At 39.0% G+C, this 126,825-nt stretch overlaps 9 protein-coding genes, 2 non-coding genes and 3 pseudogenes across 16 annotated transcripts; 9 read left to right on the forward strand and 5 right to left on the reverse strand.

The window, feature by feature from the left end:
• The first annotated feature begins 5,205 nt into the window (after positions 1-5,205).
• Positions 5,206-7,781, forward strand: LOC104777448 (kihadalactone A synthase LFS). Its single transcript, XM_087485795.1, has 11 exons — positions 5,206-5,437; positions 5,556-5,751; positions 5,867-5,965; positions 6,062-6,113; positions 6,270-6,391; positions 6,483-6,580; positions 6,669-6,727; positions 6,876-6,932; positions 7,013-7,058; positions 7,274-7,353; positions 7,441-7,781. Exons 1-11 carry the CDS (start codon positions 5,336-5,338, stop codon positions 7,520-7,522), a joined length of 993 nt encoding a protein of 330 aa, XP_087341921.1. The 5' UTR covers positions 5,206-5,335; the 3' UTR covers positions 7,523-7,781.
• Positions 7,782-8,135: 354 nt separating this feature from the next.
• Positions 8,136-9,160, reverse strand: LOC104742028 (large ribosomal subunit protein uL4z pseudogene; annotated as a pseudogene).
• A 1,477-nt stretch (positions 9,161-10,637) lies between these two features.
• Positions 10,638-11,354, reverse strand: LOC147928359 (protein SALT UP-REGULATED GENE C pseudogene; annotated as a pseudogene). The gene has a single exon (XR_015579229.1). The product of XR_015579229.1 is annotated as a protein SALT UP-REGULATED GENE C pseudogene (transcript).
• Positions 11,355-15,110: 3,756 nt separating this feature from the next.
• On the forward strand, positions 15,111-21,062 carry LOC104742031 (uncharacterized). Of its 3 annotated transcripts, none has more exons than XM_087484969.1 (12): positions 15,111-15,277; positions 15,606-15,753; positions 15,868-15,985; positions 16,363-16,459; positions 16,543-16,649; positions 16,941-17,063; positions 17,195-17,348; positions 17,673-17,733; positions 17,833-18,215; positions 18,349-19,954; positions 20,033-20,334; positions 20,686-21,062. In XM_087484969.1, the coding sequence occupies exons 1-11, from the start codon at positions 15,151-15,153 to the stop codon at positions 20,280-20,282; spliced, it is 3,174 nt and encodes a 1,057-aa protein (XP_087341095.1). In that variant the 5' UTR covers positions 15,111-15,150; the 3' UTR covers positions 20,283-20,334; positions 20,686-21,062. The 3 variants fall into 3 exon arrangements, with proteins under 3 accessions (XP_087341095.1, XP_087341097.1, XP_087341096.1); XM_087484971.1 differs by having other exon boundaries at positions 17,205-17,348; XM_087484970.1 differs by having other exon boundaries at positions 15,178-15,277; positions 16,933-17,063.
• A 3,144-nt stretch (positions 21,063-24,206) lies between these two features.
• LOC147928360 (classical arabinogalactan protein 5 pseudogene) lies at positions 24,207-25,486 on the forward strand (annotated as a pseudogene). Its single transcript, XR_015580615.1, has one exon. The product of XR_015580615.1 is annotated as a classical arabinogalactan protein 5 pseudogene (transcript).
• Positions 25,487-42,331: 16,845 nt separating this feature from the next.
• On the reverse strand, positions 42,332-70,073 carry LOC104743794 (acyl-acyl carrier protein thioesterase ATL1, chloroplastic-like). Of its 2 annotated transcripts, XM_010464839.2 has the most exons (5): positions 69,864-70,008; positions 69,588-69,688; positions 69,390-69,499; positions 69,213-69,308; positions 42,332-42,451 (listed from the first exon to the last, which is right to left on the reverse strand). In XM_010464839.2, exons 1-5 carry the CDS (start codon positions 70,001-70,003, stop codon positions 42,332-42,334), a joined length of 567 nt encoding a protein of 188 aa, XP_010463141.1. In that variant the 5' UTR covers positions 70,004-70,008. The 2 variants fall into 2 exon arrangements, with proteins under 2 accessions (XP_010463141.1, XP_087342732.1); XM_087486606.1 differs by lacking the exon at positions 42,332-42,451 and having other exon boundaries at positions 69,244-69,306; positions 69,864-70,073.
• Positions 48,908-63,191, reverse strand: LOC147928361 (uncharacterized). Its single transcript, XM_087484494.1, has 2 exons — positions 60,898-63,191; positions 48,908-48,991 (listed from the first exon to the last, which is right to left on the reverse strand). The coding sequence occupies exons 1-2, from the start codon at positions 63,181-63,183 to the stop codon at positions 48,908-48,910; spliced, it is 2,370 nt and encodes a 789-aa protein (XP_087340620.1). The 5' UTR covers positions 63,184-63,191.
• LOC147928362 (small nucleolar RNA R71) lies at positions 63,839-63,945 on the forward strand. The gene has a single exon (XR_015581136.1). It is a non-coding gene; the product is annotated as a small nucleolar RNA R71 (small nucleolar RNA).
• A 1,025-nt stretch (positions 70,074-71,098) lies between the features above and the next one.
• LOC147928363 (uncharacterized) lies at positions 71,099-73,626 on the forward strand. Its single transcript, XM_087486105.1, has 3 exons — positions 71,099-72,334; positions 73,120-73,232; positions 73,503-73,626. The coding sequence occupies exons 1-3, from the start codon at positions 71,099-71,101 to the stop codon at positions 73,624-73,626; spliced, it is 1,473 nt and encodes a 490-aa protein (XP_087342231.1).
• Positions 73,627-89,764: 16,138 nt separating this feature from the next.
• LOC147928364 (small nucleolar RNA R71) lies at positions 89,765-89,871 on the forward strand. The gene has a single exon (XR_015581138.1). It is a non-coding gene; the product is annotated as a small nucleolar RNA R71 (small nucleolar RNA).
• A 5,487-nt stretch (positions 89,872-95,358) lies between these two features.
• LOC147928365 (acyl-acyl carrier protein thioesterase ATL1, chloroplastic-like) lies at positions 95,359-96,263 on the reverse strand. The gene is made up of 4 exons (XM_087486607.1): positions 95,979-96,263; positions 95,703-95,803; positions 95,505-95,614; positions 95,359-95,421 (listed from the first exon to the last, which is right to left on the reverse strand). The coding sequence occupies exons 1-4, from the start codon at positions 96,116-96,118 to the stop codon at positions 95,359-95,361; spliced, it is 414 nt and encodes a 137-aa protein (XP_087342733.1). The 5' UTR covers positions 96,119-96,263.
• A 1,568-nt stretch (positions 96,264-97,831) lies between these two features.
• Positions 97,832-99,243, forward strand: LOC147928366 (uncharacterized). Its single transcript, XM_087486106.1, has 4 exons — positions 97,832-97,939; positions 97,992-98,111; positions 98,582-98,858; positions 98,948-99,243. Exons 1-4 carry the CDS (start codon positions 97,832-97,834, stop codon positions 99,241-99,243), a joined length of 801 nt encoding a protein of 266 aa, XP_087342232.1.
• An 18,081-nt stretch (positions 99,244-117,324) lies between these two features.
• LOC147928367 (uncharacterized) lies at positions 117,325-118,533 on the forward strand. The gene is made up of 3 exons (XM_087486107.1): positions 117,325-117,732; positions 117,937-118,091; positions 118,134-118,533. Exons 1-3 carry the CDS (start codon positions 117,325-117,327, stop codon positions 118,531-118,533), a joined length of 963 nt encoding a protein of 320 aa, XP_087342233.1.
• Positions 118,534-120,338: 1,805 nt separating this feature from the next.
• Positions 120,339-122,488, forward strand: LOC147928368 (uncharacterized). The gene is made up of 3 exons (XM_087486108.1): positions 120,339-120,982; positions 121,296-121,563; positions 122,333-122,488. The coding sequence occupies exons 1-3, from the start codon at positions 120,339-120,341 to the stop codon at positions 122,486-122,488; spliced, it is 1,068 nt and encodes a 355-aa protein (XP_087342234.1).
• Positions 122,489-126,825: the final 4,337 nt, after the last annotated feature.

Below are 126,825 nucleotides of genomic sequence, written 5' to 3' on the forward strand. Positions count from 1 at the left end.
TAAATCACAAGTCACTCGACCAGTTAAATCTTGCCACATCAGAATTTAGGTTTTTTAAATTAAAACAAAAAAACATTTATCACACAACTGAAGAAAAAAACACATAGCAGAAGAAAGAAGGGAGAATTGCACATAGACCCACTTTTTCCAAACTCCCTTGCATCCACACCCACTTCTTGAGTGTGGTGTACTTTTGGGAGTGTTTTGGCTGAGTTTGCATAAAACCAAGACAAGTTTGCCCTTGTCCTTGATTTGAGTTGAAACACAACAATTTACTGCTGTAGTATCTGTTTGCTCTAAGAAAAAAAGGAATTTTGTCTGTTTTTTTTTCCTTATTCGATGGTTCCCCCTTTCTTTCTCTCTCTTTTCTTTCTTTCTTTTATCTTTATTATCATTTATTTAGTTATTATTAATAAATTTTGTATATTTTTTTACACAAAAGACTATGATTACATTTTTTCTACATTATAAGATGCATTTTGCTATATTTTAGATGAATAAATTGTATGCTATCCAATTTTAGCTGAACATTTAGTTGACGATAAATGGATGGTAAACTGTGGATACTTACTTATGCTTTAAAGTGTAGGGTTTAAGATTTATCTTACAATTCATGGATACTAGTAGCACATCACCATGTGATGATTTAGGGTTTAGGGTTTAGGGTTCATGTGGTAGGATTTTGGGTTTTAGGTTTTGGATTTTTGGAAAAATTCATGGTTAAGGTTTTAGTGTTTAGGATTTTATAATTTAAGACTTATGTTTTAAGACTTATTTGGATTATGTGTCAATGTTTTGGGTTTAGGGGTTAGGGTTTAGAGCTTAGATTTAGGGTTTAGGATATAACGACAACATCAAATCCATATATCTATGGTCATGTGGACATCAGTAGAATACTACACCTAAATCTTTAAGCCAAACAAACTAAATACTGACACAAAATGTGAAATCCTAACCATGTATATTAAAAGTGAACATTAATGCACTAACTCCATATGGATTTGAAGGTACTATACACATGTGTAACTTGTATACACAAATTATAATAGTATCCACATGATCATGGTCATATGGATTCGATGTGTTGTTGTACCCAAACCATAAAAGTAGACCTAGACACATCATGTGAAATTTTTAGTTGAACATTTGTTCACTAATAAGTGGATGACCAATTATAGTAAATTGTGTTTAATGTAATTGTATTGCAATATACAGTTAGAAGAAAATTGTGTTTAATGTACATATATAGCAATATACATCTTAAAATGTAGAAAAAAAATATAATTATAATATATTGTATAAAAATGAACAGATAATTTTTTGATAATAACTAACTAAAGTGTTACAACAAAGAAAATAATAAAAAGGAGAGATATAAACCAAAAAATAAAGTAGAGGGAAAAAAAATGAATATATATATAGATATATATATATATATATCTTGTAAGAAGGAAAAGAGAAGAGAGAGTGGAACTTGGTTTCTATGGGTGATGATGATGGATGATATGATATGATGATGAATATAGAGATGGATGCAAGGTGTTTCAATTACCCTTATGTAGTTATAGCATAAAGGATGTCAAACCATAATGAGTGTGATGCAAGCATTCAGGATATGAATACTCATCTAAGTTAACCCAAATATGAAGGATGTTTGTCACTAACAACCTAATGATGATTATGAAATGCAGAATGTAAACCTACTAAAACAGGATACTAAATGCAAAGTAAACAGAATGATCAAAGCAATAATGAAATGAAGCAGGAACAGGAATTATAGTAAGCAACATAAGCAATGACACATGATTAAACAGAAACTAAATGAAATGCAACAGGACAATGCAACTAGAATGAAACAGAGAATGAAACAGGAAGATGCAGAACATAAAACAGGAACTCTGGAAGGAGCTCGAGCAAGCACTCGATCGAGTGGATGGTCGAGTTGATGAGCGAATGCCAGAAACAGAGCAAGCAACAATCAATTAACAATACTTAAAAAGGAAATCAATAAACAAAGAAAGGTCTTAAGGATGGATTCATGGGATGGACTCAAGCTATGGCTATCTAAATTGGTCAACAAACCTCAATCAACAATGAGCTATCTTTCGATTATGATCTTCTAATACATGTTAATCCATTCTCATGACAATAACAATCAAGCTAAGATATTCCCAGTCTAGCTCTCACTAGCAAAGATCATATAAAAGCAGGCATTAAACAACAGATCATTAAAGTCAAAAATCAACAAAACATCTAATCTCTTAGCATGCTTAATGATAATCTCTAGATCTAGCCTTATCTAACAACTTAGACATTGGTGTGATGCTAAGAAGCTTAAGATCTAACCTTACCCTCTCAGATATAAGATTAGCATAGAGCATATCTAGCCTAGAAGAGATTTATAACAAACAAGCTTGACCAATCTAAACAACCACAACCATCATCCAGCCTAACCCATCCTTAAGATCCTAAACCACTACTCACAATCACAAAACATGATGAACAAAGTCATAAACTTAGAAATCAATGAAACTTGCATGTTTAGAAAGATGAGATGAAGATCTACAATATTGAAGAAGAAATCAAACTCAAATTCTTAATACTTTGAAAGCTATGGAACCAACAAGTATCAAAGATTTCTTAAAAATAAACAAAAGTGGCTTAAGATCTAAGCAATAAAAAGCAAAAAAGAATAATTTCCCAAAAGGGTAAATACTAGGTCTAGGATTGTACTCTAAAAAGTCTCTCTTTTTGTGGCTGCAGAGTACAAGGCCTTTTATAGGAAAAGGAAGAGAAGCCCTAAAAATGCTAAAAGACAAAATAAGTGGGCGGCTCGGTCAACTCGACCAGGTGCTCGGTCGAGTGCTGGTCGAGTGGTTTTTTCTTTTGCTTCTCCCATCCGGTCGAGTCCTTCTCCGCACACGGCCGAGTGCTTGGTCGAGTGGGTGGTCGAGTGGACTTCCGGACCTTGAGTCTTCAGCTCCAAATCCCTTGTTTCCTTCTCTTGACAGCTCCAATCTGCTTCAGCATCACTTCCATGCTCCTTAGGATCCAAAATCACCTGTTTATGCAAGAAACTATGCAAATGCAATGCAAATCTACTATAATGCATAAACAGTTCTAAAACTATGCAATAATGGACAAATGAGATAGAAAATCATGCAAAAGATGTGAATATATTAAGGGAAAACAGGGCAAAATATATAAACATCAGAGAGAAAAAGTTGAGATGTGTTTGGTTTGGTGAGGGAGTAATATGTAATTTGGAAGGAAAAAAGTATAGTAGTAGTCACCGGCGGAGGGAGAGAAGGATCATGTGTGTCATATGACACCTATGAATTTTTTTTTTTTTTCATATTAGCTTTTGTTAAAATAAGTAATTTACCCTTGTTGAAGAAACATATTGTTTTATTGACACCCCTCTCAAATTTTATTGACACCCATGACTCAATTTTCCGGCTCCACCACTGGTAATAGTAGAAAGTGGGTATGAGTATTATTAGAGTTTGAAAAAGTGGATGTGGGTGCAATATTCCAAAGAAAGAAAGCAAAAAAAAAATAAAAAACAAAAACAAAACTGCTGATTTTTCTCCCACTCCCCACGTTTAAGTTGATTTTACAACCGATTCCACTACTATTTAAATCATAATTCAGTTTCTTTTATCAGTAATCCTTTCTTTTCCATCGTTTTGTTATTTTGATCATCTAAACTACATCTCTTCTGTAATCCTCTCCTCTCTATTCGTATTTTTTCCTGGTTTCTCATCTAAACTGCAGTTACAATTCTCAAGCAGGTAAATGTTTAAACATTTGTTCATATTCATAGATTTTCTCTTGAAGTTATATTAATTATGATTTTTATATATTCAGTTGGAAGATCCTAATTGTTGATGAGGAGGGGAATTGAGATACAAAAACAAAATTAGATAACATAGCTCATATACTGGTACTATCTTCACCTTTACGATTTTTTTATTCATATAAATATTATAACAAAATTCATTGCACCTACTACAGAGTTACTAATTTGATGATTGTTATTTTTCCACATTTATCTAACTATCATTTTTAAGATGTTTCCGGTTAAGGGGAATGCCAGTGGGCCAAGTAAAGATCAACAGCAAGTGTGTTTATGGTTATCTTTTATCATTTTTTTTTTCTAATGTTAATACAACTCTGTCATGTTTAAATTTCCACGATCAAATTGAATTTCCTACTTTTAAATGCTTAATGTTTATATATTTGCTAACGTTTCGCATATACAAAGTATTGAGCATGTATTGTGAACATGAAACGAAGGTTTATTACTTTTGGACTGGGTAATTTTGTCCAAAACCAAATACGTGCCCAAAACTCTATTAGGTTACATTTTGGACTGTGTAGTTTTGAGACCCATCTCATAATTGAAATAATATTTTCTTACAAATTAATAATTATTCATATATATATTATTTAATCACAAATAATAATACCGTGCATAGACACGGGACAAATACTAGTAACCGGATAAAGGAGAGAATAATTGAATAAAACGAAATTTTAAAAAAAAATATATTATTAAATAAAACAAATAGGAAGAGTCTAGCGATTATACATAAAAATAATTAAAGCTATCATAAATGTTTTGAAGAGGAACTTAAACTTATCATTTTTCTAATAGAAAACGGAAAGAGAATAACTTTTGAATGTTGCAGATTTTTTAATTCATTTAGATTTATTATTTATTAGTATTATTACAAATCTTCAGAATTGTTACAAATGAGATTTTATCACAGATAATTCTTTTTGACCATAGTAAATTTTTACTATATACATGTTTCTTCTCCATGCTCCTTCTCCATCTTTCGTTTTTAATTAATTGTATGTAGAATTCTGACTATAATTTGTACATCACTAAAAAATATCTGTAAATATCCTCCATTAATCTATATAATTAACAAATCACGTTATTTGGAGTTCCGATCCTAACCTTCCTAGTGTACGAGCATTAATCAACTTTTGATCCGTGGTCAAGGGAGCTTCCATATTACTAGAAAATAAAAACTTAAAAAGACTTTTCTTTAATGTTCGATTTTAGTATTTAAATATGCATAAAAGTAGCATTTTCCTTTTCTTTTTATAAAAAAAAATTGGCATATTTTGATTCTAATTATTAGGTCGTACCCAAAAACAATAAAAAAAAAAAAAGATTCTAATTATTAGGCTGTTGACTACGTTGAATGTATGACAACAAGGTAGCTGATATGTCGGGACGGCTGCGATTCCTTCTTTATTAGTTCTTTCTTTCTCGAGTGGAGGAAAAAAAAACAGACGACAGAGAGAAAGCGAGAGAGAGATGGAGAATCATACGAAAGACTCGACCATGAATGTTTCATCTCTTAACTGTATCGATCTATCCGACGATGATCTTCATAACTCAGTTGTTTCCCTCAAACAGGTTTTGTCTCCAATCTCAATTTTTTTTCGATTTTGCATGTTTTGATCATTAAATTAGAATCATAAAAAAATATATATATATATTGATTCCATGATATTATGGGTAATTTTGGGTTTAGGCATGTTTGGATTGTGGATTTTTCTATGTGATCAACCATGGGATAAACGAAGAGTTCATGGACGATGTTTTCGAGCAGAGCAAGAAGTTTTTTGCTCTTCCTTTAGAGGAGAAGATGAAAGTGTTGAGAAACGAAAAGCATCGAGGCTATACACCTGTTCTTGATGAGCTTTTAGATCCTGAGAATCAAGTCAATGGTATTATTGGTGGTCACCTCTCTTTGCTTACTTTCAAATTATGATTGATTGATTTGATTGATGTTGAATTCGTTTTTTTTTTTTGGGGGGGGGGGGGGGGGGGTACGGTGTTTAGGGGATCATAAAGAAGGTTATTACATTGGAATTGAAGTTCCTAAAGATGATCCTCACTGGGATAAACCATTCTATGGCCCTAACCCTTGGCCTGATGCTGGTAATTAGTGTTTTCTTTCTTTCTTTCTTTCTTTCTTCTCTGTTGATTTTGTTCATGGCACTTTCTTTGTATAAACTTTGATGTTTTTTTTGGTAGATGTTTTACCCGGTTGGCGAGAAACAATGGAGAAATATCATCAAGAAGCATTGTAAGTCCTCATCTTTGGTTTTGCCCTTTTAGTTGAAACATTTCATCTGTTTTGTTGACAAATCTGAAGAAAGATAACTCTATAGGAACGAATCATGTTACTGCAAGTTTCGTCTTTTATATTTACGAAAAAATAATGCTTTTCGGTAATGGTCAGGAGGATTTCTAAGGCTATTGCAAGATTATTGGCGTTAGCCCTGGACTTGGATGTGGATTACTTCGATAGGACGGAAATGCTTGGAAAGCCTATTGCAACTATGCGTTTGTTGCGCTATCAGGGTATTGTATTTTTCTTATGAAGAGATCACAGAGCATTACTGTTTCTTAAGCTTTTGTATAATCAACCGTTGGCTTCTTCTGTTATCTTTAGGGGTTTCTGATCCCTCAAATGGAATATATGCATGTGGAGCACATTCTGACTTCGGGATGATGACTCTGTTAGCCACAGATAGTGTAACGGGACTCCAGGTATTAAGCAACACAGATTTGTTATTCATATACCTTTTTGAGATAGTCAGGTTAGTTAGTTATGTAATTTGCTAAAACTTGATGGCAGATATGCAAAGATAAGAAGGCGACGCCTCAGAAGTGGGAATATGTACCGCCAATTAAAGGGTATAACGAAAAACCTTTCTAGTGGTTCATTGGTTCCTACATACTGACTAGCTTAAGAAATTTTTGTTTATTACATGTGTTCAACTCTGAGCATCTGATCAAAACTCAGTGTCAATATGGTGGATTTATTTGATTTATCTGTCCCCAGGGCATTTATTGTGAATCTTGGCGATATGCTGGAACGGTGGAGCAATGGATTTTTCAAGTAATACTTCTAGCTTTACAAGGGATTGTGATTTGGAAGTAAATTATTCTAGCTGACATTTTTCTCTTGTGACCTTACAGATCCACATTACATCGGGTTCTTGGGAACGGTCAGGAACGATATTCAGTAAGGCTCTTACTACACTCATCTGTTTCTGATCTTTACAATCTTGCAGGGTTCTTAGAGAGGGTTTTTGCTTTTTAGCCATATGCTTAATGCTTGTTTGGTCTTAATATTCTCAACAGTTTAGTTTTGTGTTTGACATGTTCAGAGTTCAGAACCGAGTCTAGCAAATTAACATATATAACATCAATGTTGCATCTAATGTTTTCTCAACGCAGATTCCATTCTTCGTGGAACCGAATCATGACTGTCTAGTGGAGTGTCTCCCAACATGCAAGTCAGAAAGCAACCTCCCCAAGTAAGACTTCAGCTAGTTCTATACCAAGACCTTTTGAGTTGTAAGAACTGTTGTTAAAAATTGTTAATGATGTTGATGCATGTATAGATATCCACCGATCAAATGTTCGACGTACCTCACCCAGCGTTACAAAGAAACACATGCGGAGCTAAGCATCTACCACCAATAAACATGAATGCTCTATTCAATCAACAGTAGGAGGGAGTCTTTAAAAAAAAAAAAAAAAGTAAATTAGTGTTCGTTGTTACACTCTTGGATGTATGCTCAAAGCAAAGTCCTCGAAAAGATCGTAATGTAAGTGAAGTTTACGGCAAACACCTTCCATTTATTGGCAGGGATACACATGCTTATGTCTTGTTTCAATCTTTGTATCTTATACACAGTCTTTTTAACATTTAAAATCAATACTAGCCACACTTGTTGACTCATGGGTTTACGAGATGTTGTAAATGAGACCAAAGAATGTAAACTAACAAGTTTGGTCGCCGCTCATGTGATAACACCTTCATCTCGTTGGTGTGGGCGATCATTAACCCAAATTGCGTTATAGGGTTCACTAGAAGTGATACAGAAAATCCATATACGACTTTCTCCTTTGCATTTTTGTAATAACCCTTTGCCAATTGAGAAATGTTTGATTTTCATAGTTTTGCTGGAAAAGGTAGAGCAGTCTCCTTATTCAGGTAAAGAAAAGACACAAAGGCCATTGCAAACAAAACAAAACAAAAATATACTGGTAGCAGAGAAGATAAACAAAGTACTGCTTCTCTCTAGATTAAGAGCTAGCTTAAAGATACAACAATTTCACTAATTCGAACCGAGCACTTCGAGAAGTTATCAAACTCGGTGTAGTCACTGTCAGAGATCATTGTCTTGGACCATGACTTCCTTGCTGTTCTGATTCTCATTGCTTCATCCTGTAAACACCACATATGATAACAAGAGGGAAATAACTTTAATCATATGAATAGGAAGATGCAAAAACCAGCAAATTTGAGTTGCTTTAAGCAAAACATACCTCAGAGATGGATTTCCTCTTCTTCTCTTGCGTCTCCTTCTTTGCTTTCACTCTCTGAGCTTCAGCCAACAAAGACATCCTCTTTGTGGTCTTAGCATATGGATTAAGCTTAACCATCACATTCAAATTCTTCAAAGGATTCTTCATAATCACTCGTGTCTTCACTTCCTTCTTCACTGGCTTCACCACACTCTCTGAACCTCATCAGAGATTATAATCCTAGCAAGATCAGCATTAAACATTTTCGTCTGTGGCTAAACATATCCTTTCTTCTTCTCAAAGAAACCGTAAATAGACTCAACCTTCTCAAACGCAGACCTACCAAGATGACCACCAGTAGCTAAACCCAACAAATTCAACCTCGTCACATTACAAAATGTCAACTCCAGGAATCTTCCTTAATGCCTTTAACCAAAAACGATCCTTCAGTATCATAAACTATCAAGTATCAATGGACCTTTCCCAGAATATGTAACGACGATTCCTCATTTGGCCTTCTCCGCGTCAGCGAAAGCACCTATCCGCTTCAAAAGCTTAACCACTTGGGAAGTTCCCTCCATGGATTCAATAAAATAAAATCACTAACTACAAGTGGCAACTCTGGAACACTCTCGATCTTGTGACCACGACCCATAACTAAAGACGAAACCGCGGTAGCAGCGACTGCGGAAACAATGGCGTGCGTCTTCATATTGACATTAACACGACGATGCAACCGTCGCAAGATTTTAGTCAGAGAAAACATTCGGCCACTACGAGTCTACGACAACACATGTTTCCGTAAGCTGAAACACGAGGGATATGCGAAATGGCATGACCTAAGGTTGACGGCTGTGGTTTGAGATTTGAGCGTGGACGTAGTTTACAACGTCTGGACCGGAGCCATCATTACGGCTGGTAATGGAATTTTAGTGATGGCGAATGGCGATGCTTCCGTAGGCGTAGAGTTACTGGAAGGAGATTAAATTAAAGGACGTGAGGCGGCTATGGCAGCGAGTCTTTTCACATTGGCATTTGTACCGTGCTTCCGTCGCCATACTTTAGTCGGAGCAATATTTGGAGGCCATTTTCAGATGTGAGACGAAGACTAGTGGTGTCTTTTAGGGTTTTCTTTTATTAAGAAAAATCCCACTAGACTACTTTTAAAGCCTTATATAAATGTGTTTACTGATTAGGTTTCCTTAAAAAAAATACTTGATTTTATAAGATTTTTGAACTTAAATAAAGAAAGTTATAAAGCAAGATTGTACTCAAAAGAGAGAGGTCTGGATGGTAAACTGTGAAAAAAAGTACAAAGTAAGGTATTCGATATTCCAAAGAAAAGGAATAGAGAATTTCCAGGTAAATATGGGAGATACAAAAGTGTTAACTAAAAGATCATTTGACAAGTCTCCCTCTCGAAAACACACACATGCGTAAAAGCTTGACTGACAAAATATATAGTAGTACTATAAACTTTACATTGTGAACATCTAAAAGTAGTTTCACTTGTTGACAAGTTTGCTATCTAATTTTACATTACGTAATGCATCTGAATGATTTAGAAGGGATATATTTCTTTTTCTTCGACAAGTGTTCTAATGGAACTACTTGTCCATATTAAAAAAAAAAAAATCAGTGCCCGACCCCTTCAATATTAATTTGTTGTTTAAAATTTCAAATAAATTTACCAAAACATGTGCAATTAAATTGGTATGAAATGGTTTATAAACAACGATCTTGACAATTTAGAGTATGCAGCTCTAAAAGAATTAAGACATTGGCATCTCGAACCCTGGCCTGATAGGACATAGTTATCTACAAAATATGAATGTATGTAGAGTTTTGCGTTTCTATATATGTTTTATAACGGGGGATTAAAAAATAAATAAATTAGTAGACGCTTTACTAAATCAAATTGGAGAAGAGTTTATCAATAGTATGAATACAAAGATAAATATTTATAATTTTTTATTTGATTAATCCTTAACTTTTATCTTTTGGGCAAACAATAATTTTTTACTATAATTTATCAAAGAAAGTCTAAATTTGCTTTCAAGTAAGTGTGAACATTGAACATCAACAATAATATTTTTGTTTTTTGTTTTTGGGTCAAACTAAAAACAACATCGAAAATTTGTGTCTTAAAATCTTTTGTTTTAGCGCAAACAATTATAAATTCAATGCATACTAAACCTGGATTAGCATACATTTTACGTTACCATTAAACTGCAAGCTCAAAGAATCAGTCACAGTACGTATAAAAATGACTTTGCAACCTCATTAATTATATAAAAATTTTCTTTCTCTTTCTCATATCGTTGTTAATCATCAAGAATCTCTCTAACCTTCACGTACCAAAAACACTAAACTGATCTAGTCATGATCTATATGTAGCAATCGATCTAAAATGAAAGAATCAAGCACGCATCATAAAATACACAATCAAGAACAATCTAATCTAACATATCTACAACACTGTCTTATTGTCCCTTCTTGTGCCCATTATCAAACCAAAAAAGAAACCACTTTTGTTCGTCTTCTTCTTCTTTCTCTTCTCATCATCCACTTTATAAGCCACAGATCGGCTTTTCGTCATCCACGAAATCCCTTTTTCTCTTCTCCCGCTGCCTCCGGCTATTACCAAGTACCGTCGGCGATCAAGAAGAGGAGAAGGACAAGAAGAGACGGATGAAGAGCAGTAAGAAGAAAGAGAGGAACTAGTTGAGGAAGAACACAAGATTTGACGAGATCTTGGTCGACGTGAAGAAGCTGCTTTAATAAAAAGAGAGAGCCTCTCGTTAAGACAAAGGGAACAAACACCAGGTGATTGTCTGTGCTTTGGGTGCTTCCTGCAAAACACTGCGTGTTTGGTCTTATCGTCTGCCTTGTTCTTGTTACTTGACCCGCGTCTTATTCCGAGCAAGCTCGTGCTTAAGCTCGCCATTTCTTCATCTATTTGGGTAGGTAAGTAGTAACAAGAAATGTTTATATAATTTTAATAGAGAGAAGAGAATGATTTGGTCGTGGATGGTTCATTGGAGGTTTCTAGGGATCTTCCGGGAAACTTTGGAGATGGGCCTTTTGAAAGATTTATTTTGTTGACAGGTCGTGTGGGTCGGGAAAAAGGAGATTTAACGGTTGGGATGAGTGTAACAGATTAAGTGACGGATGAGATTGAGTGTAACAGGTCAGTTGAAATGACTAGAAAATTCCAAGTCTGGTAGGCGCGCGCAGAAAGTCCCAAATACTTGTGTATTTCATTTACACACTCATTACATTAAAATATATATATTTTTAGTTCTTTTGATATGTAAGTCCACAGAATTTGTGTTATTTAATTCCGATGTCATTACAGTTATACAAAAAGTACACAAAATCCATAACGTATTTATAAAATATGCCATAACGTTTTTTTTTTAAATAAAGCTTTAATCGTGGTGACATGTTGTATAGATCCAAGGAGAGATATTTGAATCATGAGGAATTGTTTTTTTTTTCTGATAGAAAATATAAAAAAACGAGGGAAATATTTTTCTAACTTGCTATATCATTTTGGGGAGAAAAATGAAACTATTAATAAAATCATTATTGCATTATATTTAAGAGAAAATTTAAATGATTCCTAAACTTTTATATGTTTTATTTCATATCTAAACAAATTTCAGTGTTTCTACTTTCTATTTAGTCATTCAATTAAATTTCAATTCTTTGTATATATAATATTTTCTCATTTATGTCCCCTTAATACTTTATTTGTACAGTAAAACCTCTATAAATTAATACTCTATAAATTAATAAACACTATAAATTAATAAATTTTGCTGGTCCCAAGTCGGGCCAGTGTAAAAATTAACAATATTCGATAAGATAATAAGATAATAATTTTTTCGAAATCTCCTTATAAAATATGGTCCCAATAATATCATAAATTAATAATTATGTAAATTTATATATATATATATATATATATATACTGATATAATAGTGTATGTTTCTCCTAAAGCTCAATTCTATAGAACAATTGTAATGTTGTATTTTCAACCTATAATAATATCTCTAAAATATTTTATAACATGTCATACAAATAATTAAAATTTAAAGTTTTAATTTTTAGATATGCATCATTTACAATTTGATAATTTGACAGATTATTAAAATAGGAGAATTGATATTATTATTCATAGATTTGAATTTATGTGTCTCATGTGTATAAGTCAATTTGTCTATAATATTTGTAATTTATTGTAAATAGTGCTTTCTAAATATTACAAGTTCAATTCCTAAACCATAAAATTTATAACATCCGAAAGTTTAATCTTATTTTGCTATAGTTGTTCTAATTCATAATTTTTTAAAAAATAAACAATTAAAAATATATCTATAAATTAATAATTATTAATTTACACTATAAAATAATAATTATTAATTTATAGATAAATTAATATCACTATAAATTAATAAAATGTCTTAGTCCCAACATTATTAATTTATAGAGGTTTTACTGTAGTTGTTTTCTATAGTTTTTGTAAAGTTGTAAAGAGAAAGTAAACATGATCCAGAATACATTGGGAAATTGAGAGTAATAACCATGAAAAGATCATATACTCTACAATATATATAATAATGACAGTTCTAACCTTTTGCCAAATTAACCGTTCCACTCGCCCATACCATGCAAACTGTATATGTATGTATTTTCTCTGGACAATTGGACATATATCTTTGTCATCTCTCATCTTTTCTCATTTTTTTCTTTTTACTCTTTCATATTTTGCAATAAATTTTTATTGAAGAAACTGTTTTGATTTCATAAACTCAGTTAAAACCACATATTTTTATTTTTATTGCACAGTGATTTAAAGATATTAGGAAGATAAAATTTAGTTCATAAATTAATAAATAACAAAAATATTCATAATATATAGAGCACAATAACATTCTATTCCATTTTTAAAAAATATATTTCTTAAGTTTCAAATTACATAAATTGAATTATAATTATAAATACATGAACAATTTATAGAGTATATAGTTTATTATCAGTGTTTAACTCAATTGATGTGGTTTGCATATGTTGTATCTTTTAGAGTATAACTTTTTTTGTTGTGCGTTTAATTTGGTCATTAGAGTTATTTATGTTTTATCTTTTATGGTTAGTGTTTGATATGGTTGTTTGGGTTGCTATGTTGTATCCCTTAGGATATAGTGTTTTTTTTGTTATGCGTTTAATTTCATCTTTTGAGTTGTCTATATTTTATCTCTTATGGTTAGCGTTTGACATGGTTGTTTGGGTTGCTATGTTGTATCCCTTAGGGTATAGCATTTTTTTTTGTTATGCATTTAATTTCATCTTTTGAGTTGTTTATGTTTTATCTCTTAAGGTTACCATTTAACACGGTTGATTGGGTTGTGTTTGTTGTATTGCTTAATGTATAGCGTTTTGTGTGTGTTTAAGTTTATGTTCCATACCATTTTATTTTTTCTATACTATTTCATTTACCGTATCTATTTTTTGTATAACATTTCATTTCAAAATTCATTATTCACAATTATTATCTTTACACTGCATATACATATATATATATATATATATATTTGAGTTTGAATCTTGCAGATCATATATTTTAGTCCTAGACTCTTAGTATAAATGGTTATTCTATAAAAACTACTCCCTCCGTTTTAATTTAATTGTCGTTGATTTAATTTTTGTTTTATAATATTTGTCGTTTTAGATTTTCAATATAGATATTTGAGAAATATTCCAGCTTTATTCCTGTTGTTTTAAAGTTTTAACCAATCAAAATTATGAAATATATTAATAAAAGCGAAAACAGAAAATTTAATAATTCTTTTACACAATCAGAAGGAGTATTCATCATTTCTGTTAAAAAGATATATGAAATCAAAATTTAAAAGGGTATTAGTTATTTAATCAAATAAATAAATAAATAAATCATCTCATACTCCAACACTCCTTTAAGATGCGCGTGTCACTCACAATTGCCCCTCTCTTGTCATTTTACACAAGTCAATGGTTACTCTCTTCATTTTTAATGTTAGTTGGCTATATTCTTTATTGATTTTTTTGTTTTGGTTATGGTGCAAATTCGCCCAACTACATTTATCAGTAAATCAAACCCGAACTTAAATTGAAATGTCCACCCGTCTATAGTGGATAGTAATCTCAACTGCGTGTCCATTCGGCTAACACACAACCTCCCTCACATTATTCCGATGTCATTACATTATACAAAAAATGAGACTATTAAAACTATATAAATATATATTTTGCTCTACTACCTCAAAAGAAAAAATGACTTTTAAGGGTTTATAATTCAAAATTTTGGGTTTGAGTTTAGTATTTAGAGTTTAGGGTTTGTTTTTAAGGTATATGATTTAGTTCGAAAGTTTAGTTTTTTGGTATTCTTGAAAAAAGAAAATAAGAGATAGTTTTTTTTTGTTTGAACAAAAGATGTAATAGTATTTTGAGAATTACCCTTAATTTTGTATGTTTTTTACTTATGTAAACTATAATACATATAAATTATAATGAATTTTTTGTCTGGTTCAGCTTGGTTACACAATTTTTTTTTGTTTTCAGTCTGGTTATGAATGATTTTTTTCGGATTTTACAATAATGAAACTTAAAGCTGTAATAATTAAAACTTCATTTCGTTTCTGGGTAATTAATTTGGTTAGGTTCGGTTGAGGTTTTCTCCACCTTTATTAATGAACATATTTGCACTATGGTTTTGGAGCCCACACTCTACCAGCTTCGGCCCAGGGCCGGCCTGTACATGAGCCCCTCGAGATCAGTCCTTGTCAACCTTCAGATCTCTCTCTCTCTCTCTCTCTCTCTCTCTCTCTCTCATGAGCTTCTTCTAGTTTCTCTGGCATCTCCGTTCTCCGGTGTGTTGTGCTCAGGTACGACCTCTGATCTCCGATCGCTGGTTCTACTTTCGCATCTTCGAATTTTCCTATGTATTTACCGATCAGAAGTGCGAGATCGCTGCATTTTGAATCTTTAGTCTCCGATGTTCTTCGAATTGTCACGTCGTAGTGTGTATGATGATGCTTAGAGAAATTATACTGCATTTTCTGTGTTTAAAATTAGGCTAAGGAGTAGAAATTGATCTAGGGAGTTGCGAATTTGTCGGTGGAACGACTTTGGTTTTTTAGTAGTCCTGTGTGGTGTGGGTTTGATGATTCTGAATTGCTTTATCTTGGACTTTGTATTTTATGTAATTGGAAGATACGAAAAATTTGGGGAAGATGCAGCACAGTCCAGTAACAATAGAGGACCAGTTGATATCGAAAGCTGTAAGGGAAGAATGCCCTTGGGAAAACCTCCCAAAACGACTCCAATCTATTCTTGGGTCTAAGGACGAATGGCATAAAAGGTTAGTTTTTTTTTTTCCTTCGCATGTTTTCATGATTAGGGGATTTAATTACTTGTATTGGGATTGAGGTGCTCTATGGTATATCCTTTTTCACTGTTTTGATTCTCTATGTAGGGTTACTGCGCATTGTATCAAGAAAAGACTCCTATGGAATACGTGTTTTGCTTGTAAAGTTTGCAAAGAAGGTGAATATTATGAAGATATGATGCGTTACTTGCGAAAGAATCTGGCGGTGCGTTTTGATGGATATATCTCTCTAAGAGGTCTTTTTATTTTTAATTGCATTCTAGTGGAGAGTTTGCAAATCATATTTTGATGTTGTTTCTCTGTCTTTTTTCTTGTCCTTTTTTATCTCGTAATTGATGGCTACAATGTATAAGAAAAGGTTTTGGAATCTATAATAGTGGCCAACAAGGTTTATTTTAGATTCTAGATACCATCTTATGTGATGGTAATTTTGTAATATGTTTCTTTCCATGAAGGGTAGCTGTGGGTTTACATAGTCGATACGAGGAGGAAAACTTTGTGAACTAGGATGAAATATAGGGCTATGTTTCTGTTACTGTCAGTGGATCTTTAAAGTTAATTGCTGTTGACCATTACCTGCAGCTATTTCCGTATCACCTCGCGGAGTATGTTTGCCGTGTGATGAGGATATCACCATTCAGATACTACTGTGACATGATATTTGAAGTCATGAGAAATGGTAAATTGTTGCTTTACTTTAGAGCTCATTTTGCACTTACCTCCAGCGATTTTTTCATCCTCATTCTTTTTAATTTGACACAGAGCAACCTTATGACAGTATTCCAAACTTCAGTGCGGCAGATGCGTTCCGGCTTACAGGAATAGGGAGGAATGAGTTCATTGATATCATGAATAAATGCAGATCTAAGGTACTTTTTTGTCTAGATTCTATACTGGTTTATGTGACTGGCATGTCTTTTGCACCCTGCAGAAATTTCTTTTACTTTGACTTCTGACTGAAGAATTTTTACTATATCTAAAATACGGGAATTCAACCTTTACAAAATTTAGATGGAATTTTCTCGTTTTCATTTTATGTCATTTTAATTTTAAGAAAGTTCAGAGCATCGTAGTTTATCATTATAACTTGAGCCTACAAGTGGATGTAATTCAACATCTGTTATGTCTTATACATTTCATTCATGTTTTGAGCTTTCCAGAAAATAATGTGGAAGCTGAACAAATCGATTGCAAAAGACTCCTTACCTACTCAACCTGTGGATTTCCCTATTGACCCTTGGTGGGGTGTTTGCCTTGTCAACTTTACCATAGAAGAGTTTAAGGTAATCTAAGCTCTCCTCTATCTTTCCATTTCTCCTTTTTCAAACTGATTTTACTCGGAGTGAACGATGGCATTTTCATCCTACTTGTTCCTTGTCTAATAACAGATCTTATATACTTGTTCTTTGCATAGAAACTTTCAGAAGATGAGATGGCGACAATAGATAAAATCTGCAAAGAAGAAGCTAATGCCTATATCCTCTTCGATCCAGAAGTCATAAAAGGTCTGTACCAGAGGGGATTGGTATATTTTGATGTCCCAGTCTATCAGGAAGACCGCTTTAAAGGTGAGTTTATGTTTGCCAGTATTTACTTATCACTTCATTTCTTCAATGTACTTCAAGGCTGGAAAATATTGAGTTTTTGCTAAGGCATGTAATAGCATGTCAGTATGTCAGGTGATTTTAAGAACAGTTTCATAATCGGCTCTTCATATAACTAATTTTTTTACCATTGTTTTCCCATACTATTTCACAGTATTTTATTTACTTGGAACAGAGCCAGTGAAGCTCCTAGATAGCCTGTTCTTAGATTCATATGGTAGGCTCATATTTTCTATTGCGAAACTAAGATTTCACTTCAATGCATGTCCTTTTGCATTCCTTTTTCAGTTTCAAAGCTTGAGGGGTTCATCTCTAACAGAGAGCAGTCTTACGAAGATCCCATTGAAGAGTAAGGAAACTATTGTGCCACATGGAAGCTTTTTTTATCTTGGTTTTAGTTACCCCTGAAATTATCTAGCAGTCTAATAGCTGCAGTTGCAATTTGCAGGTTACTCTATGCAGTGTTTGTAGTTTCAAATGAGAACTCAACAGTTGCAGAGCTGGCATCTACTTTGCAAGCTGACGTAACTCAATTACAGGCTGCTGCATCTTTTGCTTGCCGGTTGGGATGGGCTGTCAAGTTGATTGATCCGTCATCTGTACTTCATGACAAGATTATGCCTGGGTCTCCACGTGCCATCCTCAGTGATGACGAAGATGCATCTCGGGCTAGTGTAAGCTCTACGTACAGGTCTGCTGATGGTGAGGCGGCTCAACATGGAGATAGTTTAGGGACAGAAAGCTCTGGATCACGTTCTAGTCATGTTCGGGTTGCTTTCATAGTTGATGCTAATATAACATCGTATCTAATGATGGGTTCTGTGTCACCAGGTAAAAATTTCCTAGTTATATTTGGTGGCTAGTTATAACTATTAACAGCCCATGAATATCAATAATCTGTGTAAAAGGTTCAGTTTTTGCATTTTCTAATATATTCTATTCATGTTCATGAACGCTATTGTAGGACTGAAATCTCATGCCGTGACACTCTATGAAGCGGGAAAACTAGGGCATACTAGTATCCCAGACCTTTGCCAGGATTTGAGCACATTAGAGGGAGCGAAATTTGAGGGTGAACTGCAAGAATTTGCAAATCATGCCTTTAGTCTACGTTGTGTCCTGGAATGTTTGATATCTGGTGGGGTTGCTACAGATACAGTAGTTGATACTATGGGCTTGGGAACTTTGAGCAATGATGAGGCTGTTACTCTTCTCGCAGACGCTAATTTACCTGATAATTCGGGAGATTCCTTAACCAGCCAAAATAGTGAGGCTTCCGTGGTTTCAGATCCCCCTCAAGAGGTTCCCTTATCGACAGAGCGTGTCCATGAAAGCACTGAACATGAAGCAGCTTCCACTACATCGTCTGTTGATACTAATACCTTGACTGAGAGCTACAGTTCTAACCTAAACCTTCAGTATGATGGAAAGCCAATCTCCGTTGAGGGACCTGACACCGGTAAAGGAAACAAGAAAAAGAAAAAATATCGCGTTGACATTCTCCGTTGTGAAAGTCTAGCTTCTCTAACTCCTGCTACTCTAGATCGTTTGTTTTCCCGTGACTACGATATTGTTGTGTCAATGATTCCTCTTCCACTTACGACTGTTCTTCCTGGACCGTCAGGCCCTGTTCATTTCGGTCCTCCCTCCCATTCATCCATGACGCAGTGGATGAAACTCGTATTGTATTCAACCGTGGGCACTGGGCCTTTGTCGGTTATCTTGATGAAAGGTCAGTGTCTGCGGATGCTTCCTGCTCCACTAGCTGGCTGTGAGAAAGCTCTCATTTGGTCATGGGATGGATCTTCGGTTGGTGGTTTAGGAAACAAGTTTGAAGGTAACTTGGTCAAGGGAGGTATTCTGTTGCACTGTTTAAATTGCCTTCTCAAGTGCTCAGCTGTTCTCGTTCAGCCTCTCAGCAAGCATGATCTTGATCGCTCTGGAAGAATTGTTACTTTAGATATACCATTACCCCTGAAGAACGCTGATGGTTCCATTCCTCATTTCGGCGATGAGCTTGGACTTCCCCTTGAGGAAAATACTAAGTTGAACTCTCTCTTAACTAAGCTGGCAAACAACATGGAGTTGAAGACAGTCGGTTACATTCGGCTTTTGAAACTCTTTAAAGCTAAGGATTCGTCGGGTTCCTTTTCTCCAGATAATGATGAGAAGTATGAATGGGTCCCTTTAACCGTGGAGTTTGGGTTTCCACTTTTCAGTCCAAAGTTATGCAACAATATCTGTAAAAGAATCGTGTCATCACAGTTACTCCAAGCAGATTCGCTCATGGAACAACACGATGCAATGCAATGCATTAGAAAAAGGTTGAAAGATATATGTGCACAGTACCAAGCAACAGGTCCAGCTGCTAAACTTCTTTACCAGAAAGAACAAGCAAAGGAGCCTGCGCGTAGTAATAAGCTCATGAACTATGCAAGCGGAAGGTGGAACCCTCTCGTGGACCCTTCGTCACCAATATCAGGAGCCACAAGCGAATTCCAACGGCTGAAACTAGCTAATCGCCAACGTTGCCGGACCGAAGTTCTGAGTTTTGACGGTAGCATTCTTAGGTCAGTTTAGTTCCTTCCATGGTTCATGATTATTCTTTTTTTTTTTCAGTTTGTGAGGTATTTTGTGGGTGGTCACAGATCCTACACCTTGGCCCCTGTATATGAGGCTGTCACAAGGACCATTGATGAGAATGCACCTTCTTTAAGTACAACAAAGACAGACACTGATGAAGCAGATAGCCGAGAAGTGATTCTTCCAGGACTAAATCTTCTCTATGATGGTTCAGAGTTGCACCCTTTTGATATTTGTGCTTGCCTTCAGGCTCGTCAACCAGTTGCTCTTATAGCAGAAGCTGCTGCTGCATCTGCAAACCTTGCCCCGAAGTAGACTACTACTCACTGAAATTCCAGTCCAAATATCGTAGGACATAATGTGAAAGGTAACATATATCGACTGAAATCTTGAATCATATCTGTGTTCAAAGTCCATTAGCCAGTTGTAATAGTAGGATCTCGCTTTAAGCATTGCGTTTGCATATGCATAGATATATAGGTTCTGTTTTACATTATGAAAAAACTAACTTATAGTTGTCTACTTCATATTTTATGTAATATGATTACATATAGTTTTACTAGTATGTATAATACTAAAGATATAATTTCTCAATTATTTTCGGTTTATTCAGTTTGGTTACACCAAAAATTGGCTTTCAATTGTTTGGTCGGTTTTGGTTTGCTTTGCCAATGAAACGAATGAAACTATCTTAACTCCCTTAGATGTAATTTTGCAGGTCGGGTTCTTGTTTGTTTGTTTTTACATTCTAGCCGACTGGAAAATACATCTGCGGCGACGGCGAGCATCAGAATACACTGATGTTGCTTAGTCGCAGTAAGGGTTAGGAAATCTACAAATATATTTGGCTAACGAATGATGAATGTATCGTTATACCATTTGTGTGCTTCAGTTATAAAGATAGTACTGAGAAAATTTTGGAGACATTGTGTGTGTAAGTGTCAAGGAAGGCTGTGGTGTATAGGAGTTTTGCGTTTGGGACTGTCTTGCACAGATTTTATCCCAATTTGGTTCGGGCGACTCCCGATGGCCCAGTTATTACGTCGAGGTTGATGAAAGTCTCTTTTTCCCAATAACAAAGTATATTTGGAATCAGTTTTTGTTCTTTTTCCATACAATCAAAAAAGATGTTTGCTTTTTTGGGTTACGTATACGTCACGCACCAAAATCAAACTGTGGAGTCTTTTCAATTTTCATAATCAAATCAATTCAAGTCCAACCATGAATTGTCAAAAATAACTATTGAATTTTGTATCAATTTGTACTTTTTAGTATGTATGGCTTATTTGTTTTAGTTTGGTTATGTTTTATGTTATTGATGTAATAATTTTTTTTAGGGGTGTTTGAACTTTATATTGTTTCTTGTTTCAGTTTATAAATCCTCTTATTAAATCCAAAATTTGATATCAATATTATTAGGTCTAATCTATACTAATAAAAAGTTATAGCTCCTAAGGCCGTCTACATAGGATTTTAAACAACCAATAGAAATTTGACATATCACTTATTAACATTTTATACAATTTCCAGAATTATTTTAAACAACCTATCATGATTTGACATATCATTCATTAACATTTTTTAAATTTACAGAATTTTTTAGAAAAAAAGAAAATTTTAAATTTATAGAATTCAAAGAACTAAGCATAATATCCCACATCGGCTAGAAATTTTTTAGACAATGGTTCAGAACCAGTATAAATAAGATTAATATGCTTCCAACAACGAATGAGCAGGAAAGCTTGATTTATCAGGCGTCCAAGTTTAAAAGGTTTATTTGGTTTGATCTGGTTTTTTATTTGATCAAATTAAAACTTTAAACAGTTTCAAAAAATATTATAATATTTAAAAAATTTAAAAGTTTAAATATTATAAATATTGAAACTTTTAAAAATTCTTAGCTTTTAAAAAGTTTTTAAATATTATAAGTTTTAAATTTTAAAAGTTTAATATATTATAAATATTGAAATTTTTTAAAAGGTTCAAATTTTATCTTTCGAAACCTTTTAAAAGTTTAAAATATTATAAATATTGATGCAAAAAATAAATTATCTTATTTATCTACATTTGTGCTTTTTATTTCTTATGAGTTGTAAAACATATTTTTGTGTATGATTTTAGAGATGAGTTGATATTCTTTCATTAATTTTTTATTTTTGGGTCTAAGGAAGAAGGATTGACATCGCAAGACCTTAATTTGATGTTGAGTCAAATTTTGAGGTTTAAAGAAGAAAGATGGACGACAAACACACATGTTTTATTAGCTATACATAGGCATGACCAAGGTTACGGTTGTCACAGTTAAGGTTTATTAACCATCGGTTATGGTTAGAAATTATTGTAACCTTAACCAGAACCGTTTAACAAACGGCTAAACGGTTACGTTTAAATACGGTTACGGTTCAAGCGGTTACTGTTATATACGGTTACGGTTATTTGATAATATGATACGATTGATATTATTTGATGATATAATATAATTGTTATTATTTATTTATAATTAATATGTTCTTATAGTGTATTCATATTTCTATATATCATATGATTCATATTAAATAAATAATTATTAGTATATTTTATTATGTTTTTAAAATATTATAAACCAATTAAGGATTTTGGTTTGAGAAGTTTCTAAACGCGTGGATCTAAAACCAAATAAGTATATAGATAAAATTGTCAATAATTGGGTGCATGTGTTGATTATGCTGGTAATCATGAATTTCACAAATTTTATGAGAAAATAAATGATTTTTTTCTTGGAGTTTCTATATATCATATGATTCATATTAAATAAATAATTATTAGTATATTTTATTATGTTTTCAAAATATTATAAACTAAGTAAGGATTTTGGTTTGAGAAGTTTCTAAACGCGTTGATCTAAAACCAAATAAGTATATAGATAAAATTGTCAATAATTGGGTGCATGTGTTGACTATGTTGGTAATCATGAATTTCATAAATTTTATGAGAAAAAAAATGATTTTGTTCTTGGAGTTTGATGGGTTAACAAGTTGTGTGGTAGTCTAAAAAAGGTTTTTCAGTGGAAGAATGTGAAGAAGTTGACGAGGAAGAAGAAGAAAAAGAGTATAATGAAAAACCAAACGGTAAAAGTTATGATGACAATTAACACAAAATTTGACAATGAAAATGACAAGAAAGAATATGAAGAATAAGAAAACATTGAATAAAAAACACGAAAACATAGGTGGTAGCGATCAATTAAATATGAAAACGAGTTAAATTTATGATTATAAAATTGTTTCATTTTTCTGGTGGTCAAAGAAAATGGTTTAGGATATGTGAGGTCATCAGTTTGATTTGCCTCGCCTGGACGTCAAGTTAAATTTATGATTTTTTTATCAGATTTGATTTTATAACACAACTGATTTTTAATTTTTTCTATGAGATAATAATTTATTACCGTAATCAATCATATATAATTTTTATCAAAATATATTAAATAAATCCACGCCTAGTGTGGGTTCAAAATCTAGTACTTAATAAGAATGCGTGGGTTCAAAATCTAGTACTTAATACAGAAACAAAAAATTGGTTTTTGTTACTTCATCTACGCGTATATCTTAGATTGTTTCTTCGAAATTTCATCACCTTTCTCTTGTTGACTTTTAAGATTTCGTTTTCGGGTAGACTTGCCAAACACTTTGGTTTCGTCTTTGTAAATACGTTACTTAACGTCGTATCAGTGCTGTGTAGAATTTTTCTCAAGACTTTTTAGCATTATTGTTACTAATTTATCTTGAAAGTTGCTTTATTGGTTTTGAACTTTTGGAGCTCTTCGAGAAGTTAGAAGATATGATGAGATTCTTTTCGTATCTTGTAGTAATTTTACTCTTTCAAACACCCAAAAACGCTTTTTACAACTGTAGAAATTGCGAAAAATTACCTTAAAATAGATTCATTGTTTCCCAAAACAATAGATTATATAGGTAATATTATTGGATGATCTTTCTTACATCTACTCTACCAGAAACAGATAGAATATTGGTAAAAGTTAGAAAAAAATGCAAATATTGGAGTCCTTGATTAAGCATTCCATTTGATAACAAGACTAAATAGTCATGAAGCAATTAGATTTACCTAATTCACCACAAATAAATACTTTTGTTATTAAAATTAAAAGACGACAGAAAATGCCATGTGCTATAATCATAAGTATTAGTGGAATTTTGGTCCATAATAAAACAAAAATTAACTAATCTCGAAACCATTACTCTAAAGATCTCATGTGATCTTTTTTTTTTGATAGAAGAGACTTCCATAGAGTTTGTGTTTGTTAAGGAAATAAATAAAAGTCTCTGCCTGCTTTTGAACGCCGCCCATTCCTCTAGACTCTCTACCTATTGAAAACAACGCGTTTGTTTATTGTCGGGGTCGGCCAGACTCACTAATTAATCCATCCGACGACGCAAATTTCATCTCGAGTTCTATCCTTAATTCCCAAAGCCTAAAGCATGAACGTGACGATCGAGTAAACAAAAAAAAAAGGTAATAAATCAACAATGGATATTTGAAGAAACAAACACAATTCTATAGAGAAACAAAATCATGATACATTTGCAAATACATATCGTGCACTAGCACATGATCTTTATTTGATTCATGAAAAAATTATTTATCATTTTTAGTCATTTGTTTGGTTTATTTCCAAAATGATAGTTATTTTCAAAAAGTATTATGTTGAACTTGTAGTTTCCAAGAAACTTAGGTTTTTTACACCTAATCCTTCACTATATAAACTCACTTTTGTCTCTTGACCGATATAATCACAGTTCCTTCTGCTAATCTATTAAAACTCTCTCACCATACTACGTACGTAACAATGACATCCAAATCCTTCGTTGTTTGCCTCTTCCTAGCTCTAGTGGCCTCCTCCGTCGTTGCTCAAGCTCCTGGACCAGCTCCAACCTTATCTCCCTTCCCGGCTACTCCTCCACCGTCTCAGTCTCCAAGAACCACCGTGCCGGCACCTTCACCTTCACCCTTAACCAATCCTCCTTCCTCAGCTCCAACCACCACTCCTCCGGTAAGTCAGCCGCCGAGTGATTCTCCCGATGCCTCCACTTCTCCACCAGCTCCTCCGACGCCTACTTCCCCTGCCGGAGCTCCAGGCACAAATGTTCCATCTGGTGAAGCTGGACCTGCTCAATCTCCCCCAACTGGCTCTCCAAACGCCGCTTCAGTGAGTAGAGTCTCCGTCTTCGGAACTTTCGCCGGAGTGACCGTGATCGCTGCTTTGATGCTGTAGATGCTATTTTGTCTTATGTAATAGATTCGTTAGGAATATTTTTGGTTTCATTGTTTGTCTTTTTTTTTCTGTTATTAATAATTTGATTTATAGTGTTTTAGAGATTTGTGGATTCGATTTCTGATTTGTTTCTACTTTATATGATGTTTATTATCGTGTTATTGTTGGTATTATGTTTGTTACAAGTTTTTTTTGTTTTTAAAACCCCCTTGATTATTGGCATTCTTGAATAAAATCATGGTTACTAGAATTCGTTAATAACTTCAATTTAAAATTACAAGCGAAATTCGTGGAGAGTTGTCAATGAAGAGTTTAGGAAAGCGTAGAGTCTAGAGAGTAACGACGCGTGTATAGGAGTCTAGAATGGAACATTTGTCTTGTTGGCGGTGCGACCAGGTTTAAACATTGACCCTTTCGTTACAAAAGTTTCGTACGCGTTCGAGACTATATTCTTTGTTGACTATAGAAGCAGTGCTTGGAAGTAAGACTCGAGGGAGACTCATCTTCGGAGAATTCTAAGCTTCACAAATTTTGTTACACAAAAAGGTAATTTAAGAATTTCAATGCAACTTTCGAAAAAATTATATGCCTCATCACGGTATCGCAATATCTCCACTTAATTTGTGGTGTTACGAAACATATTCAAATCACCTGCCTCATAGGTCTCACAATATCCATTTGCTTGGTATAAGCTTTCGCCAGATGATGGTTTATATATTTTTAATGAAAAAAGTTGAAGTAATTAGGCGCACAACAACAACAAAAATATTGAAATCAAGTAAATGATATGGCGTACATATCTATACTATTAAAGCTGAAGTACTCACTAGACTTAAATTGGATCATAATTTTGTTTTGGTACGTTTTTCATTAAAAATGATTAGAGAATCACTTAATTTAATTAAATTATCCTATAGTTTTGATTTCAATAAATGACGAAAATACCCCTTGCTCGCCCACTTAATTACCACCGGGTTGGGACACGGATCCTCTTTAACCCAGTAATAGAAGAAAAAAAATCCGCAGATCTGTTTGTAATCCGGATTAATACAATTTGGATCGTGTATTTGGTTTGATTCAAGAATAATTATTCATGTTGCCAAACAGAGGTATAATCCCTATAAATAAGAAAACTGGTATCCGAGTATTTAATGGCTTCAATAATATCAAATATTAACTACTACCATACTTAATCCCTATAATTATTACGAATATTAATAATAATGAGAAATCTTTAATACTTATGGATTGTGACTTTGTTGCTTCCAAAATAATCAATAGATTAAATACGAAATTGTATATATATGTAAACTTATTTGATTTGCTTTTATATTGTGAGATATATACGGAAACAACAAATCAACTTAATACAATTAAATAAAAACAAATCATCATTTAGTTTAGATTTTTCAATATTTCCTTAACGAAATTATAGTAATTAATTATGATTAGTATAGATGAAAAGAATAAAAACGTAGAAATTAAATATATGTAAAGTTGTAAACTAATTCACAGAAAATGTGTATTGTATATCCCACATCGACTAAATATTTTGGAATATGGTTCATAACCACTATAAATATATGACTAATATGTTTTGAGTACAAATGAGCAGAAAACTTGATTTATCAGGTATCCAAATTTAACAATTTAATTTGGTTCTATATTTGAGCATATTTAAACTTTTAAAAAGTAAACATATTATAATATATTTACGTTTTTCAAAAAAGTTTAAGAGATTATAAATATTTAAATTTTTATAGAATGTTTAAATTATTATAAATATTTAAGTCTATAAAATATTATAATATATTTAAGTCTATAAAATATTTAAGTAATATTAATATTTTTACTCTTAAAATTTTAAAATATAAAAAAGTTTTGAGCTAAACCTGTTAAAACAGGTATTTTTATCAAACTATAAATTAAATTGTTTTTTTTACAATTTTGCTGAGATTTGATATATCAAATATTAACTTCTAAATGATAACATAAATATACCTAATCTCACTATAAATACAATGATTTCCTAACCATTGAAATATCTCACACTAAAATTTAAGAAGCAACTTCTCCTCTTTTGATGACAAACCAAAACAAAGAAAAACTCATTTTTTTACAAAACTACTATACGATATTGCGGTGTGTCTATCCTCTTACAAAACTACTATCCGATATTGCAGAGTGTCTATTCTCTTACAAAACTACTATCCAATATTGCGGTATGTCTATTTCCGTGAAAAGCTACATTTTAAAAACTACTTACTCTATTAGGATTTCCAATTTACTGTATAACCCCAAATATACAAATAAACACTATATAAACAAAGAAAATAAGTCAAAATAAAAAACTACATTACAAAAATACAAACTACAAAAAAAAAGTAATGAACAAAATATATAATCCCGTGTTGTAGCACGGGGTATCACCTAGTTGTTAATATAAAGTAAAAGAATTTTTGTTCTAAAATTTACTAAGCTATTTTGAGAAAATACCAAAAAAAAGGCCAACTATATAATATTTGCCAGAAAAAAATATGAACTTTTTTTATTGGCAGAAAAATATGCTGATTATTTTTTAGTTGATAAAAAATACACGAACTATTATCTTTTTCTAATTTTTTCTTCTCTCCGTTATGACCGTTAACGAAATTGTGCGGTGTTACTATTTTTGAAAAAAATTTCAGAAAAAAACACAAGCTATTTATTTTTGTCAGAAAAATAACATTAACTTTTTTTTCTTTGCCTGAGAAATACATAATTTTTCATTTCTTATTTTTCCATTAACAATGTTAGATATCATAACTCATAATTTTCTTTGCTCTCTTGAACTTCATACAAGTACGAAGTTTTCACTACTATTTAGGATAACTAAATTCAAGAACAAAAATATACAATTAGATTAGTCAACACTTAAACTCTAAAATTTCACGAGATCTCCATCTTTTGTAAATCAAATGAAAGTCATTCCTCATCTTCACCTGCTGAAAACCACCCTATCTCAGGCACAGATGGAGTAGGTGCCAACAACAATGATCATGTATTTGTTGACCCTATCTTAGACGCAGATGGAGTATGAAAGGTATACAAAAAAGTCTACAAACGTGGAGATCTCATGAAATTTTAGAGTTAGTGTTGATGAAGTTTCAAAAATTTGTCAAGTTGGTATAAATCCAAAAATAACACTAATTGAGAAACTTGGAATCGATTAATCTAATTGTGTATTTTTGTTCTTGAATTTAATTATCCTATATAGTAGTAAAAACTTGTATGATGTTCAAGAGAGCAGAGAAAATTATGAGTTTTGATCTCTAACATTGTTAATGAAAAATAAGAAATGGAAAATTATGTATTTTTTTGGTAAAGAAAAAAAATTCCATGTATTTTTTGGGCAAAAATAAATAGCTTCTGTTTTTTTTTCTGGAATGTTTTTCAAAAATAGTAACGTCGTCACAATACCGTTAACGGTTGGTGTTCATGTTTTTAGAATACTAAAAATAGTAACTAAAAAAGTTCATGTTTTGTTCTGGCAAATATTAAATAGTTGGTGTTTTTTTTGGAAATTTTCCTAAACTATTTTCATTGAATCTACATTTAAAAATAGGAGCTGTCAAAAACTAATGCATCATTATAAGATCTGGCAGAACCCAATCTTTGATTACATTCGATGTCTCCGAACAAACAAATGTTTCTCAACTTATATCTTTTGGAATCCATAGTTTTTAGAATACTCCTTCCGTTTTATTTACTTGTCATTCTAGTGAGTTCCACATAGATTAAAAACTGTTGTAAATTAACACTCTTAACCTCAAAAATAATTTATTGTGTTACTTAGTTTGTTAGTTTAATAAGGTTATAATTAGAACTTCATTACAAAAGTTACAATGAAAAATGAGAATGACAAGTAATTTAAAACAAAATAATCTCTCTACAATGACAAGTAATAAAAAACCAGAGGGAGTAATAGTTTTCACCTAATTACTTACAAACATCGGTTTTGTTTAGTTTACTATTTGTTTAACCAATTAACAAAGACATTAAACTGGAAAAAACATAATCTTAACAAATTAAAACTAATCTGAATTCGATCCGTAATTCTTCTTAGGGAAAAAAACTAGAGTGACCCAAATTAAGAGTTTAATTACTAAACTAACTCAGAGGGTTAGATGAGTTATTTTTTTTGCCAAAAATACCCTTTTGCTTTATTAGAAAAAAAAAATAAAGTCAAGTTTACTTTCCCAGAATTTTTTTTTAAGAAAATCTAAATATTTTCAAAAGTCTGGTGGACTAGTTGTGATAGATTTATTTTTGTATGACAGATTTGTTTTGGCACAACCGATTTATTTTTGTATGACATATTTTTTATGACAGACTTATTTTGGATGACATATTTTTTAGCTACACTTATGACAGATTTATAATTGATGACAGATTTATTTTTCATGACAATCTTTTTTGTAAAGACATCACATATTTTCATAATACATGACAGATTTGTAAAATGTCTGACAGATTTATTTTCCACAGTTATTTCAGATTTATTTTCTTGATTAAAAGTCTGTCGTAACATGACAGATTTTTTTACAGAAAAATAATTACTAGGTTGACCTCTAGTGATAAGAGAATTGTTTTAAGTTACGACAGATTTTTTAATTTAAACAAAAATCTGTCGTTTGATAACAGATTTATAACATTTTTAAAAAAATTGCTAAAATGACCTATGTGAATACCATATGTTATGGCATGTGTTTTTTACGCAATTACAGTTTTTTTTTATTTGCTTCCAAAAATCTGGTGTTTGATAATAGATTTATCCCCTATATAATAAAACGGAAGTACACATTCTGTTTTTGTAAACTATATAATATGGGTTATAAAACTTTATTTGATAGATTATAGGTTATATGAGTTGTAATCATTAATTAAATCTCGATTTAAGATGTTCTTAAAAATATATTCAAAAGAATATCATCAAATCTCCAAAGAATATTTAATTAACCATATATAGATAACAAAATCTCAAAACTTAATCACTCTTCCGCGGATTAAGAGTGATTTCTGATAATACTTCTTTTTACAGGATAACAAAATCTAAGTAGGGGTGAAGAAGGAGGATGTTAAGAAATTTAATAAAGTTCTCACAAAAGAGGATCAGAAAATCATTGAGAAATTTTCAGTCACCAAGGTGCTAGAGTACATGTTGATTTTAATCACTAGATTTTAACACAACCACATATTGTCCAAAAAAACACTTTTAAACAATCACATAAATAATATTTTATATAAAAAATGCAATATAAATAATATGAATTTCAACCCATGCTCTAGCACGGTCCTAATCTAGTTAGATGTAAAATGTAAATATAGCGACAACATATTTGTTTTAAGTTATATTTTTTCAGTCATATTTTTATTAATTACATTTTTTATAAATCATACTATGAATCATATTTTTAAACTCATATATTTAAAGCATATTTTATACATTTTCATTTTCCTAAATCATATTAAAAAAATTAACATCATATTTTTATATATTATATTGTATTTTCATAAATCTTATTTTAATACTTCTTATATACATTATTTTTAGTTATAATTTCAGACATTATATTTTAAATAAAATTTATTTAAACTATATATCTTAAACTTCATATTTTGTCAATTTTTTGAATATTATTTTTATACATTATATTTTAAATCAAAATATTAAATGTTATATTGTATTTTCGTTTTTGAATAATATTTTTATAAACAATTTTTTGAATATTATTTTTATACATTATATTTTAAATCATACTTTATTTTTAAAAATTATATTTAAAAAATAAACGTCATATTTTTTAATCATTTTATATTTTTCATTAATCATATTTTAAAATCAAAATATTAAATGCTATATTGTATTTTCGTTTTTGAATAATATTTTTATAAACAATTTTTTGAATATTATTTTTATACATTATATTTTAAATCATACTTTATTTTTAAAAATTATATTTAAAAAATAAACGTCATATTTTTTAATCATTTTATATTTTTCATTAATCATATTTTAAAATCAAAATATTAAATGATATATTGTATTTTTCTTTTTAAGAAAAAAACTAAAATAATGCAAATTTTCTGTGTTTTTAGACTATTTTTTAATTATTTTATATTTTTCATTAATCATATTTTTAAATCAAGATATTAAATGCTATACTGTATTTTCGTTTAAAAAAAAATCTGGGCTTTTTAGTCTTTTTACCTTAAAAATGGTGTCATTCTAGTTATTGGATAGGATGGAATGTTAATCTAGCAATTAATTGCTAAATTTGTGTCAAACTAGTATATTTTCACTTCTTCTTATCTAAAAGACCACCAAAAAAAAAATTACTAATATTTTAAAAACCTCCAAAAAAATAAAAAAGAAATCAAAACACCAACCAAGCAAAATATTAGAAAAAGACTAAAAACTTCAAACAAATAGAAGCTGACAAGTACGTGAACCCCTTGGCGACAATGACAACTCCTTGATCATCTCAAGTTGTTTGTTAGGGTCAGTAGATTTAGAGTATATAGATGCCTCTTTTAAGCAGTTTGCGCTTCTTAAGATGAATGCTGCTACTTCTTTCTCAGCTTCAGTTCCTTCATAGTCTCTCCATTCGAGATTTTCAAGACTTGATAATAGACATTTAGGAACTAAGCTTGGTTCAATCCAGCACGGGAGCTCTCGAGGGTTCTGGCACTGATATATAACATAGAAGTAGATTGGATTAGAGAACATCATATATAATGGTTAAGGAAAATGAATAATTCAGGTTTAGATCTTATGTACGTACCTGGCCAAATTCGAGAGTTTTTAAGTTAGGAGAAACTCTCAGCATACACATTAGTACATCCACCCACGCTGTGTCACATGTGTATATTGTTAAAGTTTCGAGAGAGCAGAAGACACAACAAGGAGGATATATATCCTGCATAATTAAGCAAAAACATATATTTGACCACAAGGAAATAATCAATTGTATATAACGGACAACGATAGGAAACAACAGTCTTAGCCGTAAACAAAAAAATACCTTTGAGCTAGATAAACATAAACCGAGAAGCTTGACAGAAGTAATAGACCCTAGAATCGTTCCAGGAAGAAAGCAATCGATGTCGAGAACTGCGTTTTCCATCTTAGGCATATTATTCTCAATGACACATAATCTACCTTGATGATCAATAATGTCCAATTTCTCCAGAGAAGGAGCGTCTATCACAAAGCCATGACCATCATCTATATCGTGTCGTGTATACATGATGAATAACTTCACTAAAGAAGGCACTCTAACAGTGAAGGTAGTCACATTGCTATTTGGACCGTGAACCACATATAAGTCTTCAAGAACATGAGAATTGGATAAAAGCCTATTTACGAATTCGTCACCAGGGTACTTCACTGATACAAGTTCCAATGACTTGAGGGAATGGAAAGACAAATTTGAAGAAGCATCCACAAGAATCACATTATTAAGTTTCAATGTCACTAGCATTCTACACTCTGTGTACAAACTCTTTGGAAGTGTGATTGGAGATGGTCTAGAAAAGGTATCGATCTCGATAATCAGCTCACGCAGAGAGATTTTATCTGCAGCGCTAATCCACACGGAAATATCTTCATCGCGACAGGTTGTACCAATTTTGAAGTGCAAAGTTTCGAGAACTGGAGCCTTGTGTACTGCCAAAGACCTATCTGTTGATGTATGAAATCGACAATATAGATAATATGGATCTTAGTGGGAATAAATCGGAACTGGTCCTTTTATTAATGTAGAATTTGAGGAAGAGTTTACAGAAAATGACAATTAAAGAGTAAAGCGCAGTTAATACGAAAAATATAGCTCTTCTCTCTCTAATTGCCCAAAAAGTCGATCCCCTGACGTGACAGTGACATCAGGTATTTATAGTGGGACCTTGACCTAGGGTTTCTTCTGTCTCCTGGTAAAATGACGATTTTGCCCCTGCGGTCTGTTGGGCCTGATCCAAGACTTTTGGCCCAAATTCTCTTGAGAATCTTCTGTTTGGGCTTTATAAATGTTGGGGCAAAGCCCATATCCAACAATGGTCCCCCTAGTCCGATGTGCGATGGCTTGCTTGAGCCCGTCGGTTACAGTTCTGCGTCTCTAGGTCCGTCTTGCAGAAAGAACAGGAGACTTTAAAAGCTTGAAGGCCTTCCGAAAGGTTCCTGGATGAATAATGCGTTGCACATGTTTATCGAAGCATCTGGGAGATTCCGGGATGAATAGTGCATTGCGCACGTTCTACTAGGTCTCTCGGGTTTTAAACGGGAGTTCTTGCGTGTTTTGCACCCTACCCGAGGCACGAGAAGTGGAGACAGCTTAACCTCGGTCAACGTGCTGGTCCCCCATATAAATATGTTCCTTGACCTAATTTTCCTTCCAACTTTCTACCCTCCTCTCCAAAAGGTAAATCTCTTTCTCCCTTCCTTCTTTCTCTCTTCCTTCTTTATCTCTTTGCTTCTTCTTTTTGTTCTCGGTTTGTAAGAACCTTGGATTGTCGACCATGTCTGTGCTGCCGTGGGAGGCTCCGCTGCCGGGCTTCTTCATGGTCGCCGACCTTGCTGAACCTCCTCAACTCGCCACCGCTGCCGTCTCGAGGGCGCTCCGCTGCTGTCTTGCCTTCTCGCCGCTGCTGTCTCGAGGTCACGTCGCTACTATCTCGTGGTCGTGCCGCTGCTGTCTCGAGGTCTTGCCGCCGCCAAGTTTGGTTATGGCCAGTAAGCACCTTGGTTTCGCCCCTTTTGCCGCTTCCAGATCCGGCCAAGACCGTGAGGCGTCTTGGTCGTCCCAAACCTGCTCGCCGCCGCAAGATCCGGCCAAGACCGTGAGGTGTCTTGGTTGTCCCAAACCTGCTCGCCGGCGCAAGATCCGACCAAGACCGTGAGGCGTCTTGGCCGCGCCACACCTGCTCGTTGCCGCTTCGACTAGGACCGTTAGGCGTCCTTGTCGGGTCTCCACGTGGGGTGAGATAATGGCGAGTAGCAGATTTTGATGGAGAAGGGGCGGAGACATGGTGCGGTGACGGCGTGGATTCTAGCAGCGAGATCGCGTGCCAGCCCATGTGCGAGAGCGATGTTTAGCAGTGAAATTGCGTGTGAGATGGCGTGGAGGTATGGCGAGATGAAAGTGTGGGTATGGCGAGATGGGCGTGCTGGCGAGACGTCGAGGTGGTCGCAGCCCGGTGACGGTTCGTGCGAAAAGACGACAATATAGATAATACGGATCTTAGTGGGAATAAATCGGAACTGATCCTTTTATTAACGTAGAATTTGAGGAATGGTTTACAGAATATGACAATTAAAGAGTAAAGCGCAATTAATACGAAAAATATAGCTCTTCTCTCTCTAATTGCCCAAAAAGTCGATCCCTTCTTTGACAATGACATTTGCTATATATAGTGGGTCAGTGACCTAGGGCTTCTTCTGTCTTTCTGTAAAATGACGATTTTGCCCTTGCGGCCAGATGGACCAGATCCATAACTTCAGGCCCAAAATCTCTTGAGAATCTTCTGTTTGGGGCTTTAGGAATGTTGGGGGCAGAGCCCATATCCAACAATGGTCCCCCCTAGTCCGATGTGCGATGGCTTGCTTGAGCCCGTCGGATGCAGCTTCGCGTCTAGATCCGTCTTGCAGAAAGAACAGGAGACTTTAAAAGCTTGAAGGCCTTCCGAAAGGTTCCTGGATGAATAATGTGTTGCGCATGTTTATCGAAGCATCTGGGAGATTCCGGGATGAAGAGTGCATTGCGCACGTTCTACTAGGTCTCTCGGGTTTTAAACGGGAGTTCTTGCGTGTTTTGCACCCTACCCGAGGCACGAGAAGTAGAGACAGCTTAAAAATTAGGGTTTTCCTTTTCACCTCGGTCAACGCGCTGGTCCCCACTATATATATTTGTCTCTTTGACCTAATCTTACTTGTAACTTTCTACTCCTCTCCAAAAAGGTAAAACTTCTTCTCTCTTGGTATGTTCGGCTATGGTTTCGCCGGACTTGTCTCCGCCGCCGCCGCGGAGGGTCCTCCCCTAGCGGCCTCAGGCCTGCGCCGCCGGTTCCTCGTCCGTTGATGAGGTTGGTTCAGTCCGCCGGTGTCGCCATCTTGCGCTCCGGATCTGGGCCTCCGTTGCTCCTACTCCTCCGTCGCTCCACTTCCACATGCTCCATGCCGGACAGCCGCTCCCCGACCAGCCAGATCTGGCCGAATCCGCCGATTGCTTCTCGCCCTGGCGCGCCACCGTGCTTGTCGTCCGGACCAAGAACGTTAGGCGTCCTGGTCCCGCCTGCCGTGATGTCGTGTGTCGTCATCCGGACTGGGACCGTTAAGGCATCCTGGTCCCGCCTGCCGTGATGTCGTGTGTTGTCATCTGAACCAAGACCGTTAGGCGTCCTGGTCCCACCTGCCGTGACGCCGTGCCTTGTCGTCCGGATCTGGACCGTGAGGCGTCTTGATCCGATCCCCACCCGAGATGCGTTGATGGCGTGCAATGGACATGCGGTGGAGATTGACGATGCACTTGGTGAGACGGTGGTGCGGTGTGCCGCGGCAAGGTGGATTACTTGGTGGCGAGATTGACATGGGGCGTGCAGGTTTTGATACGAGGCGTGCTGGTTTCCATTCGAGGCGTGCTGGATTCTTGGGCGAAGTAGTGAAGAGGTGAGCTCCAAGATTCGCGGTGGAGAGGTGGAGATTCTGTAGGTAGAGATTCGAATGAATGCTGTTGGAGCGATGGGCTCCGTACGGTAGTGGCGAGGTGGAGACGTGCTTGGTGGTTTCTTGGCGATGCGTAGGCGAGATTGATGGTCCTGCGAGATGTGATGGCGAGCTTGCACATGTGTTCGATTGGCGAGATGGTGTTCTCGCAGAACTCTCGTTGAGATAGGATGCAGTACGCAGGACGCGATATGCAGTACATGGCGCGCAGTATGCGGGTCGTGGTGCGCAGTACGCAGGACATGGTACGTAGTACGCGGGACGCAGGGTGCAGTGTGCAGTATGCAGGACGCAGTATGCAGTGCGCAGTGCGTGGTACGTGGTATGCAATACGTAGTGCGTAGTGCGCGGCACGCAGTACGCAGTACATGGTACGTAGTACGCGGGACGCAGGGTGCAGTGCGCAGTACACAGGATGCAGTACGCAGTGCACAGTGTGCGGTGCGCGGTACGCGGTACGCAGTACGCAGTACGCAGGACGCAGTACGCAGTTCATTTGGTTGTGCTCGTTCTATCGGGAACCTATTGCACTTTCGGTGTCCTGTTGCTTTAGTACTGACTGGTTGCTTGTTTGGTTTTGCAAGGTTTCGCGCAATGGCATCCGGAGATGATGTCTTTGGAGATGTTCCGGAAGAGCTTGGGGACGACCAGTATCGCACGTTTGAGAGTGGCCTCGACGAAATCAAGACTTTGGTGGAAAGGTGGCGAGGTGATACAGCGAGGAGCATAAAGGAACGTCGTGGCATCGAGGCACGCATACGAAATGGCGAGATGACTTAGCTTGACATTGCTAGGTGCATACGAGGAAGTTGTGGCGTTGAGGCGTGCATACGAAACGGCTAGATTGTTTTTGTGATTGCACCTAGACGTGAAATCATGTCGTGAAGATGATCTTGAGCATTTCCCGGAGTTTGTTATCGGAGACACCGACGAGACTAGTCAAGAGTGATACGTCTTCTAATTATCGTTTTTTTTTTGTTATTGCGAACTTGGTTGCTTTATGAGCTTGGTCATTCGTACTTTTTTTGATGATTTTCACGCAAAGGTTTATTATTGCTGATTTTTGTCGTGCAAAATTAGATTATTGCGAAATTACCCTCAAAATAGAGATGCGACGTTTTTCTTGTTTACAGGGCATATTTTGCAGTGCAGGACGTCTCCTGGCTTATCCTGGATATTTTTTTCCCCGAAATGTCTTGAGTAGACAAGACGGACTTGTCGTACTGTTTTAGGTGCGGTACGCATGACAGGCTTACCCTGTGGGTGCTGCAGGAATTACGTGTGTGCGAGTCGGGGTCTCGGCTTACTCACTCCGCTTCCTGCTAGCTCATTGCGAGTTTGGGCTCGGCTTAAAATGTCCTACCGAAGTAAGGACGTGGATTATTTCACCACTGCACTCATGCGGAGCGTGTTTAAAATCGTACACCTGGCCAGGGCGAAAATGTGCAAGCTAGGTGCGGCTTTTGCTTCCGGCTTATCCCGTGAACTCGATATTGTCGAGCGTGTGATGATTTTTTTTTTTTTATAGTTTTTTTTTAGATGTTCTCGTTGCGCCAAATGTGGCAAGTATTGGTCCTTGATGCGTGCTAGTGAATGTGCGGTGTTTGCCGGCGGCGCTGTCTGGTGAGGTTGAGGTCGAGCTGACTGCTTGTACGAAACTTGCTGCGTTTGTTGTTGCGAGATTGCAAGGCCATGTCGCGTTGGCGAGATGGTGAGATCGAATTCTCCGGTGGTGAGATCAACACTTCTCCGTATGGAATCGTTGGTGAGCTCAACATTCCTCCGTATGGCAAGCTCAACACTCCTCCGTATGGAATCGTTGGTGAGCTCAATGCTTCTCCGTATGGCGAGCTCAACACTTCTTCGTATGGAATCGTTGGTGAGCTCAACATTCCTCCGTATGGCAAGCTCAACACTCCTCCGTATGGAATCGTTGGCGAGCTCAATGCTTCTCCGTATGGCGAGCTCAACACTTCTTCGTATGGAATCGTTGGCAACCTCAACACTTCTCCGTATGGCGAGCTCAACACTTCTCCGTATGGAATTGTTGGCGAGCTCAATGCTTCTCCGTATGGCGAGCTTAACACTTCTTCGTATGGAATCATTGGCGAGCTCAACACTTCTCCGTATGGCGAGCTCAACACTTCTCCGTATGGAATCGTTGGCGAGCTCAATGCTTCTCCGTATGGCGAGCTCAACACTTCTTCGTATGGAATCGTTGGCTAGCTCAACACTTCTCCGTATGGCGAGCTCAACACTTCTCCGTATGGAATCGTTGGCGAGCTCAATGCTTCTCCGTATGGCGAGCTCAACACTTCTTCGTATGGAATCGTTGGCGAGGTGGTATGACTTGCGTCATTCGCGGACAGACTGATTGTCAGCGAGATTGAGAAGTTAGCGAGCTGCAAGGTGACCTGCTTAAGGGTTCACGAGATATTGTGATCGCGAGATGCTGTCAAAGGTGTTGCATTTGATACTTGGCGTGTTTGAGCGCTGATGAGGTCGAGATCGTGGCTTGATTGAACTTCCTGTGAGTCCAAAGGGTCGTTGCGATGTCGTTGTTATGGGATATGCGTGCGAGATCGAGATCGTATTTGGGCATGGAGAATATCGATGATTGTTCGTTGTGAGTAACAAGTGCTTGCGTATGGGCGTGGTACGCATGATTAGATGATGTTTGTGTCGTCCGGGGTGCAAGGATAATTTGGGTGTGATTGGTTGGAGCGACGCGCGTAGCGCCTACGGCTTTGCGGTCGGTTGGATTGATGCCAGTGGCTACACGAACGGGGGCGTAGCACCTACGGCTACGCCATTGGTTGGAGCGACGCGCGTAGCGCCTACGGCTGCGTGTTCAGTGAGTGTTGCGTCTTCGACCATTGCTACTTCGGTCCTGTCGACGCCTTGGAGCTGGTTCGTCCTCGCGCGGGTGCGCCCCCGTATGGTGCGCCTGGGAGACTTGACGCCGGCCGCGGAAGAGTCGACGCCTTCGTCGCTGGAGAGATCGGTGTGAGACATGCTTCTGGTTTTCCGAAAACACCTATCTTCAAATTCTATTCGTCAAATGAAAGGATTTCGTCTAGCCCCACGGTGGGCGCCAAATTGTTGATGTATGAAATCGACAATATAGATAATACGGATCTTAGTGGGAATAAATCGGAACTGGTCCTTTTATTAACGTAGAATTTGAGGAATGGTTTACAGAATATGACAATTAAAGAGTAAAGCGCAGTTAATACGAAAAATATAGCTCTTCTCTCTCTAATTGCCTAAAAAGTCGATCCCTTCTCTGACAATGACATTTGCTATATATAGTGGGCCAGTGACCTAAGGCTTCTTCTGTCTTTCTGTAAAATGACGATTTTGCCCCTGCGGCCAGATGGACCAGATCCATAACTTCAGGCCCAAAATCTCTTGAGAATCTTCTGTTTGGGGCTTTAGGAATGTTGGGGGCAGAGCCCATATCCAACACTATCTACAAAGCCCGAAAATCTTTGAATATTCTTGTTGCTATCATCGTATACAAGTCTTGGTACCATCATCCAAAGGAATCTCCAACGTTTGGACAGAATCATTGTGGCCACAACATCTTCCGTTGGTAGTAACGACAATATTTCCAAGAGCAACGCATCAGGTAATTGACTTAACCTATCCGGACCCCTTTGGAATTTCAATTGTTCACTGTCGTTAAGGCCAAAAAGCCAAAACCAGATACGAGAAAACATCGAAAAGACAACGAGGCCTGAGAGATTCTAAGTGTGTGTTTTATCTTTTCCGTAGGAACCAAACAAATAGTCTGAAGATCAAGCAATCCACACGATCATGTGTGCATATCTTTCCTGATATTAACTAATTTCTTTAGTCTGTTTGCTAAAAGAAAATTAAGTCTCGTACCTTTCAATATATACCTTAATATATTTTTATATAGATTTATGGATATTTATATTTTTCAAATTTTCTGAGAAGTTTAGATAAATTTTCGGAATAGAAATATATCTAAAAAAATATATATTAAGGTATTCATTGATTATTGGTTTTATGATATTATTGATATTTATTGGTTTTATTTGGTTTAATATGGTTCTGGGTTTTGGTTTTGATTAGAACTATGGTTTCGTAGTTTTTCCTTTTCCTAATGACTGTTAATGGACTCCGTACAATGAATAAGAAAAGAATTTCCAACTGACCTAAAATTTTTGGCTTATAGAACTCTCTTATGTTCCATGTTGTTTCCGTGATGACTGAGTTTCGATAATTTAGGAGATATATGCACACATGATTGTGTGGACTGAGTTTCATGCTAGACAACATGCTAATTCCTCCGAGAACAAGAGTGAAAGCTTTGGCTTACAACAATCTCTTATGTTCTTTAACAAAAAAAAAAAAAAAAAAAAAAAAAAAAAAAAAAAAAACAATCTCTTATGTTCCCTGCAACCTTCGCTTCTCCGTACCCGCTTCTCGTTCTATACAACATAGTATTAAACTATAAAAATTGTTGTTTCAATGGCTTAGAACAATTTATTTGTCACTTAAAATAAAACTAAACTAATATCCTGAATTGGTTTCATACCGGATTTAAGTGATTTTTACCAAATTTGATTCATAAACTGTTTAAATTCAGATTTACGGGGAATTAAAGGAGAACTTTGAATTAAGGAAAAATATAGGTTCAAAAGCATTTGTCAAAGACATCCGAGATGAGATCAAAGTTTGGATTGCATCTGATTCGATGCAATAGTTATGGTGGAAAAATTATAATATGATTATAGGTGTCAAAAACCACTATCTAATTTGCTAATTGACTGAGAAAGATCTGGAGCACAGGCTTTCAGCGAAAATCGTCAAGAACAGTGAAGGAATGACGAACTGGATTTGTATTGATTCTCTTTTTCGTATTTTGTTACATGTGTTTCTACATATTATCTCGACGTATTTAAATAGTAAAGCTTCAACGAAAATCTCTGGATTTACTCCGACGATATCTCTCCGTTCACCCGCAATCTCCCGAAATCCTCTCAACCATTTGACTCGTTGCTGCTCTCCAATCATCTGATAACCTTCTGGGTCTATCCAGAATCTGGCCCAAGAGCCCACATAGCCTACTAACTAATGGACTTGATACACGGGCTTGGAATCGGCGAAATCCAACTCCAACAATGATGTTTTCCCTTAAAAAGATATATATAAATGAATGGATATACAATTAACCCGTCAATTTATATTACAAAACTCCTAAAATTATGTATAGAAAAAATAAATTTAATAGATATATTAAATATACACATAGATAGAATAACATGAAACCGAAAAAGCACGAATTTGACAAACATTTCGAGTGGACATCAAAAAAATATTCGGGAAAAAACCCGAAAAATACGCCATCTAATTTTTTTTTGACCGCTTTATTCCTATAGTTGTTAAATTTTCCAAAAAATAACTGGTTTAATTTCCGTTGTTTTTAAAAATCTTTATTTTATTAATAACGGTAGATCCATACTTACGATATAACGACTATTAACTCTAATAACGAAAATGTTCACCAGAGTTAAAATATAACCACATGTGGTTAATCAGAGGGAACTAAAGACACTGATGCCCTCTTCTTCTTCCCCTAAATCGATTTTGAGTTTTAGAACCCTAGAACCCTAAACATTACAATTGAAATTAACAATGGTTTCATACCTCATCTATCAGTCGATTCTTGCAACAAACACCAAACAATCAACCAGAACCGCAACTACTCAGACGACAACTATCATCGTAATCAAAGGAGTTCGGGATTTGAAGTTTGAGAAGAAAAATCGCTTTTAGGGTTCTAGGGTTCTAAAACTCGAAATCGATTTGGGGGAAGAAGAAGAGGGTAACAGTGTCTTTAGTTCCCTCTAATTAACCACGTGAGGTTATAGTTTAATCCTGGTTAATATTTCTGTCATTAGAATTAACAGTCGTTATGTCGTAAGTATGGATCTACCATTATTAATAAATGAAGGTTTTTAAAAACAACGGAAATTAAATCAGATATTTTTTGGGAAATTTAATACCTAGAGGAATTAAACATCCAAAAAAAATTAGATGGCGATTTTTTTCCTAAAAATGTTCTGAATATATTACACACATACCGGAGGGGTGCATATATCTCCACAAATTTTTAGTATATATGAGGTTTGTTTTTCTTTTTTTTTCCTTTCTTTTTTCTCTTTTAGTATATATGATTTGCTCACTGAAATTTATTGATATCTAGATTTTTTTGTATCAACTTAAAATATATAACAAATTAAAACGAATAAAACACACACATATATATATATATATATATATATTATCCAGCGTTAGAATGCGGGATTAATCAAAGTCATGTTGGCGTTGGAAGTGACCAAAATATGAGCGTACGTAAGATGAGACACGGACAGGACGGTACTTGTTGTCAAGCCACACAACTGTTCCTTTTGCCTCCAAAATAGACTGCTTTGTCATGATATATGCTAATCCTGGGTGTTCGGTAAAACCCGAGAAAACGAACTGAACAAACCTAACATATTCGGTTATTGGTACCGACTATTATAGAAGAGTGGACAGATCGACAAAATTATTTTGTGATTTTGGTAAACCGTTTGGTTCAGTTCGGGTTATATGCCGTGTTTAGAGATTTGGAGGCTTTAGACAAAATTTTATATATATATATATATATATATATATATATATATATGTTCTATGGTTAATAATATAGTCTAAAAAAACAAAAACAAAAGCCCAAAATATATTTGAGACCAAGATCTACAGCCAAACAAAGAAAAGAATGATAAATGCTAGATATTTTGGAAATAGGACCTTGTAAAATGACTTTTTAGAGTATCAATTTTAAGAAGATTATTGAGTAATGTGGCCTATAAAATTATGATATAAATTGTGGGTTAGAGCATTTGCCCATTTTTTAAAGAGGTAGTCACGGCTATATCAAAACGATCAATCAGAACACAAGTAAAAAGCAAACACAAAGGATTGATGAGGAAAACAAAATAACCTCTTGATTTGTAAGTTTAAACTGCTCAAAGTAAGTCGACAAAAAAAAAAACTGCTCAAAGTAAATGCGCACCACAGATATCCCAATATTCTCGTTTTCACCACAAACTTGCATCTACTCTGCTCGTAAATATCAAATACAAATAACTAGGTACTATCCTGCGAAAAACCGAGGGCTAAACTTTTTTTGATGAAAATTTATAATAATTTATTTTGTTATTATGTTATTTATAATGGTTTGTGATTAAAAATTTGTTGTTTATATTATAATTTATGTATTTTAAAAATGTTTATTGAAAACCTGTCAGTAAAGCATTTGCATGTAATGAATAAAATTATTTAAACATTTGTAAAATCTTTGCTATAGTTGTGAAGTAAGTAAAAAGATATAACTAACATGTAAAAAAAAAATCTTATCTATTAGTTTTTTATAAGTACAAATTAGTTTTGATTCTAACAGATTTTTCTTTTCTTTTCTACAATTTATTTTATTTGATGTTTCCCCTATTTTCGTTTTTTTAATTAGAAATATTTATTTAATTAATTATTTAATCTAAATTAAGTTTTTCTAATGGCAATTGAATGTATTTTTTTACACATTTTAAGGTTAGTTTTATATTTGTACTTCCTAATTAATATAGTAGGATTGTTTCTATATTAAAAAAAGAAGAAAATTCTTGGAAAAAGAATTCAAAATTACATGTAAAGGTGCAAGGAACTTTATTGCCAGCTCAGAAATTGCCAAAGCTCCACCAGATATCAAATTGAAATAATAGGTTTGGTGACTGGTCCATGGAGTTCGAGAGCTGATTTTGTTGGGGACTGTAGAAGCATAAAAACCGGTGATTCTCGTGGAGGCTCATGGTGGTTTTAGAATTCCTTCCGGCGGTGACCATCGACAAGCTTTTTTTCGACTGGCGGAAGCAGCTTAGAGTCATAATGGTCAATTGACTATGGTAAATTTGTAAATTTAGGTGAAATATTAGAAAAAATAAATAAATTGACCTTTGTAAAATAGCACAATTGACTCCTATAAAAAAAATTAATAACACAATTGACCTTTAAATTGCCATTTTATTAGTGGCTTAATTTTAATAAAAAAAAATCAAAATATTGTTATATAATTAATTTTTTTTTTTTTAAGCAACCTTTACCATTTCCACGACTGGTTATGCTCTAATAAACTGATTTCCAAGCTCTGCCACATCACACAAAGCTTTTTTCGACTGCTCTGTACATGGATACCTGATTCTACTTATCTTCCTATGTTGGTCGGTATTCTTCTTGTGGGTAAACTTTTGCTTCCTTTAATAAAAAATGCAACGAGAAAAAGGAAAAAGAGTCACACGATCCAAATCTGCAAATCAAGGCAGACTTCGTCCTCATCCAGTCTGTATTGATCCTCTTATCACCCATCTTAGTTTCGCGGATGAATTGCTTGTTTTCTTTGATGGTTCTGAATCTTCTCTCGAGGCCATCATCGAAATCCTTGATAGCTTCAAGACAACTTCAGGTTTGGGGGTTAATCTTGCAAAATCCTGCCTTTTCCTTGATGGAAACAACGTTGACATCATTGGTGCAATGGCCTCTAGTCGGAACTTAATGCACGGATCCCTTCCAGTCAGATACCTGGGAGTTCCCCTAATCACTCAGAAGCTCACTCCTTCAGATTATCAGCCACTCATTGACAGAGTGAAGATGCGTATCTCTGGTTGGTCTCACAAGCATCTGTCGTTTGCAGGAAGGCTCCAGTTGCTGAAATCAGTTATTAACAGTACTATTATCTTCTGGGCGTCTATCTTCCTTCTCCCAAACAATTGCTTGGAGGAACTGGAACAGATCTGTAGCGCTTTTTTGTGGAAAGGAGTTGCTGACTCAGCTCGAGGAGCTAAGGTCTCTTGGGAGGTTGTCTGTTCTCCTAAGTCTTTGGGGGGGGGGGGGGTCTGGGGTTGAAGAGGCTTGTGGATTGGAATCAGATTTTCGGGTTGAAGCTGATATGGCTGATCTTCGCACAGGCTGGGTCTCTCTGGGTCTCGTGGGTGAGGAAACACTTGATTAGGGGAAGGAGCTTCTGGACCGTCGATTTCAGAACTACGGGTAGTTGGATTTGCCGGCGGTTGGTTAAGCTAAGAGAGATAGCAAGACCCTATGTTCACTGTGAGATTGTTACAGGTCGTGACTCCCTCTTCTGGCATGATAATTGGACAGGACTAGGCTCTCTCCTAGAGGTTGTTGGAGAGCTTGGTCCTCGTATTACAGGCATTGGTCTATATTCTTCCGTAGCTGGGGTTGTTTGCAATGGGGGTTGGAATCTACCGAGGGGAAGGAATCCTGCAGTTCAGCTACTTAGATCGTGCATTCAAGCTCATTCACCACCTACTTCGGATCAAGGAGAAGACATTTTCTCTTGGCAGCTCACTCCAGATCAACCTCAAGTAAATTTCTCAGCAATGAAAACTTGGAGGCATCTACATCCTGCAGGTCCATCGGTTCCATGGAATACTCATATCTGGTTCAAGGAGAACATACCAAAAATGGCTTTTCTGTCTTGGCTCACAGTTTTGAATAGGCTCACAACGAGGGACATACTGAGGAGCTGGAATTTGCAGGTTCCGCCAGCTTGCCTCTTGTGCCCTTCGGGAGAGGAATCAAGGGACCACCTCTTCTTTCAATGTCCCTTCTCCAAAGTACTATGGCTGGACTTCTTTGCTCATTTGATCCCCCGCAATCGAATACATTTGTTGGATTCCTCGATTGGATCAAGTCACCAACTTCGACCAGGAAACTTAATATCATCTGTAAGATTCTCTTTCAGGCTCTCTTACACTATCTGGGCGGAAAGGAATGCCAGGCTCCACTCAACAAACTTCCGAACAGAGAACTCCATCCGCAAACAAATTCAACTAATCCTAAGAAGACGTCTCCTAGGACTTGACAATGAAGACAAGTCTACTCCAGCGCGATCACCACAAGACACTTATCTCCATCTTTGGTTTTCAAACTTCCAGCAGGTTTAAGCGTACACAATTTCTTTTATTTTCCCACAATGTATTCTCCTTTGAGAAAAAAAAAAAAAAAAAAAAAACTGAACCCTTCTGTGGGTTTTTAAAGATAGGTGCGTTTCTTGCGCCACAAGCGATTTGGTGGGTTATTGGACACACGCGCAAAATGGACCCTTCTGATTGGCTAAAAACTGAAAATAGTTTGGTTGTAGCTCGTTGTTCCTCCTCTCTCTTTTATGTTTTCTTTTGTTTGTTTGTTTTTTATTTATTTTAAACTTGGGAAAATGAAGAGGTTCATTTCTGATAATCATTGATCTCGCTCGCTGCCACAAGAATATTGAAAACACAGCTTGACGATCACTAAGACTCTGTTTATCATTTATACTTTCAGGTTAAAGTGCTAATCATAGACAATATCACGTCCCATTTCCGCCAGGATTTAGTCCAGAGGACACGAAGCGTTACAGTTCATGAAGCTTGCCAAAAATTTCTTACTTGCGGGCGGTAACTAAGAATGTCCGAAAGAATTGATCTAATTCCCAACACATTGGGCAGTAAGAATGTCCGAAAGAAATGATCTAATTCACAACACGTCATTGACTAGCCTAAGTGGAGGTTCCTAATAAAAATCTTGACTATCCAATCTCAGGTTGTGTTACTAAACTACACTGAAGGCTCAAATTGCTCTTGCATTAGGTGAACCAAAATCAAACCTAATGTCAATTTTTGTTATTATTATCATCACTCATTTGTTACGATTCTTAAATTATTCAGTGTGTGCCGTTTTCAGAGTATAGCATGTCTCATTCCCGCACCAATTAACGGAGTTATTCTGTATTGGAATGGTAATGAGCATTACGCATATATTGATAAGTCCCCTTCAGCTTCGACTTCGTAGGGTAATGAGCATTACGCGTATATTAACTAGTAGAGTTCGATCACTCTTGTATGTGGTACGATGACAGAGAATCTTTTCTCCTTCTTGACTACAAACACAAATGTTAGATTTGAGATTTAACAAGATATATGCATAAATGCTACAGAGGGACAAGTTTCATCAGCAAGATCAAGTTTGGTTGAGTAACTTCTACATCTATAGAGGGAGACGGATGAACAACTGCTATAGATAGATATTTTAAAGCTTTTTAACATTCAACATTAATATATCAACTTTTCTTGAAAAGTTAAAAGTTTTTTAGATGTTAGAAACTTCATCTTACCTTGTGAATTTGCAAATTATAATTTCTGTTCCTTTTACTTCACCACATGCTTGTACATATTATTTAATAATAATATGAAAAGAACTAAAATTATTTTATTATATAAAACTTGGTTCTCAAATTTAGTAACTCACCAGATCGTGACATGTGTCAGTTTTAATGATTAAATATCAAAGTTAGTAAATCATCAGATCGTGACACGTGTCAGTTTTAACCATCAGAAATCACAATTTTCAAGTTTAATTAAACATAACATAAGATAATTGTAATCTTATTATATTAAAAAAAAAATTGTTAATCCTAAAAGGAAAATGATTGTAAATACACCCCTCTATATAAACAAATATATGATGACATATTTTACACCAAACAAAATAATTTATACTAGATTTGTTTTTCTTAGTAAAATTCTCTTCAAATGTAAAACAAAAATATTAACAGTTTTAAAAATATTAAAAGGCAATTATAAGAAAATTAGAAAATTTAAACAGCTTTAAAATTGAAAAGATCATAATAAGGTAATTATATAATAAGATATCATAAAATTCATAATTATAATTTTTTATTTATTTTAATTTTAAGTTGCTAATTTTACAAGAAAAAAGATTACTTTTTATATAAGATCAAAAAATGATTGTGAAAATATACAATTAATTACTGTTTCAAAAAAAATGTAAATAATCACCTTTACAGAAAGAAAAAGATGGTTGAAGTAAAAAAAAAAAAATCGCCTCATATTTTTTTTCACCAATCAAATAATTTATTGAAAAAGACTGCTATTGTAAATATATATAAGATATGAGTATATAAGATTAACGTATGCATTTTTGTAACTATAAAAATGTTAAAGTGAATAGACATATAATATGTTATTTAATTTGTTGATAAAGACAATTTGTTAATAGTAGTATAGACTAAAGAGTATATTTTAACGGTAAAAAAATATTTGTGTGTACAATTACACTTTTAGTGGTAATGTATATAGTAGATTTGTAAATGGATTTATATTAGTGAATTATAGCAAAAAAAAAACCAAATATTTTCTATAACTAAAAGTTTATCTCTTTACTTTTATACATTGTTTTTACTTATAAAAAGAATTAAATATATATTCTTTGTTAAATTTAATTTAATTTTAATAACTTTTAACTCATCTACAACTATTTTCTTTAACTCAAAAGTTAACTAATTATTCTTTTTTTTTAACCAAACAATAAATTAAAAGAGAAATTACTCGGTTAGTTGTCCAAGCTGGAGGGAAGAAGTTTACAAAAGAAACCTCAGAAATAAGAGAACATGAATCACAAACAAGACAAGTTGCCTTTGTATTTGACGCACGCGGGTTCCAAGAGATGGAGAATAGTAGGAAAGACTCCAGTGAGTTAAACTCATAGAACAGGTTGGAGAAGGACAGCCACTCTTCAAGAACTGCACCGTAGTGAGTAACTCAGCACAATCAATCTCGAAATGTTGACAAGCGATCCCTGTAGACGTATCCACTCCATGACCCACATCAACGCTTCTAACTCTGAATGTAGGGGGAAGGAGCTCCATCTTAGACACTTGGCCCCCAACAACAAGGTTCACTCCTCACCAACGCAACATGACCAGCCCAATCCTGAATGCACATTGGTTGCTTTTCAGGAACCATAAATCTGACAACTAGGTGAAGAAACCTAGACATATGAAGACGGAGATGGAGCTGACATGATCGCCGTAAAAGAGAGTGCCTCTTCCCAAGCTAACTTATCACCCAAAGCCTGAACAATTATATCATTTGCCTCGATCTCTAAACATTACAAATTTTTTTTTATTTATGGCCTTCCAGATTGCCCATAAAATCCATGGTAATTGAAGAAGTTAATGAGGATCAGCCCTCCAGAAAACAATCCAAATTCAAGTACAGCGACTCATATGGAAAAACATTTGACGACACCATAGTCGGAGATAAATCCCAAACTTCAAACGAGCAAGCGCATTCAAAGAAAACATGATTGATAGTCTCAACCGCAGAATCACACCTTTTACACCAAATATCACATTAGACAACTCTGTGTATCTGTTTATTTTTATAGATAGTTTTTATTTACTAAAAATTATTTTATACTCTTTGTTAAATTTTATTTTATTTTAAAAGTTCTAAACCCGCACATCGGACGGGTCCTAATCTAGTTTTATTATATAAAACTTGGTTTTTTAAAATTAGTAACTCAAGTGAAGGGCACACGTGTAAATTTTGTTTATCAGAAATTTTGCTATATGTAAAACAATTTTTTTAAAACAATATTTAAAATGTAAAAATATATCTATAAGATTTTTTTTAAAGTTTCAAAAGATATTATAAGGAAATAAGAAAAAGAAATGTACAAAAAGTCAAAACTGATTGAAACGACCCGATCCGTTTTTTTTAATTAATAAATAATAAATATAAATATAATATAAACTACAACTAGTAGTCCCATACCCACTAGCCACCTATCCACAACCACAGACAACAGCGGAAATAGCAATATCAATAAATATCCAATAATAATATAACCAATAAATATCCATAACAACAATCCAATAATCAAACATCAGGAAACATGAAACCGACAACCTAACAATGTTCCTAAAAATCCAACTATAGCAATCTAGCAATGCCAGAGAACATACAATCGAGTCCCTAGAACATCCTCCTCTTCATTGCCTTGATTCCACGATCACACTGTGCCTTTACCTGCACCACAAACACATATTGAGATGCATGAGTATTTGATAAACACTCAGTGAGGCAATCATCCTATCTACTGGGCTATACAAACAAACAACAGTGATTCCAATGTTCCAAACAAACAACAAACAAAACATACAAACCAGGAAATCAAACATCGTCTCGCTGGAAGGGAGGTGTCGACCGACACCAGCCAAGTGTCGACCAACACTGGCCTTGATGTCGACCGACACTACCCCACAGTGTCGATCGATGCCCAATTTGCTGGTGTCAACCGACACCAAGTGGTGTCGATCGACACTCCCTCTGCAATCGCGATCCGCTCGAAGTCGAGAGTCGAATCTCGCTCCCAACCTCCTCCAAATCGCCCAATACTCATAACCCAAGCCAAATTCGTCCATAGGAACCTGTAGCAACCAATCCCAGCAAGAAAAACACACAAAACAACAACAAATAAGCAAGAACAAGGAAATCAAAGGCTTAGATTAGCCATGGTCATGCACTCACCTCTTTGCAAGAAGATTCAGACCAACAACGAATCCAACCTTCCTAGCAAGCTTCTAACTGCTTCCTAGCCTTGGATCTCTCAAGAACAACAAGGAAATCTCCCAATCTCTCTCTAGAACCTCAAAACAATTTTCTCTCTTTTGTTTTTCTCAAAAACGGCGTGAGACAAAACCAAACACGACCTAGGTCGTTTTCTCCCTTTTAAAATCTCGGTTCAATGGTTTTTCCTAAACAAAACCGGTCCAAATCGATAATTAAATCGAACTGGTCAAACCAGAGAATATTTGTGTCGATCGACACCACCATAGTGTTGATCGACACCCAACCCAGAAAACCAATAATTGCTTCACGGGTGTTACAATTCTCCCCACCAACATAAATTGGTCCTCGAATCTCGAACAACCATCAGCCAAGGACTCCCGTGCAACCGTCTCCACGGCATGCACTCCTCCGACCGATCTACGAAAGGTCACCTCTAGGCGATAGACTCACGCTCCAGGCATTATTTGCTCTCGACTTTTAGACTTTCCTTTACTCAGAGGCCTAAACCTTGAGTTTTTATTTGCTCCTCATCAGGCCGAAGCCTGCATGCCATAATATATAAGGAAGTCCAATACTCGTCTCTTGGGTTGCCACCCTACAGCGCGCCCCCGGATCGTCATCCGAAGTCGATATACCAACCATACCCCCAAGCCACAAAGTCTCAGAATATGACAGTACTAGGAGAACCTAAGTCCCCCCAAGAGTCGGGAGCAAAAAATTCTGAACACGTCTGAGTCCTATCCCTATCCAGGTTTCCTTCCCGTTGCTCGCGTAAGACATCTCATTGTCCTACCAACCTCATATCCCCTCACTGGAATACCTCATGACCACACATGGATCATCTCACTGCCACAAGGGCCAAATAAATGTCCTCAACAGGACCGTCACAAAGACCAAACAAATCTCCTAAACAGGACCGTCACAAAGACCAAACAGATGTCCTAAACAGGACCGTCACAAAGACCAACAAATATCCTAAACAGGACCGTCACAAAGACCATCTGTCCCGAAGTCCCGTCACAAAGACCACACATATGTCTAAACAGCCCGCCACAGAAGCCACACATCTGGCTAAATATCCCGCCACAAAGGCCACACAATATCTCAAAAGACCGCCACTAAGGCCACACAATGACTAAAAAATCTGCCACAAAGGCCACACAATGACTAAAAAGTCCGCTATTAAGACCACATAAGCCCCTCCATTCTCTCTCAACTTAAATGGACAAATTTTAACTCACATAAAACTTTCCACTTTTACCACTTTCCACTTTTGGAAACTTTCCACTTTAGGAAACTTCTAATTCATGAAACTTTCCTCCAAAAACCCCGCCTCACGGAAACTTTGTACCCCGAGCACCACCTCATCTTGTTACTTAGTCGCACAACCAACCATCCCAAGCGACCAAGTAAACAAGAGAGATGGGCTGGAATACTCCATTCCCGCTCCAGCCACGGATTAAAGATGGGACCAGGCTAGACGAGCTCAAGTCGCGGCTTGCTTCTCATACCACTTCTTAAACCTTGCCTTCATCCTCGCCTCAGGCTCCCAGGTCTGCTCCTCAACACCATCACAGTCCCAAAGGACTCTCATCAAAGGAATCTTCTTCTTCCGAAGTTCCTTGATCCTCCTCTCGAGAACCCTCACTGGTCTCGCCTCCAAAGTCATATTAGGCTGAAGATCCTCAGGAATCTTAGCTAACAACTGATCATCCTCACGGAGACACTTCCTCAACATAGAAACATGGAAAACCTTATGGAATGCACGCAAAACCTCAGGTAACTCCAGTCTATAAGCCACTGGTCCAACACGCTCAAACACTCTGAACGGACCCATGTACCTCGGACTCAACTTAGTCTCAGTTAATGACCTGTTTGGACCCCGCAACATGGCCATCTTGAGGTACACCCTGTCTCCTACCTAAAACTCAAGATCTCTCTTCCTTCTATCGGCATAACTCCTCTGCCAATCCTGAGCCTCCTTCATGTTCAGCTTGAGAACCCGAATCTTCTCTGAGGTCTCCTGAACAAAATATGCCCCGTAAATGCTCCTCTCCCCCACCTGAGTCCAGCATAACGGTGTACGACACGGCCTCCCATACAAAACCTCATAAGGAGCCATCTTGATACTCGCCTGATAACTGTTGTTGTAAGCAAACTCTACCAAGCTCAAGTGATTTGCCCAATGGCCTCCCCAATCCAACACACACATCCTCAGCAAATCCTCCAGCGTCTGAATCATCCTCTCTGACTGTCCGTCTGTCTGGAGATGATAAGTTGTACTCATATGCACCTTAGTGCCCATCTCTGCCTGAAACGCTCTCCAAAACACCGAAGTGAACTTAGAATCCCTATCAGACACGATGCTCGCTGGCAACCCATGCAACATGACTATCTCCTTCACATACTTCTTAGCCAAGACCGCTGCTCCATAAGTCTTCTTAATGGCCAGGAAATGTGCCGACTTACCGGTCCATAATGACCCAAATAGCATCAAACGTCCTGGATACTGGCAAACCTACCACGAAGTCCATAGTAATCATATCCTACTTCCACTCCGGAATGGGAAGACTCCTCGGTAACCCTCTTGGAACCTGATGCTCAGCCTTCACTAGCTGGCACACATCACACCTCGCGACCCAACTAGCTACATCCTTCTTCATCCCGACCCAATGATAGTACCTCTTGAGATCACGGTACATCTTAGTCGCTCCTGAATGAATAGAAAACTTGCTCCCATGAGCCTCTCTCAGGATCTCCTGCCTCGGGCACACAAATCCGACCGTGCACCAAGATATTACCATTATCTGAGTCCTGATACTCTGAATCAACATCCTTAGAGGCATTCACCAACCCCAAATCCCCCTCCTGAGCCAACTGCACCATGCTCAGAAGATCAGCTCTACCAACTGCCTCCAAACCCAATGGTTCCTGAGACACAACACACAAACTCAACGCACCGATCTCTCCTACCAGAGACTCCATCTCCTGCTCCTGAGCCGAAGCTACCCTCTTCCGACTCAGAGCATCTGCAACCAAGTTAGCCTTACCAGGATGATAGGCTATCTCCAAATCATAGTCTGCCACAAGCTCCATCCACCGCCTCTGCCTCAAATTCAGCTCAGGCTGAGTGAATATATACTTCAGACTCTTATGATCTGTAAACACCTGTACCTTTGCACCATAAAGATAAGATCTCCAAATCTTCAGGGCAAAAACTACAGCACCCATCTCCAAGTCATGAGTAGGATAGTTGCTTTCATGCTTCCGCAACTGCCGCGAAACATAGGCAATCACCTTCCCATGCTGCATCAGAACACACCCCAAACCAACTCTAGATGCATCGGTATAAACCACGTAGGGTTCTCCCTGCTCTGGAAAAGCCAACACTGGCGCAGTAGTCAACATCTCCTTCAGGCTTGCAAAGCCTTCCTCACACTCCTCTAACCAAAAAAAAGGAACATCCTTCCCTGTCAACTTAGTCATAGGACGTGCTCTGCTCGCAAACCCCTGCACAAACCTCCTATAGTAACCTGCCAATCCAAGAAAACTCCTTATCTCTGTGGCATTCTGCAGTGTAGGCCAATCTCTGATAGCCTGAATCTTCTCCGGATCTACAGAAACCCCGTCTGCAGACACAATATGACTCAGAAAGCCCATCTCGCACTGCCAAAAACTGCACTTGCTCAACTTAGCAAACAACTTCTGCTCCCGCAGCTTCTCCATAACTGCCCTCAAATGCACTGCATGCTCCTCAGGACTCTTAGAATAAACTAGGATATCGTCGATGAAAATGATGACAAATACATCCAGAAACTGCTGAAACACCCTGTTCATCAATCTCATAAACGCTGCTGGTACGTTAGTCAACCCGAAAGGCATCACCACAAACTCATAATGCCCATACCTCGTCCTGAATGCAGTCTTCCTCACATCTGCCTCATCTATTAGTATCTGATGATAACCCGACGCCAGATCTACCTTGGAGAACCAAGTAGCACCCCTCAACTGATCCAACAACTCATCAATCCTGGGAAGAGGGTACTTGTTCTTCACAGTGACCCGGTTCAACCCCCGGTAATCAATACACAACCGGAAACTCCCATCCTTCTTTTTGACAAACAGCATCGGTGCTCCCCACGGTGATACACTAGGATGGATAAATCCCTTACTCAACAAATCCTCTAGCTGCTTCTTCAGCTCTGCCATCTCTGCTGGAGGCATTCTGTAAGGAGCCTTGGAAAACGGCATCGTCCGTGGTTCCAGTTCAATCGTAAAAGGATCAGAACGAGGTGGTGGTAACCTCTACAACGACTGGAACACATCCTCAAACTCCTCTACAACTGGAATACCGCTAACCGTAGACTTTCCCACTGACTCTGGCATAGATATGGTAACCAAATAAGCCTCACGGCCCTTTTCGATCATCTTCCCAGCCTGAATGGCCAAGATCACGAGACTCCCCGAAGTCGGTTTAATACCCTGAAAAACCAACTTCTCTCCTGGACGCTCAAACTCCACTCTACCCTGATAGCAATCCAAATGCACCATGTGCCGATGCAACCAATCCATCCCGAGAATAACATCATACAACACTGGACTGATAAGCAAATCCGCAGGCCACGACTCCCCTGCGATCTGAATATCAATTCCTCTGACTCGTCCAATAACCCTCAGGAACTTGTCTCCCGCAACTCTGACAACTCTTGTACGTTCCCCAGGATCCCCTCTGATTCTCGCGCTCTCTGCACACTCCGGAGTAATGAAGCTATGAGAACCTCCAGAATCAAACATAACATGAGACTTAAACCCGCCCACCAACAATTTCCCTACACAAACCTCGTGTGTTGAGAACCTAACATTTTATCAAATGAAAACATAAAATCTGAACCTACTAAGAATTCACGAAGTTAAAGTACCAGAAATTATACATGTGATCGCCCCGACACTGGTCCCACCAGTCTCTGCAGTCGTGTAAACCCGTGGTGCCTGCTCAATCCGTGCCACCTGCTGCCCTCCAGGCTGCACCTACTGCAACGCCGCCACTGCCACCGGCTGCAACTTGGGACACATGGGCCTGATATGCCCCGACTCCCTGCAATGATAGCACACACGAACCCCTTTTATCGGAGCACTCCTCTTGGAACGACTAGAAATCTTGTGATCCTTGCTCCCACAACCGACGCAACTTGCACCACTCGGCCTCTGCATAGCCTCCCACCTCCTCTTGGTTCCCTGCGCAGGCTTACTGATACACAGAGTTTTAAACCCTATTTTCCTACTGCAAGTGCACAACAAAGAAGTAGTACTTAGGGGTTGAATCCCACGAAGACCAAGTTTTACTCTATGGTTCTATTGGTTCAATTTCAAGCTAAGACAATTCGAAGTTGGGTTTGTTTGGTAACAGTAACGCGATTAAAACGGTATAAAAAGGCAATAAGCAAAACACTAGATCAGGGATAATTCTCGGGAATTTCAGAGATAGCAACTAAACAACTATTCAGGGCATAGATTAAGTACCAGTCTAGAACTCAAACATAAATATAAACTGATCCACTGTCGTGGTATCAATAACTCTATCTGATCGATTCTGTGCGGAAACGCGGAGCACATGCTCAGACATCCGGAGCACATGCTCGGCGGTCCATAAACCCTAAACTGTCGTTTGAGCCCAGAATCGCAGACAAGCATTAAAGAACAGGAATGATAAGTTCACAAATCACCTACACATCAACTTTCGCAGGTCTAGGATAATTTGCCCACTAATGTCTTTTCTAGCAACCTATTACACTTTTGATGAATAGATAAACCTAGAATCATAGATTGGGTGATCAAATCAACCTAAGCATTAAGTCTAACAATAGTGAAGACAATCGATTATATAAAGCCCTATTTGTGTTTTGTTGCTAACCCATGAAACCCCTTTTGAAACCCCTAATCTAGCAAAGAAAACTACTCAGACATAGAGAAATGAATCATAGCAAAAGATGAGAAATTCAATGACATAAAAATAAAAAGGGTTCAGAGAATGCTTCACAAGATAGCCGCTCTTCTCCCTCTCACAAAAGCGCCGCTCCAAAAACAAAAGAAAAGGTATATTATCTCTCCTAAAAACCCTAGGTTAAATAGCATACAAGTAGAGAAAAATAAGGAAAGATTCCAAATTCAAATCTCCCTATTAAAAAACGATCTCAGCCCTCTTTCTCTCACAAAGGATCGCCTAAAATAAGGGGAATTAGGCAGGGAATCAGCGCCTAGATGCTTGCCACGTGTCGTCATGAAACGGTAGAGTTGGGAGCATGTGCTCGGAAATCGGGAGCATGTGCTCCTGGGTCTAAAATCAGCTTTTCTGCTCCAATTCAACTCCTTTCTGCTCCGATTGCTCCTGCTGTTCCAATCCTTGCTTTTAGCTTCCTAGCCTCTTATTATAACCTGAAAAGGACTCAAACAACTACAAAACTATCAAATAAACGGGGTCAAAGTGAGTCAAAACCGTAACATATCAACTCCCCCGGACTTAGATCTTTGTTTGTCCTCAAACCAAGCGCCAAGAGAGCCAAGGTGGGAACTCGCAAAAATCTCAGAAACCGTGAGTAGACCATGACCTGCAGACCACATGTGTTAGAACAAGCTATACCGATAAAATTCTCCAGCAAACATCTCCAAAACCAGAACCATAATTGGCAATCAAACCCAGAAAAAGATCACTTTCCAGACAAAGACTCTTTACATTCAATTAAAATTGGCGTGAGCTTCTCATTAAGGGCATTAAGCTAGTGACATCGAGGCTTGGTAGATAAAAGGCTGTTTTAATGGTGGAGCTATAGAGTGTTTAGGAGTTACCATTACTTCGAAAGAGATGCAGGATATCGCACAAAATGGTAAGGGAGAGTGGACTCATTGATGTCCACAACCTCTAATCACTCTCCTCTTCTTATCTTCTCAAACTCAGCCTCTCTTTTCTCCTCAGGGTACAACGCATGCTCGGGGGTGTGTAACACTAGCTCTGGTCCCTTTCCATCATCCTTAAACGTTTTTTTTTTTTTTTTTTTTTTTTTTTTTTTTTTTTTTGATGATACATATGAAGGATGATGGGGGATCTTCTTCTGATATTGCCCCAGGAGCATGCGGACCGTATCCTAGGCTCTCTTTCTGCTCAAAACAACTCGCAGACTCGGATGTATATAATTTCGGAGCAGGTGCTCGCTGGGTTGGAGCACGTGCTCTGTCCATCCGGCTTTTTCCTCTTTGGTTCTCCAGCAAGAGCGAGTTAGAGATTGTGTCAGTCCTGCTCTCCCCGACCGTTTGAAAGGAGGTTAGGCTTGGGGTGGGTACTAACTTAAAATGAGCTAGCTATTCGGGATCAGCAAGATTGGCAAAATGAATAAGAAGTCCTGAATATGTGACACGTTCCCTATCCTAATGCCCAAAACGAGAAGAATTTAAATCCGGTTAGGTTCCAATAAAGTAGAGTCTAAGTATTTCCGGTGAAACCTTAATGGGATGAAGTTTTTCTGGCCAGGAGAAGGGTCCGAATGTGAAGAGGTATTAGCTCGTCTCTGTACTCTTAGTTCTGCAACAATGGTCACTAGGAAAAACGGTCAAACTCACAAATGGTTAAAAACATCACAGATTTCGGTCCTAATTCCCACAAGTTTTGGTTCGACTCACATGACAAACTGACTCAATAAAAAGAAAGATAAAGAAAACAAATGTCATAGGTGACCCTCCCCCGGACTTACTTTACACCGTCTCCGGTGTGAAAATAAGCCAAAGAGAGACCTAGACAAGAAGAAAAATAAAGATAACAATAAAAATGAAAAGAAAATAAGGCGGATAGGACAATGATGGTGTGTGTAACCGCGATCAGGCGTCGGAATCGTCTGGGCTCTCGCTCTCCGAACGGGCAAGGCGGTGCCTCCGACGTGGTGGTCTCACCGGTGGGCTTGGGTTGGCGGCTGTGGTGGTGTGGTGGCAGCAACCGCGAGATAGTGCCGTCAGGATCCTCCGCATCAAGCTGTTGTTCTTCTGCTGCGACTCGACCATCCATCTCCAGGCCTAATCGCTCTTCTCTTTTTCTTTGGTTCTCAGTTCGCCGAGCATGTGCATCGGGTTGCTCGCGTCCTGCGAGCATGTGCTCCGCGTCTTCGTCCAACATTCCTGAAACCGAAAAGAGAAGAAACAAATCCTAAAAAGAAAAAGAAAAAAAAACTCAGCAATATATACCTGGTGGGTTGCCTCCCACCCAACGCTTGTTTTAAGTCATTAGCTTGACTCGAAAGCTCCTTAGGCAGTAGGAGGATCGCCTAGGGCGATGGTCTCACCCCTTGCATGCTCAGAGACAGCAAGATACGGCTTCAGCCTCTGTCCATTCACCACAAATTCTCCTCCTTTTGTGTCCAGCAACACAACAGCCCTGTATGGTCTAATCTCCTTGATGGTGAAGGGTCCGGACCATCGTGATATTAGCTTTCCGGGAAACAGTTTCAGCCTAGAGTTGAACAACAAGACTTGATCATTAGGAGCAAAGGTCCTAGTGAGGATCCGCTTGTCATGGTAGGCTTTGGTACGCTCCTTGTAAAGTTTTGAGTTTTCATAGGCGAGGTGCCTAATCTCCTCTAGCTCATGCAGTTGCATCTTCCTCCTTTCATGGGCGCTCTTAGTGTCAAAGTTCAGCATTTTCACTGCCCAAGCAGCCTTGTACTCTAGCTCAACAGGAAGGTGACACGCCTTACCATACACCAAGTGAAACAGTGTAGTCCCCAGGGGTGTTTTGTAGGCGGTTCTATAAGCCCATAGAGCCTCATCTAGCTTCTGAGACCAATCCTTCCTTGTTGTGTTCACTGTTTTTTGCAAAATGCTCTTAATCTCCCGGTTAGAGATCTCAACTTGGCCGCTTGTTTGTGGGTGGTATGGGGTGGCGACCTTGTGCCTCACTCCATTCTTCTTGAGAAGACTCTCAAAGACCTTGTTAATGAAACGCGATCCACCATCGCTAATGACTACCCGTGGGACACCAAACCGTGGGAAAATAACCGATTTGAACATCTTGAGCATGGTCTTTGCATCATTATTGGGGCTGGCCAAAGCTTCTACCCACTTGGACACGTAATCGACAGCCACCAATATGTACTCATTGCCGAATGAGTTCGGGAAAGGTCCCATGAAGTCAATTCCCCAAACATCAAATACCTCAACCTCCAAGATGAAATTCTGAGGCATTTCATTCCTCCTGCTGGTGTTCCCTTGTCTCTGACATGTGTCGCAAGTAGACACGAACCGCTGCGCATCTCTGAACATGGTAGGCCACCAATAACCCGCTTGAAGAGCTTTGGACACGGTTTTGAAAGTAGCAAAGTGTCCAGCATAGGGTGAGCTATGGCAATGAAACAAGACTCCAGGAACCTCCTCCTCAGTCACACACCTCCTGAAAACACCATCCGAGCAATGCCTATAGAGGTAAGGCTCATCCCAAAAATACCGCCTTATGTCTTTTAGGAACCTCTTCTTCTTGTTCCCCACAAACTCAGTAGGTTCTTTCTCTGCTGCTAGGTAGTTTGCATACTCTCTAAACCAGGGAAAACTCGGCTGTTTGTTGGTATCGATTGCCTTGCACGGGGTTTTCGAAGCATGTGCTCCCAGGCGGAGCATGTGCTCGGCGGGATCAAAGATGCCGATCGAGTAAACATGTTCTTCAGGAAGGCTATCATCCAAGGGTAGCTCTTCTTCTATCTTCATTCTTGATAAGTGATCTGCAACTCCGTTCTCAATACCCTTCTTGTCTTTAATCTCCAAGTCAAACTCTTGAAGCAACAAAATCCAACGGAGTAGCCTTGGTTTTGCATCCTTCTTGGTCAGTAGATACCTCAACGCTGCATGATCAGTGTGAACAACCACTTTGGAACCAACAAGGTATGATCGGAACTTCTCAAAAGCAAACACAACCGCTAAAAGTTCTTTCTCGGTTGTAGCGTACTTGCACTAAGCCTCATCCAAGGTGCGGTTGGCATAGTATATCACGTGCAGCTTCTTGTCTTTTCTCTGTCCCGGAACTGCTCCCACGGCATAGTCACTCGCATCAGTCATGACCTCAAATGGAAGGTCCCAATCTGGCGGTTGTACAATCGGAGCGCTAACCAAGGCTCCCTTGATCGTGTGAAACGCTTCCAAGCAAGCAGAATCGAAATCAAACTTCACTTCCTTACACAACAGCTGGGTAAGTGGTCTTGCTATCTTGGAGAAATCCTTAATGAACCGTCTGTAGAAACCGGCGTGGCCAAGGAAACTGCGGATCCCTTTTACCGAATTAGGCGGTTGTAAACTCATCATCACCTCAACCTTGGCTTTGTCAACCTCAATCCCCTTTTCAGAAATCTTGTGTCCCAGCTCTATCCCATCTCTGACCATGAAGTGGCATTTCTCCCAATTCAGCACCAGATGTTTGTCTTTACACCGCTGCAACACCCTGCACAAATTAGACAAACAAACGGAAAAGGAGCTCCCATAGACGGAGAAATCGTCCATGAAAACTTCCATTATATCCTCAATCAGGTCAGTGAAAATGGACATCATGCATCGTTGGAAGGTCGCTGGTGCATTGCACAAGCCAAACGGCATTCTGCGGTAAGCAAAGGTGCCGTAAGGATATGTGAATATGGTATTCTCTTGATCGTCGGGATGGATTGGGATCTGAAAGAAACCTGAATAGCCATCTAAGAAACAGTAGTAAGGATGGTTAGCCAATCTCTCAAGCATTTGATCAATAAACGGCAAAGGAAAATGATCCTTACGGGTCGCAGCATTAAGTTTTCTATAGTCTATGCACATGCGATGTCCCGTAACTGTCATAGTAGGAATCAACTCATCCTTATCATTCTTAACCACTGTAATTCCACCTTTCTTAGGGACTACATGAACTGGGCTAATCCAGAAACTATCAGAAATAGCATAAATTACACCCGCATCTAGAAGTTTCATTATCTCTTTCTTAACAACATCCTTTAGATTCGGGTTCAACCTTCTCTGATGTTCTACCGAAGTCATTGATTCATCTTCTAGATGTATCCTATGCATGCAAAGATCTGGTGAGATTCCTGGGATGTCATCTAGTGAATACCCTAGAGCATTTCTATACTTCCTAAGTTCACAAAGGAGCAAAGCGGTCTCTACATTGTTTAGTTCAGAGTTCACTATCACGGGGTATGTAGAGTTAGGACCTAGGAACGCGTACCTTAGCCCGGCTGGAAGTGGTTTTAGCTTTACCTTTGGAGCTCTTAACTCGCTCCAAGGACCGTCCGCTGACTTTACCGGAGCATGTGCTACAGAATCCGAAGCAGGTGCTACCTCGGCGGATTCCTCCCCTGATTGGTTCTCATCGTCTAGGCTGGCGTAAGCTACCAGTTGCTGGAACCGTGTACCTGCATCCAAAATGCGTGTAAAACCGTCGGCTTCCTCATTCAAGAATCCATACTTACCCTCTATCTTTGTCAAGGCAACCTCCAACGGGTCGAGAGTGAGAACTTCATCGGTAACCTCATGTGCAACCTCTGAACCATCATCAACCACAAAAGTCTGACCATCTATCATAGGTTTCTTGAGCAGCTTATTCATCTCAAACCTTGCGATCATATCCCCCAGCTGGAGATCGATCGCTCCCCCTTGCACATCTATAATCGCACCAGCTGTGCATAAGAATGATCTACCCAAGATCAGGGGGTCACGTGGTTCTTCTTCAAGTTCCAGAACCACAAAGTCTGCTGGTATAAGCGTGTCCCCTATCTGGACATGTAAATCCTCCAACACTCCTATGGGACGCTTGGTGGATCTATCCGCGAATACTAACGAAATCCGTGTAGACTTGAACTTCGTGTATCCCAGCCTTTTAGCCACTGAATATGGCATAAGGTTCACACTGGAACCTAGATCACAGAGGGAGTTTGCAAAAATCGTTTTACCGATTCTCACGGATAAGACAAATCGCCCTGGATCATCTCTCTTCTTTAGCACTTTGTTTTGCAGCACAGCACTGCACTCTCTTGAAACCATCATCACGTTCTCTTCCTCTGACACTCTCCCAGAAACTAACCCTTTCACATATCTCTTCAAAGCAGGTATCATCTGAACAGCATCAGCTAGGGGTAGTTTTACCGTCAATTCTCTCAACATCTCCTTGCACTTTGCATCCTCCAAATCCTTGCGAGATTTCTTAGGAGGAACAGGGTAAGGAACCCTAGGGGTGTACACGCGTGCAGGAGGTACCTCAGTAGGAACGGTCTGATCGGGAGTCGGGAGCGCGTGCTTGCTGGGTGGGAGCACATGCTCGCCGGATGCTTTGGCTTCTTTTTGACTCAACGGTGGAGTCTCAGCAGCATGTTGAGGAAGGTATTCTTCAGCAATACCCTTGCCCTTGTCAAGCCTAGCGGATGGTGCTTCTCTAGGGGGTAACTTCTTTCCTCCCCTTAGCTCAATCGCATTGACATACTCGTTCCGCGGGTTTGCTTCCCCTTTTCCGGGCAGAGTCCCAGGAGTTCTTTTCACGGCTTCAGCAGTCTGTGCAACCTGAACATCAAGCTTCTTCACATGTGACATTACTGCCTCATACTTCCCATTAAGGTCATTGTACATGGTATCGACCTTAGCGTTGATTTCCACTGAAGCTTTTTGTTGATTCACCAAGAGTTGTTGCATCATGTTTTTCAGCTCATCTTGAGAGCTGCTAGCAGGTGAAGATCCCAACTGCTGGTTGGTGAAAGGCGGTGCTTGCTGAGCGCTTGTATATGCCTGCTGGTTCCCCCCTTGGAAACGGTTTTGAGTGGGCACAAACTGTTTGCCTTGGAAGTTGTTTGAGAAGGTTTTCTGATAACCCATCTGATTCTGAGCTCCTTGCTGCGGATACACCTGATCCTGAGGATTCTCCACGTTGGTGCTTCTATAGGACAAATTCGGATGGCTTCTGTAGTTCGGGTTGAAACCCCTGTTCTGCACAAAACCTTGCCCACTCACATAATTAACCTCCATCGTTTCATCCTCTCCATCACAAATCTCCTGAGCTAGTGGCATGTCTCCGGTCTCATCGACAAAATGGACAGTTTTCTGGCTCCCCTTCAGAAGAAGGTTCACCTTGGCTGTCAACTCGTCGATCTTTTGCGTATTGACACTGTTAACCTTCACGGACCTGTCATACTCAGGAGCCTTGTTGCTGGAGCTTGCAGCTAGGTTCTCAATCAACTGATATGCTCCTTCCTTAGACTTTGTCATAAAATCCCCATTGCTGGCCGAGTTGAGAGCGTTTTTGTAGTCCCAGTTAACTCCATCATAGAAAATGCCCAGAATCTGTTCATCACTGAATCCATGGTGCGGACACTCTCTACGGTACTCTTTGTACCTCTCCCAAGCCTCGCAGAAGGCTTCTCCAGTGTGCTGTTGGAACGATGAAATCTTGTTCCTCAGGACAGCGGTCTTAGCCTTGGTGTAGAAATGGTCCAGAGACGCAGATCTACACTGTTCCCATGATGTCAGAGACCCAGGTGGCAATGACTTCAGCCAACGTGAAGCTCTATCCGCAAGAGAGAAGGGAAAGAGCTTGCACTTCAGAAAGTCTGGCGGTATCCCATTTGAACCAGTGGTGCTACATATCTCCTCAAAATTCTCGATGTGGTCCATCGGAATCTCAGCTGGGAGACCGTGAAATAGGTGCTGCTTCACTAGAGAGATCATCTGTGGCTTGATCTCAAAATCTTGTCTCGGGATGGTGGGAGGAACAATCGCCGATCGGTTGGTGTAGAACACATGCGGGTTTTCCTTGTCCCCAATGGACAGTTGTGGCGGCGCGGCTCTTTCGTGTTGAGCACGGAGCAACTGTCCCAACTGTTGTCGAAGTTGCTGCAACTCGGCAGCCATATCCTCATTGTTTCTATTGTCACCCATGTTGACGGATTGAAACTTTCTGTTCTTGCGGTTTGTTCTTTCTGCCAAAGAGAGCTCTGCGGCTGACAAAGCAACTAGTTCTTCGGTGTTGTTTCTTCTTGTAGATCTTCTTGAAATGCACCTGAAACACACGCAAAGAAGAAGCAGAAAGACAAATCAGTAAGGTCTTAGTCTAGTAATTTCGCCGAAAACCAAAGGTAAAAATTTGATCCCCGGCAACGGCGCCAAAAACTTGATACACAGAGTTTTAAACCCTATTTTCCTACTGCAAGTGCACAGCAAAGAAGTAGTACTTCGGGGTCGAATCCCACGAAGACCAAGTTTTACTCTATGGTTCTATTGGTTCAATTTCAAGCTAAGACAATTCGAAGTTGGGTTTGTTTGGTAACAGTAACGCGATTAAAACGGTATAAAAAGGCAATAAGCAAAACACCAGATCAGGGATAATTCTCGGGAATTTCAGAGATAGCAACTAAACAACTATTCAGGGCATAGATTAAGTACCAATCTAGAAATCAAACATAAATATAAACTGATCCACTGTCGTGGTATCAATAACTCTATCTGATCGATTCTGTGCGGAAACGCGGAGCACATGCTCAGACATCCGGAGAAAACTACTCAGACATAGAGAAAATAACAATAGTGAAGACAATCGATTATATAAAGCCCTATTTGTGTTATGTTGCTAACCCATGACACCCCTTTTGAAACCCCTAATCTAGCAAAGAAAACTACTCAGACATAGAGAAATTAATCATAGCAAAAGATGAGAAATTCAATGACATAAAAATAAAAAGGGTTCAGAGAATGCTTCACAAGGTAGCCGCTCTTCTCCCTCTCACAAAAGTGTCGCTCCAAAAACAAAAGAAAAGGTATATTATCTCTCCTAAAAACCCTAGATTAAATAGCATACAAGTAGAGAAAAATAAGGAAAGATTCCAAATTCAAATCTCCCTATTAAAAAACGATCTCAGCCCTCTTTCTTTCACAAAGGATCGCCTAAAATAAGGGGAATTAGGCAGGGAATCGGCGCCTAGATGCTTGCCACGTGTCGTCATGAAACGGTAGAGTTGGGAGCAAGTGCTCGGAAATCGGGAGCATGTGCTCCTGGGTCTAAAATCAGCTTTTCTGCTCCAATTCAACTCCTTTCTGCTCTGATTGCTCCTGCTGTTCCAATCCTTGCTTTTAGCTTCCTAGCCTCTTATTATAACCTGAAAAGGACTCAAACAACTACAAAACTATCAAATAAACAGGGTCAAAGTGAGTCAAAACCGTAACATATCAATTACCGCCCCTACTAGAACCACCCTGCTGCTGAGCCCTACTAGGCTGATTTGCTGGACTAACTGCCACTGACTGTGCCCGGATGTCCTCCTCAATCGCTGCTGCAGTCTCAACCAGCTCTGCACGCGTAGCATAACTCTGCCCTCTACAGTGAACCCTCAAATCGTCACGTAGGGCCCTCAAAAACCTCCTGATTTGAGTCTCCTCAGACTCCATATCCCGACCCCCATACCTCAGAAGTCGACTGAACTCCAAGTCAAGCTCCCGCACTGACCAGGTTCCCTGAGCTAGCTGAAGGAACTGCACCTCCAACCTATCCAGTCCCTCTCTAGGGAAATACTTGCGGTTGAACTCCAAGACGAAGTCAGCCCAAGCCATCTCCCTCTGCACTCTCCTGGCTGCCACAATACTCCACCACAACTGAGCATCACCAGTTAAATAGTGGACCCCAATGTCCACCCAAAACTCCTCAGGACATCTCAGAGTATAGAAGTTACGTTCCACACTCGTCCTCCACGCCTCCACAGCGGTAGGATGTGGGGGCCCATCTCTGTCAGCATGCTGATATAACGAGAGTGAACCCCCACATCCGCAGCCACTGGTTGCCGCTCCTCCGCCACCACTGGTGGCACTACCTGAGCCTGAGCCGGTGCCATTGGCGGTAACCGCTCTAACAACTGTGCCAGCAAACCCGCAAAGTCGACACCCGGGACTCCACCCATTGGGAACCCGCACCTGGGGCCCTAACATCACCGGCTACTGGAGCATCAACACCGCCCCCTCCGGCCACACTCACGGAATCTCCCTGGACATCCTGCGACTCGCCAACACCCTCTGCTGTCACCCTCTGCTGTCACCCTCTTGTCCTCGGTCTCACTAAGCACTGGGGGTCTCCTCCTACCACGACCACGTCCGCGTCCACGACCACAACCAGCAACAACAACACCTCTGACCATCTGCACTACCATGAACAGAAGGCTAAGAACAGAAACATAAACTCACCGTGGAATCACACAGTAGGCTCGAAGAGGATGTTCTAGGACTCCATGCCACACGCAATTGACTAACTCACATAATCAATCAAAGCATGAAATTCCCAAACATCTACAGCACAAAGCCTAGTGAACCCAAACCTAGAACCATAAGGGCTCTGATACCAAACTGAAACGACCCAACCGTTTTTTTTTTAATTAATAAATAATAAATAGAAATATAATATAAACTAAAACTAGTGGTCCCATACCCACTAGCCACCTATCCACAACCACAGACAACACCGGAAATTGCAATAAATATCTAATAATAATATAACCAATAATTATCCATAACAACAATCCAATAATCAAACATCAGGAAACATGAAACTGGCAACCTAACAATGTTCCTAAAAACTCAACTCTAGCAACCTAGCAATGCCAGACAACATACAATCGAGTCCCTAGAACATCCTCATCTTCATCGCCTTGATTCCACGATCACACTTTGCCTTTACCTGCACCACAAACACATATTGAGATGCACAAGTATTTGATAAACACTTAGTGAGGCAATCGTCCCATCTACTGGGCTATACACACAAGCAACAGTGATTCCAATTTTCCAAACAAACAACAAACAAAACATCGTCTCACTGGAAGGCAGGTGTCGACCGACACCAGCCAAGTGTCAACCAAGGACAGATAACGGTACGATACCAGCGACGATAGCGGTACGGTACCGAGGACAGTTGCAATACGATGGCGGCACGTTAGTGATACGCTAACGATAGTGATAGGTACGACACGAAGGACGTTAGCAATAACGATGGTGATACTAGTATGCTACGTACGCGGTGCTGGGATAATACGTACGTGGTACGAGGATAACACGTACGGTGGTGCGATGGGTTAGTACAACAGTTCACGATGGATGGTACGGGAGTAATGCAATACCATGCCCGATGAGTGGTACAGGTAAGGATCGAGAATGGACAGCAAGGTCTTGGAGTACACCGAGACATGGCACAGTGGATTGGTGGAGCAATCTTTCCGCGGATGGACGGAATAAAGTATTCCAGCCCATCTTTTATTGTCTCTTGGTCACTTTGGGGATGGTTGGCTGTGTGACTAAGGAACAATAAAGGATGGTCCAATATAGTGAGCTACACGGACACGAACATGGTACGAGTGGTAGTTGGATCTAATGGACCGCGGTACGGATGGATAATACAATCTATCCAGAGGCTACAAACTCATAAGGTACACGTGAAGGTGAGATGTGTACTTAATAAGTGGATATGTGATTAATGGGTTAAATCATGGTAAGTTACTGTTTAAGCTGCGTTAAGTATGTATTAGAAGGGAGTTGAACGAGTTAAAAGTTAATAGGCCCGCAATTTTTTTTATGGCCATTTACGGCTATGTACGGAATTATAGGGTCGGGTCTTACAATAGCCTTCGTGAGCAAGCCCAACCCCTCCTCCGGATCGTCAAGTCTTTCTCCGTGATTAAACAAAATAATAATAATAATTCTTATTTCTAGGCCTATTCATTTTGGAATTCGGACTAAAACCACAAAAAAAAAATGTTGGAGGGTATTTACCCAAAGTAAGTATATGAGTGATGAGTTTGAGGATACGATCTCCTCTCTTATCTCTCTTCTCAGTGTAAGATATAACCTGAATATGAAACTCTCTTATTCTCAATACCAATTGTTGTACAAAGCAGAAACTAGAGCATCATCTTCTCTTGCTCACTAACCTTAGATCTCACACAGGAGAAATCATACAACATTCAGCATAAAGCTCCCTAAATAATGAGAGTGAGTATTTTAATTATACTAAGAACGGGTTTGTTACAGATATTTTCAATACTAAAATATTTTCTTCTTTATTTTAATATTTTTTCTCACGTGTCTCTTCACTCGCATGTGTCACGTAGACTTGCCTAAGCTTATCAATGAGACCCTTCTTTATTATATTACGTTAAAAAATATCATTTTAGAATTTTATTTTTATTTTACAAAAAGTGTCATTTTACATTTTCAATGCATTTTTGATATTTGATTTCTTAATTTTACTCGTAATCTATAACTAAATTAACCTATTAAATACTTATTAAATAAAGATATATATGTATATTTTAATGTAATCTTTATTTATGTTAAATGTGTCAAAATGATATTTTTTATGAAACAGAGGGAGCACGTGACTTCCTTCGAAATTAATGGTTATTGAGTTTTGTGTTTTTTTTGCTCTGTAATCGTATTACATGTATCTGAATCTTACTTATCAAATTGAAATCAATACCATGCCAAAGCAACTACAATTCCAAATATTTGTAGAGCCCTATCCGAAATTAGAGCGTATGTAAAATGGGACACCAACCGGACGGTACTTATTGTCAAGCCACACAGCCATTCCTTTTGCCTCCAAAATAGGCTGTTTCGTTAATGATATAGAAAACGAATCCAAATTAGAACATCAGTAAAAAACCAACACAAAGGCTTGATGAGAGCACCAAAATAACCTCTTTGTTTGGAAGTTTAAAGATAAACTGTTCAAAGTAAATGCGCGCCAAAGATGTCCCTGATATCCTTGTTTTCACCACAAACTTGCATCCACTCTGTTCACAGTAAAAAATAAATATACAAACAAAATCTTATAAATTGTGACAAGCAGGATAGGAAAACATGTCCACATTTACATGTAAAGGTGCAAGAAACTTGATTGACAACTCAGAAATGGCCAAAGCTTCACCAGAACGGGATACTTCATCACAGTTGATACCGATACTGTCCATAAACTCGTGTTGACCTTCGTATAAAAAAAGTTTAACAAACAATATTTGGTAAGAATGGGAGATATATAGCCTAATTAATTATAGCAACCGAATTAAACTAACCGTGTTGGCAGTAGTTTACATAAACAGAATTGTTCACAACACCGAACTGATCTAATTCATAATCGCGAACTATAAGTTCAGTTTCATGGAGCCCATTCACTCTGCCATATGGAAAATTTTCATATAAGATTATGAATCAGAAATATTAGTTCTCTACACCCTCTTGGCCATTATAGATTATATATGTACAAATCTTCATACTTAGTCTAGGTTCCCCTACCAGAAAAAGAAATATTAGATCTCTTATGAAATGAAGTTAGAGAGATCTTTCTGTACCCTTTGCCACCTTTCAGTTTGAGACATGCGACAGGTTTAAAGGTCTTTGCATTCCGGAGAGGTAGGACAACCGGTCGACTCCAAAAACAGGGAAACACTACAGGTAGAGCTGGTGCAGTCGTTCCGGTAGCTTGAAGCATTGTACTTCTTCGAGTGACGATGCTCAAATGCTTGAAACAAGTTTGACAACCTTTTCGTTTGGTTTGTGAAAATGGGTTTCAGTTACCACATATGAGTGTGTATATATATATAACAAAAACAAGGAATCTTCTCCAATGCTGCCGTTGTCTCAGAGAAATAAATTAACAAAAGATTGTATTTTTTGAAATAGAAGACGTACTTCCTCTGTATATATCTCTGTACTTACAATTATTAGGATAAAGAAAATTAAATATTTTCTAAAAAACAAACACAAAAATTTAAATGTTTTTAAAATCAAGAGGTTATTCAATTTTTGGTGTTAAATTATAAGTTCATGTTATCAATTAAAAGTCAGTGTATATTATTATTTTTAATTATAATATAATATAATTAATATATATATATATATATTTAAAACTTGAGACTATGTTTGTTAGTGGTACATTATAAATTCATGTTACAGATTAAAACCAAAAGGATTTGATGCATATTATTATTTATAATTCTAAATAATGTAAATAATTAAAATAGTTTGAGTGATCTATTTTATTTATCGTTTGCAAAATTGAAAAATGGTGAAATTTGTTAAACAAAGGTATATCCAAGAAAGGAGAAAATATTAATCAAGTGCTCAAAAATTAAAATAATGTATATATTTAAGAGAAATGTATAAGGTTACTTGAAATAAAAAAATATTAAAGAAAACTTATTCTCAACATCACACACACTAAAAAAAATAGTGAAAGATACTAAAAGAAATTTTAGAAAGCTATCTATAATAAAAACAATTATAATAGTAGTTGTAGATTGTAGAATTTTTACTAAAATTTTAAAAAGAATTATATTTTTGGATAAATACACATATTTAAAAGTTAGAGTAATCTTATGAATTTGTAGATTTAGGAGAATCGAAATAAAAACTTCGCTACAAAGTGGATATATTCTGTAATATTGTTTTCGTCTATGTTAGTAAATAATGATCACTCAACCGATAAAAAGAACAGAGTAAAAAATGAAAATAGTTATGATATTTTTTCATAATCAATATATTATAAGTGAGATAATAGAATATGAAAAAAGAGTAGATAAAAGAGATGACGAATATATACCAGAAAAAAAAAAAATTTGTGAAAAATATCACCCATCTTAGTTTCGCGGATGAATTGCTTGTTTTCTTTGATGGTTCTGAATCTTCTCTCGAGGCCATCATCGAAATCCTTGATAGCTTCAAGACAACTTCAGGTTTGGGGGTTAATCTTGCAAAATCCTGCCTTTTCCTTGATGGAAACAACGTTGACATCATTGGTGCAATGGCCTCTAGTCGGAACTTAATGCACGGATCCCTTCCAGTCAGATACCTGGGAGTTCCCCTAATCACTCAGAAGCTCACTCCTTCAGATTATCAGCCACTCATTGACAGAGTGAAGATGCGTATCTCTGGTTGGTCTCACAAGCATCTGTCGTTTGCAGGAAGGCTCCAGTTGCTGAAATCAGTTATTAACAGTACTATTATCTTCTGGGCGTCTATCTTCCTTCTCCCAAACAATTGCTTGGAGGAACTGGAACAGATCTGTAGCGCTTTTTTGTGGAAAGGAGTTGCTGACTCAGCTCGAGGAGCTAAGGTTTCTTGGGAGGTTGTCTGTTCTCCTAAGTCTTTGGGGGGTCTGGGGTTGAAGAGGCTTGTGGATTGGAATCAGATTTTCGGGTTGAAGCTGATATGGCTGATCTTCGCACAGGCTGGGTCTCTCTGGGTCTCGTGGGTGAGGAAACACTTGATTAGGGGAAGGAGCTTCTGGATCGTCGATTTCAGAACTACGGGTAGTTGGATTTGCCGGCGGTTGGTTAAGCTAAGAGAGATAGCAAGACCCTATGTTCACTGTGAGATTGTTACTGGTCGTGACTCCCTCTTCTGGCATGATAATTGGACAGGACTAGGCTCTCTCCTAGAGGTTGTTGGAGAGCTTGGTCCTCGTATTACAGGCATTGGTCTATATTCTTCCGTAGCTGGGGTTGTTTGCAATGGGGGTTGGAATCTACCGAGGGGAAGGAATCCTGCAGTTCAGCTACTTAGATCGTGCATTCAAGCTCATTCACCACCTACTTCGGATCAAGGAGAAGACATTTTCTCTTGGCAGCTCACTCCAGATCAACCTCAAGTAAATTTCTCAGCAATGAAAACTTGGAGGCATCTACATCCTGCAGGTCCATCGGTTCCATGGAATACTCATATCTGGTTCAAGGAGAACATACCAAAAATGGCTTTTCTGTCTTGGCTCACAGTTTTGAATAGGCTCACAACGAGGGACATACTGAGGAGCTGGAATTTGCAGGTTCCGCCAGCTTGCCTCTTGTGCCCTTCGGGAGAGGAATCAAGGGACCACCTCTTCTTTCAATGTCCCTTCTCCAAAGTACTATGGCTGGACTTCTTTGCTCATTTGATCCCCCGCAATCGAATACATTTGTTGGATTCCTCGATTGGATCAAGTCACCAACTTCGACCAGGAAACTTAATATCATCTGTAAGATTCTCTTTCAGGCTCTCTTACACTATCTGGGCGGAAAGGAATGCCAGGCTCCACTCAACAAACTTCCGAACAGAGAACTCCATCCGCAAACAAATTCAACTAATCCTAAGAAGACGTCTCCTAGGACTTGACAATGAAGACAAGTCTACTCCAGCGCGATCACCACAAGACACTTATCTCCATCTTTGGTTTTCAAACTTCCAGCCGGTTTAAACGTACACAATTTCTTTTATTTTCCCACAATGTATTCTCCTTTGAGAAAAAAAAAAAAAAAAAAAAAAACTGAACCCTTCTGTGGGTTTTTAAAGATAGGTGCGTTTCTTGCGCCACAAGCGATTTGGTGGGTTATTGGACACACGCGCAAAATGGACCCTTCTGATTGGCTAAAAACTGAAAATAGTTTGGTTGTAGCTCGTTGTTCCTCCTCTCTCTTTTATGTTTTCTTTTGTTTGTTTGTTTTTTATTTATTTTAAACTTGGGAAAATGAAGAGGTTCATTTCTGATAATCATTGATCTCGCTCGCTGCCACAAGAATATTGAAAACACAGCTTGACGATCACTAAGACTCTGTTTATCATTTATACTTTCAGGTTAAAGTGCTAATCATAGACAATATCACGTCCCATTTCCGCCAGGATTTAGTCCAGAGGACACGAAGCGTTACAGTTCATGAAGCTTGCCAAAAATTTCTTACTTGCGGGCGGTAACTAAGAATGTCCGAAAGAATTGATCTAATTCCCAACACATTGGGCAGTAAGAATGTCCGAAAGAAATGATCTAATTCACAACACGTCATTGACTAGCCTAAGTGGAGGTTCCTAATAAAAATCTTGACTATCCAATCTCAGGTTGTGTTACTAAACTACACTGAAGGCTCAAATTGCTCTTGCATTAGGTGAACCAAAATCAAACCTAATGTCAATTTTTGTTATTATTATCATCACTCATTTGTTACGATTCTTAAATTATTCAGTGTGTGCCGTTTTCAGAGTATAGCATGTCTCATTCCCGCACCAATTAACGGAGTTATTCTGTATTGGAATGGTAATGAGCATTACGCATATATTGATAAGTCCCCTTCAGCTTCGACTTCGTAGGGTAATGAGCATTACGCGTATATTAACTAGTAGAGTTCGATCACTCTTGTATGTGGTACGATGACAGAGAATCTTTTCTCCTTCTTGACTACAAACACAAATGTTAGATTTGAGATTTAACAAGATATATGCATAAATGCTACAGAGGGACAAGTTTCATCAGCAAGATCAAGTTTGGTTGAGTAACTTCTACATCTATAGAGGGAGACGGATGAACAACTGCTATAGATAGATATTTTAAAGCTTTTTAACATTCAACATTAATATATCAACTTTTCTTGAAAAGTTAAAAGTTTTTTAGATGTTAGAAACTTCATCTTACCTTGTGAATTTGCAAATTATAATTTCTGTTCCTTTTACTTCACCACATGCTTGTACATATTATTTAATAATAATATGAAAAGAACTAAAATTATTTTATTATATAAAACTTGGTTCTCAAATTTAGTAACTCACCAGATCGTGACATATGTCAGTTTTAATGATTAAATATCAAAGTTAGTAAATCATCAGATCGTGACACATGTCAGTTTTAACCATCAGATATCACAATTTTCAAGCTTAATTAAACATAACATAAGATAATTGTAATCTTATTATATTAAAAAAAAAAATTGTTAATCCTAAAAGGAAAATGATTGTAAATACACCCCTCTATATAAACAAATATATGATGACATATTTTACACCAAACAAAATAATTTATACTAGATTTGTTTTTCTTAGTAAAATTCTCTTCAAATGTAAAACAAAAATATTAACAGTTTTAAAAATATTAAAAGGCAATTATAAGAAAATTAGAAAATTTAAACAGCTTTAAAATTGAAAAGATCATAATAAGGTAATTATATAATAAGATATCATAAAATTCATAATTATAATTTTTTATTTATTTTAATTTTAAGTTGCTAATTTTACAAGAAAAAATATTACTTTTTATATAAGATCAAAAAATGATTGTGAAAATATACAATTAATTACTGTTTCAAAAAAAATGTAAATAATCACCTTTACAGAAAGAAAAAGATGGTTGAAGTAAAAAAAAAAAAAAATCGCCTCATATTTTTTTTCACCAATCAAATAATTTATTGAAAAAGACTGTTATTGTAAATATATATAAGATATGAGTATATAAGATTAACGTATGCATTTTTGTAACTATAAAAATATTAAAGTGAATAGACATATAATATATTATTTAATTTGTTGATAAAGACAATTTGTTAATAGTAGTATAGACTAAAGAGTATATTTTAACGGTAAAAAAATATTTGTGTGTACAATTACACTTTTAGTGGTAATGTATATAGTAGATTTGTAAATGGATTTATATTAGTGAATTATAGCAAAAAAAAACCAAATATTTTCTATAACTAAAAGTTTATCTCTTTACTTTTATACATTGTTTTTACTTATAAAAAGAATTAAATATATATTCTTTGTTAAATTTAATTTAATTTTAATAACTTTTAACTCATCTACAACTATTTTCTTTAACTCAAAAGTTAACTAATTATTCTTTTTTTTTAACCAAACAATAAATTAAAAGAGAAATTACTCGGTTAGTTGTCCAAGCTGGAGGGAAGAGGTTTACAAAAGAAACCTCAGAAATAAGAGAACATGAATCACAAACAAGACAAGTTGCCTTTGTATTTGACGCACGCGGGTTCCAAGAGATGGAGAATAGTAGGAAAGACTCCAGTGAGTTAAACTCATAGAACAGGTTGGAGAAGGACAGCCACTCTTCAAGAACTGCACCGTAGTGAGTAACTCAGCACAATCAATCTCGAAATGTTGACAAGCGATCCCTGTAGACGTATCCACTCCATGACCCACATCAACGCTTCTAACTCTGAATGTAGGGGGAAGGAGCTCCATCTTAGACACTTGGCCCCCAACAACAAGGTTCACTCCTCACCAACGCAACATGACCAGCCCAATCCTGAATGCACATTGGTTGCTTTTCAGGAACCATAAATCTGACAACTAGGTGAAGAAACCTAGACATATGAAGACGGAGATGGAGCTGACATGATCGCCGTAAAAGAGAGTGCCTCTTCCCAAGCTAACTTATCACCCAAAGCCTGAACAATTATATCATTTGCCTCGATCTCTATACATTACAATTTTTTTTTTATTTTTGGCCTTCCAAATTGCCCATAAAATCCATGGTAATTGAAGAAGTTAATGAGGATCAGCCCTCCAGAAAACAATCCAAATTCAAGTACAGCGACTCATATGGAAAAACCTTTGACGACACCATAGTCGGAGATAAATCCCAAACTTCACACGAGCAAGCGCATTCAAAGAAAACATGATTGATAGTCTCAACCGCAGAGTCACACCTTTTACACCAAATATCACATTAGACAACTCTGTGTATCTGTTTATTTTTATAGATAGTTTTTATTTACTAAAAATTATTTTATATTCTTTGTTAAATTTTATTTTATTTTAAAAGCTCTAAACCCGCACATCGGGCGGATCCTAATCTAGTTTTATTATATAAAACTTGGTTTTTTAAAATTAGTAACTCAAGTGAAGGGCACACGTGTAAATTTTGTTTATCAGAAATTTTGCTATATGTAAAACAATTTTTTTAAAACAATATTTAAAATGTAAAAATATATCTATAAGATTTTTTTTAAAGTTTCAAAAGATATTATAAGGAAATAAGAAAAAGAAATGTACAAAAAGTCAAAACTGATTGAAACGACCCGATCCGTTTTTTTTTAATTAATAAATAATAAATATAAATATAATATAAGCTACAACTAGTAGTCCCATACCCACTAGCCACCTATCCACAACCACAGACAACAGCGGAAATAGCAATATCAATAAATATCCAATAATAATATAACCAATAAATATCCATAACAACAATCCAATAATCAAACATCAGGAAACATGAAACCGGCAACCTAACAATGTTCCTAAAAACCCAACTATAGCAATCTAGCAATGCCAGAGAACATACAATCGAGTCCCTAGAACATCCTCCTCTTCATTGCATTGATTCCACGATCACACTTTGCCTTTACCTACACCACAAACACATATTGAGATGCATGAGTATTTGATAAACACTCAGTGAGGCAATCATCCTATCTACTGGGCTATACAAACAAGCAACAGTGATTCCAATGTTCCAAACAAACAACAAACAAAACATACAAACCAGGAAATCAAACATCGTCTCGCTGGAAGGGAGGTGTCGACCGACACCAGCCAAGTGTCGACCGACACTGGCCTTGATGTCGACCGACACTACACCACAGTGTCGATCGATGCCCAATTTGCTGGTGTCGACCGACACCAAGTGGTGTCGATCGACACTCCCTCTGCAATCGCGATCCGCTCGAAGTCGAGAGTCGAATCTCGCTCCCAACCTCCTCCAAATCGCCCAATACTCATAACCCAAGCCAAATTCGTCCATAGGAACCTGTAGCAACCAATCCCAGCAAGAAAAACACACAAAACAACAACAAATAAGCAAGAACAAGGAAATCAAAGGCTTAGATTAGCCATGGTCATGCACTCACCTCTTTGCAAGAAGATTCAGACCAACAACGAATCCAACCTTCCTAGCAAGCTTCTAACTGCTTCCTAGCCTTGGATCTCTCAAGAACAACAAGGAAATCTCCCAATCTCTCTCTAGAACCTCAAAACAATTTTCTCTCTTTTGTTTTTCTCAAAAACGGAGTGAGACAAAACCAAACACGGTCTAGGTCGTTTTCTCCCTTTTAAAATCTCGGTTCAATGGTTTTTCCTAAACCAAACCGGTCCAAATCGATAATTAAATCGAACTGGTCAAACCAGAGAATATTTGTGTCGATCGACACCACCATAGTGTTGATCGACACCCAACCCAGAAAACCAATAATTGCTTCACGGTGTTACAATTCTCCCCACCAACATAAATTGGTCCTCGAATCTCGAACAACCATCAGCCAAGGACTCCCGTGCAACCGTCTCCACGGCACGCACTCCTCCGACCGATCTACGAAAGGTCACCTCTAGGCGATAGACTCACGCTCCAGGCATTATTTGCTCTCGACTTTTGGACTTTCCTTTACTCAGAGGCCTAAACCTTGAGTTTTTATTGGCTCCTCATCAGGCCGAAGCCTGCATGCCATAATATTGGCTCCTCATCAGGCCGAAGCCTGCATGCCATAATATATAAGGAAGTCCAATACTCGTCTCTTGGGTTGCCACCCTACAGCGCGCCCCCGGATCGTCATCCGAAGTCGATATACCAACCATACCCCCAAGCCACAAAGTCTCAGAATATGACAGTACTAGGAGAACCTAAGTCCCCTCAAGAGTCGGGAGCAAACAATTCTGAACACGTCTGAGTCCTATCCCTATCCAGGTTTCCTTCCCGTTGCTAGCGTAAGACATCTCATTGTCCTACCAACCTCATATCCCCTCACTGGAATACCTCATGACCACACATGGATCATCTCACTGCCACAAGGGCCAAATAAATGTCCTCAACAGGACCGTCACAAAGACCAAACAAATCTCCTAAACAGGACCGTCACAAAGACCAAACAGATGTCCTAAACAGGACCGTCACAAAGACCAACAAATATCCTAAACAGGACCGTCACAAAGACCATCTGTCCCGAAGTCCCGTCACAAAAACCACACATATGGCTAAACAGCCCGCCACAGAAGCCACACATCTGGCTAAATAGCCCGCCACAAAGGCCACACAATATCTCAAAAGACCGCCACTAAGGCCACACAATGACTAAAAAGTCTGCCACAAAGGCCACACAATGACTAAAAAGTCCGCTATTAAGACCACATAAGCCCCTCCAAGGCTCTCTCCACTTAAATGGACAAATTTTAACTCACATAAAACTTTCCACTTTTACCACTTTCCACTTTTGGAAACTTTCCACTTTAGGAAACTTCTAATTCAGGAAACTTTCCTCCAAAAACCCCGCCTCACGGAAACTTTGTACCCCGAGCACCACCTCATCTTTTTACTTAGTCGCACAACCAACCACCCCAAGCGACCAAGTAAACAAGAGAGATGGGCTGGAATACTCCATTCCCGCTCCAGCCACGGATTAAAGATGGGACCAGGCTAGACGAGCTCAAGTCGCGGCTTGCTTCTCATACCACTTCTTAAACCTTGCCTTCATCCTCGCCTCAGGCTCCCAGGTCTGCTCCTCAACACCATCACAGTCCCAAAGGACTCTCATCAAAGGAATCTTCTTCTTCCGAAGTTCCTTGATCCTCCTCTCGAGAACCCTCACTGGTCTCGCCTCCAAAGTCATGTTAGGCTGAAGATCCTCAGGAATCTTAGCTAACAACTGATCATCCTCATGGAGACACTTCCTCAACATAGAAACATGGAAAACCTTATGGAATGCACGCAAAACCTCAGGTAACTCCAGTCTATAAGCCACTGGTCCAACACGCTCAAACACTCTGAATGGACCCATGTACCTCGGACTCAACTTAGTCTCAGTTAATGACCTGTTTGGACCCCGCAACATGGCCATCTTGAGGTACACCCTGTCTCCTACCTAAAACTCAAGATCTCTCCTCCTTCTATCGGCATAACTCCTCTGCCGATCCTGAGCCTCCTTCATGTTCAGCTTGAGAACCCGAATCTTCTCTGAGGTCTCCTGAACAAAATCTGCCCCGTAAATGCTCCTCTCCCCCACCTGAGTCCAGCATAACGGTGTACGACACGGCCTCCCATACAAAACCTCATAAGGAGCCATCTTGATACTCGCCTGATAACTGTTGTTGTAAGCAAACTCTACCAAGCTCAAGTGATTTGCCCAATGGCCTCCCCAATCCAACACACACATCCTCAGCAAATCCTCCAGCGTCTGAATCATCCTCTCTGACTGTCCGTCTGTCTGGAGATGATAAGTTGTACTCATATGCACCTTAGTGCCCATCTCTGCCTGAAACGCTCTCCAAAACACCGAAGTGAACTTAGAATCCCTATCAGACACGATGCTCGCTGGCAACCCATGCAACATGACTATCTCCTTCACATACTTCTTAGCCAAGACCGCTGCTCCATCAGTCTTCTTAATGGCCCCAAATCCCCCTCCTGAGCCAACTGCACCTTGCTCAGAAGATCAGCTCTACCAACTGCCTCCAAACCCAATGGTTCCTGAGACACAACACACAAACTCAACGCACCGATCTCTCCTACCAGAGACTCCATCTCCTGCTCCTGAGCCGAAGCTACCCTCTTCCGACTCAGAGCATCTGCAACCAAGTTAGCCTTACCAGGATGATAGGCTATCTCCAAATCATAGTCTGCCACAAGCTCCATCCACCGCCTCTGCCTCAAATTCAGCTCAGGCTGAGTGAATATATACTTCAGACTCTTATGATCTGTAAACACCTGTACCTTTGCACCATAAAGATAAGATCTCCAAATCTTCAGGGCAAAAACTACAGCACCCATCTCCAAGTCATGAGTAGGATAGTTGCCTTCATGCTTCTGCAACTGACGCGAAACATAGGCAATCACCTTCCCATGCTGCATCAGAACACACCCCAAACCAACTCTAGATGCATCGGTATAAACCATGTAGGGTTCTCCCTGCTCTGGAAAAGCCAACACTGGCGCAGTAGTCAACATCTCCTTCAGGCTTGCAAAGCCTTCCTCACACTCCTCTAACCAAAAAAAAGGAACATCCTTCCCTGTCAACTTAGTCATAGGACGTGCTCTGCTCGCAAACCCCTGCACAAACCTCCTATAGTAACCTGCCAATCCAAGAAAACTCCTGATCTCTGTGGCATTCTGCAGTGTAGGCCAATCTCTGATAGCCTGAATCTTCTTCGGATCTACAGAAACCCCGTCTGCAGACACAATATGACTCTGAAAGCCCATCTCGCACTGCCAAAAACTGCCCTTGCTCAACTTAGCAAACAACTTCTGCTCCCTCAGCTTCTCCATAACTGCCCTCAAATGCACTGCATGCTCCTCAGGACTCTGAGAATAAACTAGGATATCGTCGATAAAAATGATGACAAATACATCCAGAAACTGCTGAAACACCCTGTTCATCAATCTCATAAACGCTGCTGGTACGTTAGTCAACCCGAAAGGCATCACCACAAACTCATAATGCCCATACCTCGTCCTGAATGCAGTCTTCCTCACATCTGCCTCATCTATTAGTATTTGATGATAACCCGACGCCAGATCTACCTTGGAGAACCAAGTAGCACCCCTCAACTGATCCAACAACTCATCAATCCTGGGAAGAGGGTACTTGTTCTTCACAGTGACCCTGTTCAACCCCCGGTAATCAATACACAACCGGAAACTCCCATCCTTCTTTTTGACAAACAGCATCTGTGCTCCCCACGGTGATACACTAGGATGGATAAATCCCTTACTCAACAAATCCTCTAGCTGCTTCTTCAGCTCTGCCATCTCTGCTGGAGCCATTCTGTAAGGAGCCTTGGGAAACGGCATCGTCCGTGGTTCCAGTTCAATCGTAAAAGGATCAGAACGAGGTGGTGGTAACCTCTACAACGACTGGAACATATCCTCAAACTCCTCTACAACTGGAATACCGCTAACCGTAGACTTTCCCACTGACTCTGGCATAGATATGGTAACCAAATAAGCCTCACGACCCTTCTCGATCATCTTCCCAGCCTGAATGGCCGAGATCACGAGACTCCCCGAAGTCGGTTTAATACCCTGAAAAACCAACTTCTCTCCTGGACGCTCAAACTCCACTCTACCCTGATAGCAATCCAAATGCACCATGTGCCGATGCAACCAATCCATCCCGAGAATAACATCATACAACACTGGACTGATAAGCAAATCCGCAGGCCACGACTCCCCTGCGATCTGAATATCAATTCCTCTGACTCGTCCAATAACCCTCAGGAACTTGTCTCCCACAACTCTGACAACTCTTGTACGTTCCCCAGGATCCCCTCTGATTCTCGCGCTCTCTGCACACTCCGGAGTAATGAAGCTATGAGAACCTCCAGAATCAAACATAACATGAGACTTAAACCCGCCCACCAACAATTTCCCTACACAAACCTCATGTGTTGAGAACCCTATTTTCCTACTGCAAGTGCACAGCAAAGAAGTAGTACTTAGGGGTCGAATCCCACGAAGACCAAGTTTTACTCTATGGTTCTATTGGTTCAATTTCAAGCTAAGACAATTCGAAGTTGGGTTTGTTTGGTAACAGTAACGCGATTAAAACGGTAAAAAAGGCAATAAGCAAAACACTAGATCAGGGATAATTCTCGGGAATTTCAGAGATAGCAACTAAACAACTATTTAGGGCATAGATTAAGTACCAGTCTAGAACTCAAACATAAATATAAACTGATCCACTGTCGTGGTATCAATAACTCTATCTGATCGATTTTGTGCGGAAACGCGGAGCACATGCTCAGACATCCGGAGCACATGCTCGGCGGTCCATAAACCCTAAACTGTCGTTTGAGCCCAGAATCGCAGACAAGCATTAAAGAACAGGAAGGATATGTTCACAAATCACCTACACATCAACTTTCGCAGGTCTAGGATAATTTGCCCACTAATGTCTTTTCTAGCAACCTATTACACTTTTGATGAATAGATAAACCTAGAATCATAGATTGGGTGATCAAATCAACCTAAGCATTAAGTCTAACAATAGTGAAGACAATCGATTATATAAAGCCCTATTTGTGTTATGTTGCTAACCCATGAAACCCCTTTTGAAACCCCTAATCTAGCAAAGAAAACTACTCAGACATAGAGAAATGAATCATAGCAAAAGATGAGAAATTCAATGACATAAAAATAAAAAGGGTTCAGAGAATGCTTCACAAGGTAGCCGCTCTTCTCCCTCTCACAAAAGCGCCGCTCCAAAAACAAAAGAAAAGGTATATTATCTCTCCTAAAAACCCTAGGTTAAATAGCATACAAGTAGAGAAAAACAAGGAAAGATTCCAAATTCAAATCTCCCTATTAAAAAACGATCGCAGCCCTCTTTCTCTCACAAAGGATCGCCTAAAATAAGGGGAATTAGGCAGGGAATCGGCGCCTAGATGCTTGCCACGTGTCGTCATGAAACGGTAGAGTTGGGAGCATATGCTCGGAGATCGGGAGCATGTGCTCCTGGGTCTAAAATCAGCTTTTCTGCTCCAATTCAACTCCTTTCTGCTCCGATTGCTCCTGCTGTTCCAATCCTTTCTTTTAGCTTCCTAGCCTCTTATTATAACCTGAAAAGGACTCAAACAACTACAAAACTATCAAATAAATGGGGTCAAAGTGAGTCAAAACCGTAACATATCAACTCCCCCGGACTTAGATCTTTGTTTGTCCTCAAACCAAGCGCCAAGAGAGCCAAGGTGGGAACTCGCAAAAATCTCAGAAACCGTGAGTAGACCATGACCTGCAGACCACATGTGTTAGAACAAGCTATACCGATAAAATTCTCCAGCAAACATCTCCAAAACCAGAACCATAATTGGCAATCAAACCCAGAAAAAGATCACTTTCCAGACAAAGACTCTTTACATTCAATTAAAATTGGCGTGAGCTTCTCATTAAGGGCATTAAGCTAGTGAAATCGAGGCTTGGTAGATAAAAGGCTGTTTTAATGGTGGAGCTATAGAGTGTTTAGGAGTTACCATTACTTTGAAAGAGATGCAGGATATCGCACAAAATGGTAAGGGAGAGTGGACTCATTGATGTCCACAACCTCATATCACTCTCCTCTTCTTATCTTCCCAAACTCAGCCTCTCTTTTCTCCTCAGGGTACAACGCATGCTCGGGGGTGTGTAACACTAGCTCTGGTCCCTTTCCATCATCCTTAAACGATTTTTTTTTTTTTTGAAGAGACATATGAAGGATGATGGGGGAGCTTCTTCTGATATTGCCCCAGGAGCATGCGGACCGTATCCTAGGCTCTCTCTCTGCTCAAAACAACTCGAGGACTCGGATGTATATAATTTCGGAGCAGGTGCTCGCTGGGTTGGAGCACGTGCTCTGTCCGTCCGGCTTTTTCCTCTTTGGTTCTCCAGCAAGAGCGAGTTAGAGATTGTGTCAGTCCTGCTCTCCCCGACCGTTTTGCACATAGCTGCACAGAATGAGAAAACAAAAATACAAGTGCAAGTGGTTTGAAAGGAGGTTAGGCTCGGGGTGGGTACTAACTTAAAATGAGCTAGCTATTCAGGATCAGCAAGATTGGCAAAATGAATAAGAAGTCCTGAATATGTGACATGTTCCCTATCCTAATGCCCAAAACGAGAAGAATTTAAATCCGGTTAGGTTCCAATAAAGTAGAGTCTAAGTCTTTCCGGTGAAACCTTAATGGGATGAAGTTTTTCTGGCCAGGAGAAGGGTCCGAATATGAAGAGGTATTAGCTCGTCTCTGTACTCTTAGTTCTGCAACAATGGTCACTAGGAAAAACGGTCAAATTCACAAATGGTTAAAAACATCACAGATTTCGGTCCTAATTCCCACAAGTTTTGGTTCGACTCACATGACAAACTGACTCAATAAAAAGAAAGATAAAGAAAACAAATGTCATAGGTGACCCTCCCCCGGACTTACTTTACACCGTCTCCGGTGTGAAAATAAGCCAAAGAGAGACCTAGACAAGAAGAAAAATAAAGATAACAATAAAAATGAAAAGAAAATAAGGCGGATAGGACAATGATGGTGTGTGTAACCGCGATCAGGGGTCGGAATCGTCTGGGCTCTCGCTCTCCGAACGGGCAAGGCGGTGCCTCCGACGTGGTGGTCTCACCGGTGGGCTTGGGTCGGCGGCTGTGGTGGTGTGGTGGCAGCAACCGCGAGATAGTGCCGTTAGGATCCTCCGCATCAAGCTGTTGTTCTTCTGCTGCGACTCGACCATCCATCTCCAGGCCTAATCGCTCTTCTCTTTTTCTTTGGTTCTCAGTTCGCCGAGCATGTGCATCGGGTTGCTCGCGTCCTGCGAGCATGTGCTCCGCGTCTTCGTCCAACATTCCTGAAACCGAAAAGAGAAGAAACAAATCCTAAAAAGAAAAAGAAAAAAAAACTCAGCAATATATACCTGGTGGGTTGCCTCCCACCCAACGTTTGTTTTAAGTCATTAGCTTGACTCGAAAGCTCCTTAGGCAGTAGGAGGATCGCCTAGGGCGATGGTCTCACCCCTTGCATGCTCAGAGACAGCAAGATACGGCTTCAGCCTCTGTCCATTCACCACAAATTCTCCTCCTTTTGTGTCCAGCAACACAACAGCCCTGTATGGTCTAATCTCCTTGATGGTGAAGGGTCCGGACCATCGTGATATTAGCTTTCCGAGAAACAGTTTCAGCCTAGAGTTGAACAACAAGACTTGATCATTAGGAGCAAAGGTCCTAGTGAGGATCCGCTTGTCATGGTAGGCTTTGGTACGCTCCTTGTAGAGTTTTGAGTTTTCATAGGCGAGGTGCCTAATCTCCTCTAGCTCATGCAGTTGCATCTTCCTCCTTTCATGGGCGCTCTTAGTGTCAAAGTTCAGCATTTTCACTGCCCAAGCAGCCTTGTACTCTAGCTCAACAGGAAGGTGACACGCCTTACCATACACCAAGTGAAACGGTGTAGTCCCCAGGGGTGTTTTGTAGGCGGTTCTATAAGCCCATAGAGCCTCATCTAGCTTCTGAGACCAATCCTTCCTTGTTGTGTTCACTGTTTTTTGCAAAATGCTCTTAATCTCCCGGTTAGAGATCTCAACTTGGCCGCTTGTTTGTGGGTGGTATGGGGTGGCGACCTTGTGCCTCACTCCATTCTTCTTGAGAAGACTCTCAAAGACCTTGTTAATGAAATGCGATCCACCATCGCTAATGACTACCCGTGGGACACCAAACCATGGGAAAATAACCGACTTGAACATCTTGAGCATGGTCTTTGCATCATTATTGGGGCTGGCCAAAGCTTATACCCACTTGGACACGTAATCGACAGCCACCAATATGTACTCATTGCCGAATGAGTTCGGGAAAGGTCCCATGAAGTCAATTCCCCAAACATCAAATACCTCAACCTCCAAGATGAAATTCTGAGGCATTTCATTCCTCCTGCTGATGTTACCTTGTCTCTGACATGTGTCGCAAGTAGACACGAACCGCTGCGCATCTCTGAACATGGTAGGCCACCAATAACCCGCTTGAAGAGCTTTGGACACGGTTTTGAAAGTAGCAAAGTGTCCAGCATAGGGTGAGCTATGGCAATGAAACAAGACTCCAGGAACCTCCTCCTCAGTCACACACCTCCTGAAAACACCATCCGAGCAATGCCTATAGAGGTAAGGCTCATCCCAAAAATACCGCCTTATGTCTTTTAGGAACCTCTTCTTCTTGTTCCCCACAAACTCAGTAGGTTCTTTCTCTGCTGCTAGGTAGTTTGCATACTCTCCAAACCAGGGAAAACTCGGCTGTTTGTTGGTATCGATTGCCTTGCACGGGGTTTTCGGAGCATGTGCTCCCAGGCGGAGCATGTGCTCGGCGGGATCAAAGATGCCGATCGAGTAAACATGTTCTTCAGGAAGGCTATCATCCAAGGGTAGCTCTTCTTCTATCCTCATTCTTGATAAGTGATCTGCAACTCCGTTCTCAATACCCTTCTTGTCTTTAATCTCCAAGTCAAACTCTTGAAGCAACAAAATCCAATGGAGTAGCCTTGGTTTTGCATCCTTCTTGGTCAGTAGATACCTCAACGCTGCATGATCAGTGTGAACAACCACTTTGGAACCAACAAGGTATGATCGGAACTTCTCAAAAGCAAACACAACCGCTAAAAGTTCTTTCTCGGTTGTAGCGTACTTGCACTGAGCCTCATCCAAGGTGCAGTTGGCATAGTATATCACGTGCAGCTTCTTGTCTTTTCTCTGTCCCAGAACTGCTCCCACGGCATAGTCACTCGCATCAGTCATGACCTCAAAGGGAAGGTCCCAATCTGGCGGTTGTACAATCGGAGCGCTAACCAAGGCTCCCTTGATCGTGTGAAACGCTTCCAAGCAAGCAGAATCGAAATCAAACTTCACTTCCTTACACAACAGCTGGGTAAGTGGTCTTGCTATCTTGGAGAAATCCTTAATGAACCGTCTGTAGAAACCGGCGTGGCCAAGGAAACTACGGATCCCTTTTACCGAATTAGGCGGTTGTAAACTCATCATCACCTCAACCTTGGCTTTGTCAACCTCAATCCCCTTTTCAGAAATCTTGTGTCCCAGCACTATCCCATCTCTGACCATGAAGTGGCATTTCTCCCAATTCAGCACCAGATGTTTGTCTTCACACCGCTGCAACACCCTGCACAAATTAGACAAACAAACGGAAAAGGAGCTCCCATAGACGGAGAAATCGTCCATGAAAACTTCCATTATATCCTCAATCAGGTCAGTGAAAATGGACATCATGCATCGTTGGAAGGTCGATGGTGCATTGCACAAGCCAAACGGCATTCTGCGGTAAGCAAAGGTGCCGTAAGGACATGTGAATGTGGTCTTCTCTTGATCGTCGGGATGGATTGGGATCTGAAAGAAACCTGAATAGCCATCTAAGAAACAGTAGTAAGGATGGTTAGCCAATCTCTCAAGCATTTGATCAATAAACGGCAAAGGAAAATGATCTTTACGGGTCGCAGCATTAAGTTTTCTATAGTCTATGCACATGCGATGTCCCGTAACTGTCCTAGTAGGAATCAACTCATCCTTATCATTCTTAACCACTGTAATTCCACCTTTCTTAGGGACTACATGAACTGGGCTAATCCAGGAACTATCAGAAATAACATAAATTACACCCGCATCTAGAAGTTTCATTATCTCTTTCTTAACAACATCCTTTAGATTCGGGTTCAACCTCCTCTGATGTTCTACCGAAGTCATTGATTCATCTTCTAGATGTATCCTATGCATGCAAAGATCTGGTGAGATTCCTGGGATGTCATCTAGTGAATACCTTAGAGCATTTCTATACTTCCTAAGTTCACAAAGGAGCAAAGCGGTCTCTACATTGTTTAGTTCAGAGTTCACTATCACGGGGTATGTAGAGTTAGGACCTAGGAACGCGTACCTTAGTCCGGCTGGAAGTGGTTTTAGCTCTACCGTTGGAGCTCTTAACTCGCTCCAAGGACCGTCCGCTGACTTTACCGGAGCAGGTGCTCCCTCGGTGGATTCCTCCCCTGATTGGTTCTCATCGTCTAGGCTGGCGTAAGCTACCAGTTGCTGGAACCGTGTACCTGCATCCAAAATGCGTGTAAAACCGTCGGCTTCCTCATTCAAGAATCCATACTTACCCTCTGTCTTTGTCAAGGCAACCTCCAACGGGTCGAGAGTGAGAACTTCATCGGTAACCTCATGTGCAACCTCTGAACCATCATCAACCACAAAAGTATGACCATCTATCATAGGTTTCTTGAGCAGCTTATTCATCTCAAACCTTGCGATCATATCCCCCAGCTGGAGATCGATCGCTCCCCCTTGCACATCTATAATCGCACCAGCTGTGCATAAGAATGATCTACCCAAGATCAGGGGGTCACGTGGTTCTTCTTCAAGTTCCAGAACCACAAAGTCTGCTGGTATAAGCGTGTCCCCTATCTGGACATGTAAATCCTCCAACACTCCTATGGGGCACTTGGTGGATCTATCCGCGAATACTAACGAAATCCGTGTAGACTTGAACTTCGTGTATCCCAGCCTTTTAGCCACTGAATATGGCATAAGGTTCACACTGGAACCTAGATCACAGAGGGAGTTTGCAAAAATCGTTTTACCGATTCTCACGGATAAGACAAATCGCCCTGGATCATCTCTTTTCTTTAGCACTTTGTTTTGCAGCACAGCACTGCACTCTCTTGAAACCATCATCACGTTGTCTTCCTCTGACACTCTCCCAGAAACTAACCCTTTCACATATCTCTTCAAAGCAAGTATCATCTGAACAGCATCAGCTAGGGGTAGTTTTACCGTCAATTCTCTCAACATCTCCTTGCACTTTGCATCCTCCAAATCCTTGCGAGATTTCTTAGGAGGAACAGGGTAAGGAACCCTAGGGGTGTACCGCGTGCAGGAGGTACCTCAGTAGGAACAGTCTGATCGAGAGTCGGGAGCGCGTGCTCGCTGGGTGGGAGCACATGCTCGCCGGATGCTTCGGCTTCTTTTTGACTCAACGGTGGAGTCTCAGCAGCATGTTGAGGAAGGTATTCTTCAGCAATACCCTTGCCCTTGTCAAGCCTAGCGGATGGTGCTTCTCTAGGGGGTAACTTCTTTCCTCCCCTTAGCTCAATCGCATTGACATACTCGTTCCGCGGGTTTGCTTCCCCTTTTCCGGGCAGAGTCCCAGGAGTTCTTTTCACGGCTTCAGCAGTCTGTGCAACCTGAACATCAAGCTTCTTCACATGTGACATTACTGCCTCATACTTCCCATTAAGGTCATTGTACATGGTATCGACCTTAGCGTTGATTTCCACTGAAGGTTTTTGTTATTCACCAAGAGTTGTTGCATCATGTTTTTCAGCTCATCTTGAGAGCTGCTAGCAGGTGAAGATCCCAACTGCTGGTTGGTGAAATGCGGTGCTTGCTGAGCGCTTGTATATGCCTGCTGGTTCCCCCCTTGGAAACAGTTTTGAGTGGGCACAAACTGTTTTCCTTGGAAGTTGTTTGAGAAGGTTTTCTGATAACCCATCTGATTCTGAGCTCCTTGCTATGGATACACCTGATCCTGAGGATTCTCCACGTTGGTGCTTCTATAGGACAAATTCGGATGGCTTCTGTAGTTCGGGTTGAAACCCCTGTTCTGCACAAAACCTTGCCCACTCACATAATTAACCTCCATCGTTTCATCCTCTCCATCACAAATCTCCTGAGCTAGCGGCATGTCTCCGGTCTCATCGACAAAATGGACAGTTTTCTGGCTCCCCTTCAGAAGAAGGTTCACCTTGGCTGTCAACTCGTCGATCTTTTGCGTATTGACACTGTTGACCTTCACGAGCCTTGTTGCTGGAGCTTGCAGCTAGGTTCTCAATCAACTGATATGCTCCTTCCTTAGACTTTGTCATAAAATCCCCATTGCTGGCCGAGTTGAGAGCGTTTTTGTAGTCCCAGTTAACTCCATCATAGAAAATACCCAGAATCTGTTCATCACTGAATCCATGGTGCGGACACTCTCTACGGTACTCTTTGTACCTCTCCCAAGCCTCGCAGAAGGCTTCTCCAGTGTGCTGTTGGAACGATGAAATCTTGTTCCTCAGGGCAGCGGTCTTAGCCTTGGTGTAGAAATGGTCCAGAGACACAGATCTACACTGTTCCCATGATGTCAGAGACCCAGGTGGCAATGACTTCAGCCAACGTGAAGCTCTATCCGCAAGAGAGAAGGGAAAGAGCTTGCACATCAGAAAGTCTGGCGGTATCCCATTTGAACCAGTGGTGCTACATATCTCCTCAAAATTCTCGATGTGGTCCATCGGAATCTCAGCTGGGAGACCGTGAAATAGGTGCTGCTTCACTAGAGAGATCATCTGTGGCTTGATCTCAAAATCTTGTCTCGGGATGGTGGGAGGAACAATCGCCGCTCGGTTGGTGTAGAACACATGCGGGTTTTCCTTGTCCCCAATGGACGGTTGTGGCGGCGCGGCTCTTTCGTGTTGAGCACGGAGCAACTGTCCCAACTGTTGTCGAAGTTGCTGCAACTCGGCAGCCATATCCTCATTGTTTCTATTGTCACCCATGTTGACGGATTGAAACTTTCTGTTCTTGCGGTTTGTTCTTTCTGCCAAAGAGAGCTCTGCGGCTGACAAAGCAACTAGTTCTTCGGTGTTGTTTCTTCTTGTAGATCTTCTTGACATGCACCTGAAACACACGCAAAGAAGAAGCAGAAAGACAAATCAGTAAGGTCTTAGTCTAGTAATTTCGCCGAAAACCAAAGGTAAAAATTTGATCCCCGGCAACGGCGCCAAAAACTTGATACACAGAGTTTAAACCCTATTTTCCTACTGCAAGTGCACAGCAAAGAAGTAGTACTTCGGGGTCGAATCCCACGAAGACCAAGTTTTACTCTATGGTTCTATTGGTTCAATTTCAAGCTAAGACAATTCAAAGTTGGGTTTGTTTGGTAACAGTAACGCGATTAAAACGGTATAAAAAGGCAATAAGCAAAACACTAGATCAGGGATAATTCTCGGGAATTTCAGAGACAGCAACTAAACAACTATTCAGGGCATATATTAAGTACCAGTCTAGAACTCAAACATAAATATAAACTGATCCACTGTCGTGGTATCAATAACTCTATCTGATCGATTCTGTGCGGAAACGCGGAGCACATGCTCAGACATCCGGAGCACATGCTCGGCGGTCCATAAACCCTAAACTGTCGTTTGAGCCCAGAATCGCAGACAACCATTAAAGAACAGGAATGATAAGTTCACAAATCACCTAAACATCAACTTTCGCAGGTCTAGGATAATTTGCCCACTAATGTCTTTTCTAGCAACCTATTACACTTTTGATGAATAGATAAACCTAGAATCATAGATTGGGTGATCAAATCAACCTAAGCATTAAGTCTAACAATAGTGAAGACAATCGATTATATAAAGCCCTATTTGTGTTATGTTGCTAACCCATGACACCCCTTTTGAAACCCCTAATCTAGCAAAGAAAACTACTCAGACATAGAGAAATTAATCATAGCAAAAGATGAGAAATTCAATGACATAAAAATAAAAAGGGTTCAGAGAATGCTTCACAAGGTAGCCGCTCTTCTCCCTCTCACAAAAGCGTCGCTCCAAAAACAAAAGAAAAGGTATATTATCTCTCCTAAAAACCCTAGGTTAAATAGCATACAAGTAGAGAAAAATAAGGAAAGATTCCAAATTCAAATCTCCCTATTAAAAAACGATCTCAGCCCTCTTTCTCTCACAAAGGATCGCCTAAAATAAGGGGAATTAGGTAGGGAATCGGCGCCTAGATGCTTGCCACGTGTCATCATGAAACGGTAGAGTTGGGGGCATGTGCTCGGAAATCGGGAGCATGTGCTCCTAGGTCTAAAATCAGCTTTTCTGCTCCAATTCAACTCCTTTCTGCTCCGGTTGCTCCTGCTGTTCCAATCCTTGCTTTTAGCTTCCTAGCCTCTTATTATAACCTGAAAAGGACTCAAACAACTACAAAACTATCAAATAAACAGGGTCAAAGTGAGTCAAAACCGTAACATATCACTTACCGCCCCTACTAGAACCACCCTGCTGCTGAGCCCTACTAGGCTGATTTGCTGGACTAACTGCCACTAACTGTGCCCGGATGTCCTCCTCAATCCCTGCTGCAGTCTCAACCAGCTCTGCACGCGTAGCATAACTCTGCCCTGTACAGTGAACCCTCAAATCGTCACGTAGGGCCCTCAAAAACCTCCTGATTTGAGTCTCCTCAGACTCCATATCCCGACCCCCATACCTCAGAAGTCGACTGAACTCCAAGTCAAGCTCCCGCACTGACCAGGTTCCCTGAGCTAGCTGAAGGAACTGCACCTCCAACCTATCCAGTCCCTCTTTAGGGAAATACTTGCGGTTGAACTCCAAGACGAAGTCAGCCCAAGCCATCTCCCTCTGCACTCTCCTGGCTGCCACAATACTCCACCACAACTGAGCATCACCAGTTAAATAGTGGACCCCAATGTCCACCCAAAACTCCTCAGGACATCTCAGAGTATAGAAGTTACGTTTCACACTCGTCCTCCACGCCTCCACAGCGGTAGGATGTGGGGGCCCATCTCTGTCAGCATGCTGATATAACGAGAGTGGACCCCCACATCCGCAGCCACTGGTTGCCGCTCCTCCGCCACCACTGGTGGCACTACCTGAGCCTGAGCCGGTGCCATTGGCGGTAACCGCTCTAACAACTGTGCCAGCAAACCCGCAAAGTCGACACTCGGGACTCCACCCACTGGGAAACCCGCACCTGGGGCCCTAACATCACCGGCTACTGGAGCATCAACACCGCTCCCTCCGGCCACACTCACGGAATCTCCCTGGACATCCTGCGACTCGCCAACACCCTCTGCTGTCACCCTCTTGTCCTCGGTCTCACTAAGCACTGGGGGTCTCCCCCTACCACGACCACATCCGCGTCCACGACCACAACCAGCAACAACACCACCTCTAACCATCTGCACTACCATGAACAGAAGGCTAAGAACAGAAACATAAACTCACCGTGGAATCACACAGTAGGCTCGAAGAGGATGTTTTAGGACTCCATGCCACACGCAATTGACTAACTCACATAATCAATCAAAGCATGAAATTCCCAAACATCTACAGCACAAAGCCTAGTGAACCCAAACCTAGAACCATAAGGGCTCTGATACCAAACTGAAACGACCCAACCGTTTTTTTTTTAATTAATAAATAATAAATAGAAATATAATATAAACTAAAACTAGTGGTCCCATACCCACTAGCCACCTATCCACAACCACAGACAACACCGGAAATAGCAATAAATATCTAATAATAATATAACCAATAATTATCCATAACAACAATCCAATAATCAAACATCAGGAAACATGAAACTGGCAACCTAACAATGTTCCTAAAAACTCAACTCTAGCAACCTAGCAATGCCAGACAACATACAATTGAGTCCCTAGAACATCCTCATCTTCATCGCCTTGATTCCACGATCACACTTTGCCTTTACCTGCACCACAAACACATATTGAGATGCACGAGTATTTGATAAACACTTAGTGAGGCAATCGTCCCATCTACTGGGCTATACACACAAGCAACAGTGATTCCAATTTTCCAAACAAACAACAAACAAAACATCGTCTCACTGGAAGGCAGGTGTCGACCGACACCAGCCAAGTGTCAACCAAGGACAGATAACGGTACGATACCAGCGACGATAGCGGTACGGTACCGAGGACAGTTGCAATACGATGGCGGCACGTTAGTGATACGCTAACGATAGTGATAGGTACGACACGAAGGACGTTAGCAATAACGATGGTGATACTAGTATGCTACGTACGCGGTGCTGGGATAATACGTACGTGGTACGAGGATAACACGTACGGTGGTGCGATGGGTTAGTACAACAGTTCACGATGGATGGTACGGGAGTAATGCAATACCATGCCCGATGAGTGGTACAGGTAAGGATCGAGAATGGACAGCAAGGTCTTGGAGTACACCGAGACATGGCACAGTGGATTGGTGGAGCAATCTTTCCGCGGATGGACAGAATAAAGTATTCTAGCCCATCTTTTATTGTCTCTTGGTCACTTTGGGGATGGTTGGCTGTGTGACTAAGGAACAATAAAGGATGGTCCAATATAGTGAGCTACACGGACACGAACATGGTACGAGTGGTAGTTGGATCTAATGGACCGCGGTACGGATGGATAATACAATCTATCCAGAGGCTACAAACTCATAAGGTACACGTGAAGGTGAGATGTGTACTTAATAAGTGGATATGTGATTAATGGGTTAAATCATGGTAAGTTACTGTTTAAGCTGCGTTAAGTATGTATTAGAAGGGAGTTGAACGAGTTAAAAGTTAATAGGCCCGCAATTTTTTTTATGGCCATTTACGGCTATGTACGGAATTATAGGGTCGGGTCTTACAATAGCCTTCGTGAGCAAGCCCAACCCCTCCTCCGGATCGTCAAGTCTTTCTCCGTGATTAAACAAAATAATAATAATAATTCTTATTTCTAGGCCTATTCATTTTGGAATTCGGACTAAAACCACAAAAAAAAAATGTTGGAGGGTATTTACCCAAAGTAAGTATATGAGTGATGAGTTTGAGGATACGATCTCCTCTCTTATCTCTCTTCTCAGTGTAAGACATAACCTGAATATGAAACTCTCTTATTCTCAATACCAATTGTTGTACAAAGCAGAAACTAGAGCATCATCTTCTCTTGCTCACTAACCTTAGATCTCACACAGGAGAAATCATACAACATTCAGCATAAAGCTCCCTAAATAATGAGAGTGAGTATTTTAATTATACTAAGAACGGGTTTGTTACAGATATTTTCAATACTAAAATATTTTCTTCTTTATTTTAATATTTTTTCTCACGTGTCTCTTCACTCGCATGTGTCACGTAGACTTGCCTAAGCTTATCAATGAGACCCTTCTTTATTATATTACGTTAAAAAGTATCATTTTAGAATTTTATTTTTATTTTACAAAAAGTGTCATTTTATATTTACAATGCATTTTTGATATTTGATTTCTTAATTTTACTCGTAATCTATAACTAAATTAACCTATTAAATACTTATTAAATAAAGACATATATGTATATTTTAATGTAATCTTTATTTATGTTAAATGTGTCAAAATGATATTTTTTATGAAACAGAGGGAGCACGTGACTTCCTTCGAAATTAATGATTATTGAGTTTTGTGTTTTTTTTGCTCTGTAATCGTATTACATGTATCTGAATCTTACTTATCAAATTGAAATCAATACCATGCCAAAGCAACTACAATTCCAAATATTTGTAGAGCCCTATCCGAAATTAGAGCGTATGTAAAATGGGACACCAACCGGACGGTACTTATTGTCAAGCCACACAGCCATTCCTTTTGCCTCCAAAATAGGCTGTTTCGTTAATGATATAGAAAACGAATCCAAATTAGAACATCAGTAAAAAACCAACACAAAGGCTTGATGAGAGCACCAAAATAACCTCTTTGTTTGGAAGTTTAAAGATAAACTGTTCAAAGTAAATGCGCGCCAAAGATGTCCCTGATATCCTTGTTTTCACCACAAACTTGCATCCACTCTGTTCACAGTAAAAAATAAATATACAAACAAAATCTTATAAATTGTGACAAGCAGGATAGGAAAACATGTCCACATTTACATGTAAAGGTGCAAGAAACTTGATTGACAACTCAGAAATGGCCAAAGCTTCACCAGAACGGGATACTTCATCACAGTTGATACCGATACTGTCCATAAACTCGTGTTGACCTTCGTATAAAAAAAGTTTAACAAACAATATTTGGTAAGAATGGGAGATATATAGCCTAATTAATTATAGCAACCGAATTAAACTAACCGTGTTGGCAGTAGTTTACATAAACAGAATTGTTCACAACACCGAACTGATCTAATTCATAATCGCGAACTATAAGTTCAGTTTCATGGAGCCCATTCACTCTGCCATATGGAAAATTTTCATATAAGATTATGAATCAGAAATATTAGTTCTCTACACCCTCTTGGCCATTATAGATTATATATGTACAAATCTTCATACTTAGTCTAGGTTCCCCTACCAGAAAAAGAAATATTAGATCTCTTATGAAATGAAGTTAGAGAGATCTTTCTGTACCCTTTGCCACCTTTCAGTTTGAGACATGCGACAGGTTTAAAGGTCTTTGCATTCCGGAGAGGTAGGACAACCGGTCGACTCCAAAAACAGGGAAACACTACAGGTAGAGCTGGTGCAGTCGTTCCGGTAGCTTGAAGCATTGTACTTCTTCGAGTGACGATGCTCAAATGCTTGAAACAAGTTTGACAACCTTTTCGTTTGGTTTGTGAAAATGGGTTTCAGTTACCACATATGAGTGTGTATATATATATAACAAAAACAAGGAATCTTCTCCAATGCTGCCGTTGTCTCAGAGAAATAAATTAACAAAAGATTGTATTTTTTGAAATAGAAGACGTACTTCCTCTGTATATATCTCTGTACTTACAATTATTAGGATAAAGAAAATTAAATATTTTCTAAAAAACAAACACAAAAATTTAAATGTTTTTAAAATCAAGAGGTTATTCAATTTTTGGTGTTAAATTATAAGTTCATGTTATCAATTAAAAGTCAGTGTATATTATTATTTTTAATTATAATATAATATAATTAATATATATATATATTTAAAACTTGAGACTATGTTTGTTAGTGGTACATTATAAATTCATGTTACAGATTAAAACCAAAAGGATTTGATGCATATTATTATTTATAATTCTAAATAATGTAAATAATTAAAATAGTTTGAGTGATCTATTTTATTTATCGTTTGCAAAATTGAAAAATGGTGAAATTTGTTAAACAAAGGTATATCCAAGAAAGGAGAAAATATTAATCAAGTGCTCAAAAATTAAAATAATGTATATATTTAAGAGAAATGTATAAGGTTACTTGAAATAAAAAAAAATATTAAAGAAAACTTATTCTCAACATCACACACACTAAAAAAAATAGTGAAAGATACTAAAAGAAATTTTAGAAAGCTATCTATAATAAAAACAATTATAATAGTAGTTGTAGATTGTAGAATTTTTACTAAAATTTTAAAAAGAATTATATTTTTGGATAAATACACATATTTAAAAGTTAGAGTAATCTTATGAATTTGTAGATTTAGGAGAATCGAAATAAAAACTTCGCTACAAAGTGGATATATTCTGTAATATTGTTTTCGTCTATGTTAGTAAATAATGATCACTCAACCGATAAAAAGAACAGAGTAAAAAATGAAAATAGTTATGATATTTTTTCATAATCAATATATTATAAGTGAGATAATAGAATATGAAAAAAGAGTAGATAAAAGAGATGACGAATATATACCAGAAAATAAAAAAAAAATTGTGAAAAATATTAAAAAAAATAAATAAGTTACATGCATATGACTTAATAAAATAAATTGGACATCCATATAGATTTATATTTTAATATTGAATAATTGTATTTATATTTAATGGTCCGTCTTAATGATAAAAAATTATAGTCTCGCGCAACATGGTGGTTATAATTCTTGTCAAAACAATAAAGACGTCTTAGTTGAATGCTTAAGAAAAAGTTGCAAAATTACTTAAGATAATTATATTAATAGTCTAAATAGTACGAATAAGTAGTAGGGTTAAATGAATTAAATTTTTGTGTCGGAAATATATATATATATATAACATCATTTATAATTTTTTTTTGTAATACATTACTTTCTTTCATAGTTAAGGAGGAAGTATCTTGAATTATCATTAAGTGTGCTTAGTTAGAGAATTTGTAACGATTCAAATTTGATCTTTATAACTATTTTTAAAAGCTTAATTCAGATTTGATTAATGGATAAGTTAACGAATTGCCGTAATTCGATTTTTTGGTGGCGAAGAAACAATGTTTTTTTTGGGCTGACCTTTATTTCCTCGTTGAAGGCGGTCTTGCGGTAAGCAAAAATGGATGATTCGATTTCGCAGGAAGAAATCCGGAGTATAGAAAGGAAACTAAAGGAGGCTTATTGGGATGAAGAGTTATATTGGCTAACAGAAAAGTATGAAGTTCTGGTTACGAGTTGGTGACAAAAATACTAAGTTCTTTCACTCATCCACGAAACAGCGGCGGGCAAGAAATAAGATTGCTGGTTTATACGGTCCCGATGATGTCTGGACTGAGTCGGAATCTGGTATGGAGGATATTGCATCAAAATATTTTGCGGACCTTTTTAAGAGGTCTGAGGTGAGGGGGGGGGGGGGGGGGTTTCACAGATGCTTCAGGAAGTTTCTCCATTAATTACAGATAGTATGAATCGAGCCTTAACAAGGGTCATTACGGAATCAGATGTTCATAAAGCTTTGTTTGCTATGCATCTCGAGAAATCACCGGGACCTGATGGGATGACAACTTTGTTTTTTCAGCGTTTTTGGTCTTCACTAAAAGGAGATTTGGTGGCTTTGGTTAAAGATTTCTTTCGTACGGATCGATTTGATCTGCGGTTAAATGAAACAAATATTTGTCTCATCCCAAAAAATGAAAGGCCTCAACATATGACGGAATTTAGACCGATTAGCCTTTGCAACGTGAGTTATAAGATTATATCTAAGGTCCTATGTTTCTGGCTTAAGCGGTTTCTTCCATCTCTTGTTTTAGAAACACAATCGGCGTTCGTTTCTGGTCGGTTAATCACAAATAATATTCTTCTCGCCCAGGAAATGTTTCATGGTTTAAATACAAATCCTCGATGTAAATCTGAGTTTTTGGCCTTCAAGACGGATATGAATAAAGCTTACGACCGTGTTGAATGGGATTTCTTAGAAGCGGTTATGGTCAAATTGGGGTTTAATAGGAAATGGATCTCATGGATTATGTGGTGTGTATCATCCGTTTCGTATCAAGTCCTTCTTAATGGACAACCTCGGGATTCTATTAAGCCACAAAGGGGTTTACGTCAGGGGGATCCTTTATCTCCTTACTTGTTTTTAATTTGTACAGAGGTATGGGTATCAGTTTAGCTTGGGATTGTCCCGCTATTTTACATTTGTTGTTTGCGGATGTCAGTTTATTTTTTTGCAAAGCTGAGGCTGCTGAATGCTCTACGGTTATGGATATTATAGGAGACTACGGGAAAGCGTCGGGGCAAGAGGTTAATCTGGAGAAATCCTTTATCATGTTTGGCAAGATAGTCTTACCTGAAATAAGGACTCAGTTAAAATCTATAATGGGTATATCCAAAGAAGGGGGTATGGGTTCGTATTTGGGTATTCCTGAAAATCTACAGGGTTCGAGAACAAAGGTTGTTAGTTATGTCAATGAGCGGTTGGATGATCGCGTGAATGGTTGGTCTGCGAAGTATTTATCGAAAGGTGGATAGGAAGTTATGATTAAGTCGGTATCGTTGGCTCTTCCAACCCATGTTATGTCTTGTTAGAAGTTACCGCAGGAGTTAACGTCTAAATTAACGAGTGCTATTTCAAAATTTTAGTGGAAGTCCAATGATAAGGCAAGAGGCATGCACTGGGTAGCTTGGGATAAATTGTGTAAGGCCAAATGTGAAGGTGGTTTGGGTTTTCGTCCTTTAGAACAATTCAATGACGCAATGTTGGCTAAGCAGTATTGGCGGCTAATTCATTTCCCGAATTCTCTGATGGCTCGGGTTTTGCGAGGTACATATTTTCGGAAGAAACATCCCTTACAGGCTAAGAAGCCATACTCCTGTCGTTTGCCTAGAGGAGTATTTATTCAACTAAAGGTTTGGTGGAACATGGATCAAGGTGGGCGATAGGTTCGGGCTGTCATGCTTTGGTATGGCGAGATCCTTGGATACCGGATATTCAGCCAAGACCAGCTAATGGCCGAGGGAGATTGTTACATCCCAACTAAATGGTTAATCATTTGATTAATCCAATCACTAAAGAGTGGCATATGCCAATCCTTGAAGAGTTCATGGACCCGATGGATGTCCAGATTATTCAAACTATGGAGATCAGTAAATTTTTTAAACCAGATAAATTGATTTGGCACTTTACTAAATCAGGGATATATTCAGTCAAATCAGGTTATCCGCTAGCACATGAATTAATTAAAGAGGTTGAATATGGACCGACGTGTTCGACCATTAGGGCAAAGGCTTGAAAACTTGAGGTCCCCCCGAAGGTTCAACATTTTTTTTCGCAGATTGCCTCTGGTTCCCTTCCTGTGATGCAGCGTCTTGCTTCTCGGAGTGTACGGTTTCATACCTTGTGTAAACGATGTGAATCAGAGGTGGAGACTATAAACCATGCACTCTTTGAGTGTTCCCATTCGCGCCGGATCTGGGACTTATTCCCGGTGGATTTAAATTTTGGGCTTTTCCTTTTGGTTCAATTTATTCGAACCTAGATTTTCTATTTTGGCGGGTGCCATTCCCGTCGAACGCACCGGATATACGCCCCTGCTTATCGTGGCTTGTCTGGTCAATTTGGAAGGATATGAATAAAAAAGTTTTTCAAGGAATTTAAGCAGAGCCAATTGTTGTCATTAATCAGGCGGCCAATGATAATTTGTTATGGGAAGAGGCCAAGTCTTTCTACTCGGACTCCCTAGATCCTTTGCCTTTGGAGATTCGGGATCCTTCTCCCTAGTGTCAGGTCGATGGATCCTGGAAGGCGTCAGATCCTTTTGTAGGTCTGGGCTGGTGGTTTTGAAATAGTGAGGATACTACGTTGTTATTGGGAGCATGGAGTCAGCGACACAGTCCTTCCCCTCTTCACTGGGAGCTTCAGGCTTTGATTTGGGCGATGGAATCCCTACTGGTGGCGGGTGTTGACTGTCAGAGTTTTGAGACGGATTGTGCAGAATTAATGGCATGGTGCAGTCTCCCAATGAATGGCCAGCTTTCTCCAATCTGTTGGATGATTTCAGCTTACTTCGACCATCTTTCCCATCCTTCATGCTTTCGAGGATCCCGCGGACATCAAATGTACAGGCAAATTGCCTTGCTCGTTCTTCGTGGTCTTTATCTTTTGAAGCTTCCTCTTACCCTCCGGTTTGGGCAACCAACCTTGGAGTTATTTTCTAGATTAATGTTTAGTTGAAAAAAAAAAAAAACTATTTTTTCTTCTTTCGGATCAGATTTATGTTTTACCGATATCTAAAATGACATATATTTTTTACCAAGCTAAAACTTATTTGAATTGCATCGATTTTATCTGGATTGAACAAACGATTGACAGCCTAAAAAGAAAAAGAAAAAAACATCACAGGATCATCCTTCATTTTCAATCTTAAATATTGGTGGTTGAAGTCTTTAAATTTCTTGTTTCAATTTCTTGTTGTCTTTAGTAGAATTAAATGAGAAACGATTTTAGAAAACAACCTTAAAGTTATAAATAACTTCTCTAGTTTGTATGCTAATGTATGTCAAAGGTTTATCACAATTATTTTCGCCATCTAGTTTTAATGTAAAACTATATATCTCCCACACAGGGCCCAGGACAACGGGTTTAGTTTATTTGAATACTCTTTTCTCGGAAAATTTCACCAACGCTCGTACTTTCTTTTATTTATGTAGTCTCTCAAAAGAGCCAAAACTCTATGTATCTGGATGAAGAATTAAACTTTGGCTAGGGGCTATATATTAGATTAATCAAGAGAAATAGAAAGCGTAAAACTAACTATGTGATATTAAAAGGTTGGTACCTCATACGATATTACAAGTGAAAATGCAGATTATAAAACAGTAGGCTGTGAGGAACATCGGGTTGTAGAGGAACAGCGGGATGTGGAGGAACAGCATGCTGTGTTAGATTAGAAAGCTGCATCATATTACATCAGACGTCCGAATTGCTGACATGGATGCGTGAGCTGACATGGCATAGCTTGAATTGATGAATGATGAGCTAAAGAGTTGCCAACTTAGTGAGGAGGCAAAAAAGAAATGTTGTAGATGTAGAGATTTAAGAAATACAGTAAAACCTCTATAAATTAATAATATTGGGACTAAGACATTTTATTAATTTATAGTGATATTAATTTATCCATAAATTAATATTTATTATTTTATAGTATAAATTAATAATTATTAATTTATAGATATATTTTTTATTGTTTATTTTTTAAAAAATTATGAATTGGAACAACTATAGCAAAATAAGATTAAACTTTCGGATGTTATAAATTTTATGGTTTAGGAATTGAACTTGTAATATTTAGAAAGCACTATTTACAATAAATTACAAATATTATAGACAAATTGACTTATACACATGAGACACATAAATTCAAATCTATGAATAATAATATCAATTCTCCTATTTTAATAATCTGTCAAATTATCAAATTGTAAATGATGCATATCTAAAAATTAAAACTTTAAATTTAATTATTTGTATGACATGTTATAAAATATTTTAGAGATATCATTATAGGTTGAAAATACAACATTACAATTGTTCTATAGAATTGAGCTTTAGGAGAAACATACACTATTATATCAGTATATATATATATATATATATATATATATAAATTTACATAATTATTAATTTATGATATTATTGGGACCATATTTTGTAAGGAGATTTCGAAAAAATTATTATCTTATTATCTTATCGAATATTGTTAATTTTTACACTGGCCCGACTTGGGACCAACAAAATTTATTAATTTATAGTGTTTATTAATTTATAGAGTATTAATTTATAGAGGTTTTACTGTATTCTCTATAACAAATAAGGAAAATGATAAGTTTGAGGAGCAAGTTTCCTAATCTCTTAATCTCTTGGTACTTGGAGTTTCATCTTTTAGAGTTTCTGAAGTGTGTATAACTATTCTAAGTGAGGCCACGAGCCACCATAAACACTTTAGAATACTGTTGATTTTTTGTTAAACTTCGAAGCTACAGAAAGGAGCTAAGAAGGTGGGTGTTTCAATTCTCTTAGATCGATACAGGAGGGTGTTTGGATCATTTGAAGAGTAGACTTGGACTTATTTTTAGTTGGGTACAATCCTATTGAGAGGGATAGGTTGTGTAAAATCCAACAAAGGTATCCTTATAAAAGATAATTTTTTTAATAAAAACAAAGTTCAAAGTATTGGTTTAGCGTGTTCCAAGTATATACAAAGTGTTGTGTATCTCTTTACCTTATCAACAAGCCTATAACGTTAGGTAAGTGCCTCACATATCGTCGTTCATCGTTTACATATAGCGGCACAAATTCTTGTGGATCATATTTTTCATCGTTATAATTTATTTTATATATATATTAGTGTAACGCCAATGTTCCGCGATAATAGAAGATTTGAGTTTATGCCGGGAATCGGAGTGAATCCGATTTAATTTGAATTGATTTATTACGCTGGCTGATTAATTAATTAAACCAATGAATGGTTTAGCTAATTTCTGGTTAAATCGAATTCAACCAAGAAAAACCCTATGGTTCTCTTGAAAACACTCTACGCCCCGGGTCTTCTATTCACGGGGGTTGGTCGATGGTCGTCGCAACCATAGAGATGAAAGAAGAGAGAAGCTCGATGGTGGTAAGAGGAGAGAGGGGATGAGTTCGGTTTGGGGTTAGAGAAAGAGCTAAAGTGTGGGTCGTGAGAGGAGAGAGCGCCTAGTGTTAGTGTTGTTGGTGTCGCGTGAGAGGAGAAGAGAAGGCGAGCCTTCCTTGGGTTAAGTGGTAGCGTTTTCGTGGGTTGTAGTTATTGTTGCCGTTGCTGTCGTTCATCACCAGGTTAGATCTAATCAATGTTTGGGTAAAGAGATAAATGACAGAGAGCCTGTTTTGATGGTGGTGTAAGGAGGAGATGATTGAGCCGTAAATATATATATATATATATATATATATATATCTATATGTGTAAGCATCTCCTTCTCCATGGAGTTGTTGTTGTGTTCGTGTTTTCTTCCGTCTCAGGAGGAGGATAAGCAACGTGATTCCTAGAGCAAGGGTCGTTTTGCTGTGGGTAGATGTTGTTATCGGAAGAAAGACGGTGAGAAAAGAGAGAGTCCTGAGTTGTGGGGAGGAGAGAGAGAACGTGTTTTGATGGAGGTGGGGGACCATCAGTGGTTCTGTAAAGTCCTCCCTTGGCTGTGGAAAGCTTCTTTAGTGGTGGGAGAACAGAGCTGAGTGAACAGAGCTGAAGAGGAGAAAGAAAGTGAAAGAAGGTTGGAGATAAAAGGCAATGTGGAGGAGCCGAATTTGGAGGCTCGTCAGCGCTGGATATTATATTGGTTCGGAAAGATGATTATAGTGGCGTTATCTCCATCAATCCAAGAGTCCATAGCATCTGACATAGCTTCATTTGGAGTTAATCTCGAGGAGTTATGTTCGTTGCTTCCTGGACAAGTAATCGCTGAAACTATGAAATTCTGGGTTAAGTATGAGCCCTAGAAACTGTTCCGAGATGACACTTTCTGGACGAAATCTGGAAGTCAAAAGCTAGTCCGATCGGGACAAAATTCAGTAGACAGACTCGTGGTAGTACAGGCTCCATATCCAACCATGGAATTGCGAGTTGAACGGTTAGTTTGTGTTTTTTTTTGAGTGTTGATATGGAGGTTTCACATGTTTTGAATTTTGGCAAATTGTATTGTTGGGTGAGCCAACGAGCTCGATATGAGCTAGAATGTTGCAGGAGATTTTATGGCTTATTGATGTAGCAACATCTCTGCTTATAAATTGCTTGCGTCACTTTATTTCAAGACTATTTTCGACTTTCTATTGGTGTTTCCTTTTCGTATTAAACTTCTATTTCTGTTAGGGTTTGAGCTTTGTTTGAGTCAGTTACGACCATGCCTATATAAGCCTTTGTAGGGTTTTCTTTTAAGACTTGGTTTTTATTGAATAAAAGAAGAGATTTTCTTCAAACTTGAAGTCTTCGAGTTCTCCCTGTTTTTAACAAAGAATTCAGAGCACAAAACAGAGTTATTGATCCATTGATCCTTGAAACCTTGTCTTGTTAATATCCTACTGCAACAGTTGGTATCAGAGACGAAGATCCTAATCATGCCGCCAAAGAAGACCCTTCAAGCGACACTAGAGGAGCATAACAATGCGTTCAGAGTGATGATGGCAGAGTTTCAACAGAGCTAGAGTAATACGATGCGTACAACCATGGAAACAGCGGTTAGAAATCTTGCTCAGGCTCAGCGACACGCCGCTCCAGTGTTACCGCAACAGGAGGATCCGATTTTTGATGACGAAGACCATTACGAGGAAGAAGAAAACGTCTTTGCGAATCAGTTTGCACCCTTGGGTGCACAGGGTCAACGTGGTGCTCGTCACCACCGTGACATCATTGCAGCCCCGCCAGTGGATCATTGCCTTTGGGAGTCTGGTTTTAAACTCGACTTGCCAGAATTTACGGGAGGACTGCAACCCGAAGAATTCCTTGATTGGATCAACAAAACAGAAGAGCTGTTGGAGTTTAAAGAGGTTCCTGACCAGATGCGTGTCCCACTTGTTGCAACTTGTTTTCGAGGCAGAGCATCAGCTTGGTGGCAGCAGTTGAAAGACTCTTGAGCTAGAGCAGGGAAAGAACAAATTACTTCTTGGGAAAAACTGAAGAAGCTGATGAGAAAAGGTTTTCTTCCTTACAATTATACTCGTATTATGTATACAAAATTGCAGAATTTGAGGCAAGGAAGTCGCTCCGTTGATGATTATGCTTCAGATTTTTTTTCATTGATGGCTCGCAATTTGATGACAGAAAACGAGGAACAGAGAGTGTCTCGTTTTATCGGAGGATTACGCACTTCCATTCAAGGAGTTTTGCTTCAGTTTGATCCTCTTTCCGTTTCTGAGGCTCACCAACGAGCTGTCTTGATTGAGCAGAACTCTCGTAGTCAGACAACTTCATGGACTTCTCAGCGACCTCTCCTAAACTCGGCTGCAGAAGCTAGTTTTTCTAAATCGATGGAGATGGTCAAAGTTACTGAACCTGCTGATGGAACTTCCTCTACCGGATTGCAACGGCCTGCAACTTTTAAGTGTTTTAAGTATGGTGAAACAAGGCATCGTTAATCTTCGTGTCCTCAGCTCCGGCGGCGTGGACTGTTGACCAAGCATGAGCCTATATTTGATGATTATGGTGATGATGAGGACGTTGTCGTTGATTTGGAGGAACGAGTGATTGGTGACTCAGGCACTATGTTGATGTTACGACAAAGCTATCTTCTCCCTCAGGGCGTGGAAGAATTATGGCTTCGCACAAACATTTTTCAGTCCACTTGTACGATACGCGGCAAAGTTTATCGCTTGGTGATTGATTCAGGAAGCTGTACGAATGCAAACTCAGAAGAAGAAGTCACCAAACTTGCCTTGTTTACCGAACCTCTTCCTTCTCCTTACAGAATCGCATGGCTCAATTCATCTACTGATATTCGTGTTTCCAAACGATGTTGGGTACCATTCTCTATCGGCCTTAACTACAAGGACTTAATTTGCTGTGATGTCTTGCCGATGGATGCAGGTCACCTTTTGTTGGGACGTCCATGGCAATATGATCGACAAACTATTCATGACGGCTTTCACAATACGCATAGCTTTTCCTATGAAGGGAAGCGTATTACCTTGCTTCCGTCGCAAGTTGCTTCAGATCCGTGAATCACGTGTAAAGATGTGGAGCCTCCTTCTGTTCCCGCTGATAGTAGCAAGCCTGCACTGTTGGTGAAAAAATCTGAGCTTCTTGCAGAATGTCAAGCCACAAATGTCATTTTTCTCGTCTGCGTTAAACCGCAACTATTCTCAGTCAGCCTTGATGTTCCTACTGTTTTTCTCGATTTACTGGGCGAGTTTTGTGATGTGTTTCCAGATGAGTTGCCTGATGGTTTGCCACCTTTGCGGAATATTCAACATTGCATCGACTTAGTTCCTAACTCGGTGTTACCTAATCGCCCCCATTACAGAATGAGTCCAAGAGAACATGATGAATTGCGTAAACAGGTTGAAGACCTCCTTGCTAAGGGTTATTTGCGTGAAAGTTTAAGTCTATGTGCTGTTCCGGCTTTACTTATTCCCAAAAAAGATGGTACTGGCGTATGTGTGTTGACAGTAGAGCGATTAATAAGATCACCGTACGGTACCGGTTCCCAATTCCACGCCTTGATGACCTCTTGGACCAAATAGGTTTAGCCTCTGTGTTCACCAATTTAGATCTTCGCAGTGGTTATCATCAAATTCGCATTCGTCCTGGTGATGAATGGAAAACGGCTTTTAAGACGCGATAAGGGTTGTTTGAGTGGCTGGTCATGCCTTTTGGTTTGTCCAACGCACCAATTACTTTTATGCGTGTGATGAATGAAGCTCTACGGTCGTTTATTGGACGTTGTGTTGTGGTATACTTCGATGATATACTGATCTTTAGTGCTACCATTGATGAGCATTTGGGTCATCTTCGTGATGTTTTGCTCATTTTACGTCGAGAGAAGTTGTTTGTCGCGACAAAGAAGTGTGTTTTTGGGGTGGATCAAGTTATATTCTTAGGCTATATCATCTCTTCACGTGGTTTAGAGGTTGATCCGGCGAAGATTTCAGCTTTACAGACTTGGCCTACTCCACGAACAGTTACAGAGGTGCGTAGCTTTCACGGCTTAGCCTCTTTTTATAGGAGATTTGTTCGTCATTTTAGAAGCATTATGGCACCTATAACGGACTGTATGAAGGCGGTGTCATTTCATTGGACTCCGAAATCCGAGCATGCGTTTCAGGTTATCAAAACGACGCTCACTTTGGCACCAGTTCTTGTTCTTCCCAATTTTGCTGTGGCATTTGAATTGCACTGTGATGCTTCTAAGGCTGGGATTGGAGCAGTGCTTAGCCAATTAAGTCGTCCTATAGCATTTTTAGCGAAAAACTTGCAGGATCTTGTGGGAAGTATAACACTTATGATGTTGAGCTCTATGCGGTTGTTCAAGCAGTGAAGCATTAGAGGCATTATCTCTTTCATAGTGAATTTGTTCTTCACACTGATCATGATGCTCTCAAGCATATAGGTTCTCAGGATAAAGTTTCTGCGAGACATGCTTCTTGGTTTGCTTATCTGCAACAATTTTCGTTTGTCATCAAGCATACCGCAGGCACTCTCAATAAGGTGGCCGATGCATTGAGTCGTCGACACTCCTTATTAACAAATACATGTTGCTGTTCCTGGATTTGACGTGCTATCAGATTTGTACCCTCTTGACCCTTTTTTTTGCAAAAATTTGGCGGGATGCGGAACAAGGAGTGGAATCTACATATTTCATCTTCGATGGCTTTTTGTTATGTGGTGCTCAGTTGTGTGTTCCCGAGAGTAGTTTACGTCTCCAGTTGATCCGTGAACTCCATGGTGAGGGTAACATTAGACGTGATCGTACTGTTAAATTGGTCAGTTCCTCTTACTTTTGGCCAACATTACGTCGTGACGTTGAGCGGTTCATTGTGCATTGTGGGATTTTTCAAGCGGCTAAAGGGAAATAAACTAATGCGGGTTTATACTTACCTCTTCCCATACCCACTCAACCTTGGACAGATATTAGTATAGATTTTGTGTTGGGTTTACCACGAACTCAAAGAGGAAATGACTCTATCTTTGTTGTTGTTGATCGGTTTTCGAAAATGGTGCACTTTATCCCTTGCAAAAAAACTACGGACGCGGTTCAGGTAGCAATATTGTTTTTTCGGGAAGTTTATTAACTTCATGGTCTTCCTTTGTCTATTGTTTCAGATAGAGATTCTCGCTTTTTAAGCCACTTTTTGCGATCACTTTGGCATCTCCTCCGCACCAAGTTGGACATGAGTTCGGCCTACCATCCACAAACTGATGGCCAAACTGAGGTGACTAATAGAGCTCTGGAGGATTTGTTGAGATGTCTTGTTGGTGACAACATCAAATCTTGGGATTTTGTACTTTGTTAGGCTGAATTTGCTCATAAACGTGTAGTCAATCATAGTACGGGTTTTAGTCCGTTTCAGGTGATGTTTGGAGTTTTACCTCGTTTTCCTGCAGTTCTTTCCCTCACTCCAGATCGAACTCATTTCCACGGATGTGCTTGTGACTTTGTTGAAGAATTTGCTACCATTCATGACTACGTTCGATCAAATTTGGAGACCTCCATCGTCAAATACAAATCTGATGTTGATGCCCAACGCCGTGATGTCTAGTTTGAAGTTGGCGACTTGGTCTGGGCTGTACTCACTAAAGACCATTTTAAACCAAGCACTTACAATAAGCTTAAGTCACGGAAGATTGGTCCTCTTGCAATTGTGGAGAAAATCAATAGCAATGCATATCGTCTCCAGTTGCCTCCGCAAATGAAGACTGCTGATGTGTTTAATGTGAAGCATCTTGTTCCTTATGTGGCGGAAGATGAAGCTGAAAATTCGAGGTCGAATTTTCTTCTCACCCCGGGCGACCTGATGTAGCAACATCTCTACTTATCAATTGGTTACATCACTTTATTTCAAGACTATTTTCGACTTTCTATTGGTGTTTCCTTTTCGTATTAAACTTCTATTTCTGTTAGGGTTTGAGCTTTGTTTGAGTCGATTACGACCATGCCTATATAAGGCTTTGTAGGGTTTTCTAATAAAACTTGGTTTTTATTGAATAAAAGAAAAGATTTTCTTCAAACTTGAAGTCTTCGAGTTCTCCCTGTTTTTAACAAAGAATTCAGAGCACAAAACAGAGTTTCTTGATCCATTGATCCTTGAAACCTTGTCTTGTTAATGTCCTACTGCAACACTTATGGTGTTGGTCATGGTGGTTGGAAAACCAAGTTAGAGCCCAAGAGTGCAGGTTAAAGCTAAGACGGTGAATTGGTGGGTTCACCAGAGAAGTGTTTCCGCGGCTGGATGAAATAAAGTATTTCAGCCCACCTCTCTTGTTACTCGATCGCTAGGGGTGGTTAATTTTGCGACTCATTAACTAGATGAAGTGGTGTTTGTGATATGTGTTAAAGTGGCTAGTTCGGGTGGATCACGAAGTGGTTAGTTGGAGGAGGAATCAGAGTCTACGGATGTAAGATGCTCTTGGAGCTGAAGTACGCTTGTATGATTGCTTTTGTGTATAGCCAGAGGAGTAAGTTGGTATCTGCAGAGTATAAGTTAGTTGGATCTAGCTAGTATTTGTGGAAGTTTTTGTAAAGAGTGGTTGACACCAGTCGTCTCGTCGGAATTATGGGATTCCAGTGAAATTGTTTCCCGTATGTCCTGTGTGTGGATTGGGAATCCGGATACGGTCGTTTCATTCAGTCTTAATGAAAATTGATACATGCCTAAAGTAAGAAACATGATTGATAATACTTTGTTTCAAATTTCAATCTCAATCGAAAATTAGAAATATAACAAAACTGAAATTAGTTCCGATTTCACAACTACCAAATTGATAGTTGGTACTGATTTCAAAGTTATCTTTTTTTTTTTGTGTGCTAAATTTGAGTTCATTAATTCTAAATTGGAGTTAATACATAGCGTTTCAACGCTTCCTTTGCTAATGCTTTTGCTTCACGATTAAATTTCCTAGGAATGAAAGAAAATATATTTTGCTGAAAGGATAAAGATAGATGGAGAATATCTGATAGTATCCCACAGAGCTCATTGTGTGGATTCCTCGTCATGATGGCTTCAATAATTTCTTTAGAGTCTGCATCGATTGAGGGCTACTTGAATCGCATGGTGAATGTGTAACGCCCCGACCGTCACTTCTTAGTGGGCTCCATGTCTAATCCCAGTCCATGGGTCCACCTTCTTTAATGGGCCTCACATCCTCTCACTAAGCCTGTGAGCCCATCTATATCCGATGGCCGGTTTGCTACGTCCGGGAGGCTTTAAAGACTTGTTACCATTCCAACAAATCACCACATGATCTTTCCCTGTGTTTTGTCCTCACTCGCACAGTTCCGGCAGTAACTTCCTAGAAGGTCACCATCCTGAGACTACTCCAGCTTAAGTACGCTTAACTCTTAAGTTCTCTCAGGACCATTGACCGAAAAGATAAGTGCACTTTGGTGACATAGGTGGCCAAATCAATTCTTTTAAACCTCTCCGCAAACCGGAGTGTCATAATTCACCCCCACTAACAGATTGCAACGTCCTCGTTGCGCACCATGACCGTGACCCTCGATGGTGTGAGCCCACTAAACTCCACACTCGTCTGGGTTTTGCTCTGATACCACTTGTAACGCCCCGACCGCCACTTCTTAGTGGGTCCCATGTCCAATCCCAGTCCATGGGCCCACCTTCCTTAATGGGTCTCACATCGTGTCACTAGGCCCGTGAGCCCATCTATATCCGACGGCCGGTTTGTTACGTCCGGGAGGCTTTAAAGACTTGTTACCGTCCCTACAAATCATCACATGATCTTTCCCTGTGTTTTGTCCTCACTCGCACAGTTCCGGTAGTCACTTCATAGAAGGTCACCTATCCTGAGAGATTACTCCAGCTCAAGCACGCTTAACTCTTGAATTCTCTCAAGACCCTTGACCGAAAAGATAAGTATACTTTGGTGACATAGGTGGCCAAATCAATTCTTTTAAACTTCTCCGCAAAACCGGGGTGTCATAGAATGGCAATTGTTTTTGCTGATAGAGGTGACCGGGTGTGGAGACTGTGTTTGGCTCTAGATTTTTTAATTCCCTTATATAAAATAAAACCAACTTTTTGGAGATTGACTTAAATTTGTAGAATTAAACGTCCCAAAAATGGTGATCAGGTGATGTGAAGAACTTTATGTTCATGTCAAAAAACAAAAGTTATATATATATATATATATATATATTCTATATTTATAATCCGCGTGCTGCATGGGACTATACTTTTTTGGTTATTATTGTGAACTGTGACATATAATTATAATTATCCAATATTAAAAATAAAAATCTATATAGATGTTAAATTTATTTTATTAAGGAATATATAATTTATCTATTTCTTTTAACATTTATTCACAAATAATTCTTTCTTTATTTTCCTGTATGCACTTGGCATCTCTTACAACTACTTTCTTTTCATATTCCATTATCTCACTTATAATATATTGATTATGAAGACATATCTATAGCTATTTTTAATCTTTTAATATTTTAATACTTTTTTTTATCGGTTGAGTAATCATTGCTTACTAATGTAGACATAAAGAAATCTTAGTGAATATACTCACTCCTTTATCGCTGAAACGACCCGACCTGTTTTGTTTTTTTTAATTAATAAATAATAAATATAAATATAATATAAAATACAACTAGTGGTCCTATACCCACTAGCCACCTATCCACAACCACAGACAACAGCGGAAATATCAATATCAATAAATATCCAATAATAATATAACCAATAAATATCCATAACAACAATCCAATAATCAAACATCAGGAAACATGAAACCGGCAACCTAACAATGTTCCTAAAAACCCAACTCTAGCAATCTAGCAATTCCAGACAACATACAATCGAGTCCCTAAAACATCCTCCTCTTCATCGCCTTGATTCCACGATCACACTTTGCCTTTTCCTTCAACACAAACACATATTGAGATGCAAGAGTATTTGATAAACAGTCAGTGAGGCAATCCTCCCATCTACTGGGCTATACACACAAGCAACAGTGATTCCAATGTTCCAAACAAACAAGAAACAAAACATACAAACCAGGAAATCAAACATCGTCTCGCTGGAAGGGAGGTGTCGACCGACACCAGCCAAGTGTCGACCGACACTGGCGTTGGTGTCGATCGACACTACCCCACAGTGTCGATTGATGCCCAATTTGCTGGTTTCGATCGACACTCCCTCTGCAATCGCGATCCGCTCGAAGGCGAGAGTTGAATCTCGCTCCCAACCTCCTCCAAATCGCCCAATACTCATAACCCAAGCCAAATACGTCCATAGGAACCTGTAGCAACCAATCCCAGCAAGAAAAACACACAAAACAACAACAAACAAGCAAGAACAAGGAAATCAAAGGCTTAGATTAGCCATGGTCATGCACTCACCTCTTTGCAAGAAGATTTAGACCAACAACAACAAATCCAACCTTCCTAGCAAGCTTCTAACTCCTTCCTAGCCTTGGATTTCTCAAGAACAGCAAAGAAATCTCCCAATCTCTCTCTAGAACCTCAAAACACTTTTCTCTCTTTTGTTTTTCTCAAAAGCGGCGTGAGACAAAACCAAACACGACCTAGGTCGTTTTCTCCCTTTAAAATCTCGGTTCAATGGTTTTCCCTAAACCAAACCGGTCTAAATCGATAATTAAATCGAATTGGTCGAACCAGAGAATATTGGTGTCGACCGACACCACCATGGTGGTGATCGACACCCAACCCAGAAAACCAATAATTGGTTCGCGGATGTTACAATTGCGAAGTTTCTTTGACAATGTTGTAATACACGTAAATTTTGCTATAATTGAAATAATAATTTACACCGACTTTTACTCGATAACATGAATTTATAATATAACACCAAGAATTGAATAATCTGTTGATTTAATATATCTTTAAATTTTTTGTGTTTGTTTTTAAAAAAAACTCTTGTAACTCTTGAAAATAATTGTTGTTCCATTAAATATATGATATTTTTATTTTTCTCCTATGTCTAGTTTCTTACAAATATTTACGCAATCATTATATATTATGATAGAAATATCTAATTTTATATTTATATAATCTCTATTCATAGTTTACTTTAATATTTTTTGGTTGTATTTTTTTTTCGTTTTTAGTTTAAATTATTGTTTTAATAATAATAAAATATTACAAAAATGAGTGAATTAATTGATGCATTTACTTTAGCTTTTTTGTCCTCTGATGATGTGGATTAATTTGTTAAAATAGAAAATAAGAAGTGATGAGGTGGAGGAAAAAAAAAGCCAACTTTTTTTTTTGTCAACCATTAGACCACAACAGGCCGGTCCATTAGTCAAATCCCTACAATCGTAGGGAGCGGGACTCGATCCCTGACGTGATGGTACCTTGTACATTAAAGACTTACTATTGGCCACAGAACTAAGGTCACTTAAAAAATAAACCAACTTTGTATATATAGATATATAAACTATTCCGAGGATTTGATTTTTTTTTATAGAGAACAAATCAATCGAAAGGGACCAGACTAAAATCAAAGAACTCATAGGAAAAAATTATTGGCAACAAAATATATATATGATTTTGTACTATCAAAGAAACTGAAATCCATGTACTATGTTTGTATAAGTCAAAGAAACTGAAATGCAAACAAAACCATTTAAGGTGGTAGAACATCACATGTTTGGGAATATGACACTTTGAACAGTTGATAAGAAAACCTCTCTCATGGTGAAAACCTCTCTCTTCTCTTCCCCTCCCCCCGATGCCGGCCTCACGCTGGTGGTCGGTAAATTTCTTCGGATGTCGAAAAGGAAAAAGAAGCCGCTAAAGGGAGCTGTCCTTGGCTCATAAAAATTCGCTACAGTCTACGCTCGTGCTTCCCTCCCCACTCAATCCAAAGCCCGACATGAACCCAAAGCAGGCTCTGCAAAGGATCCGGCGATTCAAGCACCCTCCTACTAGCGATGCTTCCGTAGAAGGTAATCTTTGCCCAGATCCGAGTTTGGGCACGACCTCGGGTTCCGTGCCTATCTCAGATCTATCACAAGTCACCTGGTTTCAGATTACACTGTTGATGGCTCTGCCTCAGGTGTTGGGTCCTCCGCCATAAATCACACTCTAGAGTCTCCGGCACCAGCCGTGTTTGATGGCTCTTCTAAAGTAGTAGTACTGATAACTCTCTAATTTACATGTTTTAGACACCATTTTTCATCTATGTTTTGCATTATATATACCCTAACCTTGGCATTTTTAGGTCGATAACCTTAGGAAATTGCATTTAGGCTGTTTAGAGTGCTGCATTGTTGGATTTGTGCATTTTGGATGAAAACAGGTGCTTTGGAGCCCAAAAAGGGGAAGAATGAGGTAAAACCGGAACATGTACCCGAAGGAGTGATCGTGCGAGAAGAACAGTCGAAATCTTAACCCGACCAAAGAGGATCTAAGAGCAGAAAGAAAAACCCGAAGACCTACCCCAGCATCCACACGACTCGAACATCGTGCAGACCTTCGGGTAGAGCTGGGAAGCTAGGTTAAATGGGTTTCTATATATAAACCCCCTCCTTATTTTCTCGCTACCAAGCCGCAAACACTCACGAACCAGAGAGTGAAAGCTTCTGAGAGGGAGAGAGAGAGAGAGCGATTTACACTTTTTCTTACTTTGTTAGGATTCAGTTTTTACTTCTTTTGCTACTCTTTTCAGTTTCGATTTTGTATTCTATCACTTTTATCTTATTTTCAATTTAATGCAACTTTCATTTGTTTGTGCTTTTATGCTATTTACCATGAGATATGAGTAGTGAATAAAAGTTTCTAAGGATGGGATAGGCGAGTATGTGCTCTTGATCGATTAGGATATCTTAGCTTGGTTGTTTATTCTATAAAAATTCCTTTCTAGATTGGTAGTCTTAATGCTATTTTCAGACCGAGAGGTTGAGATTAGATCTAGGGTCTTTTGCCATCGAGAGATGTTGTTGAAATGCTTGAACCAACCAATGCTAGAGATTTACTCACTTAGCCTAAGAGATTAGATGTGTAAGGAGTTTATTGACAATAATGAATCGGATTTTAATGCCTCCTTAGTCATGTTTCTCCAACGAGAGTTGGGTAGGGGAGTGACTAAGGTTGATTGTTTCTATCACGAGAGTGTTTTTGCAAGGTTTAGAGATTCATTGTCTAGGGAATATTTGCTTGAGGCATGTGAGATATCCCAAATTGATCAGGAGCATTTATGAGTCGAATACCGCTTCCTTAGGAGCTTTCGTACTTGATTGTTTAGCTTTTTACCTTTAACTCGACCATTTACCTGAATTGGTACTCAATCACCAGCCTTGTCTATACCCTCGAGTTGTTCATCTTTGTGTTCTTGATTTCTTCTGTTATCCGATTACCCACTCGATCCAGTACCGGAATGCTTGCATCGTGTGGTTCTTGTTTTATTTACCTTTTTGTTTCTTTGAGGTTATTAGATAAAACCCCATTATTGTTTGGCTTGACTTACATTGTTCTGATCACATCTTATCTGCTAGCATAACAACCATTTGGATTGATAACCCTTTGTACTACAACTGCATAGGGAATTGATACCCTGGGTGAAAACCTTCTTATCAAGTACCGATGGTCATTGGGAAACTACCTATAGAGGTCGAGAACGCTCCCGCTGAGGCAGCCAAACCTGCATCAAATCTGGATCTCATGGTCGATCGGGTCAAGGGTTCCTCAAAGAAACTCAAGAAGACGGACTCAGGTTTCACTCTTCGCTCTGGAGAACTGTGTGTCAGCATCCCTAATGAAGTAATCTCAAGAAACAAAAAATATTGGGAGTTCTTTGTTCTGGGTCAGTTCTATTCAGACCCTCCATCTCAAGGCATGATCCACAACATCGTAAATGGTATTTGGAGTCGCAATTACAGGGACATTTATGTCTCTTAAATGGAAGGTAACACCTTCCTCTTCCGGATCCCAAATGCTCAGACTCGCAACAGGGTTCTAACTCAAAGCTTATGGCAAATCGAAGGCCAAACAATGTTCGTTGCAAAATGGGAATTTTCTTTCATCCCTGTCAAACCAGAGCTTTCCTCTGCCCCCATCTGGCTTGAGTTACGGAACGTACCCTTCCAATTCTTTCATGAGAAAGATCTTGAGTGAATCGCGAGTCTAGTTGGTGACCCTCAATGCCTTCACCCCTCCACTGCTAATAAAACTAACCTTGAGGTGGCTAAAGTATTCATGCTTATCGACCCAAGGAAACCACTCCTGAAAGCAGTGAATGTAAAATTTGAATCTTGTGAGATCAGTAGGATCCTAGTCTCAAGCCCCTGGATGCCGCCTGTTTGTGCACACTGCAAAGAAATTGGTCGCAGTCTGTGACACTGTCGAGCAGCCTTTATCACCTGCACAGCCTGCATCTCCACCACCCACCTTCCAAAGATTTTCCCGAAGTCAAAAGGTTAAGAACCCTAGGTAGGATAAAAGAAATCGCAGAAGGAGATCAAAGACCCTGATTCCTTCCTCGTCTGACGCAAGGTTGGGCCCGAATCACAAGGGACCTTTGGAATAGAAATGGCAAATCAAGTTGGTTCCAGGACAGGGGGAAAGCTTCCCTTTAGGGAGAGTGATGAAACCTTCAAAAGAATTCCCTCGAAAGTTGTCCCGGGTGTGTCGCCACAACCTCAATCTTTTGCTAGCTGCAAGTCTGATGACGCAAGTACTTCAGCTCTCGTCCAGTCTGCAAATTGGAGTAGCTCCTCTGATAATGAGGTCTCTGAGGACTCTTCGGATATTCTGTCTTCTGACTCTGAAGAGGAACAGTTTATAAAAGTGTTGTCTTAATGACAACAGAATATCCAGCAAGGCAAGGGCCTCAAACTCTCTCATTAATTATGCATACAGAGGGAAATTTTTGTTGGAATGTCTGAGGCTTCAATATCTCTAGCCATCAGAGCGGATTTAAAAAGTGGTTCAGGGCTAATAAGCCATTTTTGCGGTCTCATCGAGACTCATGTAAAGCAGTCTAAGGATCAGAAGTTCATCACCACTCTTCTTCCTGGCTGGTCTTATGACTCTAATTATGCTTTTTCAGACTTAGGCAAGATTTGGGTGGTTTGGGATCCTAGCGTCCATGTGGTGGTGATTGAGAAGTCCCTTCAAATGATCACCTGCGAGATCCTGCTCCCTGGTTCCCTTGACAGGATTGTGGTTTTAGTGGTGTACGCGGAAAATGTGGAGGAAAAGAGAAAGGAGCTATGGTCTGATATTGTTGAGCTGTACAAAACTATAGGTGATCGTACCTGGCTTGTCTTAGGCGATTTCAACCAGGTACTCCATCCCCAGGAACACTCCCAAGCAGCTTCTTTAAACGTGGACAGGAGAATCAGAGATTTCAGAAGCTGCTTGATGGATGTTGAATGATCGAATTTAGTTTACAAAGGCAATACCTTTACCTGGTGGAACAAAAGTAGTTCCAGACCAGTGGCAAAGAAGTTAGACCGCATCCTGACAAACGACAGTTGGTGTATGCAGTATCCATCTTCTTACGGCTTTTTTGGGGAACTAGATCTCTATGATCATGCCTCTTTTGCGGTTGTCCTGGAGGATTTCCCTGTCAAAATGAAGTGTCCCTTCAAATTCTTTAACTTCCTCCTCGACAACCTGGAGTTTCTTAATCTTTTCAGAGAGTACTGGTTCTCGATCAATGTGTTTGGCTCTGCTATGTAAAGAGTTTCAAAGAAGCTCAAAGCTCTAAAAAGACCAATAAAGGAGTTCAGTAAAACTAACTACTCAGACCTTGAAAAACGCACCAAGGAAGCTTATGAACGACTATTAAGCTGCCAATCCCTCACCCTTGCTGACCCCTCGGTTCAGAACGCGGAGCATGAGCTTGAGGCACACCGCAATTGGCTTATCCTCTCTAAGGCCGAGGAAAATTTCTTTCTTCAGAAGTCTAGAGTGTCTTGGTTTGCTGCGGGTAATAGTAACACTAGCTGTTTCCATCAAGTCGCGGATTCAAGAAAAGCCATTAACACCATTAACACATTGGTTAATGAGTCTGGCTTGAATATTGATTTTCCTAAAGGTATCATTGACCATTGTGCTACATACTTCGAAAGCCTTCTATGAGAAGAGATCGGGCCTTGTATGATGGAACAAGAGGATATGAATTTGTTGTTAACTTACCATTGTTCCCAGGATGAAGCTAAGGAGTTTGAGCTCCAGTTTACCAAAGAGGAAATCAAAGCGGCGTTCCTCTCTTTACCTAGAAACAAGGGTTGCAGACCTGATGGCTTCCCCGCGGAGTTCTTCATAGCCACTTGGAGCATAATTGGAGCTGAAGTTACCGACACAATTACTGAATTCTTCGCATTTGGCTTCTTGCTAAAGCAGTGGAATGATACATCCCTAGTGCTCATCCCAAAGACCATCAATGCTTCCTGCACCTCAGACTTTCGGCCCATTTCCCGTCTAAACACGCTTTACAAAGTTATTGCAAAGTTATTGTGAAACGACCCAACCCGTTTTTTTTTTAATAATAATAACAACAAATAAAATATAGAATTAAGCATTCCATACTACTTAATTAAACCAACCCAAACCACAACTCCTCATTAAACCAGCAATAACCATTAAGCACAACGGAAACATATCAATAATACATAAGCCAACATTTCACCAATACAAAAACATTTTCTAACCATTCTATCCAACAACCTAACATAACTATAACCAAGGTTCCAACATAAACAATATATCCAACAACACACAAACAAGACCCTAGATCATCCTCCTCCTCATCACCATGATTCCACGTCACAAACCTGCACACCACAAACAACAATTAAGATGCGTAAGTATTATCACAAATACTTAGTGAGGCAATCCTCTCATCTACTGGTCTATACACACAAGTAACTGAGATTCAAATGTTAATCAACACAAACAACACAACAAACCAGGAAACAAGCGACGAACAAGTTGGTGTCGACCGATGCCAAAATGGTGTCGATCGACACTGACCTCTACTTGGTGACACCCACCTGGTGTCGATCGACACAGACCCCGAAGACACGTTCTGCTCGAGGCCGATCATCGAATCTCCGTTTCCAATCATCTCCAATCCATCCCAAACTCACCCATAAGCTTTAGGAACCTATGAGAACCATAACACAACCACCACAAGCAACAACAACACCACAAACAACATAGAACAAGCAAAACATAACAGATCTCAGGCTTAAATCATCCATGGTTATGAACTCACCTCTTTGCAGGAAGATTCTGACCAATAGCAACGAATCCAACACCTTAGGAAGCTCCTCCTTCGTCATTAGCTCTAGATCTCCTCTCCACAGGAACAGATCTCACCAAAAACCACCAAGAACAAGCCAAAAACCTCTCAACTCACAAGTTCTCTCCTTTCTCTCTTTTCTTCTCCCAAGCGGCGACCAAAACTCTCACAATCCACGACCCTAGGTCAAATTTCTCTATAAATACGCCGATTTGACACTTCAATTGAACTAGACCGAACCAAAACGACGAATTAAAACAACCAATTGATGGTGTTGATCGACACTCCCCTTGGTGTCGATCGACACCCATTTCCTAAATCTCCAATTTGGTTCGCGGATGTTACATCTTGATTGGTCGGCTTCAGAGTTTTCTCTCCAAGGTCATCTCCCCTGCTCAGTCTGCTTTTCTCCCTGGTCGATCTCTGGCGGAAAACGTTATGCTCACCACAAAGTTAGTTTAAGGGTACAACTGGTCCAACATCACGCCCCGCGGTATGCTAAAGGTGGACTTCCGCAAAGCGTTCGACTCTGTGAGATGGGATTTCGTTATTTCAGCCATGAAAGCCCTTGCCATCCCTGTCAGAGTTATAAACAGGGTACATGAGTGTATTTCCACTGCTTCCTTCTCGGTATCAGTAAATGGCTGTAATAGGGGGTTTTCAACAGTACAAAAGGCCTACGACAGGGAGACCCACTCTTCCCTATCTGTTTGTACTTGCACTGGAGGTTTTCTCAAGGCTTTTGCATTCGCAGTATGAATCAGGATATGTCCATTATTACCCCAAAGCAGTGGTGTTGCAACTCTCTCACCTTATGTTTGCTGACGACGTAATGATCTTGTTCGATGGAGGCAGTTCCTCTCTGCATGATATATGTGAAACTCTTGAGGATTTTGCATCATGGTCTGGATTGAGAGTCAAAAAGTCTAAGAGCCAACTATTCCTCGTAGGCCTCGACACCATTGAGCAACAGGTCGTGGTCTCCTATGGTTTTCCTTTAGGATCCCTGCCAATCAGATACCTGGGCCTCCCTCTCATGAGCAGGAAGCTCTGTCTCGCCGAGTATGAGCCTATCCTCAAAATACTATCCTCCAGAGTCAGATCATGGAAGACTAAGCTTCTGTCTTTCGCAAAACGTGTGCAGTTAATAGCATCAGTCATCTTCGGTTCCATAAATTTCTGGATGTCTACTTTTATTCTACCAAAAGGATGCATAAGGAGATTGAGAGTCTCTGCTCTATATTCCTATGGTTATGAAACATTGATGAGGGTAAATTGGCAAAGGTTTCTTGGGATAAGTGCTGTCTACCTAAAAATGAAGGAGGATTAGCCCTGAGGAGGCTCTCCGAATGGAACAAAACCTTAAACCTGAGACTAGTTTGGTTGCTGTTCGACCAAAAGGACTCACTTTGGGCTAAGTGGCACCACCACCACCACCTCAAAACTAGATCCTTCTGGGAAATCGTTGTCACCCCATCGGACACCTGGACCTGGAGGATGCTACTGAACCTAAGACCTCTCGCGGGGAATTTCGTTAAGGCCATCATACGCAATGGTTCAAGGGCTTCATTTTGGTTTGATAATTGGACTACCATAGGTCCGCTGATCAAGAGCTTGGAGACTATTGCTCCCGTCAGCTACGAGTTCAACTTACTGCGAAGGTGGTCGATGCGTACCAGAACATGGCTTGGAGACTCCCCTTAACAAGATCAGAACCAGCGCTGTTTATTCACAATCATCTCTGTTCTCTACCGGCTCCCTCCCCAGACCAGGCTCAAGACTACTACATCTGGAAGGTGAATGACTTTGAGTGTCAGGATTTCTCAGCAGAAAAGACTTGGGATGCTTTGCGACCTCGAGCAATTGTAAAAGATTGGACCTCGTCAGTCTGGGTTAAAGGTGCAATGCCGAAGTTCGCTTTCCACATGTGGATTAGTAATTTGGATAGACTCCCTACCCGTAATATACAAGCTCCACGAAACCATGATGACATGATGTATAGCACACTTTTAGACAGTCTCTTTTAAATTGAGAGATATCATATTATTGAAGAAAACATACAAACACACACAAGATGACTCCTCATGCACACATATGCAATGACTCTCACAAACATAAGTCAATCAGAAAAGTTTCCTAATTCTCAGACAAGGGGAACTACATTCTCACCAATCCTTGTTAGAGTTTTATTTAATGAATTTGATTTAATTAAATTAAACTAAGAAGAGAACTTGTGTCCATCGATGAATATACATGTACCTTCATTCTTCATATACGTCGATTGGAAAGGACACATATACATCGGTTGTAGAAACAACGTTTGGTGTAATATATAAACACATCACTTGACATAAACGAGATATAATAGTTTCGTCTCTTCTTTTTTTTCCCATAAATTTTTGAAAGAAAAACAGAGTATAGACGTCCACTTAACTACTTATACCATAAGGACGAAATTCTATCTTAGGAGATTGCTCAAAGCAAGCCTCTATCATTCTACTATTTGTTCTAACTTTGAAGAAGGAGAATTTGTCAAGTGAGTTTCTCTTTGATATGTGTGTTTGATATGCTTCTATATTCTGGAAGTATCAATCTAAGACATAATTTTTCTCTTTGTTGTTTTGGAATTGATAGATGGATCAATCTGCTTCTGTCGTGAAGAAATACATTGAAAAGATGTTGTTTTATCTAACAGCGCTGCATCTGGCACAATACCTGACTTCGGAAGCACCGGAACTTCCTGCTGAAGGTGACATTTCAGTTGAAATCATCAAGGCATCAGAGGCATGAGTTTTTGTGCAAGAATTATATAATTAATGCCTTAGATGATTCTCTCTACGATGTTTATCACATTTTCCAAAGCCCAAAACAGTTGTGAGAATCATTGGAGAAGAAGTACAAGTCTAAAGTTGCAAGTGCTAAGAAATTCATCGTTGGAAAGATTTTGAATTTTAAGATGAGTGACACCCTCCTTGAATTTTGAATAATAAATATTAACTAGTGGTCCTATATTTACTAGCCACCTAACCACAACCCAAACAAACAGCAGAAAAACCAAAAGAAATCTTTAAACTAATAACCAATAAATAATAAACCAATGATTCAATCCAACAGAGTCATAACATAAAACCAGTAACCTAGCAATGTTCTAATGACCCAACTCTAATAACATAAAAGAAGTCAGACCACAATCAACGAGCCACTAGGACATCCTCCTCTTCATCACCTTAATTCCACGATCACATTTTGCCTTTACCTGCACCACAACACATATGAGATGCGTGAGTACTTAGTAAACACTCAGTGAGGCAATCCTCCCATCTACTGGGCTATACACACAAGCAATTGAGATAACTCTAACCATCAAACAACAATTAACAAGCAAACAACAATCAACAAGCAAACAACAAACCAGGACTACTGCATCGACCGACACCAAACCATGCATCGACCGACACCATATAGGGTAGCATCGACCGACGCAAGCTAGCATCGACCGATACAAGATTCGCTTGCATCGGCCGATGCTCCTAGGTCAAATCGCGTCGTTCTCACGTTGCATCGACCGATGCACAAAGTGCATCGATCGACGCACATGTCGAGCATCATCTTCCTCGAAGCTCCTCGCCGGATCTCCATCCCTAAACCACCCAAACAAAATCCAATGCCACAAAAAAGCTTCCCAAAGCCTCTTACGACTCAACAACGTTCTAACAAGCCAAATAACACATACAACAAGCAAATCAGAAAAATCTCAAGCTTAGATAAGCCATAATCATGCACTCACCTTTGCCAAAGAAGATTTTGACCCTAATACGATAGATCTACGCTCCTAGCATGTTCCTACAATGCTCCTAGCTTCAGATCTCCCACGAACAGCCACCAAACTCCCAAAATCTCACCATTAACCTTAAGAACAGTTAATAACTTCTTTTTTCTCTTTCTTTTCTTTCAAAAGCGGCCAAAACCACTAATGACGACAAAAGCGGCCAAAACCACTAATGACGACATCCGGTCGAGCACCGTTCGAGCCACCGGTCAAGCCACGTCTCGAGCCCACGTTCGAGCCACCTTCGAGCCATCCGATCGAGCCCACGTTTGAGCCACTTTCGAGCCATCCGATCGAGCCCACGTTCGAGCCACCTTCGAGCCACCCAGTCGAGCCACCCATCACGCGCGTCACTCGAATTCGTTCGAGCCACCTCGCTCGAGCCACAATGAGATCACCGACTCGATCGCACATGTTAGGAAGATGCCCCGTCTCATACGCTTGAGGAGATTCCCAAACCGACTCTTTACCTTGTCGTTTTAAGTTTTAGGGATTTACATGTTTTTACAATAAATACATTTTGTTAAGTCTTTAGCCATATATTTACATGTTTTTACAATTTATACATTTTGTTCTTTTCCTTAAGGTTTTACCTAGCCACCTAAAACGTTCTCAGACTTTGTAATCTGATATCTTTGAGTTTATTCAGTTTTTGCATTTGATTTCTTCTACAAAGTTGTTCTTCCCATTTTTTATCTATCTAATGATGCTTGATTCAATGTTTTCTGAGTTTGCATCATTGATGATGATTTCTAGATCTGAGTAGTGTTAGAGTTCTTGAGGATGGGATAGATTAGGTGGAGGATCTTAGGATGTAGGGTGTTTAAGCTTTGATTTGTATGATTCCCTTCTGGACTAGAGTTAGAAATACTAGTTTCTCTCTGATCAATTGGAACTAGGGCTTAGACATTTCTACATCCAAAAGTTGTTCGATGAAATGTCTGACCAACTAGTGCCAGAGACTTACATTCCTAGCCTAAGAGATTAGTTGTCTAGGATGTTCGTTGACGTAAATGAACTTGTTTGTCATGCCTGCTTGATCATGTTTCTCTAGTGAGAGCTAGGTTTGGAAGTGGTTAAGTTTGAGTAGCTTCTATCAAGAGATTGGATTAGCTAAGTAGTGATGTTCATTGTTTAAGGATAGTTTGCTTGTGGCATGTTAAACACTCTATAGACTAGGATACTCCACCGACATCAATTACTCCCATCCATAGGACTTCTTTCTTTCTGATTTTTATTGCATCTCTGAGACTGTTTCGCTTCTTGTTGTTTAGTTCATGTTTAGACTTGTTTCTATTTTCATTCATTTTTGCTTCTTGTCATGCATTCTCGTTTCTAGTTCTGTAACTCATTTCCGTTTTGCGTTCTAATCATTTTAGGATTGTTAGAGATAAAACCACTCTTTGAATTGGCTTGACTAGTGATTTCTTGATTGCATCTCAATTGCTAGTAAAGTTTCCCAACTGGATTGAAACCTTAAGTATTACAACTTGTGATAGGGGATTCGTTTTGCTACATTTAAGATTTCAAGTTTTGCAAGATTCAGTTCTGTTACACTTCTCATTCTGAGTATTGACTTGTTTTGGTTGTCTCCTTGTTTGTTTTGCATATCAGGAACCTGTTGATTGCAACCTTGCATGCACACCAGATCAAGAGGACACCAGAATCTCCTTACTGCTATCGACGACATCAATCGGTTACAAAGACCACGACAAGCTCATCCTCTCACTGATCATCCCGCACCAGTCACTATAGAACAACCTAACAGACCAAGTAAAGAGGGACCTCAAGACTGTCAACGACAAGCTTGATCGCCTCTTACTAAGTGTGCAGAAGACCATCCACTTTGTATCTGAAGATGACCATTTCCAAGTTCAAGATGGGGATGGTGATCAATCTGGAGAGGTCAGCTACGTCCAGAATCAAGGTGGCTATAACAACGGTTAAAACCCTTATACGACGAACCCCAATTAGTCTTACTGGAGCACCAACGTTGCATATCCACAAGATCAAGTGTACCCTCCTCAGCACCAACAACAACGTCAACGAAAACCTTTTGTGCCTTACAATCAAGGATTCGAGCCTAATCAACAGTTCCAACAAGGTTATCAAGCTCCCTCAGGACCACCACCAGGATTCGGCCCTCAACCGGTTCAGCCTACTCCGGCTCCTGATCAAGAAATGAAGCAAATGATGCAACAACTTCTTCAGGGTCAAGCTAGTGGTTCTCTGGATAAAAGTTTTCTCTAACCTCAAAACGCAGCGTTTAACTTAAATTGCTTCCCGACAAACCGGCCTTGCATCGACCGATGCACCTCCCAAACCGGGATTCCGGTCCGCGGATATTACACTTCCAGTGGTGAAACAAGTTGAAGAAATTCAAGTAACTTCTCATGAATTGGAGGATGAGGGTATGGGGCTGAATGAAACTTTTCTGGTTGCATCCATTATTGAAAAATTGCCTCCAACTTGGAAAGATTTCAAGACCCACCTAAAGCATATAATTGAAGATATGAGTCTTGAGCAGTTAATTCTGAAACTTCGAGTCGAAGAAGAAAATCGCAAGAACGAGAAATCTGAATTCTCGTCAATGGAAGCAAAGGCCAATTTAGTTGAGGGAACAATTCCAAATTCAAGGGCTTTAAAAAGAATTCAAACGTTAAGAGAATGTTCATTCCACCAATAGGTTCTAACTTCAAGAAGAAACTATAAGATGTTTATTGGGTGTGTGGAAAGCCTGGCCATAGAGCTAAGGATTGCCGCCAAGAAAGATGGAACATCTTGTAGAGATGCAAATAACGCAAACCTTGTCGAAGATCAGTTTGTTGCCGTAATTTCCAAAGCAAACATGATGAAAAACTCTAATGATTGGTGGGTTGACACTGGTGCGACAAAGCATGTGTGCTCTGACTTGATTATGTTCGCAACGTATGAACACGGTTCTGGTGGAAAAAAACTGTATATGGGAAACGAAAGCACATCAATGATTGAAGAAAAATGCAAAGTGGTCTTGAAACTCACATCTGGGAAGGAACTTGCACTCACCAACGTGCTCCATGTTCCTGAGATTCGAAAGAATCTGATTTCGGGTTCACTTCTTAGCAACAAAGATTTTAAGATTTTATTTGAATCTGATAAGTTTGTACTCACTAAAGGTGGGGTGTATGTCGTAAAAGGCAATCTCTGTGATGGTCTTTTCAAACTGAATGTTGTACCAATCATTAATAAAAATGTAGGCAATAGCTCTGCTTCTATTTACTTGCTTGATTCAAGTGACTTATGCCATGCAAGAAAAGGA

The sequence above is a fragment of the Camelina sativa genome, chromosome 14 (assembly GCF_030686135.1).
Source record: "Camelina sativa cultivar CO46 ecotype springtype chromosome 14, ASM3068613v1".
In the NCBI taxonomy this organism is placed as follows: Eukaryota; Viridiplantae; Streptophyta; class Magnoliopsida; order Brassicales; family Brassicaceae; genus Camelina; species Camelina sativa.

Coding starts and splice junctions, on each gene's coding strand:
- LOC147928368 (XM_087486108.1), top strand. CDS start 120,339: ATGGCTGTAATAGGGGGTTTTCAACAGTACAAAAGGCCTACGACAGGG. Junction 120,983..121,295: donor ATGAGGGTAAATTGGCAAAG/GTTTCTTGGGAT, acceptor GGACTACCATAG/GTCCGCTGATCAAGAGCTTG. Junction 121,564..122,332: donor CTTTGCGACCTCGAGCAATT/GTAAAAGATTGG, acceptor TGGAATTGATAG/ATGGATCAATCTGCTTCTGT.
- LOC104743794 (XM_010464839.2), bottom strand. CDS start 70,003: ATGCTTCAAGCTACCGGAACGACTGCACCAGCTCTACCTGTAGTGTTT. Junction 69,500..69,587: donor TGTAAACTACTGCCAACACG/GTTAGTTTAATT, acceptor TTTTATACGAAG/GTCAACACGAGTTTATGGAC. Junction 42,452..69,212: donor TTAAACTTCCAAACAAAGAG/GTTATTTTGGTG, acceptor ATGACAAAGCAG/TCTATTTTGGAGGCAAAAGG.
- LOC147928361 (XM_087484494.1), bottom strand. CDS start 63,183: ATGATGCAACAACTCTTGGTGAATCAACAAAAAGCTTCAGTGGAAATC. Junction 48,992..60,897: donor GGGAGAAATGCCACTTCATG/GTCAGAGATGGG, acceptor ATAATTGTTCAG/GCTTTGGGTGATAAGTTAGC.
- LOC147928367 (XM_087486107.1), top strand. CDS start 117,325: ATGTCTGAGGCTTCAATATCTCTAGCCATCAGAGCGGATTTAAAAAGT. Junction 117,733..117,936: donor TCTTAGGCGATTTCAACCAG/GTACTCCATCCC, acceptor TGGTGTATGCAG/TATCCATCTTCTTACGGCTT. Junction 118,092..118,133: donor TTTCTTAATCTTTTCAGAGA/GTACTGGTTCTC, acceptor TGCTATGTAAAG/AGTTTCAAAGAAGCTCAAAG.
- LOC104777448 (XM_087485795.1), top strand. CDS start 5,336: ATGGAGAATCATACGAAAGACTCGACCATGAATGTTTCATCTCTTAAC. Junction 5,438..5,555: donor CAGTTGTTTCCCTCAAACAG/GTTTTGTCTCCA, acceptor TTTTGGGTTTAG/GCATGTTTGGATTGTGGATT. Junction 6,114..6,269: donor AAATATCATCAAGAAGCATT/GTAAGTCCTCAT, acceptor GGTAATGGTCAG/GAGGATTTCTAAGGCTATTG.
- LOC147928363 (XM_087486105.1), top strand. CDS start 71,099: ATGACGAATATATACCAGAAAAAAAAAAAATTTGTGAAAAATATCACC. Junction 72,335..73,119: donor TGAGGAGCTGGAATTTGCAG/GTTCCGCCAGCT, acceptor TTATACTTTCAG/GTTAAAGTGCTAATCATAGA. Junction 73,233..73,502: donor AAATTTCTTACTTGCGGGCG/GTAACTAAGAAT, acceptor TAAATTATTCAG/TGTGTGCCGTTTTCAGAGTA.
- LOC147928366 (XM_087486106.1), top strand. CDS start 97,832: ATGGATGATTCGATTTCGCAGGAAGAAATCCGGAGTATAGAAAGGAAA. Junction 98,112..98,581: donor ACCTTTTTAAGAGGTCTGAG/GTGAGGGGGGGG, acceptor CTTCTCGCCCAG/GAAATGTTTCATGGTTTAAA. Junction 98,859..98,947: donor TCCTTACTTGTTTTTAATTT/GTACAGAGGTAT, acceptor TTTTTTGCAAAG/CTGAGGCTGCTGAATGCTCT.
- LOC104742031 (XM_087484969.1), top strand. CDS start 15,151: ATGAGCCCCTCGAGATCAGTCCTTGTCAACCTTCAGATCTCTCTCTCT. Junction 15,986..16,362: donor ACTTGCGAAAGAATCTGGCG/GTGCGTTTTGAT, acceptor CATTACCTGCAG/CTATTTCCGTATCACCTCGC. Junction 16,650..16,940: donor TGAATAAATGCAGATCTAAG/GTACTTTTTTGT, acceptor TGAGCTTTCCAG/AAAATAATGTGGAAGCTGAA.
- LOC147928365 (XM_087486607.1), bottom strand. CDS start 96,118: ATGCTTCAAGCTACCGGAACGACTGCACCAGCTCTACCTGTAGTGTTT. Junction 95,804..95,978: donor AAACTGAAAGGTGGCAAAGG/GTACAGAAAGAT, acceptor TCCATATGGCAG/AGTGAATGGGCTCCATGAAA. Junction 95,615..95,702: donor TGTAAACTACTGCCAACACG/GTTAGTTTAATT, acceptor TTTTATACGAAG/GTCAACACGAGTTTATGGAC.